Source organism: Nyctibius grandis, chromosome 3 (assembly GCF_013368605.1).
Source record: "Nyctibius grandis isolate bNycGra1 chromosome 3, bNycGra1.pri, whole genome shotgun sequence".
Taxonomy (NCBI): domain Eukaryota; kingdom Metazoa; phylum Chordata; class Aves; order Nyctibiiformes; family Nyctibiidae; genus Nyctibius; species Nyctibius grandis.
The window spans coordinates 4505568-4649746 of NC_090660.1; the positions used below are offsets into that span (position 1 = coordinate 4505568).

The following is a 144179-nucleotide window of genomic DNA, read 5'->3' on the forward strand; positions in this document are numbered from 1 at the left end:
ACTCCCACTCCACTACAACCTCCCTTCAGGTAGTTGTAGACTGCAATAAGGTCACCTCTGAGCCTCCTCTTCTCCAGGCTAAACAACCCCAGGAAGAGGGTATTCCAGCAGAGGGAGTGACCCTTCAGTCTGCCCGGGCTTGAAGACACCCAGTAACCTGTGGGGACGGGGCTTCCTGGAGTTTCTTGGATCTGATGTTTGTTTAAAGCAGCCCCTGTCTTCAGGATGCCTCCTAATGTCAAAATGCCCAGTCTAAGCCTCTCCTCTGTCATTACTCATAAAGGAGCTTTCCTCTGAAATATTTTTAGAAAGCCGTTGAGATTTTGTGAAAGCAAAATTTTCCTTTTTTTTTTCTTTATCTAAATTGTGATAAAGAAAACAATGAACCTTGGCTGATGTGTAACAAAATTCATGTAATAATTAGCAGTTACTTGGAACTTAAATCAAGTAAACTAAAGAGTCAAATTGTTAAATTAATTATGATACAAACAAAATCTGCCAACAGAATTTATGGCTTAAGGTATTGATTATGGCAATTTGATCAACAAAAAAGACATAAATAACAGTCAGTACTTTCTTGTTGTTGATGCATAGTTTAAAACCTGCAGATATTTAAGAATGATACGTTAGAGATGGCGGGGAGTTTTGTTGGATAATTCCAGTTTATTAAAATCAAAACATTTAACCAGAACACACATATTTTTATGAATATTGCTTTAGGAAGTTTGCATATGATCAGAATAGTATTCCTGGTCAAAGACACAGAGGAAGGAAAGACTTCAGAGCCGATGATAATATCAATAATCTGCCTAATTCAGTGCAAAGACATAATCTTGAATCGCGTATATTTCAGGTGAATGCCCTGATATTGATTATGACTCAGAAGAAATTAAGATGGTCCTGATTTAATTTTATTCTGCACTGAAGCAAAACCAATTATTGAAACTTCAATTTCTGAGAAAAAAAAAAAAAAGCTGTTTTTTCACAGAACACAGAATCACAGAATCACAGAATCAACCAAGTTGGAAGAGACCTCTGGGATCATCGAGTCCAACCATTGCCCTGACACCACCCTGTCAACTAGACCATGGCACTAAGTGCCATGTCCAGTCTTTTCTTAAACCCCTCCAGAGATGGTGACTCCACCACCTCCCTGGGCAGCCCTTTCCTATGTCTCAACCAGTTTGGGCTTTTAAAAAACATTTATTATAGTAGTGCACAAATCTTTGCACTAACTATGCTAAAAGTTACAATGAATTTGAAGAAGTTTGCAAGTGGTATTTCAAATGTCAATTTAAAAGAAATGCAGTATATGTTTTGTAGTCAATTGGACAGTGGTGGAGTGGAATGGGAAGAGATGGTCTTTTGTTGCTGGTGTAAAAAGTGACAGACATTCTTTGAAGCAGAAGGGCGCTCTGCTTTGAATTGAGGGAATCTGAACTGGATTGCTGCTTATCTCACTGAAGTTCCAAAGGCCATGAGGTGCAGTATATCCATGGCATGCACTTCCACATTACCAAAATAGCAGCCATAAACTGACTAAGATCAGTAAATGTATGTGTAAACAGGAAGAGGGATATTTTCTAAACATGCAAAATAATTCGACACTATCTTATTTAATAATTGACTTCATCAATCTGCTTTGGCAAGTTTCTGGCATCTGGAAGGCTTGATCAGAGCTATTATTACTGAATTTTCATTAATTCTTTTTAGAATCAAATAATATATTGAAAGAAGTAACTTTTTCATGAAAACTTTAAAGTGAAAACAAGAAAGAACCTGATTAGAACATTACTCTCATGAAGCTGTACAAATAAAATTATGCAGTGGATCCAGGTTTTGTCAGACTAATGTATTTTAAACTGCTGTTTCCTACAAAGTCACGCTTTTGGAAATACAGAAAAATAAGCTGCAAAGAGTTATTAATTTTATCTTCTACATGAAAATAAGAATCCATATAGTAAACAAGTAATTTGGAAAACCTTTCTAAATTTTAACTGCTGTAGCCACCTTGGAGGCACTGTTCAATGTGATGACACAGGGACACACCACAGCTTTGGGAGCTGCTGGAGAATTTGTGTCTGGGACTAAAGATTCAACCCTATCATTTGCCCCCTGGCTGCATATTCTTACTGTTTTCCTTCTATTTCCCTGCTGGACCTTTTGATAAGCCATTTCTGCTTTCAGTCCACTGCAGTCCTGAAATGAGGTGATACTAAATCAGAGGTACTTGTTCTGAGAGGTCCTTACCAGCCTAATGTCAGTTCAGGACATCAACAAGCTTTGTGTACTGTACCCTAGTCTTAAAAAGTGAAGAAAAATGCGGATAATACTGAAGAGAGATACAGGAAGATGAGACTATGAGGACTGCCCTGATCACTAAATCCAGTCTCCTGGGATTACAGGCATCACATTGTGTATTTCCTGCATAAATGTATCACACATTGTCTTGAAAGTGTTCTCTCAAATGCTCTCTGCTGGATAGTAATATTCGTATAATTTCTAGCCTAAATTTAGTCAGAAGGTTCACAACCTATTTATTCTCATGTGAGCATTGTCCTTTACTGTTTCTTCTTCTGATCTTTTTTACCCTATAAAAGTAATCATACTCTCAGCATTTCTTTTAACCTAAACTAGGTTAACCTAAGCTAGTCTGCATTTATACCACAGGCTCTCCTTTCCCTAACCACCTCAGTCATCCTTCTTTGAAAAAAAATCTTGAATTAATCCTTCCTGAACAGAGCTCACCGGGACACACACAAGTGAAGTTTTACTGAGTCTTGTAGGCTGGCAACAATACTTTCTCATCACCTCTGAAACATATGGCCTGAAACACACCAGAATGACATTAGTTTTTAATAGCTACATCCCAGAATCTATCACAAGAATCATCCTGAAATGAAGTAATATACCCACGTCCTACTCTTTTCCACTGATTTCCAGTGAATGAACTTCTAGCTTACTGATGCTTGTTTTGTTGCTATTGCATGATCTTTCATTTCATAGTGTGGAATTTCATTATGTTAATATTACTGGAGTCCTCAGTGTCATCATGTCCTTTCAATGCAATCTTCCTCTGTATGGATGGTGACTCCAAACTTTGCATCATCAGCAAATCAGTTGGGGATGTCAAAAGCATTGATGAAAATATTAGACAAGATGGACCCTAAAGTGTGACCTTGAGGGTTACTATTTTAACCTCCTTCCAGCCTGATTCTCTCCTCTCTTTTTCAATTGTAGTTGTCTCCACAGATCAGTGCAGTCTACAAACAAGCTTAGCACCTTGACAGAACACTGAGATTGTGGTATTCCTTCACTAAGTTGTGGTAAACATTTGCATGTCATAAAATATGAACATCATCTCTGTACCTCTAACACTGCTGCTTATACATGACAAACTTCCAGTTATATATGGTCTGAAGGAATATGCAATGCTACTGCAGCATGGTACACACTAACAAATGAGACAAATTTTCCCCCATGATTATTAACTTGAAAAATTTAAAATGTTTATGCTGAGTTAAACAAAATCAATTTCCATTAGGTTCAAATTTTTCAAAAATTGTCAGCTCAAGAGATTTAGCTGTTTGGATTTTTAATATATTTAGTTGTCTACACATAGAGCCAGCGACTCTATTTAAAAACAGGCCTTCTTAAAACTTGAATTTTTAAACCAAATCAGATTTTATGACAGTTTGGGAAAACCACACAGTCGGCAAAAGTTGTTATGATCAGGCTGAAGAACTGTGACCAAACTGTGATTTCCTATACAATTTTCAGATATGTGAGAAAGTTTGGAGTTGGGTTTGAGAATATGCATCAAGCTTTGTTTTGTTTCTTCAGTGAACTGAGCCTGCAGTTTCAAATGATGTGGTGAGCTTACCTGACATCTCACCATTGAGAAGCAGAAATTTTGAGAACCCATCTAGCATTAAGAGACTGGAGCATCTAATCTATGAGGAAAAGCTGAGAGAGCTGGGACTGTGTAGCCTGGAGTAGAGAAGGCTCAAGGGGGAATCTCATCAGTGTGTATAGATACCTGAAGAGAGGGTGCAAAGAGGACAGAGCCAGGCTCTTTTCAGTGGTGCCCAGTGACAGAACAAGAGGCATTGAGCACAAACTGAAACGCAGGATGTTCCCTCCAAACATAAGGAAACACTTTTGCACTGTGAGGGTGGCTGAGCACTGGCACAGGCTGCCCAGAAGGGTTGTGGAGTTTCCATCCTTGGAGATATTCAAAAGCTGTCTGGACGTGGTCCTAGAAAACCAGCTGTAGGTCACCCTGGTTGAGCAGGGAAGTTGGACCAGATGATCTCCAGAGGTCCCTTCCAACCTGAACCATTCAGTGGGTCTGTGATCTCATCAGAACGGGAGGGCCTCACGGCTTGTATCTGTTTCTGCTTCTTCACTGCTGCAGCTTACCACTTACCTTGTGCTGGCTTTAACAGTCACAGAACCATCCCTGACACCATTCTCATAGCCCAGCAAAAAATACCCGAATAGTTTTCTACTGAGTTAGTAAGTTGAACCGGTATGCTGAAGATCCAATAAGCTCCACTGCTGGGGCAAGGGAAGAAATCAGGGCCATCTTTCCCAGAGCAGGGAAAAGAGGAACAAGTAAACACAAGCCAAAGGATAAAAATCTTTCCCTTTTGGCAATGGTGAGCAGTTTAGTTGAGTTTAAATATAAGCAAATAACCTAGGACGCTTTTACTCCGTGTTCCCTAATCTGCCATCTTTTCTATCATCTTCTACAAAATATATTTTTTTAATAGTAAAAAAAATTTCTTTTATTAAAAAAATATAGGGCTGTCATTTAATTCATTGAAAGCCCAATTTTCTTGAAATGAAGAAGCCTACTATTGATTTTTTGCCAAAAAGTGTTCCTCTCAGGACTACATTTGATAATGAATCTTAAACAGTAGGCCTATGATAAATTAAAAAAAAAATAAATAAAGCATTAAGATTTTTGCCAAGGTAGCTCACAAATTACAAACATATTCCCCAAAGTTTTTCCTGCAAGAGGTTTTTTTCATGATGCCACACTTGAGAAATCAACATCACACTTCGGCATCAACAAAATTCTACTTTTCCCTGTGTCCCTTACCTCATAAATGTCTTGCTTCACTTTTTCCTTCTGTGACCCCTAGAGTTATCAGGTGTTTAACAAAGCAAGCATCAAACATGGTTGTAGGGATCCAGAGAAATCTACAGACTTACTGATCTTGATAATAATAATAATATTAATATAGGGTAGCAAACAGTACATATTTAAACTTTTCATTTTTACTTTTGCTTATTACTTATACTTCATTTAACTTCTACTGTGACAAGAGAAATCACTGAGAAGTACAGCTAATACTTTCCTTATTGACATTCAGTAAAATAATTTTTACTACTCTTTCTGAAAACATTTTAAACTATGATCTCAACTTTTCACATGCTTTATTTTTTTCTCCTCTTAAATAAATAGAAAACTTCCTTACTCTACTTTTACATGTCCATTTTTACTTTCTTTTTTAAATAAATGTCACCTAAACTTTGTTCTAGAGAGAAAGAATGCTACTTCAACAGTGCAGTGTTCTGTATCTGAAAGAAACCACACAAGCTACAAGTTATTACTTCTCTGTTCCCTTGTACACCAGCTATGACGGTCCATATACTGGATCCGGCAATAAAGTCTTGGGATCTCATAAATCAGTTTGCATCACCTTGCATCGTTATGTTCTGTGCTAGTGCCATTGCAACAACTACCCTTATCCCACTCCTCCATGTCAGATAGGGGTGAAAATAACCATGGCCACGCTGAAGTACCTTCTAAAGCAAGAAAGTAATCAAGCGTACCAGACACAGGCTATATATAGTTTATAGTGGATTATAAACTGGTGTCCGGTACAGATGTGAATAGAAGCTACATATTACAGTTCTCATTCTTCAATTAAATCAGAGATCTTCTTGAACCTCAAGGATGACATATTTATGATTCCAAGGAGGAATTTGGCTTTCTGGCCCTACTTGCACAGAGCTCTCAAATTGCTAAGAGAAAGGATAATGTCACAACGTGTATGTTGTGTCACTTTGAGAGAGTCATTATATATAACCTTAGTGGCATTAAAAAGAAGGTATCAAAATGTGAACAATGTGAGATAAAAACCCGTGTTGTATATCAAATGATCTAATTGTCTTAATTAATTAATTTGGATCTATGTACTGCATAGAATACTGCATCCTTGAATACAATAGGCTGATAACCAGATTTAAGGATGAATCAAATTGCTTGTCATTTCATCTCCTTATTTATACTGTTATTTATATACTTTAGATAAGATTAAATACTCTTGATTATCAATGGTGATAGATCTACAATAAATATTATTAAATAGCTTTTTTTCTCATTTTTCTCTTGAGCAAATGCCTTTTCTTTCTCTCCCATAATAAATTATGGCAGATTACATTTTGCTCCTTTACATGTAAATAGGTGTATCATAATTTAACTGATGCTATTAATATGAGACAGCATTCATAAAATAATATTTACTTTTCAGTTATATCAATGGGAGTATATTTATAATGGTTTATAGGCTGTGGGAGAGAGGAAAGAGGAAGAGGCCCAAAAGTATTTCAGTGGAAGTAAGTCATTGAAATTCTTTTGATATTCCCTAGACTATAATCTACAAAGAAAGAAGAAGTCAATCCCCGTTAGCTACTTCCAAGGCACCTTCAAAACCTGCAGGCTGCTCAAAATTGTAATAGGAATTGGAAACCAAAATTCGAACAATACTCCAGAATAAATACACAGTTTTCTTCCAGGAAAAAATACCAGAGCCATACTCACCCTGTTCCTGAACTCCTTTCTAAGTATCAGGTATTCACCACTGTCAGTGAACGAGGTGACTGGTTTGAATTAGGGTGACCTTTCTTATATTCTTATGATCATATCACATTTAGTTCTAGCAGTGGTGCTCATCAGTAATGTTTAATGTGAAACTTCATGACCTAGAAAATAATCTAACAAAAAAAAAAGCCGCTAAAGTGTCAGTTTCTCAGTATAGGGGAGGTTTCTGAAAGGTCAGAAAGTTTCTGAAATAGAATGCAGTAGTCTATGAACTATACAGTTTAAAATAAAAAATCTAAAATAATCAACAGGAGTTGAGTTTACACAATATTTGGAATGATTAGGCTCAATATAAGCAAGAGAGATTTTCATAAAATAAGTAAGCATTTAAGCCTGGAGAGTTCTTAAAAAATAAAAAGACAGGATTTAGATTTACAGAACAGAGAATTCAGTGATTTTATTATTTACTCGAAATAATGTGGCACCCATGAGCATTGACTAACCTCTTTGTTGTTCCCACCTCTAATTTCTAGGATTGTAATTATGGACTGAGTGATTTTTTTTTTTGTTCATGACTTCTGAATTTATTATCCTACAATTTCACAGAATATTTCCTTGTTCCTGTTATGTGATAGGAAGAACAAAATGTTCTACCTTATTTCTGCATTATTTTACTATGTACAATTACTATATACCCTCTTACACACTTTCCTTTTAAACCATATAATTCTTTCCACTTGTTTTTTTAGATGTAAGATTTTTTCCCATGCTTCCCAGCTTCCTCAGTGTTGCCTCATTATGAACTACCACTTTGGTATTTTGGATTTGGATACAGATTAATTTAACTTTACTTTATATACCTCACTGAAGTTAGGACCATATTCACTTCAGCACTCTGTATTCAATGGAAAGACACAGGCTGTCCATAGGGAAACTCAGAACATTCCAGAATAAAGATTAATTACCTGCTGGAGGTGCCTGTTCAGACTTTGTATATTGAAAGTAGGGTTAAGGGCTCTACTTTCATAATTCAGCCTTCTCAACAGTAGTCTTACAATTAAGCAAGAAGAATATGGACTGAAGTTACAGATTGTGAACAAAATATTCTAAATAAGATTGTAATTTCAATTTGTGTAATTTTTCTCATTCTTTTCCATATATCATTTCTTTTTCCTTTCCTTTCCTTTTTTTTTTTTTTTTTTTTTAATTCTAACATCCTTATTACTGCTACATGCTTGCCAGGGTTGTTTGGGGTTTGGGGTTTGTTGCTTTTTTTTTGAGTTCACAAAAACTATTTACATACAACCTATCGTGAAAATGATAGGATTTACTTAGAATTTTATGAGTGGGAGTTCAGATCCCCCCCTTCCCCAGTCAAATACTTTGTTTTAAACACTGACTTTCATCATTGCTGAGTCAGTTCCTCACAGTTTTATCTTTCCCTGACTAGTTTCTGAAACATAGTATCAATTACATATTTTTAAGTGTATTAAATTGGAAGTTATTAAAATTTAAGTTTAAATATATTTGAAATTAAAGCATCTTTAACCACAGAGCGGTATACAGATTTACTTCTCTTGAGGAGGGAGATTAAAGCTTGATTTCTACTGATTCAAAAGTTTTCAATCAATTGCTACCAAGAAAATGATATCAGCTGAAAACTTGTTTTCAGAAGCACTATTTGCAAAGGCTAAAATCTCTTTGCAATTTCACAGTTATATAAAAATGTCTCATATTTTCTTTTGAACTGATCAGAGTATGATCTTATTTTAGATCAAATAAAACACTGCTTTAGTTTGCAAACTGAACTATAATCTTGGCAATGTAACAAATGCAACAACAACAAAGCCACTTCTACGTGTTGTTCTTCCTCACAGCTATGAGTAACTTCCCACATATCAAACACAAAGCTTAATATAATCTCGGTCATTCTTTTCCCTCTTGGGGGTCTTTGTAAATTGTATTGCGTTAGGAAATTGGATACAGTGACTACTCCACCAAAGATGTTACAGAGGAGTGGGGAATACACACTTAGCAAAAAATCTGTTCACTTGCAGGATTTTTATTTTTTTGTTTGCCTCCTGTATGTTATCATTTAGAAATCATATTGTTACCTGGCATATTTGAAATGTTTTAGCGGAAACCACAAGATTCCATTCAAAAGAAAAAACTACTACAGACCTTGACTTTTACTGTTTCATCCTTTTCCCCAGAAAACTTGCTTTATTGCACTACATTTTGTATTGAAAATATATGTGCATTCCAACATGACCATTAAAATACTTTCTATAGAAAATATGTTTTTAAAGCAGATTGATAGCTCATGGCAGAAAAGCAAAAAGGTTATTCTACACCTGGGATTCTGCAAAGACAGACAGCAGTATTTTTATTTGTAGAATTAGGTAATCTTTTGCCTGGGATCATAAAGGTATCTAGAAATTAGGACATTTTTCTTTTTTTTTTTATTGGCATTGAATACACTCGAGTGAGGGCTTTTCTGTCCTATTTTTTTTTTTTAACATAGAGTATAGCTATATATGGGAAGATTCTATAAGGACTATAGAACAAATGAAATATTGACATAACAAGAAATTAAAAACTGAGAAAAGGGAAAAGAATTAGTTTAATCCAACTGTCAATAAATATTTCCTTTTGCTTTCAGTTATTTGATTCCAATAGCTAAAAAAAATTAAAACAAACAAACAAACAAACACAACAGAGCAAGGGCAAGATCCAGCGTTTCAAAATCATACATGAAGGAATGAGTATAAATTACCGGAATTCTTTGAAATTGCCAATTGCTACATGAAATCAGTTGGTTTAGCATAGTTAAGGAAATAACCTCAAAAGCTCAGCCAAAATGAGAGTTTTAAGGAAAGATATCTTAATGTATAAATATGAACTAGAGGTTACAGTACAAACATGGTTTTGGGAGAAATAAAATAACATTATTACCACAGGATGCACATTATTGAGCAATGTTTTATATTTGTGTCTGCACTTTGGCATGTTCACAGCAAATAATTTGCATACAAGGTCTGGCACGTAGCTCTTCATCCCCTGCCTCCACTGAGACAGCAGGCCAAAGGACCTCACCAGCACCCCATCCCACAAACGTTGGCTGGCTGGCTAGCAAGCCTGGTTCTATCCCCTTCCCCCTTGGATACTAGTTAAAAGCTCTTTCAATGAGCCCTGCTAACTCCTCTACAAAGATCCTTTCCCCCCTTCAAGACAGGTGTACCCCCGTCTGATGCCAACAGGCCTGGTGTTGTGTAGATCAACCCATGACCTAAAAACCCAAAATTCTGCCAGTGCCACCAGTCTCAGAGCCAGGTATTGACTGCTGGCAAGAACTTCTAATAATGAGAAAAGATACAAATAAGGGAAAGTCAGAGACCCTGATTTTAGGTATTAAGGGAAGCCACAGTATGAGCAGTCTGAGTAATAAAGAAAATTGGAAACACCCGAGATTAAAAACAGGGACATGGTGAGCACAGGACAAAAGAAGAGCACAGGGAGACTCTGGATGAGTTATTTTTATGTGGAATGGCAAGGAAATGCCCTGAAATAGAAAGAGAGATGTGTGGTAAGCCCAGCCTAGGGCCATGGTTCTGGTACACACTTCATGTCTTGATGCCTCTTCATAATTTTATCTTACTGAGAAACAGCGCGCTTACTTCTCAGATCTATACTGATTCTTATATCTGGAATGAATCTCTTGTGTCACAGTATGTTGGTGATGGTGTAGTCTCTGTAATGCTAGAGGCTGAAGCTAAGAACAGAGGCAGGCACAACAGGAATAAATCTTTTCTGCCATTCCTTCCCTTTCACTGAAAGATTTGTGATAGTGTTGTCCAGTTATTACAGTTCTACAGCTGAAGGAGCACATAACATTATCAGAATTTGACGGGGCAGAGAAATAACCAAAATTCTCTTTTTTGGTGGATTTTTATGTTCTCATGTGTGTAAAAGAGGAGGTGCATATCTTTGCAGATTTGACGAATTATGCCATTACAGCAAACTCTCTCAGGACCCAAGAAATCATACTTTCTTTTTAAGGTGAAGGCAAGATTCATTAAGATAAAACTAGTATTCTACTAGTATGAAAACTAGTATACTACTAGTATTCTACAGCAAGGAAATTCTGCTTCAAAAGTCAATACATACAGCTTTGATTCTTTCTCATTTATATTAATTTTAACTTAATATAAGTCCATTACTTTCAAGAAGGTGGATCTTCATGCTGTTGTATGCTATAGGAAAATGGCTTCTTACTGAATTTTCCAGTCCTTGATTTCTTATCAGCTATTATACTATTGCCTTCCTGTCTTTCTCCTCTATTTTACATACTCCCACAGTTCTGGAGTGACACTGCAGAATATCTGCTTCCCCCACGATATACACTAAAAAGGAATTTGCATCTGTGTCAGAAGCTGGAACTGAATTGCTTTTGTTTGCATTAGGGAATTAGGCTCTGCTGACTACGTCTTCTACAGCTATAGTTCACATGTAGGGTGGCTCAGGAGCTGCTTAAGAGCAGCTATTAATGAAAGCAAGATAATTCAGCTGTCCCGTTAGCACATTTCATTGAATTCTGTAAAGAGTTTACTTTTATTTTGGATTTATCAGCTGGTTTAGTCATAGCCATGAGGACTTGTCTTTAACAGACTTTGTTGTTCTAACTCCTTCTAGCTGCCACTCCCAGAATAGTTCAGATTGCATACCTGAGTATCACAGCTGTCCAACAATCTGATCTTGTCAGGTAGACGTTTTTGAACAGAAAAAGGAACATGAGTAAAGCATTTCTAGACAAGAACATTCCTGTTTTCTTGAACAACAGAACAGCATCAATAATAAAAGGATCAAGGGAACAAAATGAAGAATTTTAATGATCATGAAAATTTTTAAAACTGAAAATTGCAAGGAAAAAAATAACATCAGAAAATTAATATTATTTTTCCTTCTATTACTCATTGATCAAATAAAAAGGGGTCTTACAGCATAAACAATACTAAGTACAGATACGTGCTAGTCACTGTTCACCTATTCATTTCAGTCTACTGATTTTTCATTTTAAAACTAGCTTAAATTCCCTAAGGCAAAGCCTGTAGTAAGTTTTTGCTTTTCCAGAGGCAAACTTTGCTGCTCCTGAAACTCTGATGCCCTCCTAAGCATCTGATGGTATAGTCAAGTCAAAATTTTGAACCATAACAGTGGATAAAGAAATTACCGCCACTGAGGAAAGGGGGATGCATACACGCTCTGAACAGAAACAAAAGAATGCTAAGAACCATGTACTTAAACTCTTTTCATGGTAATGTTTCCCCTCTGTTGCTTTAACACAATAAGAGCACAAATGACCACAATCTAAGTCACTATATCTTTTAACACAACTTTAGATGGATATTATGGAAATATTCTAATTGAACTGAGATTTTGACTGAAATAACTTCAGATGAAGTCATTTGGCTCCAATAAGCCTAGACAACTTAAAACACATTGATCTCGGTGTTCATATATACTCAAAACTTTACCTTAAAGTAATAGTTTAAAAGTATCTTAACGCATGTAGGGGAATCTGCAGCTAGGAGGCAGAAGTATTTTCTCAAACTGTAGAATAGATACACAGGAATACCAATGAGTGCTTTTCCTATACATTTGCAGAAAAGAAAAAGGAAAAAAAAAAGTTACTGTCAGACAGACAAGACACACCACTGCTTGCTTTGGAACACCATGTAACAGTCAGTTCAGTTTTAGGCTGTGGTTTCTGAATCTGCTTGGAAAAATTTGCCAATGTTCTGCATTTCCCTGGGATCAGTTTTCTACCCTGAGCCTTCACCTTGCGCTTCTCCAGGACTGCTGCTGACACTTTCTGGCTTCCAAGGCCAAACAAATAAAATCAGCTAATGCCATTCAGAATTCTCAGTGTCCCCCTGCACTGTGCTCCTCAACGCATCTTCTTCCAGCAATGTTTGGTGCAGACAGCAAAACTGTACTCTGTGGTACAAGTGGAGGGTCTATTTATTCGGGCTCTGTGCTACATTTCACCTCTAGTGCCCATGTGTCTTACTCCTGTGAACCACTCGTTAGCAAGCAAGTGGGAAATCTTGTATAGAACATGTATGGTTGTCTTTATACTACGCCCAGGAGGAAAAATACTTCAGTGCATTATTTCTACAGGAACAAAAATATACAGAAATGAGACAAAACACAAAATTGCATTTCTTGAAGTTAGTACCCAAACCCCTCAATAAAGATTGACAGATATGATATGTTCTTTCAGTATGTGTTAGTAATTAGTTAGTAATTTGCCAAAGGAGGACATTAAAACATAGTGTCTTTGTTGTTAAACCACATTTAACTGTTATGAAGGCTCTCGTGGAGTGGGTCACTTTTAAAAAATTGCTCACACTTTGTAGACACCTACACACTCTTGTGATAGGATTATTAACAGAGAATTAACAGTTTCTTTCTGTGTGGACTTCTGCAATCTGCACAAGCTGGTACAAGACATACTTATTTGTCATTCACTCTCACCCTTTTATATTTGTGGACAGACTTCCCTTAAAGAGCATTTGCCAAACAGAGGTACTTAGTTGTTTAATAATTATTTTTACATCAAAGTGAGACAGACCAGAAAAAAATGGGGATATTAGTAACCATAGCCAAGACAAAAGAATAGGAAATTTCTTTACAGCTGCTGTAATAGACTAGTGCATGGATATTAATGCATTAGGAACAAGACTCATCTTGCATTATCACCTACCATCATGCATAATTGTTTAACACTTCATTACCTTCTGTATTTCAGGACACAGAAATATTGATATATCTGATCAACCATGGAGTTCTATTGGCCATAGCCTATCATTAACCAGGGAGAGCAAAGGGCCATTTCATGACCTTTGGCTCCTACCTGGGAATTTCTCTGAATAAACTAACCAAAGTAATATGCTTGTGTAGGTTATTAAGCTTGCTAGGCTTAATAACCACTTTCAGGAAGCTCTGGGCTGCTCATTTCGGTATTAATCATAACTATTTGCATCCTGTAAGTTCCTTAATTGTTAATACAAGAAGATATGAGGTTATCTGGAATCCTCTCCACCCTATTTCCTCAAGGAAAAGACTTCCATTGTGCCTCAAAGTTTAACAACTTAGCCTGGTGGAGATATGCAAACTGAAAAATATAGGGTATTCCATCAGGTGTTGGCCTTCACACTACTGCCTCCAGTGACTGTCAACTCGGGACATGCCGCAAGCTGCTAATGATATTGCAGATAATAAGATGTAGGACTTCCTTGTTACTGCCTCAAGACATCCAGTAGCCTTGAAATACAGAATTAGCAGGATGAAATGAGTGCTGAAGCAAGTGAGAAACTTATTCCTAGTTTAAGGCAGACATATTTTGCACTCTAAAATTCATATAATGTAGAAATACACCACAGAAGCCTTGTAGAAAATTGTGGCAAACAAGTAATATTTACTGAATACCCTAGGTAACAAACAGTGCTGGTAGAATGTATTCACATTGGTTTAGAGCTTTATTTGGCCACATATAGAGTCAACCAAACACTCCTAAAAGTATTTCCCACATATGTGATGTAAGGAACAGCACTACATAGTGGGCCTCAGATATAGTACTACATGCACATTAGAAGCCAAGTTCAAATCTGAGAGAATATTGGAAAAGTCTAGATACAAGAATAAATTTAGCCTCCACAGCCACATACCTAAAGGAAGTAGAGCAGGACTGAAAGACCATTGCCTAAATCATGAATGCTTTAATGAATATACCATCTGTTAGAGAATAAGTCTTATTATCTGGAAGTTTTCTGCAGCTCATTCTGCTCACTATCGTTTTGCATTTGTTATCTGCCTCATTGAGATTCAAAGCTCATCCCACCTCTGGGGAAGCAAAAGCAGCAACAAAAATATGCAGTGAAACTAAATGTCATCTGCATCTTTATGAAACTAGAGCCCCAGAAGCCTCAACATTTCACCCGCAACCAAGTACGATGGTGCCAAAGTGATTCAGGAATATCTGAATACTGGTCAGCCTTTGCCTAGCACCACCACAATGGAGGACAGGGCCTCCATTGATACACTCTCCTCCACTCAGTATCTTAGCTTACTGCATACAGTTAAGGCCAGAAATAAAAGTCTGAATTTGCTTCCAAAAGGTAGACTATACCTTTGGGCACAGCCCTAAGCAAAGGTTGGTGTTTAACCTTCATTATGGGAGTGGGAGTCACAGGAGGCACTATGTCCCAGAGACACACCTCAGGGGCAAAACATATACATTGTTTCCTCATTGCTTCAAGGGGATAATAATTTACTATTCAATCAGCAATGTTGGCCATCATCTTGGGGCATGTCTGATGTAAGGTTTAGACTGTTTCTCCTCCATGTTTTCTGTCTGCCTCCATGCTCTGAGATGGTTGTGAATGCTGACATGGTAGGTAGCCTGCACAGAGAAAGGAAAGAAAGTGTGTATGAGAGCGTCTTTCTTCCCCAATTCCTTTTGTAAGTGCTTACTCCAGATAAGTCACTGGAGAACTGGATCTCTGACTGAATTTATGTAGAAATTATAGCCTCCACAAGGCCTGGCACTTTCCTTTTGGAGCTTAGTATGTCTTTTGCACATGAATTATATTTACTGCTTCTTTCTAATTCATTTTTTACATAGTTGTAGGCAACGGAATAGAAGGCAGTATTTATTGGTGGAAAAGGGTGACCAAACAAGGTCTGGAGGGAAGAAAAGCATTTTTATTATGCTTGTTTTAATTATGTCATACAAATAATCTCAAAAGCAAGACTTTATATGATGGACTTTATTTTAATTATATATTAAAATAGTTAAAATAGTTTGTAAAATCCTAGGGAAAGATAATTATTGAAAAATAAGAAAGAAAGGTTATAAAAGGTTGCAGACTCCACCAGAACATATTAAATAGTTGGAATCCTAAAAGTCTTGCTTTAACTAAGATTTTTTTCCAACCTTAGCCAGACATAGCATCTAGAAATTTGCTTTCCCTATAGTTTTTGTTTATTTGCTTCATTGTTTGGTTTTCACTTTGAAAGTTACCAACACATAAAAATTCTCCTGGACAAAGAATGCAATGAAGAAAAAATTGCTTCAATTTTACTAAAAAGGCATTATATGTGCTTCACATTCTTTTTCTATTAAACCTGAAGTACTTTGTCTCTGTTGTACTTTTTAATTTGCAATACTCCACATGCATTGCTATCTTCAAGGTAAAGGATTAAACTTATTTGAAGGAGAGAAAGCAGAACTATGATTTCTATACCGTGGTCAGGGACCAGACTGGATAAAGTTTTAGGGCAATAAGACTTACAGGTAAACAACGATTTCCTATTTCCTTGAAGAAAAAGCTGACTTTAGGCTCCCTCTCTATCACATTTTTGCTAATTGACAAGGTCAAACTAAACTAAAGAACTGGTTTCTCTGGCTTGTTCCTATCACAGCAAATTTTGTTGGAATTCAACATCTGCCACTAGTTTTAGACTTTCTCACTCTCCTGAGCTGCCCTCTATACCAATTCTGATCTCAGCTCCTTTATGAAGTTGAAGAATGTGTTCCTGGGGAAAATTCAGCCCAAATAAAATGGGATCCAAAATTCTCATTACTTCTAAGCTTCACCCCTCCACAAGTTATATTTAAGGAACATATTTAAACCCCAACTAGTTTCTGAAATTTTTGAATACTAATCTTGTCCCATCTAAGTGTAGCTCCCTTCAAGATGCAAGATGTTAACTCATTATTACGATTGTACATAAGGCTTTAGGCCTTACTTGTTCTTTTTACCGATCCTTTTTGTTCTTATCTTACACAGTCCTTTGATGCTTGAAAATAGCTGATGAGCTAAATAATGAAGTGTGGACATGAAATCTAAAGTACAATGTGGCAGGATATGTTAAAGCTTTGACCTAGCAATACATGGAAAAATACATGGTCTGATACTATAATTTAATTTCCTTCTAAATCTGTAAAAGAAATAGCAGAAGGGAACTAACTGGTATGAATAAAAGCTGATGTGGTTTTGTTTTTTTATATATATACATATATATGTGTATGTATATATGTATTTGTTCCAATACAAAATATATCTTAGGCTGATTGAAACTGCTGCCTTATCTATCATGCAGACTTCATGGCAACTGGGTAACTAGTACAATTATGGCATTGCAGTCGTTAAGAAAATGAGCAGTAGCCAATAGGTGAGGACAGGCATTATAATTAGGTAATTTAGAACCTTTTGATTATTCTTTTGTTTTTCTGTAGACTGTCGATCTCCATTAACAGAAACTGAGGAAGGACACCTTTTGTTATTTATTTTCAAGAGTTTACCAACTCAGCTGAAGTGGGAGAACCTATGAGCCTGGGCATTCCTGGGGTAGGACTGTTCTTGACAAATGCACCTTCAGTCAAACCAGTTCTGAAACTTTTGAATTTCTAAAGTAAAACACAGAGACATGACACCTTTCTGAATGCAAAATGTATATAATACGTTACCATTATTATTCATGTGCAATATCTTAATTATGCTCTTATCAGTGACCAGAAAAAGTGCGAAATACTTTGTATTTTGGTTTCAAATTCCCTTCAGGTATAAATCTAGCTATTAAAAGCACAGTTGGATGAGTAGGATGTTCTTCCATTTAATTGTCTTCCTATAGGGACCTAAATCCTTTCCCCATAGCAGACCTAGTGCGTGATAGGAAGTGATATATTAAACTTTGCCTGATCTGATAGCACACAATGGACTGGTAACCTTAAAAACAAGATTCTTCCATTAGGCAAATCATCAGATCACTGTTCAAGCTCCAAAAAAACAGCATTTCCTTTATTGACTGGCCATCTTGAGATGAGCAGACATCAAAATCCAACCTATTATTGTACTGCTTTAATGCTTCTCTCTTTTAGAGGTGTATAAGGAAAAATGCGTTTTCAGGCAATAATTACTCTGCTTGTTTTTTTTTTAAGTTTAGACACCTGAAGCATATACTTTTGAATAATAAGTAAAATTCAACATTGAGTGTTCTGAATTGACAGAATTTAGTGCTTTGGGAAAGTACATACAGATATACTCATCCTATACTATAAAAAGTGTTTTTGACTAGAAGAGATTAGGACAAAGGGAGAAAAAAATGAATAGAATTATGAAAACTAGTTTGCATTTTCTGTATTATGTTGTCTGCAACAATTAACATGCTGTATTATTGACAGCTGTCACACTCCAGGAAAGCTTGATGCCTCCATGAAGGACTATGCTTGAGAAGTAATGGGACAGCAGATTAAAGTGGTAATAAAGGAAGCAATGTCTTGCAGGCAAGAGAGCTTTGCCTAATCTAAGATACTGAGAATCTGGGCTCACACACAAAGTGAAATCAGACTAGGATAAGGTGCATCTCTAACATCTAGGTTTTTTAATGTAAGATGACTTTAAATAATTATTTGCTAAATTTCTATTTCTGACTTTCCAGGCATGTTGTCCCTAAAGCGATTAACCTAGTGTCCTGGTTTCATTGGGATTTTGTTTCAGTTTGTGGCCAGCCATGGTGATCAGGACCATTAGCAGCTAAATGCAGGGCAGCATGATATTCTATATCATTGACAATCAAGTTCACTATAAAAGGGAGGGCTTGGTGGGGAGAGGGGACGCTGGTTTTGCTCTCCTCTCTGCTGGCCTCCCTTTTTTCTCGTTGCCAATGATTGGTATTCCTGGCACAACCTAGTGCAACTCTGTAGCTAAGTATAAGTATACTTTTGTATTATCACTTATATTGGTTTCTTTATTTTATTGAATCTGTTTAATTTTAACCCACGAGTCTCCCTCTTTTTCCCAATTTCCTTCCTCAGTTGGGGAAGGGACATTGGGTGAGAGAAAACCTGTTATTCCGGAACATCTGTCTCCTCTTGCCATTTGCCAGTGATTTTTCTAAAGTGAGGCCAAATGTACCAGTGTTCTTGACTCATCTGTCACTGTCTGTTTGGATCTCTCAAATGTACAGGACACATACTCTAAATTAAACTGTATTTTGTCAGCTCATTAGGAAAGAAAACTAATAAACATGACAAACAAGGGCTCAATCCCCTTTGTACCGACTAGTCTAACATGTGAATTCATTAATTCATCACTTAATTCATGAGGTTTCTCTCTCACAAGTTCTCTAATTCATAACTTGCAACTCGTGCACTTATGAACAAAATAGTCAGCCAGCTGATGGTGAGAGCGCTCATGTTTTCTCCTCCATCATGGTGTGGGCATCTCCTGTATCCCACTGGGAAGCACAAAAGCTTTGTGAGTCCAGATGCTGTTGGATCCACCTCAAAAACTTTTTGTGTAAGCTGATGTATCTATACCTTCCAGCTTGGAAGTGTGGTCTATTTCCATCCATTTTTAGTGGATTCTGAAGAAACTGCCAGACAATTGCTAATGCAAGGATTATGGCTGCAGGAGACTGCAAGCTGTAGGTGATAGTGGCTGCATAACGACCTTTAGCCATTTCTGGCCACCGTATCCTGCCTGTGTGTTGCCCTAATGGAGCTGCTCCCAGCATACATCAGGCCTTAGCATGAGCTGGCTTAGCCAAAATCTGAGCAGGAGTTGAGAGAACAGTCACACTCATCTTAGGATTTTCTGATCATTATTCTGCTGGCAATGGTAGGGCTGCTCAGAGAAAGGTCTACATGCTTCTCTACTTCAGACCTGCAAATGATTTGTGAACAACAAAAAATTTTTAAAAATAAGTTCTGATTGATAATTTTTAGGAAAAGAACTTCAGCAGATATTCTTCCTCTTTTCTGACAAACTGTATTTACTCTTCAACATATTCAAGCATATTCTGTACTAGCTTGACTGAATTTTGAACTGAAGTTGTTTGAGAGCAAAGAATTTGTCATCTTAAATTTGTCTAACAATTTTGACACTTATTTCAGAGTTTAGCAATATGTAGTCCAATGAGTCATTTAATTCACACCTTTTTTTCATTAGCAATTGGTGTTGGTGAATGTAATGCTTACATTGCTGTATATATTAGATGTAGATGATAATACGGGATTTTAAGCAAAATACTTCAACAGTTATGTGTAACTTTCCTCCAGAAGATGAGCTACATTCAGACTGTGCCTGTTCTTATTAATGACTGTGCCCCATTCTGCAAATGACTGTATTTTATAAATACCCAAGCACACAAGTTAAAGAAATGATAAGTGTGCATTAAAACAGTTTCTTTATTGATCACACAGAATCACAGAATCACAGAATCAATCACCAGGTTGGAAGAGACCTCAGGGATCATCGAGTCCAACCGTTGCCCTGACACCACCCTGTCAACTAGACCATGGCACTAAGTGCCATGTCCAGTCTTTTCTTAAACACATCCAGAGATGGTGACTCCACCACCTCCCTGGGCAGCCCCTTCCAATGTCTAATAACCCTTTCTGAGAAGAAATTCTTCCTAATGTCCAACCTGAACCTCCCCTGGCGAAGCTTGAAGCTGTGTCCTCTTGTCCTATTGCTAGTTGCCTGGGAGAAGAGGCCGACTCCCACTCCACTACATTATACGTGATATAATCCTTGTCTCTGCAGAACAGTCGCTGTACTTGCAGTCTACTTGTATAGCTAAATATGGTTTTATATTACAGTGAATCAAAAGGAGAGATCCTACTCCTCCTTTCCTCCATCTTCCTTTTCTAATCAAATACTGTTTTCACTTTCTGTTAACTCTGGCACTTGTCTGCTTGCAGTGTGAGCTTATTCAAGCTAAACACACACATACCTTTACTTGGTTAGTGAATTGAATCGGCTTACCATGCGATCAAAAGAGTATTGGCGAAAGCTGGGGAGAGGGAACTACACAACTGAGAGCAGGGAGACAGAGGTCTCAGCTGCAATGTGACACCAGTTTCCGAATACACACTCATCATGAAATCTTATTCTTACTGAACTTATTATTGTAGGAAAAGCTTATTACTGCAGTAAGGCACTGTGTTGTTATTGATTTTACTATCACACATCATGGCTACATAATTTTTGCACAAAAAAAAATCTTCTGTAGACTTGGAATAGCATAAACTTTCCTTTGTTTTCTTTTACAACAAATACCCATAGCATGCAAGTCAATCCTTGGCAGTTTATTTTGTGGTATACTTCAGGTAATCCAGGATTGTATTGGAATATTTTTCCTAAAAAATGGGAAAAAACTTGCAATTTTTTCTGCTCATTATAAAGAGGTTAGGTGGGGGAAATGAGAGGGAAAGAGGTTTTATTGTCAAAATAAATATTCAATATAGAGAAAGACAGTTAAACATAACAATCAAAGCACCCATTGTGTCCATTGGCTTTTAAAATAAACACACATAAAATATGACAGAAAGATATTCAGTAAGTGTGTCTCCTCGAGCATTGATACTAAAATTTTCAGAAAGAAGCAAAAGGGCTAAAATGCCTCTGTTACGTTCCATCAGGTGACTCCTTAAAGCTTAAGTATGTGTAAGGGTTTGAGGTAAGGTCAACCTCTGATATCTCTGAAGTGCTATATATAGTCTGAGTATAGCACAACTACCGTACTGTTTTCAGGGCAAAGAGCAGAGAACAGACCTGTGCTGAACACTGAGGAAACAGCTGGCTGCACCCTTAATAAAAAATAAAAAAATAAAATAAGAAAACCCTGCCCTTTACAGGGTTGTGATAGCTGACTCAACGTTGTTTGTGGACAAAAAGAATAATTGCTAATTTATCAGCAGTGAAATGAAGCAGCATGATTCTTTTCAGATGCATTCCAGGAAACATTTGAATTTAAGTCTGAAATTACAAGCAGACTTGGATTAGTTAGGAAGGTTTTACCCTTTTATCCCATAACCCTCTGCTATATACGCTCAACAAAACAAGATGATACAATGTACCAGCATTGCAGTATAGACTACCTCTATGGAGCACAGGGCACAGACTTATCAAGATACTTAGGCTAATTCAAAATGAACAAGCTACGGCATCAGCATTGTGGCCACCTCGGTATTGAGCTCTGTTACAGAATCACAGAATCAATCAGGTTGGAAGAGACCTCTGGGATCATTGAGTCCAACCATTGCCCTGATACCACCCTGTCAACTGGATCATGGCACTAAGTGCCATGTCCAGTCTTTTCTTAAACACATCCAGAGATGGTGACTCCACCACCTCCCTGGGCAGCCCATTCCAATGTCTAATGACCCTTTCTGAGAAGAAATTCTTCCTAATGTCCAACCTGAACCTCCCCTGGCGAAGCTTGAGGTTATGTCCTCTTGTCCTATCACTAGTTGCCTGGGAGAAGAGGCCGACTCCCACTTCACTACAACCTCCCTTCAGGTAGTTGTAGACTGCACTAAGGTCACCTCTGAGCCTCCTCTTCTCCAGGCTAAACAACCCCAGCTCCCTCAGCCGTTCCTCGGCCTGTTGCTGTAACTCAGCCTGTTGCTGCATTATTATTCTTACTGGGAAGCAGGATATATTCTTGAGAGTGGAGTCTGAGCTGATATGATTATATTGCTTTGGGAATCAAGGCTGATATCTCTATGGCACTGAGCTGCCCTCTGTAGACATACCAGCTTAATCAGAACTAGCTCCAGCTTTGCTGTATAAAGCTGCACTCTGTGATAGAGACACATCCAAAGTTTCAGGCTTTGGACGTATGCTTTACAGTCAAAGCAAGATTCCCTTGTATTGCACTGTTATCTGGGTGAGTGTACCTGAAGTAATGAGCCATTTATTAAGCACGCCATGGAAACCATCACGTTGCATGTTCATCTCTGCTTGCTGTTTTAAGCAGTATAACCCAAACACTTAAGATAGTCTTGAAAGAATCAGGGACTTATTAGATGTGAGAGAGGTCAGGTTGCACGTATGTGTTGGGAATATCCAATTATTCAGTCAGCATCAACTCACTCGTAATTGAGATAAAGCAGATAAGTGGATGGGCACAGCATTTCAAAGGAATTCTCACAGTCCACTAACTCAGCACATTACTTGATTTTGGTGACATACATGAACCATCAGTCCAATGGAAATATGAGAAATACAGGCTATAACCAAGAAACTGATAAACAGAGAAGCCAAAGGAGAAACTCAAGTCAGAATAGTGATTTTAAAGCAGCCTCCCAACCATTAAAGCTGACACATTATAGTAAACTGGAATTTACAATCCAATTAAAAATAAAAATGAAAAAAATATATATGTGATCTATAAACAATCTAGGTGCCAGAGTGATATGCTTCTGTCTCTACCTATGCCTATATTTTATTTAACATAAACTACACAGCCCCTGGGATAAAGAGCATCTGTGATTGCCAGTTCAGATGAGGATACTTAGACCCTGAGCTTTTACAAAATGAGAAGCTGAATAATACTCTTATTTAGATCATACATGGAATTTTTTAATGTGCTGTGGAAAGAGGTCTTAATCATTATATTTTGAAAGTCAAGATACAATGAGACAAAGTGGATTGCATAAATTCACTGACTACCTCAAAAACTGAGCTGAGGCCTGACCAGCCCTGCTCCCTGTCCCAGTCATTGCTTATGAAACTGCAGGCCCTGAGGAGAGATGGATGTAATGGGGGTGTGACTGTGGTCTTGCAGTTATGTGCTGTCAATGCAGAAGCATGTCCCTGTCATTTAACTTAATGCAGGACAGGTGACAAGATACCGTGTGACCAGATGCAAGGACGGAAACCACATCCCTCTGCCATTACTACACGCCTTGGGAAAGCTAGCTAAGGTGTTTTGGTGAAGTTATATCAGCTGAAAAGCTGGGTCTAAAAAAGGAAATCAGTTTTGCCTTTTCTAAAAAGATGCAACGCTTCGCCCAGCTTTAAAAATGAGATGCCTTTGAAGCCTGACTTTAAGTATCAAAGCAGAGTTACTCTGTTACAGTACACACAACTGGGAAAAGCTGAACTGTCTGTTGAGTGACCTACTGACAGCAGAACTGTGGGACCTCTAACAACTCCTTAACAACTCCAAAAGATAAAAAGCATTAAAAAAATAAAGCCACCATTGTTCTCAGTTTGCATGAAGTAAACACACAAAAAAAAAAGGTCTGTAAACACAGAGAAAGGATTTCCCGCAAGTTAGGTGGGGTATTCAAAGCTTGTAGCTGAATCAAATTGAGCCAAAAATGCAAGAATTCTAGGGATGTTTAAACTCTCATACATGGGGATGTGCCTGTGTCTCTATGTGCACATGTGAGTAAAATCATAAGTATTTCCTAGGTCTTAATTATTGCAGAGGATATAACAGTGTTCACACAACAGCAGTTTCCTGTTGCTGATATTTATGTATATCTTAGAAGGTCTTTTAGTGTATGGCAATGAGAACTTCCTGAAATACATGATTTTGTGAGAAGACAGCATAGTAGGGAAGAACCTTACTTAGCAAAGATGGCTTACTAGTTCCCCCCTCCCCAAACCTCATGCTTTCCAGTTGCAGCTGACTGACAAATATCCAGCATTGCGATTCACCAAGTCCAATTGTGGGTGAAATGTTTCCATTAGGATCCCAAGTTTCTACTAAGAGAGATGCCTGGGCTGCTGGATCTCTTCTGCTTAGAGAGTACCAAATCAAAAAGTTCCAATGCCAAAGCAGACATTTTATTCAGAGAAATGCTCAAAAGGCTGTGCCTCTTCTTGAAGGATGGAAAATAAAGGTCAAAACCTCAAAAGTTCTCAAGAAAAAAAAAAACTGATACCATATTTGGTCAGTCTTGTTAAGCTTGTATAGTTTTTGGAATTACGATCTTGATAATTAAGCAAAATTCAAAATCTTACATTTCACACTCACATAGAGACGTAGAGAGACTGAATCTCCAAACTCTAACGTATTTCTAGCCTGTGTTGCACCATTGTGAATATGTCAGAGTTACAATTAAAGAAAAGCATTGGTTTATTGATCAAGCAGATGTCCTGGGCTGCTTTTTGATTTCACAAACTAAGTGAATTACTCAACTATTTCAACATTTTTTTTTCTTTTAAATAAAATAACTTTTTGTTCTATTGGTGAAAAAAAAAAAAAAGCAGGAATTTTCCTTATTCCTGAAAGGATACAAGTTAGTGACTTGTCTTCATACCTGTCAAATCTATTCTTTTCAGGAGTCAGCATTTACCCAAAAGCTCAGTTGTTTCTTTGCTGACAAAAGACCATGCCCTCACAGTTATATTAATTGATTAGTGAAATATCTTGTTTTACCGAGGCAAAAGTTCCTTCATTCCACCTGTCGTTTCACTAAGTCTGCAACTGTTGCCAGCCAAGCTTTTTTCACTTGTATAATGCCTGCTGAATCGACATTCAAAGTGAAGGGCACAGTTCTGGAAGCCATAGGCTCCAGTTCCATTTGCAAAGCCTGTAGGAACAAGACAGCAGCTCTGGCATAGAAATTACCAGCTTCCTGTCCCAACCACAAGCACCTCCAGAGTTCTTGACAATGAAGGAGGAACAAAACCATCTTAACTCCTTTTCACACTGGCCTGAATGGGGCTGAGTGTATTTTTGAAGAACTATGCGGCAGTATGTGGACAGTGGACTGTAAATGACACAATTTACACATACATGATGTTCAATACTTACTTATTGCTTCCATCTGCTGAAAAACGCTATAGCAGGGAGCAGGAGACAATATTGGGAATGTAGACTTGGCATGGTATCCTTGACTGCCTTCCAATCACTCACAGACCATAATTATTCGTTGGGTTTTGCCCCATAGCACTCTGGTATGTGTATGTCCTTTCCTCATGTGAAAAAATATTAGAGGAGAACACTGAAAAATTTTGTAAAGATTTTTGCTCCTTGAGCCTGTTCATTAAGTTTCCACACCTTGGGGCTAGTTGGATACAGAGAATGACATAAATAATCTGTATTTTTGTAACACAAAACTACTCAGAGCTGCCATAGAGTGATTTTTTTTTAAGGGCAGAGAAAAGAAACCAGAATGAATTCTTCAAATTACTATATAAGGAAATGCTTTTATGGCATTTTTGTATTTATAACATTCCTACACTAAGGCAGGATTTTTAATTCTGATTCAAACTAAGTAATGTTTATCACACAGCCAATCTTTGGAATATATGGAACTCTGTCTTCCCTGGAGCAGTATATTTGTTCACATGCTCCATATTGAGTGTAAAGCTCATAGTAAAACAAGTTCAGATAGGATCAGGATAAAAAGCATGAATGATAAGTTGCTGCTCAGTCAGCTTGTTTTGACCAAAAAAGACTAGGGAGTGTTCATACAAACAGCTCTGTAAACAGATTTCAGAGGTTGTAACTAGGAACAGGAGCTAGCTGGCTCCTAGGAGCCAGCTACTCCTGCTTGGAAGTAGTAATTTACTTGCTTATCTCAGCAGCTAAGGGATTTACACAAAATGCATGGATTTATACATCTAGAGAAACACTATCATCTCCAGGACAAGCAGTGCACTCCAGCAAAGTTTACATGTATTCTAAATAATCCTTTCAGGAAATCAAGATGTACATGCACATGTGATAAGCACATAGACTGGGAAAGGTCAATCTTTTGTGGCAGTGGATAACTTCTCAGTGCCTAACGAAGTTTATGTTCTCTTTTTGTTCCAGAAACTTGACAATATCAGTGTCAAGAAGGTCAGACATATCCATTTGTACAGAATTTGTGTGAACAAGCTAGTCTAGAAGCCAAAGGCATGTCGTATCTTCAGTTCCACAACAACCTGAAAGATACAGTGTTCACAGGAAATATGTCATTGACTGTGCAATATTCATCCAGACTGGCAAGTTGCACTGCACCAAGCACTGACTGAGTTGTAGTGGAGCAGGGTCACAGCAAATCTTTTTGGCATCTTGGGCAGATTGCCATGTCTTGCCTAGGAGCACTTTTGCATTCCATAGGCCTGTTTTGAGAAGGTACCCAGTGTGAGGTGAGGCTGGCACAACCATTCTACCTCCTCTCTCTCTCCCCGGCTCAGAGAAGCAAATCTTCATCACTGTGCCTGGAACAGCAGGAGTGATCCATGTTTGCTACGAATGTGGAAGATAACTGTATGAGAGCGGGGAAGCTGATCACTGTCTGGGAGTCAAAGCTATCTGACTATCCTAAAATGGACTTTACAGTTGCAGTCTCCACATGGAAATGACCAATTGCAGGATGTTGCTCACCAGCAAAGCACCTTGCCTCTGTCATGCTTATCAGCAGTGGATGGAACAGGACACTGTGTGATATGTCTGTGACCATTGGTGCTAGAATCCACTCATTTTTTTGATGTCTGACTTGATACAGCTGTACAAAGTTTGTCATGCGCACTCCCACTGCCCAGTGGGCCTGACCAGCTGTACTTATGTTTCAACTTCATTCAACCTTGGAGCTCCTCTGTCATTAGCAAAGTTTCTCTTCTATTGGTCTTATTACCGTCTTGGTTTCATAACCCTATTTCTTTTTCAAAGTGAAGTCAGGCATCTGGAACAAACTGTGATGAACACAAGTAGTTGTTACCAACATATACAAAGTGGAGAATAACTCCTGAACGGCCCAGTTTATCACAGCATAAATCAGTATCAAACCCCATAGCAAAATGATGCATTTTGACCAGTGCTCAGAAGTGACAAACTGCACATAAACACTAACAAACAGCGCATATGGCAAGTAAGGTAGAATTGCAATACTCAACTGTGAAAGAAAATTTAAAAAGATACGAGATAGCACTCTGTTAAAAACCGGCATGATGTGAGCTATCTGTTTTAATTTCCAACCTCTCAAAATTCTCGAAGAAAGAAATCTGATACTCTTTCAGCTAAGCTCTCCAGGTCTCCTCCCACCAGAGCTGGGATTCAACTTATCAGAGCAATCTGTCGGAGCTTCTCTCGTGCCCCACGTTGGGTGCCAATAAATCTGTCATGGTTTAAGGCTGGGCTGGTGATTAAACCTGTGGCAGACACTCTCTGTTAACCTTCCTGCCCCCCCGCCAGGAGGGGAAGGTAAAGAGAAAAGGGAGAGAGACTTATGGGTTGTAAAGTTAAAACAGTTTTAATAAACTATAATAATAAAAAAAGAGTATAGTAGTAATAATAGAAATAATTAAATATACACAAATATATACAAAACCAAGATCGAGCTCCCCCGATGTCGGTCACGTCACCACCGGCACTGCAGGGCAGGCTCCGGGAAGGCCCAGGCTGGGCCCAGCGATGGTCGAGAGCTGGATTCAGGGATGCACAGATCGGGATCGGGGGCAGCAGGAAAACAGACAGAGTCCTCTTCGGACACTGGCCATAGCAGAAGGGGGAACGAGACCCTCGAGATCCTCCCGCTTTATACTGAGAATGACGTGTATGGGATGGAATACTTTCGTTGGTTAATTTTGGGTCTCCTGTCCTGTCCACTCCTCCCTGTAGGTGTGACCCTTCTGTGGCTCTTCGCTTGTAATTAGTGAGGAATTTAGCAGTGACTTTGGTTTCTCTAAGACTATGTACAGCAAGAGCCTTTCTGCGTAACATCCCTACCGGTGCCTCAGTGATAATTATAAATGTTGAGCGTTATCAGTCCTGGAAGCAGACACTGTCTGCAAAACATGCAGTTAGTTTCAGAAAGTGCAGTTCCTTAGAAGAGACTGAGCTGAGAGTAAAAATCACTGAAAGGAAAATTGGTCTGTTTTAGGCCAAACCAGGACACAGGATCACCTGCAAAGGAAGGCAGTGTCTTTGGGCTCAGTCAAATACTACTCACTAGTGGGCCAAAAGACAGGCATGACATGGCAGCAGAACTGTAGGATCTCAAACCCACTTTCTTACAATTCTCTGCTTAATCTGTCCTGTAGTTGCAGATATTACCTCCCATACATGAGAATGACTTAAAGACAGAAAAGCATGCGACAGTGGTTATTTTACCACCCTGGCGATTACTAATTAATTTGGCATATAAGTAGCTCAAATGTTAGGGCTATTGTAATAGAGACATGTGACTCTATCCAAGAATAGTACAACAACCCAAGCTCTATATTTTATCTGCAATGATTGTTACAAATGGTTTTACATAGCTGGCATTCACTAAATCAAAGAAGGCTATTGATTGTACAAATGTTTGTGTTTTTTTTACTCTATACCCCAAGGTTCATAAACAGAAAAAAATGTTCCTCCATGGTATGCCAGTGTTTGGTCTGTGTATGGGAAGTTCACCTACAGTAATGAGATATATAGAAAAGACCAAGACATAATACAGTGGAACATCTAAAAGACTGAAAGAAAGACAGATCCCACAGAAAAAAAAAACATGTTCCTTTTGATTGCTGCTTGATGTGTTTTGCAGAAGCTCAGGAAAGCAAGTAAGAGAGAACCTTGCACAGGGGAGCAGGAGAAAAGCAAGCTTGGTAAGTCAGAAATGAAGACTCAGTGGAATGATACAAATTCAAAAAATGAGGGATGTATTGTACTCATATACTGAGACTAATTTCAGCTTTTCATCAGTATGCATTTTTTTCATAGAGGACATATCTTAGGAATGCTACATGTCTTCTTGTCTTAGTGTACTGGTATCACAGTTTCATCAGATCTGATAAGTGTTATCATATTTAGTGTTATTTTTGCTGCACATTCATGCGTAGTTTGCAATACAGCTCTTGTAACAAGGTTGACATTTCCATGTTATTTTGGAATCTATGAAAATGTTATGATGGTGATGATAGAAAAGGGGGATCCATTACCCAAAACAGTGAGAAGAAAAAGTCAACTATTTTTTATTCAACACATAGCAATACCAAACAATTAATACTATTCTTATAAAAATCTTGGCCTAGGCTTTCATAACACTATGTACATTCAAAAGACTACCTTGCTATGCATTTCAAGAAAGTTATTTGCCTTTGCAACACCATTCACTGTCCTTTCCCTCTCCTCACCCTTGCTTTTTCACAGCATTAGAGCTATAACGCAAAAAGAAGAAAAAGTTAGCTTCCTCATGTTCATTCCTACTCCCCAGGTGTGACATGAAGCATCACAGTAAAAACTGGTTGCCCTGCCAGCCTGGAGGAATGACCACTGACAAGCTGGTTGTTCCTGTGAATATTGTAAAGCCACATAATGACAGTGCATTAGTGAAAAGCTGCGTTATGTGTGCTCTTTCATTCTCTCCAAGATACCACTTACTGAGTCTCTCTTCTCTGTACGTCTTTCTTTAAAACAGTCACCTGCATATCACCCTTTTCAGGGATTTAAGAGTCAACTAGGCAGAAATGAAGAGATGAAGCACCATGATCAGGGACACAGAGCGGGACACAGCTTCTATGTACTTACAGAAATAGGGAAGTGGTAACAGGTGGTGTGCAGGACAGCTGAAGAGCAGTCAGGGTGCAGGCAAGGTGGTAGGAAAGGCACTTAATTCATGAAACAAAGAAAGGCTGGAAAAATGTGTTAGTGCCTTTATTATTTAAACCTCCCTACCCACCTACACTGAAGTTATATTCCACTGTATCAATTTCTATTTACTGGATTTGGCCCCATGCACAGGTTTTGTCCTCTGCCTGTGGTTCAGGTTGATTCTTCAGTGTTTTTCAGGTTCTTCTAGTTCTCCATGTCTCTGTCAGGGTTTATGGGCTCCAATGTGTCTGACGTCCTCGTATTTGTGTTACTGAGACTGCCATAGCCTAGTTAGCTAGATACCATCAAACTTTTCGTAGAAATAGCAGACCATGGTAATTCTCATCCAAAATTTGCTTATGAGATATTTAGTAAAACCAGAATTCATCCCATGTATTCCTTCATCTGCATAATGTTAGTTGTTTATTTAACTGCAGATCAGTTAAAGTAATGCAGATCATTCTGGTGAAAAAAAGTCTCCACTCCAAGCTTCTCAGTATATGGCCCCAGCCAACATCATGTTGTAGGTGCATCATGCCCAGGTGGCAGATGAAGCACCAAGAGCTCTGGTTTGTGGGCTCCTTATGAATTAGGCATGACCATGTAAAAGTCTTCAGATCAATGTTTAAACAGCACAATAACCATCTCTACCATGACTCCAGGACAGAAGAGGCAACATGGATGAATAGAAAGCCTAGAAGCTTGGTAGAAAAACAGTGGCAGGTTTTGACAGTCTTGCAACATAACACGTCCCACAACGCAGAGTCATCCATGCTGGTTTTGGTGCAAGTGAACTTGTAATATTATTCAAGTAAAATGCCAATCATAAAAGCACAATTTAATGCCAGGTAATTTACAATAAAGTGTTCTAGTCTCGATTAACACATTGTAAGATGAACCGACTCAAGGTAACCCACAATACATTTCAAAAGTAGACAAACCCTAAAGACCTCAGAACTAAGCATGCCCTGAGATATATTTGTCCTCAACCTTTAGTAGTTCTATAATTTTTTATTAGTTTTATATTAACACATAATTCTGACCAAACCAACAGACTCAAAAGGAAAATATTGAGAGAGGATTTCATGTTCAAATATGGAAAACAGGTGACACACTTGTTACATAATTACACGTCAATTATGTGTTAAGTACCTACCTATGAACATATTTGGGTTTTACTGCTTTATGTTTACATAGTTACTATCAATGGTGTTGGTTTATCAGCCAATAAGCAACTACTGCCATCTATTGGAAAAATTATTAAAGTACAGAAATTATATTATACTGCCAGCAAGGGATCTGGAGTATAATAACCTTTCTGGAAATAAATGCTCAGTATGTTATCTCATATAAAAACTGTTACGAGAATATTATCAGGGGCTGTTAGCTTAGATATAGATAGATTAAAGATAAGGAAGTATAAACAAAACAAATTTTGTTCAGCTCCATTTCAGAACTGTTAGGGAATGCTTTGACTGTCTAGAACTTGAGGATGGTGAAGACAAGGTTGAATATTTATGGTGAGAATCAGGGGGAAGGCCAACAAGGCAGATATCGTGGTGGGAGTCTATTATGGATCACCCAACCAGGATGAAGAGGCAGATGAAATATTCTATAAGGAGCTGCGAGAAGTCTCACAATTGCTAGCCCTTGTTCTCGTGGGGGACTTCAACTGTCTGCTGGATGTCTGCTGGAAATACAATACAGTGGAGAGGAAACAGTCTAGGAGAAGGCATGGAATTTCTGCACAGGAATTTCCATTGTTTCCCATCCCTTTTTCATCTGTTCCACGTAATAATGAAGTGCCAGCAGCTGTTATCCTTTCTGTTTTGTCTGAGCTGACATTCATAACCCCTTTCGTCTATTAGAACATTGTGGATGCTGAGAGATTAAAAGAAAGAAAGACGAATGTTTGTTCCCCTTGCCTAGTGCTTGTAAAGTTGTTAACCAGTACTATGTTAACCCAACTATTGCGTAACTGTGTAATGGTAAACTCAAGCTAAAATGAATTTATTTGCTTTCGGGCATCTAATGCGGTGACCTAAATAGGAATAATCTAGACAGGTCCTGAAGAATTGTTAAGTAGACCTGGACAGGTTTCTGAGTTTTTCAAGCTTTTCATTCCAATGTGATCGAGAGGAGAGGGTTTTTCCCCTTCTTGGAAGAAAATCTGTGGCTGATATTTGACAGTGTATTGTCTGATACATGTAGTTTTCTCATTCATGGCAATTTGGTTTTCCTAAAGCTGTTTGAAATTACTGACATTCTTAATTTGGATCTGAAGGGAAGCAGAAACTTGGCTTACGTTCAGTAGTAGTCCCAATAAGAGCTAACTGAATTTAGATGTGCCATTGGCATAGTTCAGTGTTTAAATATGTTCTATTTAATTGTTTCTTGAACTTTGAATAACATGAAATGCAAAGTGTTTTTAATAATTCAATGCCTGAAAACCTGAAGTTTTTAAAAGGGGTATAGGGAGTGGCAGATATACAGAGATAGAGCAGGAGTTCCCAGTTTAGAAATACTTTGTTTCTTGTGTCCTGGATATATCTTATCCTGGATGCCTCCTGCACTGTATTAAATCCTTTTTCTTTATAATTGGTCCTACAGAAATAATGTCATAGAGTTCAGCAGATATGCCTAATGCTACCAGAGAAAGCACAACCCATTTCCTCTTTCCTAGATTATTTTTAAATAAAAAAAAAAAAAAGTTGATTATTGCAGGCTCTTAAGACAAATCTGAAAGGCTGGTTGTGGTCAAACCCTCATACATTTAGAAACTGAGTTTTTATTGCTATTTTTGCATAGCTTCTTTCCTAAGGAAGATGATACACAGGTCCGTGTAGTTGAAGTGTGTTCTCCCTGTGCACAAGATGATAGTGATTTAATTTATGTCATGTGCACCTGCTATAAATACTGTTTTTTGAGGAAAAGCTGGAAGCATAGAGGTTATTTTGCCCTGAAGAGTAGATATGCAGGGTTTTGAGCAGGTGCTGGCTTGATTTAAGTGACATTTGAAAGATGTAATACTTCTTTCTAGCATCCTTTTGCAATAGTTACTATTACTAGTTCTACCATAAAAAAAAAAACAAGTCTAGGTGATCCATTAGCACTCATTTCTCTTGCATATTCTAGTGTATATCCATATGTTAAATTATCTGTAGTTATTTGATAGCAAACCTAAATTTCTTCTTTTTCTTTGCTACAGTATAAATAGTTGTCTAATGTTTCACCAGCTAAACATCTCAACAGTAAACAAGGACCTGAAAAAGAAGTAGCAAAATCACATTTTCAGAAAGTGACATTAACGACTTGTCTAAAAAAGACCCAAACCTAAATCTTCAAGATGAAGCTGCAGCTTATGGTAAAATTACTGTCCAGGCTAACTTTACAACCCATCCAGGTATCAATTTTAGCACTTCGATTTTTTAGATTGATTTGTTCAAGGTGTTGATTACCGTGGTGCAAATTATTACTCTATCTTCTACATAAGAAGTATATGTATATGTCTGTTAATAGTTGTTTTCTACTTTGTTTATTATTCTGTGACTGACAGTATCTCTGAGGGGTATCTAATCTCTGTAATGAAATTGAAATCAAATTCAGTCTTCAAGTAGAAAAAATTTTTGAGCTTTCTGATTGGTGTCTTTACTGAAGAAAAGTCTGCAGGCTTTTTTTCTGTCTGCCTGTTACCTAGTCATTACATATACCTGTTGTGGCTGGCTCCGAGTTGCATGCAGACTGGCCCAAAAGTGCCTCTTGCTTAGCAGGTAGTGTGCATGAGAGTACTTCAGGAGCACGGGGAGGTAATGGCTTAGGTAAGCATTAGGTAATTTGACTAATAACTGGAGGTAGTGTTGTGGATGAAGAGATGCACATGGGCTGCACGAAAGAGGACCTTGAGCTAATTCTGAGTGTTGGATGCATAAATAAGAACGTATAACAATCTATAGGTATAAGGTAGACTGCTAGATATCAGCTCACAATTCTGTTAAGATTGCTAAATCTCTTCTCCCCACAATCCTCAGAGACATAATGGACACACAACTTGCAGCAGAATTGACACGGAACTGATGCACAAACTCCTGTGCTTCCTTCTTCCTGTATGTTAGGAAGAATGGTTGTGACCTTTGGGTTTCAGCTCAATGTCATACATTAGATATTTGGTAGTTCGCACTCTCCCTGCTCTTCTCTAGCAACAACATATAGTGTAGGCTTTAGGAGAAAAATCTTTTTTTTCCTCCAGATGCAGTCAGTGAATGTGCATAGAAGTGAACTTGCATCGCCAAAGTGAGGTGAAGTTTCCTTGTACCCTGGGCTTTTCACTGAGGTTTGTCATTGTCATGGTTTGACCCGGCAGGCAGCTACAAGTGATGCACAGTGCAACTGCTCACCACCCGCTGACCAATGCCCAGCTCACCCATGGAGGAGAGAAACCCCAAAACCGCTAACCCAGCAGAGAGAGAGTGTGACTTCCTAGCCAACTCTCACGTATACGCTGAGCATGACATGGCATGATATGGACTATCCCACTGGCCAGTTTGGATCCATTACTCTGGCCATGCTCCCTCCCAGCTTCTTGTGCATCTGCACACTAGCAAAGCATGGGAAGTTGAAGAGTCCTTGATTTAGCAACAACTAAAACCATCAGTACATTATCAACGTTCTTCTCATACCATATCCCATACTGAATCCAAAACACAATGCTACTCTAGCTACTAAGAAGAAAATTAGCTCTATCCCAGACGAAACCAGGGGAGTCATCAATGATTTTAACCTTAGGTTTTTGGGTTTCTTTTGACTCTTTGTGATGACTTTTCTTTTTAATTGAGAACAGTTTCTGGGTGCGGGTTAGGTCTCCAGCCCGCTGCCTGTCTCCTCTATGCCTTGTGCACCACCTAGTGTGTTCTTTCCATATCGCACTGAAGAGTCATCCTCTGCCAGGTCCGTGAAATGCAGTATTTGCTTGGTTCCAGAAAGATCACTCACACTGCAGTTACTTTGTCTAGTAACAAAATATGTCTTAAGTCATACCTTTCTGTTTAAATTCCAGTTGTGTTTAGCAGCATCATAAAGAGTTCTTACTGTAACATATGGCCCCAATAGTCATTAGTGGCAATCTAGTTTAAACTTAGGCTTCACGAATTTAGAGAACCAGGAAGGGCAGTACTTTCAAAAGTCTTAAATACTGTTTGCATGAACCCGTGTGAAAAGAACTCACTAAGACCTGGCAGTGACGATGTTTTACGCAGTTGACGCTAAGTCTTGATATTCTTTCTCCCCCTTGCTAAGCATCATGTGTACAATCAGGGTTAGTTATTGGCTTTTCACTTCTGTAAATTTAAATTTGTGACTCAGTTTTATTTACTACAGGCAATGTGTATTACAAATTATTCCAGTAGCTCATACACGCATTATTTTTCCTTAAGCAAAGATCCTTTTACATTTAGTAACTTGTATACAAGGTGATGGCACTGTTTGCAGTTGTGAGGAATATATACAAGTACTCAAAAGCCAGTAAAACTTTACTGAAAGAACTAAGCTTTTTCAAAATGAAAAAACAGATACCTAAGAACTAGTCTGGAAGTGTTTTTATCATCTCCAGACCTAGTTTCAAAAACTAGGTTGATTTTCATAGTAAAAAAAAAAAATCAATAAAGATTTTATTCTTGAAAGTAATTTTAAAATGAGGATATTCTGTTGACATGACTCTATTTTTTCTTTTTCAGACTCTTATCCACTTCTTCAGAGGACCACATGCAAGCTCAGGAGAGTTCTAACACACTCTCAGCATCTGAATTGCCCAGCAATAGAAAGTTGTACAATGAAACAACCCACCTGCTGAGAAACAAAAACCTCATCACTTTGCAGAAAAATAATGAACAACTTAATGCTAGAGTATCAATGCCTAAGCAAAAATTATTTGTCACCTCTCTGGAAACTGTACATGAAGAGCAAAGAACAAAATTGGCAGACAGGTAAGCACTAGAAAGAGAGCTGATTATTGTGCATTATATATCTCAAAGGTAAAAATGGACCTTTAATGACAATAAAGATCCACCGTCTTGTCCTCTTCATTGGAATAACTTTAACTTTTGCCAGAAGGGTCTCTGACTTCCGTGGAACAGTAGAGTAGCAATTTGTTTTACACATATTTACATTAGTGTAATACATTATTTGTGATCCCAATTTGTCTTTTAGTGAAATCAAAAATGGTATTGTATTAATTTTTTGTTTTGTCTTTGGGTTGGGCAGGTTTGTAGCAATGTTAGTAGGGACTTCATTACAGGAAAAGTTAAACTTTATAAAGTGAAAGAGCTAGAGAGGTAGTAGAGAAGTTATGCAAAAAGCTTTTGCTTAAGGCTCTGTTTTAGTCCAAGAGATTACAGTTTTGTAAAAACTATTTAAAAACAAGAATGGAAGTTTATAAAGGAAATTTTTCAAGAGCTTTCATAAAAGTAAATGCATCCAGACTTTTCCATAGGAAAACCCTCTGACTTTGAATGGCCAGCAAAGTGGTGCTTGGGGTTTTCCCGAACAAGCTAGAGCTTGTTGAACTCTGCTTAATACCAAAGCTAAACATAGGCATTCTCATCTTGAAGAAAATAAAATTTTTTTTCAGAAAAAAAATTAGAACTACAGAACAAACTGTTGAGTACCTATTTTAGGGCTTTTAAATGCATATACAACATAAAGGATTTTTGGCAAAACTACCTGATTGTGTCCATTTTTGTTGCATATCACACTTCGCAATTAAAAAAAGACGTCAGTTTAAAAAAAACACCACCTTGAATTGAACGTTTTCTATTTTTTTTCCTCAACTTACTTGCAGGCAAATCGTGAGGCAAAAGCTCTGGCAGTCAATAAACATGTAGATGAAGCATCTATGAAATATCTTCTGGACATAGTGCATAAATACTGGAGTGGTAGTAAATAATTTCACTGCAATGAGAAATGTCTTTCTAAGAATTTTACATATAAATAGCATATTCTGTTGATATTTTGAGGGACTTTCATTGAAATGCATTTTAAGTCTTCCTGTCCTAGTGGATGTTGTGTATTTTGTAAGTATAAGCTAGTACAGTGCAATTTAAATTTTTAATATCTTGTGGTATATAAACTTCTTTCCTCTGTAGTATGAAAATCAGCGTTCTAATATAAGTGGAGAAGTAGTTACATAAAGAGAATATTCACATAATTGCAGACTAAAACTTATGTAAAGTTTAAAAAAAAAAATAAAAGCCCCACAACCTTGATTAAATCCACAGTAAGTGAACTCAGAACATGAATCTGCAGTGTTGCCTTCATGGTTTTGATGCAGGCAAAATGATAGAGTTTTGCTAAGCGGGATAGTCCAAATTTTTAGCTTAAGGCCTAACTGTAATCCAGTAAAGCCATTGGCAGAAGTGTTTGTGGGGATGAGCTTTTTAATCACAGAACAAATGATAGAGTTGCTGGACAATGACTGGCTACAGCCATAGTATGAAACCTGACCACTACTTAATTTGAAACATTGGAAACTGCCCTTCTTTTTCCTGGCAGTATTGACTGTTGCATTATGAGTCTGATGCATGGCTGGGGGGGAAAAGTCCTTCCCATTGAGTCACAAGGTTCAGAAAGGACCCCCTCACTTCCTAAACTCCTTCTCAGAGAGGAGCCCAGGTGCGCTGGATCCAATCCTAGTCACAGACTTGGTCAACGGTTTATGTCTAGAAGGTTGTGGGTGCAACCTGTGTTCAGAATCAACACTTGCCTGTCAGAGCCCTCTCAAGGATTTTCACTGAACCAAAGTTGAAACAGATGATTTATTAAAGCGACAGATACGAGAAGTTCAGGATTGCTGTTGATAAATGCACTTACTGCAAAATTAAGCTCGAGCTAACAATTCATCACTTTTGCTAACAATATGTTCCCGGGTAATATCCGATGTAGTTGGATGCGCAAACCTTACCAAAGAGGCTTCCCTGCTTTGCTTGGGGAGGAGAGAGGTCCAGGCCCGTCAACCCATCGCGTAGTCAGAGTTCTCGTCCTCAAAACGGAGGATTCCAAATGCCAGATTTATACTATTGGTGAGGTGGGACTAAAGTCAAATATCATGTGCCAACTGGCTCTTTGCAAGGGTTGTTAATTCTGAAAAGGTCTGATGGTTCAGTGTGGGGTGGGGAATTCGGTATAGATGTACGGGGGCAGGTCTTTGTGATTTTACTGAAGCAACACTGGGCTGTGAGGCCTCCCCCACACCCCAGGTGTCACTCAGATTTGAACATCAGACCACCACCCATCCGTTTCTTTTGCAAGATAAGCATGTTGTTCAAGTCAAACCCCCGCTGCTCCCTGCTGACTCATGGTGACTTTTAAAATTGGCAACAGCAAGTCCAGACAAGGCCGGTATCCCACACTGACCCTGCTGCTTTAGCCCTTCCAAACAGTGAGTGAAAATACTTGGTTCAGTATTCAAGTGCTGTCCAACAGGTAATGCATTGCAGTGGTGACTGAAGTGAATCTTCTATACTAATATCATGTATGTTTCAAATCCAAGTTGAGGCCATTTTACAATAGACAAAAAATGGGCAAAAAAATGTAGGTAAAATAGAAATATTTGTAAAATGTTGACCAGAACACTACTCCTAATTTTCGAGTGTTCTTCTTTTTTTTCCTTCCTCAGCTTTCTTAGTCTGAGAAAAATAAAGCAGAAGACAGAATGAAACAAAAGTAACAGGATGAGTAAAATAAACTATTAAAAGGCATAGTGCACAGGTTACTTCAAATAATAAAGAATGCCTTTACTGAAGTTGCTTCCATTCCCCTACCTGCCCAACCTCATTATCAGCAGAAAAAAAAACCTGATCCAATTTGTCTTCAGGAGTGGAGGGATGGTTAAGGGCATGAATCCATCTCGAGCCAGTGAACTTAGGAAGCTTCGCTAAATTATTGATGCAACAGTAAAAGCAGCAGTTCAAACAGATTTGATGCTGAATTATTTTCTGAATCCTGCTTGTTTAAAAACAGCTGTAGTATCTGGTGTTTAACAGTTCATTTTTAAATTGAGAGATCATATTTAGATGTCAAGTAGATGGTATATTTTTTATATCTTTTGTTTAAAAAAATCAGAATAATAAAAGAGTAATGCACAAAATTTCACTGACAGCTCTGCATGGAACTATAGAAATACTACAACCACTAAGCTGCTTTCAAATGATCCCAAAACAAATACACCAGCATAATACACCTCATGTATTTTGTCTTGAATGGATGAGTTCAAAAAGACCCACATGGCACTACTTTGCTGAATTAGCTTCCAGGTTGAATACATGGCATTTTCTTAGCAAGGGACTCACTGGTCAAATATATATTGGCATCAAATGGTCTTTTGTTTAAAAATAAATGTCAGTCTAGATATGTGGAGTTTATTCATGTTCCACCACACTGTGTAGAATTCCCAACCCCCACCTTTTTTTTTTTTGGTAGTCATTTAATAATGGCAATAATGGCAAATTCTTATTTTTCTGCATGACCCTCAGTTAGACTCTCAGTTCCTCAACTGGAATTCTTTCCTGGGTACAATCAAAACTGCCATGGATGAAGAGTGTAGTCTTATCCACTACTATAAAAGCATTTAATTAGATGATCCCAGGTACAGAAGCCATTTAGCTGTCTAACTCAGAGAAAATATTCCATGCTAGTCAATTTCTGTTCCGCATACAAAATTTCTCCTGGTATTACAGTGTTCATAGAACTCAAGTAAAAATGGGTTTAAAACCTATATTTTATTTTCTATAGTATCATCTAGTATCAGGGATTGATACAGAAAAAAATTGTCTCATTAAGGTGATTAAGAAAGGACTGGATGTGGCACTTAGTGCCATGGTCTTGTTGACACAGCAGTGTTGGGTCGGGGGTTGGACTCGATGATCCCAGAGGTCTCTTCCAACCTAGTCGATTCTGTGGTTCTGTGGTCTTGTTGCCAGAGTAATGATATAACAGATAGTAACAGTTATTTGTTGTCATTCCAATGAGGGCGTAAAACTGATGCTCCAGTTGACTAACTTACCTGCCTCAAAGAGGGAAGACACTCTTGCAGTAGGTGAAAGCAAGATCTATATGATTCATGCCAGCAGCCCCAGCTGGCTATTCTTTCCTGCTATCCCTGCCACTCCTTATATTCCTGCATTCATTCCTGAAAACCCCTGCAGCCCTGGAACCCTTAGATGACCCATGGATGGTTGTGTAATCTCTTGAGTTCACAGTTTTGGAATTAAAGTGATGTAGACCTGGAATGAACTTCTGGATGGAAGGTGAACCAGAGCAGTAAATGTCAATGAGTCTGGGTTAGTTTACATTATGAATAAAGCAGGGCAGTGAGTTAAATAGGAATCTGAGGACATGAAGAAAGGCTAACTAGAAGACCAGGTTTGATGAGTCCCCCGAAGACACAGATTTGTCAGATATAGCTTTTTTTTGCCTCCCTCCGCTCCCCTCCTTGTAGTTGCTAATCCAGTACCTCTATGCTTCTACAGCAGCACTGTGCCTGGGTTATTATCACATTATTCATTATGTTATTATGATGTTCTTAGTTCAATTAAATAACTTCAGTCTTCTGTTTCTTGAAAAATCATAGTATTATTGCTACTGGGAAGCTGAAGAATATTGTTATTAATAAAAGGTCCATATTTGCTTTTGAACATAAGGTCCTTAAAACAATGCTCCATGTAGCAAATGACTTTTCTTGCAAGTGAAACATTTTCAACACCACTCAGAGAAGGTGAGAGAAGTAACTCAGGCTTTTGAGACTGAGGACCAATCTACGCTAAGCAGCTAGTTCAGAAGAAATTGTTTCATCCCTGACAGATCTCATTTGGTGGATCACTGTCATCATGGCTATTCAAGGACCATATTAGTGTTCTCAAAATGTTAATGGTCAGCTTTACGCATTATTAAAACTAGGAAAATAAATGGTAAAGAAGAAATATATTCTGCTCAGAACCAGAGAGCTGGTTGTTCAGAAAAGTATTATGATGTAATTTATACATTCATTAGCAATTTGCTTAACATCTAAACTGTAAAATAACTGTTGGTAACAAAGTTTATCCACAAATACTATTTACTTCAAGAAATCCAGGAATTGATGTAGCAACACATTTATTGATCACTTTACCAACTAAAGATACAATTTCATACAGTCAGTCATAACATACTTTATGAGAAGCTATGCTTTAAAAAATGGTGTTTACAATATGGATTTCACTACAACTTTTCAAGCCAAGCTTTTACAGTGCTAATCAAACAACTGCTGTACTTGAACTTTTTCTCTAAAACATCAACAATAATGTTGTAGACAAAGTAGCTTTTCCATTGTTAATGTGGATTTAGAATTTAACAAGACAACTTTAAAAGGTTTAAAACATCCATAACATTGTCATTACTTTAACATTCACACTGATAAAGTGATACATTTAATACTTTCTAGCATTAATAAACAGTGTAAAAATATATTGCATATATATATATAAATTTGTTTCCTTTTCCTGAAAAAACCTAGTACAAACTAGTAGTATATGATCCCCCCTTCAAGTTTCTTTTACTTATTTTAAAGATTGAATAGTAGTAGTTTTAAATTAACAGAAACAAAGATATGGCAATAGAGAATCACTGTTGTGCTCCCCTATAACCTCTTGTCACGGTTACTAAGCATATTAACCCCTTGGTAACGGTGGTTCCATTTTTGCTAACAAGTTAGAATTTTGGCATTGACTGCAGTGGGGATAAGATTTTGCCCAGTGTGCTTTGCACTGGATGGTGCCTGGCCCCCTTGATCAAGTGGTTAAAAAATCTTTGCTTAGGATATGTTTATCTATTATAGTTAAAATTAAGAAATGTTATGCTCAAGTTATTCATTTGCAATAATAAAAAAAAAAGGTTCAGTGTTAAATTAGTGAGGAAAAAAAGTAAACTTGTAAGGTTAAATGATCATGTAAAATTTTTACCGTGTTGAAAATTTCACAGTGAACACAGTAGGGTAGTACAGCTGTATGTTAATGTTTGCAATGCCTGCAATTATAAATATTGCAGGTAATTACTAGCACACAGCAGCTTCCTGGTTTTCTGGACCAAGATGAAAGACAAATGAAAATAAGAACAAGAAATAGTAAAGTTCACTGAAGGTTTTTATCATGCTGTACAGTGTTCCAAGGAAGACTATATCAAGACCTATCTCCATATCACAACTATTTAATGATTACATTTTTATTAGTGCTCTAAGTTATCAAAGATAAAAGTTTTGCCTCTACACTTTATGATCAGGTCCTGATAGCATGCACATCCAGATTTGTGCAAATAAAGAACCAAAACATCTAAACCAAATTAGAAATGGATGTTGGAACAGCAGGGACAGATAAACAAGCTAGCAAAGGAATAAAGCATAATGTGGATAAATAAATGGTTCAAGACTGAAGAAAACCAACCTCAAACATTCAAAAATTATACTTCTGTATAAATATATATTTCTCCTGTAATATTTAAATCTGTGAAACATAAAACCTTGCTAAGAATAAACTTCAATATACTTATCCAACATTGACCATTTCTCTGCTTTACACAATGTAAAGACAAATTACTTTGTATTATAAGCATTATACAAAACATTTTCCCTGCTGCAATAGTTCGCCATAGCTAATATATTCTGAATCCAGCACAAAGATAAACACAAACACAGTTTTGTTGCATCTTATAATTTGTTTTTGTCTATGACCTTGCTATTTCATATACTACAGTGCTAACAAAAGTAGTTTGCCAACAGGATTTTATACAGGACACCAGAGTTTGTAGGTTAACTGACCTTACACAAAGCCTTTGTAAAGAGCTAGTATGTATTTAGCATGAATATTACAGACATACAGCATTTCAGTTGCATTAATATAACCCTATTTAACAGAGCCCAGGATGCATTATTTCACATTATTTAATTACTTTGTTTAAAAACAGCATTTGAGCAAATACAAGCATACAGAAACTCATCTGATGTAAAGTGGAGCTTGAAATAATCCACCATTGTGGGGATAGAGATTGCAATCTTTTTTCTTATTTTGCTGATCATCCATAACACAGCTCCTGATCAAAATGTAAAGATGGATGAAGTATGAGTGTATTTTTAGGGCTATATTTTTAATTAACTTGAAGGTAACTTTATTCACGTTTGTGATCTGTACTGAAAAATGTGCAAAGTAATTAAAAAAATCTTGAATAAAGATAACTGAAGGTTAGGGCAAACCATGAGCATTATCTTTAAGACCTTTACAAATGGTTACAAGCTTTACAGCAACTCACAAAAAGAGATGCTGTAGAACTATATTTGAAAATCAATTCATTGGCTGTTTATCTGCAGTGGAATATGGTAGGTGCTTAACATTTTTCCAAATCAGGTTAGTCAGCTGGGGCATTTCAATGTCAATTTCCAAATGTAAGGTATTTTAAAAAAAAAAAGCCTCTTCTGTAGCCTTGCCACTCATGTATATATAGCCCCCAAAGTAGTGCATGTGTACATGCATGTGCATGATTACAAAAGACAATTTTTTTTTTTAAATAATTTCAGACTACCAGTATTGCAAATGTCTGTCAAGAATACCCAGCAAATAGGCTGGGTTTTTTCCCTTTTATTTATTTATTAGGCTTGCTCTTGCCAAAGTCTACCTAGAGTGGAAGATCAATTAGTTTGAATGAAACAAGTCAATTCAAATGTTCTCTGACAACAAAGTGAAGAGTTATATCTTAAACTTGTTTTGAAATCCACCTTTTCCATATGGATTTTGAAGCACTATAGCCAAGGTAATATACTGAAAAACATGAAAAAATACCAAATATATTACAGTTATTTCTCCCTGCAAAAACAAATTGCTTGGACAATTAAGATGTGGAGGTTCTATCTGCAACATTCTTTAGCTTCCTGAAACACCATTCTCAGCTGGGACATCTTTCAAATCATTGTTTTTGAGTTTAACGAGCAAGCATGAATGCAACTAAAGCTCTCTCACTGGTTTTAGGATTCTGAAGACTTAAAAAGAACATCCCAGTCCATCATTTCCAGCTCATATTAGGTAAGACAAACGGGCACTTGTGTGCACAAATGTAACTGAATGTATAAATGCTATTTTACAGGCAAACACTCCAAATACAGGAGGTACACATGTAGCAAGTTGAGGCACTCCAGACTGTGAGAATTTCACACAAGTTTGAGATCTGTCATTATGCTTCAGGTATTTAATTTTATAAAGGTCTATGCAAGACTCAAGTCCATAGGCATTGTACGAAAGTCCTGTTTCCTCTTCCCACCTCAATATACCATGACTTTGTACTCACTAAATGACGATGAACAACTGCACGTATACATAGTGAGCATCAACTTGCTTCACGAAGTTGGGGCAAAGGAGAATACAGGGCCCATGCACAGCATGATTTTCTATGGTCTCTTGAGAGTACTCAGAGGAAATATTGCTTTCACCCTGACACTCTCCTACTTGCTCACTACGGAGAAACTCTTCTTGTCACACCAAGTCTATGTTAGAATCACTGAAGAGTGACTTCCTACAGAAATAGGAACAGGGTAGACGTGTCTACCCTGTTAGTCTCCTTAGATCTTTACCTATGCTATGGAGGGAGAATGGCAGTGTCACCAGCTGGCCAAGCTGAACAGCATTGGCTGCAGGACTTGAGTTTGGCCCTAATAAGATTTAAGGTTTGGATCAACATTTATATACCTTAATTACTTAGCTGGATCCAAAGAGTATGTGCACACACACACAAACCTGTACAAGTCTTGTGTATTACATTACTCATTACCAACTAATAGACGAGCCAAGAACAGAATATTCACACTACAAATAATGTCCACAAATCTGTAGTTATTTTGGCACACAAGCAAGGCTAACAGTCAGTTAAGAGGACACATACTAGTGCAACACACTACATTTTTTCTGTCATGAAGGTAAAAGGTTTGTTTCTTGGCCAGTGCAAACAGAGAATTCTCATTCATGGATGACAGGCACTTGCCCCCAGAATACATGCATCACTGAAAGGCAGGGTTATGTTTTGAATATCATACATGCAGGCACAAAGAATTAAAATTTATTTTATAACTATGACAAGCCTTAAGGAAAAAACCTATCAATTACAACTTTAAAGTTTTGGTTTTGGAGAAAGATACACAAGGATTTTCTCTACAGATCGTTACAGATGGCTGGGATACCTATCACTTGCAAGCCAAACCCGTAGCAGTCATTTGCCTTTTAGTTCTGGCTAATTCCAGCTACTGCAAAAAAGATTAATTGAGCCAACAGAGGGAAAATATGGGTGACTGAAATGCTAATTCATGAACAAAGCTTTCTATAATGCCAAAAAGTTGACAGAGGAATTTTTAATTTAGGTAAGACCAGTAAAGTACATGGAAAATATCATACTTCAATCCAAAAGATCTTTGAAGGACAATCTCTATGCTGATGAAAACCACAAGTTGTGGCATACGAGTAGTTCTGAAATCTCCCTTTCCCTTCCCTAAAGTGAAAAAGCAATAAGAAATATTGTAGGTTTAAAAAAAAAAAAAGTGGCTAGATCTTGGCCACTGTCCAATGTTCAATATCTCCTTTGGGATTCCAAATATTTGATTACAATTAATGACAACTGTTCGCATAGGACTATTGAAACAATGTATGTTTTTTAACATCTTCTCAGTAACACTATTGTGATAGCTTTGATAGCCACAAAAAGCAGGACAATAATTTTTGTTTCTGATATTTCATATTGATAAGATTGTTGCAAAACTCTCAACAAGTAAAGCACATGGAGTAACTAGAGGGAATTAGTAAGCAAACAATAATAAGAAAACCATTTGACTTATGCATACTTTATTTAAAAACTAGGTTATTTTTAGAAAATTATTTGTAAGGACTATTCTTTTGCCTCAGTGAGGATTTTTATTTCTTGTCCTCAGTCTTGCAAAGGCTTTGATGGTCAGGTTAAGCCTCAGTGGAGATACAGGTAAGTTTGTGTACTCCCATAGTATTTAAGGGTTTAATTTTAAATGAACAGTGTAATTTGAGTTTTTTCTTTATGGCAGTTACTGCTAAAAGCTACCTGAACTTTCTGACCACATTTGTTTTGGTAGCGTGTTTGCGGTAATGAAAGCAAAGATAATTAGGAACAGCAGGGTTTTATAGATATCGCGTAGAAGAGTGCTACGTAGCAGAAGATGCTGAAAATCAGACTGGAAAGTTAGATGGAATGAGTTGAGATGCCTGAAAAAAGAAGACGAGTGTAAACCTTATTAGGTACCCATGTCCTTACTTCAGACTGTAATTAAATGTCATGTCTGGAGTAGGGTGCACAGGAAGAGCATAGCTCTACAACACTTCAAGGGTTGAAAACGGGTCACCTCCTGCACCTCCTGAGCTATCCCTTCCCCTAATCTCCGAGGTACCAGCTGTACTTGCTGTCCTGAGAGTTGAGGGAATGGCAGATGAGCAAGAAAATGTACTTTGCCTCATTCCCAGGCAGGCCTGGAACTTATGGCTAACATTCAAGCTAGTATTTAAGCTTTTAATTTCCTGCAGATACTAGTGGAAAAGTAAGAGCTAAGTAGGTGGCTGAACCCCTAATACACAGCTGCATATAGTGCTTTTATTCATAGCCCTTATCTTCCACACCAAGTGTAGTAAAAGGGAAAAATCTTTCCACAGTACTATCTTTCCAGCCACAACTTCCCTTTGTCACTGTCATATCAGAATTACTTCTTTTCATGCATCTGCTTGACTGAGTTTTAAAACTATCCAACTGTAGAAACGAAGAAGAAACAAAGAAGTGTGTTCCTCAAAATAAAATACTGCAATCTGAAGCATCTTCTCAGGTCCTGATCCAAAGCTTACTACACCATTGAAAGTATTTCAAAGAACTTTGCATCAGGTCCATACAAAGTGCTTTGGTTCATCGCAGGGATTTTATACTGTACAAGTAATGCAAAGTAAACTCTGGCAGAACACCAGCTAGTTCCATCAGCCTCTTCTAAGCAGAGTAGCTCAATTTCTAGTCAGTATCAGCTTGGATCTGTCCGTATTCTCAATTCTTTTGCGTGCCTTCTATCTTATGAGTGTGCTGGTCTCGCTCACACTGTGAACTAGCAACTTAAAACCTAATTATACCTTAAAACCTTCCTAACCAATCACTCCTCCTGCGTAGCTACAGTCTGGCATCACTGACACTCAGTATTTGGGTACTTGAGAAAGCCTGTCACTTATGCATCTCAGGTCAAGTATCACCTGATGTGCCAGACAAGGCAGCGAGCTAGCAACAAAGAGCCAGATCAACAGCATGCTGAAAGGGCTCTGCAGTAGACTGGACTTCAGCCTTCATTCAGGTTGGATCCAGATCGTTTCAGTTACCAGTGAGTTATGAGTCAAGTCTTAAAGTCAATAGGAAGAACATGGACACTGGTTTTGCCTGTAACTTAGCTGAAGGATTTATCAAGGGTTAGAGGCTTAGCCTATTTATACATAAACCCCAGGACTATCCTGGAACCTTCTTCAGGTGCACAGGCACTAGTGATGTAGAAGTTTCTCTACATTTAGACAGTTCACTACGATGCTGGAATAATTTAGCCATCGCTTGTGTCACAGTATGCTATTTTCTGCCTCAGAGTGTGACAGGTCACCAGTGTAACACAGGAGTGGATAATCCTTCACTCCATGGAAATTTTTCTTCAAGAACAATGGGTAACTCTCGGAAAGGCTTCACAAAGCTGAATGCTTCTCATCCTGAGCATCCTTACATACATCAAAAATCTTCCCAGGTAACCAGAGTCAACCATGGGAAAAGCCATTTACAAGAATATGTGCTGAGTTTTGGCAAACTTCCCTCCGTCTTCAAAACAAAACCCAAAATAAATTATAAACAAACAAAAAAATCTCCAAGTCCACATGGAAGTCCTTGCCTTTGTTTGCTATTGTTGTTTTGGTTTCAAGCTGATGTATGGGCTCAAAGGGTCATTGGAAGCAAAGTTACAAGAAAGGCTACCATTCAATGTCAGAAAATTAAAAAATGAACCATTTGAGGGCTGAAAAACAGTGCTCTGTTTCTAACCATTGGCCAAATACAGACTATTGATGTGCATGGCACATGACAGCACACCCTGCTCACTAAATTTTATGTACTCTGAGTGGGATGATGATACAGGTGGGGGGACAGCAATAGATTTATTAACCTTTATTCAGAGTCAAACATGAAAATCAGTGCATGAGCTCTTTTTGAGAGAAAGCAAAGCAGAACTGCTAGCAGCTGGTTTTGAATACTGAAAATCTTATGTTTCATAGTTTCAGAGAAGCAGAGTAATACATTAGGGTACTCGTTCAGCTCTTGCGGAAAATTGGACCAGCCTTTTCTCTCCTTTTTAACCAATCTAAAGAATGAGTTATTTTTATTCCTATTAAGCTGTTCTGGCATTCTGGGCATCACACTCAGCTGCCTGTACCTTAAGTCTGTGGAATTGGTTCTCCTTCTATAGCAGTGGAAAGCCATTCCCATCAATACTACTACTCCCAAGTTAGGCAGCAAAAGTGAACGGAGAATCAAATCCCTTGGCTTCAAACAAATCTAACATAAAATGGAGCCCAGTTATAATAGTATATTTTTGTGGGCAAATTGCACCTAATTACATGGATATTAATTGTAAATGTCCTTATTCCAAGGGGCCGTAAACTTTCCTTACATATGTTATAGCTTAAAGGGAATATGTGGCAGTCTAGGTGCATAATTACATTCTCTTAATAGCAATCTGATTGGCAGTGTTTAGTACTACCCATATTTTAAAGTATTATTAGCTTAATGCCCCCTTCATTTCAAATGTGAGGCAGTGCAAACTTGAAAATAGACTGCAAAAAGCTTTAAGAGACTTTCTTAGTAAGGTCTTGTTCCTCACATCTCAGGTTAGTACAACAGCTCCATCCAAATCCAGCCAGTCAGAACCATGCTACAGTACACACAGTAACAAGTACAAAGTATAGACAGGAGGAAAGTAAGGGCTGGTATTTTCCACCTCTTTCTCTTGACACAAAATACTTTAGAACGTATATTGTCTTTTCTTTTTTCCATTTTTCATGAGTGGTGTATGACATTTACAGGCTAGTACCTTGTATATTACAACCACTTACTCCCGAATAATATATTGTTGAATGCTTTAAGGAAAGTGCCAGATCCCATATAAGACATTTTTTTAAAGCCCCCAAAACAGTAGTCAAATCATACTCATAAATAATTGGATATTCTTCAGAAAGACTGCTATGAAAGACCCTCTTTTCAAGAGGTTCTCTTCAACATCCTCAGGGGAACTGGACATTTAGGAATGTTTGAGATCTTTTGCTTGAATTGACGAAGTGTGGTATAACTGCTCTTGATTTTGTTTTTCTTTTTGTCTGAAGCTCAACAAAATGTTGTTATTTTTTGTACCAATATATTTATTTTTGCCAATATACGCATGAGGAATGTAATGAAGTGGCGTTGTGCTGCAAGTAACTCAGCAGATGTTGAAATCAGTTCCAGTTCCTGAAAACAACTTCTTGACAACACAGTCTTAGCATTCACAATAACCAAAACATGTGGGATTCATCTATGTCATTCTTACAAATATATTCTCTTTCCCCCTCTCTTTCTCTCTCTGTGTTGTAAACCCTCAGCCTTACTTGCTTCCTTGTACTTTATGATCATATGTGCCTGCATGCTTATAGCCAGATACATATCCTGAAGCATCCACCAGATCTTCTCGGCCAGCTTTGCCTTTTCCTTTCCCACTGGGATCAAACCTCTCTTTGTGAGAACCCGTGAATTTTGATGTATCTGTAAGGCGTGATACAGTTGGAGATGAAATGGCTTTCTATTGGAAGAAAGAAAAGAAACACACCACAAATCAATTATTCGTAATACAGATATTTGTACATGCTACTAACATTTAAATCTTTGCTAATGATGGAGACTATGTAAACATCTACTCACTTCCAACAAAAGGACATAAAAAAATGTTTGTTTCTTGCCACTACACACAACGACAATAATCATATAGCTAAGAACAAAATAGTGCAAGCTATGTCAAAAACTTTTGGAAGAGACTTTCAATATAAGATACTTCTGATTAATAATCAAGTTCTAAGCACCAAAGTCATGAAGAAGTCCTAGGGAACAACCATGTTCAAAATCCTTTACATCAACTTCCAAGCATAAAAGCCTGGCTCCATCAATATAGAAAAAGCAAACCAATACAGCTAAAATTCATTGCTTCAAGAGACAAATTTATTCTAAACTCTAGGATTTATGAGAGAAGTAACAAACTAGAAGGACTGAAAGTTATTTTCAATGTTAGCAAATTAGCCTTCTATAAAATGGCATTGAGCAAAGACCTTCCTCTATATTGCTTTCAACTGAGTCGTATCAAGCTACTCAAAAATCAAAATTTTGCTGTTATCGAGACAAAGAAAATCTGACTATACAAGCAGAAAGAAAAAGGTCTTTCACAGAACAATATAGGAGCACGCTAACCTGTGTGCTTGGACTGGGAGCAGCCTCTTTGACCCTTAAGTTTACATTTTAAAATTACAAGAGAAAGGGCACTAAAGGAGAAGGGAAAACAAGATTTTTGCACAGTAGTGGAAATGGAGCTAAACTGAACACAGACTGATAAAATCTGGGTATCTTTCTTATGTGTGCCACCGTGTTAGGGTGCATTGTAGAGACAAAAGTGACATGGGCTTCACTGCAGTGAAGTAAATGCTCTGGGAAACTTCTCTTTCATCAAAAACCTCATTCCCCCTCTACCCATTCTCAGCCCAAATAAATGCTCATTAATCAGACCTAACAAACAGGCTTTCAAAGTAACACAGCTCTTCTATAGGATGACATACGTCGAGTATCTCTTAATGCTGAAAATTAAAAGATCAGAGACTTGGAAAAGACGCTTGAATCTGTACCAAGAGGAACAGGATACTTGGATTCAGTTAGACTAGGAATGAATTCTGTAACTTGTACATCATGGAAGCCACACATCCTCCACACCATTTAAATAAAAGCTGTTTTGAGGGAATTTGCCCCCATACATAACTACTTAATGAGAATCTCAGGTTGTAAACTTTTGCTTTTCTCCCTCCAAACATACCCAACACAGTCTACAACTGTCTGAAGGCAGTCTACAAGTACCTGAAGGGAGGTTGTAGTGAAGTGGGAGTCGGCCTCTTCTCCTGGGCGACTAGCAATAGGACAAGAGGACACAGCCTCAAGCTTTGCCAGGGGAGGTTCAGGTTGGACATTAGGAAGAATTTCTTTTCAGAAAGGGTTATTAGACATTGGAATGGGCTGCCCAGGGAGGTGGTGGAGTCACCATCTCTGGATGTGTTTAAGAAAAGACTGGACATGGCACTTAGAGCCATGGTCTAGTTGACACGGTGGTGTCAGGGCAACGGTTGGACTCGATGATCCCAGAGGTCTCTTCCAACCTGGTCGATTCTGTGATTCTGTAACACGTGACACATACAATACTGCACTGCTCTGCACCATTACTTTCACGTAAGGGCCAGAGGGGATAGGTGTTGTGGAGGTGTGAGTTCTATCACTATCTGAAAGAAAATGACCACTGGAGCATTCATTTCTCAAAATAGCATTGCTGAACGACCTTTAGGGACTTTTGCCTTGCAGTCTCTGAGTACTATTTGCAGAAGTGGTTATTTGTCTATACTGAAAAACAGAAATGAAGACAATGCTTAGGAAGAAGTACTGCTTCTTAATACATACAGTTTTCTTGTCCACATTGGCCTGATAGCACCTTATAACCAGGAAACCTGTATCCACAGTAGAGATAATTAAAAAAAATACACCCTGTGATCAGTAATTGTGTTAGCAGCCCAGCTAGCTAAAATGAAAATGCAATAAAACTGTATAAGCTGAGACATCAGAAGCAGCAAAGTAAAAACTCCTGGCCTGATGCCAAGCTGAGAATTTATTCTTTCTGTTTTCAGGGTATTAGTAAATCGAGTAGGTTGTACACAGAGTCACACAACAGAACCAAAGGATCGTCTGGCCACTGGAAATTACTCTGGCAACTTGAGGAAAACAAAGACACACACTTCTGTAAGAGTGCATAACCTGTTAGCTTCACCCTGTGCACAGGCACTGGGAATTCTGTGCTATTTTAAGTCTCACTTGTGAATCACTGTTTTGTTTGGTAAGTGAAGGGAAACATGGGAGCTGAGGGAGCTGGGGTTGTTTAGCCTGCAGAAGAGGAGGCTCAGAGGTGACCTTAGTGCAGTCTACAACTACCTGAAGGGAGGTTGTAGTGAAGTGGGAGTCGGCCTCTTCTCCCAGGCAACTAGCGATAGGACAAGAGGACACAGCCTCAAGCTTCGCCAGGGGAGGTTCAGGTTGGACATTAGGAAGAATTTCTTCTCAGCAAGGGTCATTAGACATTGGAAGGGGCTGCCAAGGGAGGTGGTGGAGTCACCATCTCTGGAGGTGTTTAAGAAAAGACTGGACATGGCACTTAGTGCCATGGTCTAGTTGACAGAGTGGTGTCAGGGCAACGGTTGGACTTGATGATCCCTGAGGTCTCTTCCAACCTGGTTGATTCTGTGATTCTGTACCTTGAACAAAAATTCTGGCAGAAGCCAGTAGGAATAAGCTTTTATATGGTGTAGTATTTCCTGCTGTGTAGTGTTTCCTATTATGCAGTGTACATGAGTGAGAACGCAATCACCACTTGAAGACAAATTGTCAGACTGCTTGACTGAACAAAGTCTTCCACCAACCACCTTTTTGAACCATGAAGCATCTATAGTAGTGGTCAGGACATGTGCCTCACCTAACATGTATAAATATACAGTCTGCCCATTTCATTTTCATTTTAAAACCCCCACAGGTCATAACACCTACAGGAGCCTATTAATAAAGGCTGACTTGTAGGACAGAATACATGTGAGGAAGTTTCTTACACTTAAGTTATTACTAGATCATTATCCCTCCAAAAGAACATACGATGCTTCTTACTAAAGGCATTTTCTTAACAATTAGCACACTTCTTGTATGTTCTTAACAAACTTACTAAGAAAACGAAGATCCCATCTCTGACTCTCAACATGTAAGCCAGCAGGGAAAAAGCTAGGGCATGATGGTTGTCAAAATATCTTTCATACTCCCTAACACCAGAGGAAGCTGCTATAGAAGATGCAAGAAAGTTTATCACATAATCAAATGACTAAACTTTGCTCTATCTTTACTTACAGAATCAATCAGGTTGGAAGAGACCTCTGGGATCATCGAGTCCAACCGTTGCCCTGACACCACCATGTCAACTAGACCATGGCACTAAGTGCCATCTCCAGTCTTTTCTTAAACACATCCAGAGATGGTGACTCCACCACCTCCCTGGGCAGCCCATTCCAATGTCTAATAACCCTTTCTGAAAAGAAATCTTCCTAATGTCCAACCTCAGCCTCCCCTGGCAAAGCTTGAGGCTGTGTCCTCTTGTCCTGTCACTAGCTGCCTGGGAGAAGAGGCCGACTCCCACCTCACTACAACCTCCCTTCAGGTAGTTGTAGACTGCAATAAGGTCACCTCTGAGCCTCCTCTTCTCCAGGCTAAACAACCCCAGCTCCCTCAGCCGTTCCTCATAGGTCAGACCCTCCAGACCCTTCACCAGCTTGGTCGCCCTCCTCTGGACTTGCTCCAACACCTCAACATCTTTCTTGAAGTGCGGGGCCCAGAACTGGACACAGGATTCAAGGTCCGGCCTCACCAGTGCCGAGTACAGAGGGACGATCACTTCCCTAGACCGGCTGGCTACACTATTCCTAATAGAGGCCAGGATGCCATTGGCCTTCTTGGCCACCTGGGCACACTGCTGGCTCATGTTTAGCTGGCTGTCGATCAGCACCCCCAGGTCTCTTTCCGCCGGGCTGCTCTCTAACCACTCTTACCCCAGCCTGTAGCGCTGCATGGGGTTGTTGTGGCCCAAGTGTAAGACCCGGCACTTGTTCTTGTTGAACCTCATGCTGTTGGTCTCGGCCCATCTATCTAACCTGTACAGATCCCTCTGTAGGGCCTTCCTACCCTCCAGCAGATCGACACTCCCACCCAGCTTGGTGTCATCTGCAAATTTACTGAGGGTGCACTCAATCCCTACGTCTAGATCATCTATAAAGATATTGAACAGCACCAGCCCCAGAAGAACACCGCTAGTGACCGGCCGCCAGTTGGACTTTGCCCCATTCACCACCACTCTCTGGGCTCGGCCATCCAGACAGTTTTTAACCCATCGAAGAGTCCACCCATCCAAGTCCCGGGCAGCCACTTTGTCTAGGAGGATGCTGTGGGAGACAGTGTCGAATGCCTTACTGAAGTCTAGATAGACGACATCCACAGCCCTGCCCTCATCTACTAAGCAGGTCACTTTGTCATAGAAGGAGACCAGGTTGGTCAAGCAGGACCTGCCTTTCATGAATCCATGTTGGCTGGCCCCGATGCCCCGATTGTCCTGCATGTGCCGTGTAATGGCACTCAGGATGATCTGTTCCATCACCTTGCCTGGCACTGAGGTCAGGCTGACAGGCCTATAGTTCCCTGGATCATCCTTCTGACCCTTCTTGTAGATGGGCGTTACATTTGCCAATTTCCAGTCCTCTGGAACTTCTCCAGTTACCAGTTACATAACACTATTGCTAAAAGCCACAGGATGCTACCAGTAACAAAGGCAGTTTGTACTGTAAACATGGAAATACTCCAAATGCAAGACAGAGGCAATATTCAATATAAAGTTAATTAAACTTAACACATATTTACACTTTCCTTGTAGAATTTCATTGTAGAAGTGTATCAAGTTGGTCAAGCATGACTTCCCCTTGGTGAAGCCATGCTGACTACTCCTGACGACTTTCTTGTCCTTCATGTGACTGAAAATGATTTCTAGGATTAGCTGTTCCACCACCTTCAGCGAACTGCCTTTATGAACCGAACATGCACCCAACTTGTTTTTATCAAAATGCTGTTTCTGTTTATGAACAACAAAACCAACTACAGAGACTAAACTGGCAATTGAGCAAAGGGCAAAAAAAATTAAAAGGGTGGCTTGGAGCTCATTCTTCTGTGCAACCCAGATGTTCATTACATGAATTGCACATGGACATTGGGAGGCAAATAAAAAAAAAAGGTGGGTTGGGGAAGCTGACCATTCCTCATCAGTAAGGAAAAATGTAGGAAGAAATATAGTGAACAACAGAAAGGGCTGGATGAGGACCATTTCCATCTTAGCAAGTCAACACTCTCCCTTCTTTTTTACAATGAAGCACAGACAAATGATTCTATCTTGTCACATAGCAATTCTGCTTGAACTGTTTACTATCTAGAGTAGGTTATATAATCTCTCTAGTTACATTTTTCTAAAGGCAATAAATGACTTGGAGCCAACCTCCTCCTTTCCTTTCTGTAAGCTCACAGAAGCCTCCATTTTTCTTCTCTTATTTGCACATACAGTTAAGCACAAAGTTTGTGTATCACAGAAGATGCACAAGAACTTATTTTTTAAAAAAACACCAACTTTCTCTTCAAGAGAAAAGTTTTAGTTAGCACAACAGAATCAAATATAATCAATGTATAAACTCACTTTGGAACACCAAATTAATCAACCAAAGGTACTTCACAAAAATATCAAGACTTCTGTTCTCCAAGACTGACCATTCTTCCCTTCACTCAGTTATTTCCATTAACACAGCCAGCAGCTATAATTTCAGTGTCTTTGCCTCTATCAAAAGAATAGATCACTGACAAAAGACTTGTTCATTCATCAAGTTTGTATTTTTAGTGATATTTTGCTGGACCATTGTGCTCCCCCCTAATCTTAAAAAAATCTTTTAAAAATGGCTGTTGCTTCTTCACTGTCAGTTTCCAACCAAAGATGTAGTCACATGAACTCCAAGCTCATGGAAACATCTCAGATGAGTCAGGAAAGGTATGTATGCCTCCTGCCTCTTTCAACTGAAACTCCTCTGACACCAAAACCTCACTGAGAAGATCAGAACAGGCCACAGTCGCAGAAGCAGCTATGGGAAATAAAAAGAAATTTTATTTAGACCAGTAGATTTGCTAATTTAAAGTGATCATGCATTTTTTGTTAGCAATTCAGTATTTTTCCCCGCTTTGTGTTAGTGTTTACAAAGAAGTGCTGCTAAGAGAGCGAGGAGCTTGGAGTGTGTGGCATACATGGAGAAGACGACAGAAGGGTGTTTATTCAGACTCAAAAGAGAATAAAAAGAGGAGAGGCAAATCTTATTCATGTCCTCAACAGAGGGGTTATGTTAGAAATAGAGTCAGTTCAGAAGTACATGGTGGGGGGGTGGTGGGGAAGAAAAAAGAAAAGATAATGGATACGATTTGGAAGATGGGAAATTCCAACTAGACATCTGGGAAAAAATTCTTCACCACTGCGGTTGGTCAAGCACAGGAACAGCTTACCTAGAGAAACTGGGGATTCTCTATCCCTGGAGATTATCCAAACTTAAAATCATAAAATCACAGAAAAATTTAGGTTGGAAGGATTGTATATGAGTCCTTATCTGCTCACAGCAAGGCTCAAATGAGCTTGCACAGAAACTTCTCCAGTCATGTCCTGAACACCTCCAAAGACAGAGGCTCCACAGCCTCTCTGGGCAACTTGTTCCAGTGTTTGATCACACCCAGGGTAAAAAACAAAACAAAAAATCCAACATCTCATCCAAATTACAAATGACCCATGTTCCAATTTCTCACTGTCTGAAACAGCCCTCATACTAAAGACAGGAAATGAAAGCTGTGGAGTCTTTTTAAACCCTGACACCCCTAACAACAGTGCCACATGCCTCCCTCCTCTTTTCTTATGAAAGACACCTCTGCAAACTTGGGCAGATTTTGCCTTCTACCTCAAAATAATAGATGAATCAAAGAGCAGTTTACAGAGCATGCAGAACATTCCATTTCATCACTTTCAAGAATTAGAATAAGTTTCAGAAATGTATATCAAACCTTATAAAACAGAAAGGAACTACAGTAAAAAGGAAATGAGAGCGCAGAAATCAAGAACATACATTCTGTCAACACTACTGCAGGAGAATGTAGCAATTTGCTAAAGAAAAATACATCCACTGACAGCCATGCTGTTGCACTGGCTTGGCCTGTTTGCAGCAGGGAAACTGCATCAATGCAGTTCAGTCACCATGAATTTCATGGACTCAACAGGACCTCTATCTGAACTTTGGTGTCAAAGGTTTAGAAGCATCCTATGAAGCTTGTGCCACAATCGTGAAAATAGGGTAACAGTGCAAGACTAAAACATTCCCCACATTTTCAGCACTCTTCCTTCCAAAAAATGTTGAGGCAAAGAAGGAGGAAGACAATTCAGTGCTGCTAATCACAGAATCACAGAATGTTAGGGATTGGAAGGGACCTCGAAAGATCTAGTCCAATCCCCCTGCCGGAGCAGGATTACCTAGATCATGTCACACAGGAACGCGTCCAGGCGGGTTTTGAATGTCTCCAGAGAAGGAGACTCCACAACCTCCCTGGGCAGCCTGTTCCAGTGTTCAGTTACCCTCACCGTAAAGAAGTTTTTCCTCATATTTATGTGGAACCTCCTGTGTTCCAGCTTGCACCCATTGCCCCTTGTCCTGTCAATGGATGTCACTGAGAAGAGCCTAGCTCCATCCTCATGACACTTGCCCTTTACATATTTATAAACATTAATGAGGTCACCCTTTAGTCTCCTCTTCTCCAAGCTAAAGATGTTCTTCATTTTCTGTCAGCACTCATTACCATCCTCGTTGCGAAGCACACAGTTTAAAACACCAAGCTAATGCCAAGAAAGCTCAAGCATTCACCTGGCACAATGCAACAGGCTGGACAACCACATCAGTGCAGCACCACACAGCTGGAGCTGCAGTGCTTCCATTCCTGCAGCCAGCACAGTCCGTGGCAAGCTCTCGTTAGCTGGGCGCTGTGGGGCTTTGCACAGAACACGGCACCATTCCCAAAAAGGATCTCCAGAATCAACTACTGGGAAGTAAACCCAGCCACAAAAGCTACTGGGCTGCAGGAATACCGTACATTCCAAACAGACACGAAGTGCAATGGCTTTTACAATGAACTCCTGTCTCCACTGAAACAACTTGCCTGAAGATATTTTCCACTGCTTGCCATCACTGACAAAGATTCAGGTTTGATATAAAGCTGTTCCACAGCTTAAGCAGAAACTTAATGGCTTGATGTAAAACACCACAGTAAGGTTTTCGTTTTTTTTTTTGTCTGAATTACAAATGTCCAGATAGTACAGAAACACTCCCTTCCTGCCTTAGGTGTTGCGTCTTTTCAGCAGCCCCAGTGGATCAAATGAAGTACTGGAGGCAAACATCACCTAACAAAATGGCAGACTGCAAGCATTACTTCCACACACCCTTTTTTTTTTATTTAAAGGATCATCTTTTCTCATCTCATGTTCTAAATTAAATCAACAATATTAACACTCTTATGGGAGAGCTGCAAAAGCTGGTGCTGGCTATTCAGGATTGTCACAGTTTAAAGCTGGGCCCGCTATGAAACCTGTGGCAGATGCTCTCTGTTAACCCTCCCCCTCCCACCCGAAGGGAAAGGGAAAAGGAAGAGAGACTTCCGGGTTGGAAAGTTAAAACAGTTTTAATAAACTATAATAATGAAAAAGAGTACAATAATAATATTGGAATAATCAAATATATACAAATATATATACAAAACCAAGATCGAGCTCCCCCAATGTCGGCCACATCACCACCGGCACTGCAGGGCAGGCTCCGGGAAGGCCCAGGCTGGGCCCAGCGACGGTCGAGAGCTGGATTCAGGGATGCCCAGATCGGGATCAGGGGCAGCAGGAAAACTGACAGAGTCCTCTTCGGACACTGGCCAAAGGCTCAAGCTGCAGAAGCAGCCCAAAGCAGCAGAAGCAGCCAAAAAAGCAGCAGAAGGAGCACAAGGGAAGGGGGAAGGGGCCGAGACCCTCGTGATCCCCCCACTTTATACTGAGAATGATGTGTATGGGATGGAATACCTTCGTTGGTCAATTTTGGGTCACCTGCCCTGTCCGCTCCTCCCTGCAGGTGCGACCCCCCTTTGGCTCTTCACTTGTAAGCAGTGAGGAATTCAGCAGTGACCTTGGTTTCTCTAAGAATAAGTACAGCAAGAGCCTTTCTGCATAACATCCCTACCGGTGCCTCAGTGATAACTACAAACTTCGAGCGTTATCAGTCCTAGAAGCAGACACTGTCTGCAAAACATGCAGTTACTTTCAGAAAGTGCAGTTACTTAGAAGAGACTTAGCTGAAAGTAAAAATCACTGAAAGGAAAATTGGCCTGGTTTAGGCCAAACCAGGACAAGGATGCTGCTCTTCAAAATAACCAGTAACGCAGTAACAGTACTGCTGTGTAGAAAAGCAGCAGTGTGCTGGGAGTTCTTGCACTGCTGAAAAAACAGTGACTGGCAGCAACTAAGGTGCTAATATTACTCCTTACCAGAAGGGTACACATTTTAGCCATGATCTTCCTGGCTACACTCACTCTAACTCTGTAATCGTCCTTCCTCACTGACACTGAATGGCCTTCTCTATTTGCTCCTTCAACCATGAAACTTCAGTGTCTAATAGCATTTCTTCCTAGAAAAGGTTGCCACAGAGATTTGTTTCTGTAACTAAAATCTTCTGGGAGCCTTCAGAACCAGCCCCAATGTTAGCAAGCTCAGCAAGGTTTTTAAAATTACTGCTTTGCCGGTAACATCCAGAACCTTTGTAAAGAATGAGAACATAAAGCTGACTATGAAATGGGAACAAAAATTCTCAAGGGGACGTTTTTCCTTTTTGTGGGATTATACCAGGACTCCATAACAAAAGGATTTTTTTTTATGTCATGGGAATACACGCATTAAAAAAACCTGCAGAAAGTCAGGAACGGTGATCAAGCTTCAAAGAAAAATTTGGGTTTCGTGTTTCTTCAGTTTAGCGTGCACAAACACACACACACACACACACACACAAAGCGATAAGCAACTCCAATAAGCGAGAAAGTAGTAACACCATTTTAATTATCAGGGTGATGACTTTCAAAGGAGTGGTTTGCAGTAACACCACTTGGGTGTTTTAACACTGCCACTCCTAAATCTATATATAGCACCTAAAATTGCTCACCAACTAGTAGTCAGGCTAGAGGTAAACCAAAATACATGAAGAAGGTGCCTTGTATTTGACATCGCTTCCAGCAACAATTTCAAATTAATAAGTTAAATGTGCCTGGCCCAGATCTAACTCCATCAAGATAAGACCATGTAGTGCCCAGACTTAAGGGGCAGATCAGGTGTTGCACACTTAGCATTTACAAGTAACCTTTTCTTTTCCTCCCCTGTAATATTAGCCCTAGACTCCAGCTTCCAAGCATTTCAAGACTCCAAGCAACTACAAATCATGGGATCTAGTAGCCTGATTAACATGGCCTTCCACAAAGTTGAAAACAATGTGCCAACACTTCTCTGAAGAAGCACATCTCCCACAAAAGAGGCCACCACTGCCCTGACCTCCAGGGAGAGGCAGGAGCACTCTACAGCACAGGACCTGGATAGAGGGCTCCTCCCTCTGGAGGCAAGGACTCTGATGTGCTAATGGTAGTCCTGTGGACTACTACTACATCTTAATGGATGTCCATGTACTGGACAGTATGTCCTGCAGCATATTGAGACCACCACTGTACAGTCTTCAAGCAGACCCACATAGTCTTGAGTGGAATTTCTGAGCATCTTTGCACTCCTGCTGCAACAACTGCTCTCTCATTTGCTGTGCTCTGTGAGCTGCACTCTGGCTTCCTTGCTCTTTCCCTAAAATGTCCCTTTTTGTGAGAATACAATCCTGCCCACATCACCATCACCCTGAGCACCCATCACCAAGCTTTTGAAGTGCTGTTGCTGCTGTACTGCCCTGCCACCCACACCACCCTCACAGCAAATTTGACTGGACTGGGCCCTGAGCAACCTGATCTAGCTTTGAAGTTAGCCCTCCTGTGAGCAGAAGGTTGAATGAGATCATCCCAGGTCCCTTCCAATTGAAATTATTCTGCGTCTCTATGTCAGGAACCCTGCTCAATATACACTGAGGTTCAACTGGTTTTATTTTAAGAGCCAGCAATGACTAAAGCAAGTATCTGTTCCACAGGAGGTGTAGAAATGCATTCAACATAGAGCACACAGCTTTTGGTACAGGAAAAGAAAGAACCTCAGTCTGACTCTTGTAGCCTTTGTGTAGGAGTGAGGGCAACTAAAAGGCCCTAGACTTCATTTACATGTCTGATTGTAAACTATCACAGATATATGAACTGCACTGTATATTCTATTGCCAGATCACTACCAAATGAGGTAATAAAGCCATGCCTTAATTAACCCCTATCACTTGCATGTTCTTTTTCTTCCTGTGTGACCAAGCCAACCATACACTTTCTGTTGCAGGTTAGAAAGCAGCCCAGAATTTCACTCAGTTTCAATGTCTGGCTGCTGAGCCTTCTCAACCACATCAACCACAAGCAGGGATTTTTGTAATTCTACAACATTCTGAAGAAGAAGAAAAAATAAACAGAAAAAGAAAAAAAATCTTCTATCACAACATACACTAAAATCCTCATTGTCTGATGTGAAAGTAAATTTTCCAACCATCCTGTTGAAGCAGTGGTTTCCCCAGGCTGCCATTCAGTACAGACATATTGCTCTGCCCCCGCCCCAAACAGAGAGCACAAAACGTAAGAGGTTAAGACACAAAAATCTCCAAATGCTACTTATCCACAAGCCTCACTTAATCATGCTTTCAACTCCCTCCCTAATATGTTTTGATTAATGTGTCAGTAGTCACACTACAAAGTTTTCTGGCTGAAACCTGAACCAAATCGACATGACCTACAGCAGGGCACACACTACATGGCATGACTGAGTTATCCTAGAGCAGTCTAAGAAAAGCTTCATATAACTCTGTCTAACCACACAGAAAGCATTCCAACCTAAAAAAAATTCCAGAACATAAACTTCTCAAAGAAAACAAAGCATTAGAATCCTTGTATATAGATTTCATATCTGCATTCCCAGGTAGCTGGGGGGAGAGTGGCTGTTTATTTATTTATTTTAATGTCTTTAATATCCAAGTGTCTGAGTCATTTTTACCACCCAGGAACTAAAGTAGCATGATAAAACAAACATAAAATTTGTTTTTTTTTTTTCCCCTCACACTCTCAGCCTGCAATCTCCCTTTAAGCTCTGCCTCCTGCTCCTTACTTTGTCAGCAAGCTCTCCCATTACTTCTTCACTTCTGCAACTCTCTCCAGGACTGCACATACAACAGAAGTACAGGCAAGCCTCATGCTGCTGGCTCATATTCCCCCTCCATTCTTCTTCCCCTGCTGTTGGCACATTCATATACCTCTGCAGCACCTACTTGATACTACCCTGCATCTGCAAAGCTCTCTCATCACCCTGTCATCCACAACGGAAGAAGCTGTTCCCTTATTAGCAGCCATTGATCATTTCAATATCTGACTGCTGAAACAACGAAAATGGAATCAGGAGTGAGGCCTACAAGAATATGCACAATTCAAAGGGAAAATTCTCTGGATAGATGAACAAGTTATTCAAACTCATTAAAATGAGTGAAGGACAAAAAGAAAAGTTCATTATTTTAAGTCTGTATCAAAACTACCACTTGTTTCAAATGAGAGTACAAGAGTAATAAAATAAAATCTTGTAAAAATCTGACAAATTGTACAGCTTAGAAGAGATCTCTTCACTTGACATTTCCATTGTTCATTCGTGCAGAACCAATTTCTAGAAAGATTATTTAGAATTAGATTTTCATTCACAGCTCTACAGCCAAAATTCAGGAGGATCACAAATTTTAAGCAGACGAACTAAACTGACAGGACTATTAGAGTTGATGGTAAACACTCAAGTATGTCCTAAGCTACAGGGTAAAATCTTGCCTAACCTGAGCATTTAGAAGGGCAATCAAACTTACATACACTAGGCTTTGTAACTCCCTTTTCATATATAAAGCTTAATGCCGATATTTAAAAAAGAAAGAAAAAAAAGAACATTATAGTTCTAACAGACTTGGAACAAACAAACAAAAAAGACCAGACCACATGATAATTATTCCCAAATTTCCAGGGTTCTGGGATTCACATTGTGTATTAAATGTATTTTAAGATGTCTTTGCTTTCTTTAGTCTTTTTGTTGTTTCACACAACATCTTAGAACTGTTTAATGAGGTTCTAAATTTAATTCCCTTCTACTCCTTTTGATTTGGATACATCCCTCTTCGTGAAAGTTTCTATGTTCTAACCACACACAAGAGCTCTCCTTGAATTTTCCTGCCCGTGCTGCTAGGTGGTACTACAATTCCTAGCAGAAGCAATGACAGTGCCACACAAGAATACACAGCAGTGCAATACTCAGCTGTCACATAATCCTTCCTCCCACTCTGCTCATCGCAGTTGTTGCTTCCAGGCTCACAGAGGCACACTGTTTGGATTTGTGGATTGTAAAGGGAAGCAGGTGAATGTAACAACACTGCAGTAGAACAAAGAACAGCTAGAACAATCCATCCATTAGATCAGTAAACATACCGTTACTCCAGATATAATCGGAGCTTTTCCTTCAATTAGTTTATATATGTCTTGAACTGCTTCCTCATCACTCTTGTCTTTAAATCGCTTTTTGGAGAGTTCTTGAAGAGCTTCCTTAAACTGCTCAAAAGTGATAGTTCTGGAAGACTTTCCCCTGTCAAAACACACAAAAATTGAAAGAAATTACAAGAGAGCACAGCAAGCATTCCAAGAATAGCAGAATGATTTCAGTTTACCACAGCAGACAACAGAAAACTGCAACAGAGCAGGAAGACCCATGCAGCCCATTTATGGTGTAAAACAAAACATATCCCAGGAGCGTCACTTTCTTTTTTATGTATATCAGTAGGACAGCACTTTAGAAACTTCCCTTAATGAACGTTCAGAAATAAAGGGGAAATGAGGGGACCTGGCCTGCTGTCAGAATGCCTGCAGCTCATCAAACCAAGGAAAGTCTCATTTGGTTGAGATTTGTAAAGCCTGCACGCATAAAAGACAAGAACTGAAGCATCTTAGGTGAGTTTTGTTATTTAATATTTTTTATTCCTGTTTGAATAACTGGTTATGACATACTATTCATAGGTCACTATTCATGTATTCACAAGAAAATTAAGAATAATGCTGTCGTGTAAAACAAACTATTGAAAAGCATTTAAAAACTTGAAATCCCTCCTCTATTAAAGACTGACAAATTTTGTAGTACTGAATTTAAATTCAAGACCTGTTTTCCTTCATCACCTTCATAAAATATTCACAGGTTCATGGAAAACACAACATAGCAGTCTGACGAACTCATAAACCCCCCCGAAATTCAGAGCTGAAGACTTGCTGTTGTCCTCACTAATAGGAAGGCTATATTTCCACACTACTAAATTACTTGCTTAGATTTGCTTTTAGTGGAGAAGAATTTGCTATAGCAGTGTACAGTGCAAAATCTGACAAGTGGGAAATTTTCTACAAACACCTATTTATACAGTCATTCCTACAGATCTTTTACAGCCATCAGGCCAAAGTGTTCAATTGAGAAAACTCTTACAAAGAAACTCAGCATTCACTACAGAGACGTCTTTAACCACAAGGGGATTAATGCAAGTCTGTTTTCTAGCATTTAAAAATATTCAGTTCAGGCAGGAGATAATGTAGTGGAATAAACACTGTTCCTTTCTTTTCCTTAATATGAAACTATTTTTAGTGTTCCTCATTTTAAAATTCAGGTATGAGGCCACAGCATTAGTGAGACTATTCACCATTAAAAAAAAAAATAAAAAATTTCTTTACTATGAATTATATCACACAGAAAACACACCTTATCCTATATTATTAAATTACAGACTCCCTCATCTTTAGAACAAGACTTTACATACCAAAATCTAGCCATACATTTTAAAGCTAAAATTTAACAGATCAAATAGAAAAATTTTCAAAAAGGTGTTCTGATACTCACACTTAAACTGTACCATCTTTAATAGCAGAAAATACTTTTAATTGCTTACAACATTATGAAACCCTCAAAGTCAAAGAAATATTTGAGAGTCCATGTTGCTGGGAAACATGCTACTACACAAGTTTTATTTGCCGCTTAAGCATTTCTTTTTATGCCAATTTAGAGAGCATTTCAAGAAAATAAAAAAAAAAAAATACACCACACAACCCAGACCAGTCCTTTCAACAGTGACAGCTGTTTACACAGGAATAAACGATAGATGCAAGGATAGAGAAAGTGTGCACTGGCAACAGAAAACTCAGGCTGGAAAAACTATGCATAGAAATCTAATTTTAATTCAAGCATCACAAAGAGCCACTGCAAAGAGCAATTCATCTATCTATCATCGATTTATCTTTGATTTTCTCTCGGGCACCTTCAGAGGTCAAATCCCCCTCAGTTGGAGGATGCCTCCATTAATGAAAGGGGGAAGTGAGATTTCTCAGTTTTAGACACCAACAGTTAGGAAGTGACTCCTACTTCAATTAATTAAACACAAAATGAAATTTTATCCCCGGCTTTTAAAACAAGGAGAAATTGGTTATTCACAACGAAATTCAACACTAACGCAAGCCTTTACATACCATTCATTACTAGTATCCTTTATTTCCAACACAGCCCAACATGTAGCAAATCCCTACATCCCTCACACTCCCTATTTTAGCCAGAAATATGCTTTATCTGGTTTTTGACTAAACTTTGCTGTTTGCAACTACCTGTCTGCTTTAGGTGAAGCATATGCTGGAGTATCTCATGGAATTAGCTAGTAGAAGAACATCATGACAGTGGAAATGAAGAATATAATCCAGTATTTCATTAATCAGAAAGACACATGGAATAAACTGCAACTAACTACTTGGAATTTGTCCAGGATTCTCATTAATAGGATTAACATCCCTCTTCTGATGAAACCTGTCCAAGAACTTTTAACTAGCTCAAGAGGTTGGGACTTCATTTTGTTTTGCCTCTCATTTAGAAAAAGACAGCACTGGCAATCACTGCAAAGCTTCAGCATAACATCACACTAAGGCCCTTGTTCACTACAGACTCACAGCCAAGTCTAACATACAGACCTTTCAAATGCAGTTTTCTGTAGTGCATAGGTTACCTGGATGGCTCCAATCAGGATTGCTACAGTTAAACTTGGCTCATCAGTCAGGATCATCACAATGGGAAAGGGAATGACCACTTTCATCAAAAACTGTTGAAGTTCATGTTGACTCCTTTTATTTTTATTAACACATGTAGAATTTTTGTTCTGCACTTATCAAATAGAAGAGCATGACTTTTTTTTTTTTTTTCTGTATTAAAAGGAAAAATACATAAATAAGGGTCCCAAGAGGAACAAATAACATCTGCTTCTGGTCTAAGACATAGCCATTCCTACCTCTCACATTTGGTCTTTACCCTGTCACACTAACATGGGAAAAGGAAATGAGTTTTTTTTTTCCTCTCCAACTTAAGGTGTAACCACAAATTTGATATATACATGAGCAATGTAGTATTGCTGCTGGACCCAAAAGAAAAAGAAATGTGCATCATGTCAGGTACTCTTTACCAGCAAAACACATTAATCGGAGTGACACTAAAAATAGGATTGGGAGTAAAGGAATTTTTGGAACTATATCCGAAGTGAAAGTTTCCTAAATAAAGCAATTTTAATTTTGAAATTCATTATCTTTTTCTACACTCCAAAAACATCCTCTCACCCCTTCCCATCTATTACAATATTATCAAACTCATTTGAAAAGCATCATAACTAACTCAAAAAATCTACAGTTGCAAGGTACGCCAAGTCTTGTGGAAAGCCCTAAGAACATAACTCTTGATTAACTAAGAACGTGTTCTGGCACTTTCGGTATGCCGCGTACCGTAGCATCTGAATTACCAAGTAGCAATGCTACAATCCCTCCTGTCTCTAGAGGCAGGTCTCAAAGAGCTCTGAGAAGCTGCTGTCATCATTGTTACTCAGCAGAACAGCATGCTCCAATTCTCTCTTCTATTTGTACAGTCATGGCTTGAATGCAGAGGAGAAAACAGACTGAGTAGGTAGAAATGACAGAGAAAAAGTCTCTCAACAAACCTACATAGCTCTTGATTTACACACTGTTAAGCCACAGGACAGCCCCCTCCGGGTCCACAAAAATGGCCTGCAGAGAAGGACTTGGCAGTACTAGTGGATGAAAAATTGGATGAGCCGCCAGTGTGTACTCACAGCCCAGAAAGCCAAATGTATCCTGGGCTGCATTAAAAACAAGTGTGGCCAGCAGTCTAGGGAAGTAATTCTGCCCCTCTGCTCTGCTCTCGTGAGACCCCACCTGGAATATTGCATCCAGTTCTGGAGTCCTCAGCACAGGAAAGACATGGACCTGTTGGAGCGGGTCCAGAGGAGGGCCACAAAAATGATCAGAGGGTTGGAACTCTCTCCTATGAGGAAAGGCTGAGAGAGGTGGGGTTGTTCAGCCTGGAGAAGAGAAGGCTCTGGGGAGACCTTATTGTGGCCTTTCAATACTTAAAGGGGCCTTATAAGAAAGATGGGGACAGACTTTTTAATAGAGACTGTTCTGACAGACAAGGGGTAGTGGTTTTAAACTAAAAGAGGGTAGACTCAGATTGGAGATAAGGAAGAAATTTTTTACAATGAGGGTGGTGAAACACCGGAACAGGTTGCCCAGAGAAGTTGTAGATGCCCCATCCCTGGAAACACTCAAGGTTGGGTTGGACAGGGCTCTGAGCAACCTGATCTAGTTGAAGATGTCCCTGCATATCGCAGGGGAAGTTGGTCTAGATGACCTTTAAAGGTCCTTTCCTACCCAAACCATTCTATGATTCTATGAAATGTGATAATACTATGAACACTACATGACACACAAGGCAGTCGTACCCTCAGTTTATTTCCATCATTTTTAATGCCCTGTTCACATTCAGGAAGCCCCTTCCTGACACCACCTTTTCAGAGGTCATGAAGTTAAACTAAAAAAAAACAACTAAAAACCCCCAAACAAACCAGTTTCTTTCTATTACGCAATTGCTACAAAGAATCAGCTTCTTTATGTATATTTGTAACTTGCTTTTAGAGCTCATTATAAGTATCTCGTTTCCATGGGAATAGCAAAACAAATATATTAACTTTCATTTTCCAACTGTTACAAGTTCAAACAACTTGTCTGCAATTAAGTATGCCAAGGGCAATCTCTCAGCTATTAACACTCTTCTTTTAGGTTTAGCACTCCAGAGAGTTAATAGAGACCTAGAAAGAAAATAAAATACTGTACATTAAAAAAGGAAAGGGGGGAAAAAAAGAAAAAAGAAGAAAAAAAAGGAAGAGGAATGGAATAGAAGGAATGTGTGAACAGCTACAGAAACATGACTCAGTTAGACACTGGAAATGCAAATTAAAACTATCTGACCAGAAAATGAGACAAAATGGAACACAGTAACAATAGAGGGAAGGTGGGGGGAAAAAAAGGCTTTTATGAAAACAGACATCATAAGGTTGGCCACCTCAATGAAAAGAACAAAATATATATGAGGGACATTAATAATATAAATTTATTATGACACAAAGAAACTTTTATATTTAGGAAGGATACATTCTTACATGCCATTCTATTTTAAGCTCTGCTTCTTACAAACAGAATTACTCCAATGCATCATCCTTCGGTGGAGAAAACAGTGCATTTGTGGTACACTCATGACAGTTGCTTTTATCTATGCCTACCTTTGGGAACAGACTGAACATATGCAGAGAATTTTAGGAAGCTTCCCATCAGTTCCCCTTCCTTGACGGGTCTCTCCACATGTAACCACTATAAATGGGGAGATTCTGAACCAATGCTTGAATTCCTCAGTTTATGCTTGGGAGCCCAAGTTCACATATGTAAAAGCATCAGGTCTGAACCTGGACATCAGCACAGTGAAGTGTAAAAGATCAAACATTGGCCCAAATTAGATTGCAATAGTAAGTGATGGAGTTTTCATTTGCAAATATTACTACTAACAGTGTCCCGTGTTCACAAGATTAGAACAATGCAGTGTGAAAACATACCGTTGCAAATTAATACTTCTACGTTATTTGGACTTGAATACTATTTGGATTAACAGTACAATTTCAGCTGAAAAGAAAAGCTATACAAATAACTCCACATACTCAATACACAAAACCCTTGAACAATGTTAGAAATCTTTATCTTCATGGCACTATTACAGTTCAGTGTTAACACAGCAAAGTCTCCAACTTAATAGTTTTCTATCTTAATCTTGGAGCTACCAAAAGTCATCCCATACTCCCACCCCAAAAGGTCACTTTTCCTTTCATTTTTCTTAGACTGAAGACAAGAAAGAAGGTGTAAAAATACTTGGAGAGGCTTCTATTCTCGCTAGCATGCCAGAGAGGATTACAGCAGGATACACTAACAAGGACTGTCTTCCTGTGGAAGTTGTCATCTACCCACAAAAGCCTAAGGAGTATAGAAAGTCTGACAAGGGTCTGAAGACAGCATAACTAGAGGTGGGAGCCCAACAAATGTTTTCGCATAAACTCTTGTAGAAGGAGTTTTGTTTGTAAGGTTTATTTAGTTCAAATTCACCATGGACTTGGGTGTCTCAGTCAACCGAGCAGTCAAATAGAACTCAACAGCGTCATCTCTTGTAAATCAGAACAAACAGCATTTTGGGTACTCTCTATATTTATTCCCTTCCCAAGGCAGTCTTATTCAAAAGACAAAATGAAGGATTGTGCTGGCAACGAAATGCTTGAGTGGCTTATTTGTCACAGTTTCTGACTTACTGGCACAGTAAGTTTAATCACGTAATTTCTGATTTGCCACTACTGCTTCCACATCCATGTAGGTCACTACTAACCAAATAATAAGAAACACTTAGATTATTAATTCTGATAATTCAGGAATTATTCAAATTAATCATATAAAGGTGTCATGATAAAATTGAGAACAGATCGTAAGTCAGATTTTTATCCCAAACCCTAACAAACACATATTTCCTAATGACATTCAGACCAGACTTCGAACTTTACCCGTTTCTACTTTATCTTAGCAAACAAACAAAAAAAGGGAAATGGGAATTGTTTCTTCTAAAACACATTTCATTTTTTTCTTTTTTTATTTTAAGTTAAAAGAAATAATAGATGGAACTTGCTCAACTTGTCCAGAATTTTTTACTTTTTTTCCAAGAGCAATCTGCCATACTAAAAACTCACTGCAGTTGAAACTCCCTGATTTTCCTACAAATAGATTTTTCTAATTTACTACTTTACAGCAGCAACTTTATGATTATTACTGTGGTATTTCCCAAAGCATTCACTCCTGTTCGTTTAGTAGAACTGGCATTTATTCTTTTCTTGCTACTTGTGATAACACACCAAGTCTTCTTGATGTAGTCTATAAACATAATGTACATTAATAGCAATGCTTAGTGGTATTTGTACTGTACACATTGACAATAAAATGGTACCACAGACAAATTCCTTGAAGCAAAAAAGGTTTGTACTGGTCTCTGCAAAATACATCACTCATTTAACAGATGCATTATTTTTTCCAAGAATGTCTGCTGTAATGTTATCAGCCCAAAGTCCAAGGCTGATCTCTTTAACCAAGCAGCACATTATGCCATGGGGCTGGTAGTTTATTTTTTTCCTTTTGTGGTTTACAATTTTCACTCTCTGCTCTCTTTGGGCTACACAGCTCAGTATTTTACTGGCCATCAGCCCCACAATTCACAGCCAAAGACAAGTCCCAAACTAAAGCTAGGTCCCTAGGTAGGTTAATCAGGCTGCTAGAACCTTGCAATGGAGTACTTAACATATCCTGTGGAGATCTGTTTCTTGCTCTATATCAATCAAGAAAGAAATTACAAAATTTAGATATACAATGCAAAAAACTTACAAACAAAAAAGAGAACACAGTTTCTTGGATAAAACCGAGCAGCGTGTGACTAACCCAAAGCAGAGACTTGTGTAAAAATTTGACAAATATAGCTGAAGGGAGAAGTGGGCAAGGAAAGATACTGTAATACAATTTTACCATGTTCTTTGCATTGCACTATCTAATAGCTCTAAAAAAAGGTCGTTGTAAAAGAACCAATTAAGAAAACAAAACTTGAGGTATCACCTTGCATCAGAGATTTCTGCCCAATTAATGGGTAGAACTGGCATACTGAAATTAGACATCTGGATGTTGATGCAAGCAGGAGGAAACTGGCAAATTGTTAGGAAAGAAGATATCCTTCCAGAAGATATCCTCGGAAAAATGATCCTAGGAAGAAGATACAACAGAGATCTTCAGCTAAAGTAGTGGTCACTTCTGGAATAGAGGCACCTTTGAGTGCATGGCTATTTCCATGGTCAGTCGCTGAGGGGAGTTGCTCTGCTTAGAAAGAGGCCCGGCGGAAAGAGATCTGGGGGTGCTGATCAACAGCTGGCTAAACATGAGCCAGCAGCGTGCCCAGGTGGCCAAGAAGGCCAATGGCATCCTGGCCTCTATTAGGAATATTGTAGCCAGCCAGTCTAGGGAAGTGATCAACCCTCTGTACTCGGCACTGGTGAGGCCGCACCTTGAATCCTGTGTCCAGTTCTGGGCCCCGCACTTCAAGAAAGACGTTGAGGTGTTGGAGTGAGTCCAGAGGAGGGCGACCAAGCTGGTGAAGGGTCTGGAGGGTCTGACCTATGAGGAACAGCTGAGGGAGCTGAGATTGTTTAGCCTGGAGAAGCAGGAGGCTCAGAGGTGATCTTATCGCAGTCTACAACTACATGAAGGGAGGTTGTAGTGAAGTGGGAGTCGGCCTCTTCTCCCGGGCAACTAGCGATAGGACAAGAGGACACAGCCTCTAGCTTCGCCAGGGGAGGTTCAGGTTGGACATTAGGAAGCATTTCTTTTCAGAAAGGGTCATTAGCCATTGGAATGGGCTGCCCAGGGAGGTGGTGGAGTCACCATCTCTGGATGTGTTTAAGAAAAGACTGGACATGGCACTTAGTGCCATGGTCTAGTTGACAGCGTGGTGTCAGGGCAACGGTTGGACTCAATGATCCCAGAGGTCTCTTCCAACCTGGTTGATTCTGTGATTCTGTGATATGACATCTTACTCAATTCAGACAAAATTCAAACAGAACTACAAGAGGTCAAAGAACAATGGCATTATTAAACAGGACTTGACATAGTAAGATCTTAACTCATTAAGTCTCAAGATATTAGAGCTTAAATTATGCTTTCATTACGAACTGAGTTGGACCTTGAAAGTAAACCATTGCACAAGGAACAGAATAATAACCGAATCCAACTCACATTATGCAACAACAGTGAGGATCCAAGTTTCTTTCTAGGAATATATCATCCAAAAGTTTTCTCCTCTCAGTTTTTCCTTAAAATTACATTAAAAAAAAAAACCAACTTAAACATGCTGCTGCCTTTCCTAGAATTTCTTTCTTGTTTGTTTTCCTCCTGGGATTTTGTCATGTTTCAGCAGAAAGCCTAGTTCCATATCTTTACAATGTCTAATATTATGACAGTTTTTTAATTCCCAGGCAGGATCTTTATAGCTACCAAAATGGCCATTTCACCTACCTTGGGCCAATCCACATCAGAGAGGCAGGAAAAGAACAATGCAAGATGGTGGAAAGGAGAAGGGTGTGTATTGCAGGGACATGTTTTTAAATCACTATGAAGCTCATGTAAAACTACAAGTGCAATTTGAACATTTTATTGCGTGTTCCTATAGGGAAAGATGTCTGGAACACTCTGTTCCGGCGAGGCCTCTGACCAAACTTCCATCCTAATTCAGAAGTGACACTTCAGCATGAAGAAAAAAAGTCACTGACTGAAGACAAGAAAAATGAAGGGAAAGGGATGGACAAAGCAACCTTATTCACATAGAGCGTATTCACTCTGTTATTCAGGCACTGCAGCTGTTTGTTAATGACCATACTGCCAAGATGCTGCAAGTGTACTCATATTTCGTGGTCAAGAAATTTAGAAAACACTAGCTGATAGCTGAGGTACCCAGCTCCAGGACATTTTCCCCTACCTTTCAAGTAAATATTTCCAGTTACAGACTGGTTTGGGGTTTTTTTGAGAGAAAAGTATAATACCATTTAATACTATACATAAGAAACATCTCTGCATAGTTATCTCTGAAACATAATTTAAACATTAAGTGACATGGCTTGATGTCTTTGGAGACTGTGATAGCTGCTCATTGCTTCCAAAAATGCTACTATGGAAGCCAGAGCATCAGTTTCATTTAAACCAAGGTGGGACTTTCCTTTAGAGTTTAATAACACAGAATTGAAAACCAGTAGATTTTTATCAGACTGTCCCAATAAGACCATATCATTGTCAGATGGTTTTACAACAGCAACACTCCAGTTTTTCAAAGGATTTCACAGGGTTGGAATTTTTTCCATGTCAAATCACATATAAGCATGAAAGCAATTTCTGAACCCAGCAACAGCTCAATGATAGTGAACTCTCCTGAGAGGACAGATATATTCAGGTAAGTAAAAAAGTGTGTGTATGTGGGAGGGATTGTTTTAGTGATCCTGAAGATGGGGAGAAAACACGGATGTATGTGTATGTGTATCTCCTAACATTTTCTGCTGGCAATATGAGAAGATGGCAGCATTAAAAATAGACAGCTGGCATTAACTGAGAGCGCAAACTCAGTCTATGGGAATCATTGACCATGGATGGAGACAGAAAGGTGTGAAATAAAAAATGACACACCAAGTGAAAGAAGAAAAACTAACTACAATGGCAGTCCATAACACAGAATCACAGAATGTCAGGGACTGGAAGGGACCTCGAAAGATCATCTAGTCCAATCCCCCTGCCGGAGCAGGATTGCCTAGACCATATCACACAGGAACGCGTCCAGGCAGGTTTTGAATGTCTCCAGAGAAGGAGACTCCACAACCTCTCTGGGCAGCCTGTGCCAGTGTTCGGTTACCCTCACCGTAAAGAAGTTTTTTCTCTTATTTATGTGGAACCTCCTGTGTTCCAGCTTGCATCCATTGCCCCTTGTCCTGTCAAGGGATGTCACGGAGAAGAGCCTGGCTCCATCCTCATGACACTTGCCCTTTACATATTTATAAACATTCATGAGGTCACCCCTCAGTCTCCTCTAAGCTAAAGAGACCCAGCTCCCTCAGCCTCTCCTCATAAGGGAGATGTTCCACCCCCTTAATCATCTTCGTGGCTCTGCGCTGGACTCTCTCTAGCAGTTCCTTGTCCTTCTTGAACTGAGGGGCCCAGAACTGGACACAATACTCCAGATGCGGCCTCACCAGGGCAGAGTAGAGGGGGACGAGAACCTCTCTTGACCTGCTAACCACACCCCTTCTAATACACCCCAGGATGCCATTGGCCTTCTTGGCCACAAGGGCACACTGCTGGCTCATGGTCATCCTGCTGTCCACTAGGACCCCCAGGTCCCTTTCCCCTACGCTGCTCTCCAACAGGTCGCTCCCCAACTTGTACTCATACATGGGGTTGTTCTTGCCCAGATGCAGGACTCTACACTTGCCCTTGTTATATTTCATTAAATTTCTCCCCGCCCAACTCTCCAGCCTGTCCAGGTCTCTCTGAATGGCCGCGCAGCCTTCTGGTGTGTCAACCACTCCTCCCAGTTTGGTGTCATCAGCGAACTTGCTGACAGTGCACTCTATTCCCTCATCCAAGTCACTAATGAATATATTGAATAGTACTGGTCGCAGTACCGACCCTTGAGGGACTCCACTAGATACAGGCCTCCAACTAGACTCTGTCTAGTTACTAATGCAATTGTCTGCACTGTCAGTAGGCATTCCCATTTTACAAAAAAGAGAAAAATAGGCAGAGTGTGGCCAAAAACAGTCTCTCAAACCGTTACAATGAGAGTAGGAGAATATTTGAAGAGATTCCACTTGAAGAGAACTGTACTACTTAAAAAAGGCAAACAGGAAACTATAGTTGTTTGATGTGCAAAATATTCTTCCTAATCTTTGCCCACAAGTAAAAAAAGCACACACAGAGAAAAAAAAATGCACATATTTGAGATGCATACAACTGACACTTTAAATAATGTTTTTGCTTTGAGTACAGCATCGTTCAATCAGCTACAAACTTGCAGAAGCATCAAGTTACTTCAACCGGGAACAAAGCCAGTTAGTTCACTCAAAAACCCAATGCATACAAAAATTTGTGGAAAAAGTATTTTCCTATTATTCAGAAAAAAATGGGGCAAATAAAACAGCAAATCTATGAGACTAAGTTAATTCTTGCTGATATGAAAAATTAGGAAGTAAGCTGAACTTAAACAAGTATTGTAAGAATTTTTTTTAAGATGTTCCGTCTTACATTTTTTAAATCTTCTTCACATGACAAAACAAACTAAAAACCAAAGGTACTCCAGATACTAAATCCAAGTGTTCAGAAATATCTCTAAATTTGCTCTTGTTCTTATTTGGTAGACATCATGCTTTCTAGTTCAGATTATATACAAGTTTTCTAGAACACTACGCACATAATTGAAGGTTTTTAAGCAACAGACAGTTTTAATTGGTGAAAACAAAACAATATTTTTGAAAACCACATATGCCAAATTGTTACCCGCTCAGAAATCATGTTGAAAACTAATGCTCTAAGGTGAAGTGTTCAAGAGAATGTTAGAAGACAAATTCTACATCAGGAGCACAGTTTTGCTCAGTTCACCTTTCGCAATAACTTCGATACGTTCTTACCACAGTGAATGACATGGGAACACCAAACACACTGAGTTCTTCGCATGGCACATAATAAAGCGCTTTCAAATTAATCTGAAACTTAAGTATAGTGAAAAACAGCTCAACAAAAACAAACAGGCCAACGTTCTTCAGAGAGCTGATGATGCAATCAGGTGACAAGAAACCAAAAAACCCACCAACTAAAACCATAAATAACCATAGACCAAGGCTGCTTCCATTCAGCCCAAAGAATAAATGTAAGATAATTGTCATGTCAACAGTACCCTTATTTAAGCACAGTGCTTTAATTTTCTGTAAGGAACCAAAGAATCTAATCTGGCTTTCAGTGGTCTGACTTCATACATATCCTACATTCTTGGAAAAAGCTCTGTTGCAACATTACCATAAAGAAATAATGTATGTATCTATTACAGAAGTTAATTCTCTCTGCTTGCTCAAGCATCAATGTCATTTCCAGAAAGATCTTACTGTTCTTTTGCAGAACAGGCACTGAAATAACTTCCATGAGAATGTACAGTGATGAGCAGTTTCTAACTACTGGAAAGTAAAAGACTTTGCATGTAGAAGCTGAAAACGTCACGTTCTGCTAACACTTGTAGCTGGTCTCAAAACATTATTGCTCATGCTGCCATAGAGATATACGTAAACAGAGGTAAATACTTGCTTTTCTGTTATCCATACCTTCTAGTCAAGTACCAGGTCTGGACTGTTTCCCTCCTTACTAATTTATCTGGTAGCAAATTTCTCTTTCCTACAGAAAGAGAATTGGGGCTAGGGGTAGCTGTCAATGTAGATGGGAAGCCTTCAGGCTAAATTATACAGAAGCAAAAGCTATATAACACTTGCATATGAGAAAGGTGGCACCTCATTTCTTCTATAGATCCACAAGTCTAAAGACAATTCCATATGTATGCTATTGCCAATGCAGAGAATATTCTTTAGTAAGTTCCTCTGCTATGCCTCTACCATTTCTCCTTACCGTATCTTGTGGAGATATGTACCTTTGCACAGCTTAGGGAAAAAATAGCTAATGCATCTGCCTACTTACTTATTTTGTACAATTCAAGAGCCATCTCTATGCACTTCCCATCCCAACACAAAGTTGCAGTAACTAACCAGGTAACCATCAATCTGAATGAAGATTCCCCTACTAATCATAACAAGGAACATCTGCAGGAAGTGCAATATACCTTGCAAGCAATAAATGCAGGCCTTTGAGCACTGAGGCCTAAACAATTCAATGCAGGCAAAGCAGAGACTCAAGAGAAAAAAAATAGATGGTTTGTACATCACAGAGTTCTATTTCCTGATAAAAATCCTAAGATAAAGTTAAAAATCCTAAGATAACTCCACCAGAGAAAGTCTGCCAAACAAGTAGTTACAATAAAGCTACATCCAGCTTCAGAAATAAGCCATGTTGATTCTGAGGCAGTCCTCCTCGGAGTAAGAGAGATCGACCCTCTCTCTGTGTCCAAAGAGAGAAACGTATTTTACTAATGGAAGTCTCAGCTGTACCACAGAATCTACAGAACAGTCCATCTAATGATGTCTTGGCACTTTGTGAAAGCAATAAACAGTGACCAAACTCTCCATGCGAATCTATCTCCTCCCCTGGATTAAAGATTTGTTTATCAGTCTTTACAGTGCTGACTCATGTGCATCTGAAATCAATCCAAAAGAAATGCAGAAAATTACGACAGTTAACAGCAATACAGGTATTCCTCATTTACATCACTCCTCTCTCAATTCAAAGCCCTAGCTGTATTTAAAAGATCCAAAAGTTTACAATAAACGGAGGTTTACCCACATAGCATTTATCATGCGGATATCACTATCATGAACCAAAATGACAAGGAACAATTGGGAAGACTCCAAGACATTGGAATGAATTGTGAAAGCAGAGAGGAGACTATGAAAGAACAAGCGTACATTCGTTTGGAATTCTGTGACTTACTTAGATCAACAGCTACTGAAGGAAGGTATCAAGCCAGGGCTGGGAAAGATTCTGACAATTTTGGAGATGTCTAATACAACTTCAGTGACTGAACTAAGGAAGCAGCTAGAGTTACTGAACTATTAGGGGAAATTTCTGCCAATTTTGCCTGTCTCTTACATCTGCAAAATCTATCAGGGCACAGGACCTCCCTGCATGCCAGATGAAACTGAAGCTGTCCTTAGATGAGTCCAGTTGAACAACGTTGCTGTGATCAGATACCAGTGAATAGTTAATAGCATTTAATAAGCTCAAAATACCTTAGAAGCATTTCCTTCCAAAAAAAAAAATGTAACAAGCCATAGCAAACACCAGAAACCTTCTTGAAGAGGAATACAAACTCCCTTTGGATGCATCTCTTTTTTGTTCACCATCAGGTCACAACTCTCCAGCTTTTGAATACAAACTGCTAAATATGTGCTGCCCTCTTGACTTTTGCTTTGTACAAAGGGTACTTTCTGTTTCCCTTCCAAAGAGGAATTATTACATTCTTACATTAGCAATATCTAGCAGCTCTTAGTTACTGACGTTCAGAAAATAAGGCTTCACATCGTTTTTTCCTGAATTACTATCTCAATTATGAAGATGATATTTTCTTCAAAGCCACTGATTTTACCAGCTGAAGCAAGAAAGTCAGGTATTGCTCCAAACTGTCATTTGCTGACAATATGGTATTTTGGTGCAAGAAGGATATTCAATGTAGTAATATCCATTCCCACAACATCTGGTACAGGAGGGTAAGTCTTCTAAATTGTGGCCAATAAACGGTGCAATTAGTAGTAGAATTCTGTACTCTTATTCCAGTGCATATGCCAGAAGATCATCTTACCTACCAGATTCTTATATACCCATTTATTTGCAATATAAAACCTTCTGAATGAGGACCGTTGATGAATTCCCACGGGAGCTAATTCAGCATCTGGTCTCTCACAGTCCACTAGCACTGCCTTTAGGGTAGATTGCTCTTCATAAGCAAGTCAAGTATATCCTCATAGCCTATAAACCAAAACTGCAAACTGACTCTTGCAGGAAAACAGGATAACATAAAAACAACACATTAAGACAATGCCATGTATATATACATTGTTAAGCTCTATGTGCTGCACAGCATATACCAGCCTGTGCAGGTCTGCTGTGGAAACCTCCCACAACAAGCAATGGACAAACATCTTTGCAGGGTTACATGCAGGTCATTTTTATCACAAAACCTCTATATCAGGTATGTTTAGGCAAGTAGTTAATTTGAAACTAGCTTAAGTACTTGATGCATGTATTTATAATTGAGTAAACTCACGGTAAGGATAACAAAACCAGGAGGAGCTTAACAGCAACTGGTTCAGGCCAATACTTTGCTTCAATTACTAAACAAAGTCTGATAAGGTAGAACATAATCAAAGCAAGCTTTACACACCGCTAAATACCTTATGCTACACCTACATAGGTCAACAAAGTCCTGTGAGACCACAGCTACAAAAACTAATATGTCTTTGTGCCTTTCTATCCTGCAGCAGAGGTAGGGTGTCCACCCCTTTAGAGACATCAGAAGTCAAATCCTCTCACTCTTCAAAGCTCCAAAAAGCCTCACAGATTTTCAAATGGAGCTCACTGAAAATGACAAGCAAAAATGTTGGCCAGAATTCTTCTGAGTACATACAAATCAGGCACACTTTATGTGCTTCATTTTCTTAAACAGCATATGACAACTCAACAATGCTGTTGAGAGGTTAGCCAATCCTGTAAGTCCTTTAGAAATTACCACGTATGTTGGAGAAGCTGTGCTGTTCAGCAAATGACTTCTTCCAAGATTAAGAGGTTACACTTGCAGCAAGCACATATAAGAACCTAATCAACACTTGGTGGAAGTTATTTGGACAACTGTCTCCAGAAAGTACATCCTGTCACCTTCTTTATCTCAAGGCTTTGACAAATGGAGTTGAAACACTTCCAAAAAGTGCAAATGTCATGGTAGATAACATCAAGTCAGTGTCCCAAACATTAAAGAAATCCAGTTCTCTATGGGTAGCCCTTAAGCCTGATAGCTCTTAGGTACCTTTGCTGTTTACCTCAGGTAACTGTCACTTCACTGTCCATTTGGATTACACCTTTTACAGATTAGTACTTAAAGATGTAGAACTAGAACTTAAGGAAGCCAATGACTAGGTAACAGAGTGTAGCATCTAAAAGGGGAATAAAAGGAACAATCTCCCAAGCATGCATGAGATACTGTATGTCGGTCACAGAACACAGGACTAAATCAGAAAAGGAATTACTAAAATCAGTCAAACTGTTCAAAATGGCCATTGTTGATTGAAGTTGCAGTCAGTTGGATTTGCAGGTCAAACTCAAAACCAGACTGTTAAATCAGCAAGCAAAGTTCATCTTATTAGTACAGCAGGAGGAAACCCAAACAACTTCTTTAATTGACTGCTCAGTATCCTTTCTATAGCTTTCTTCATCTGGCTAGAGGAGTCTCAATAGGCCACAGTCTTCTTGTCTTGACAAAAAAGAAGATCAAGCTAGTTCTGTGCATTTTACTTCAACAGCTGTCCCAGCTACGCCATCCACTTCAGCACAATGTAAAGCTCTCCCCATTACCCTCATCTGAGGTGAAGTGATGAAAGGAAATCAACCTGTCTGGAAGAGGAAACCACAGTTCCAGCTTTTCTGTAAAAGTAAGGAAATAATTTCTATTTGTTTTTACTATAAAAGCTTAGAAAACCAATCATGCTATTTGTGCTGTCTTAATAAAGGATGAGCTACTGGAACACATGGCAAATGCATTTGCCCTCTCAAGGAATTACTAAACTGAATAATCTTCACTGTTCATTTTAAACCAGTATCAGGATTTACTGGGAGTAAAAAATGTTTAACCAGATTATAGTCATTGTTGTAGAATAATTTTAGTTAATTTAATTCTTTTAACAGAATAGTCTTGCTTAGCATTGGTAGTTAAAGTTGCTGAAGCCCTGGGACCCAACTGTTGCGAACTCTTGAACCTATCTTGAACTGTTGCTTGGATACATGAAGGAAGGCCTTGAAACCAGTGTGAACTGGAAGATAAGGAGGCTACAGCTGTCAGAAGAAGCTGTAACTCAGCAGAAGCTGTAACTCTTCCAGATGAGAAGTTTCACGTCTCACTTGGAAGACCAAGAATCCAATAAGAAACCAAAGGACCCCAGACCACTAATTACTATTGGACCAAGAGGTGCATGCAGGGCACGTGAACAGCACTTGCATAGGTTTTAAGGGTATAAATGCCCACGAATTTCTTTGTTCTGGGTCCTTCCTCGGAGGCACCCAGCTTGAGCTGTCCTTATGGCCGCATTATTGGATTAAATTACTTATTTTCCTAGTAATTGGCATCTGCGGGAAACCTAGGGAAAATTAATTTCTTTAACAGTCATTACTCTCAGATTTGCATTCACACCACTCATTATCTTTAATTATTAGCATAAAAAATGTCCTAAACTCAAATCACAGACAGTTCACCACCATTTTAATCTGACACCTATTTCCAATACAATGCTTGAAAAGTATCAAAATTATTTATTTTTGGATATACACATGAATACCACCTGATAGAGTGGCTATCAGCTACTACCATATGCGGTATACATTCTCTTTCATCCTAGCTACCTTTCAGTACCTTCTCCTATTGTTTTGTTATATTTGAAACCTCTCTCTCAACTTACAAAGCACTTTAGATAAAAAAATGTAAGACCCTATACATGCCAAATTACTCCTTTTCTCTTCCTTTGTCTATCTATAGACTCTTTTAAGAATACCAACTCACCTACTCATTTCTTTTGCTAAAAAAAACCCAAAAAAACAAAAAACCCCACTTAAAACCTTCTCCCTAGGCACTCTCTTGTAGAGCTGTAAACACTAATCAATGCATACTGCTCACAAACCTGTGAAACCTTCCATTGACACCATGCCCAATGAGAACAGTATGACGCATGCTATTGTACCCACACGAGCACACTGATCTCCACTTGGATTACAAGTGCCCCAAGCATCTGTTTCCATACAGTATCCGTCACAGGAAGAAAATGTAAATAACTTAAATTTGGAAGAAAGGTTACTACCTGTTTCAAATTGAGACACAAGAAGACTGAGCATAAGGAGTATCAAAATAGGGTTCATTATGTTCCCCTAGTGCCACAAACTAGCTTGGCATGCAGCAGTAGTAGCTGCTATACACGGGGAAGTGATTGGACAAGATGGCAAACAGTGCAGTCACCATTTTTCATCTATGCCATACCACAGAGCCTCTTTCTTGCAGAAGTGAATACACAACATCTTTTTGTGAAATACAGACTGCACATGATGATGAGTAAGAGCTGCCTACCCTCTCCTCTATGATCCTCTCATCAGTAGCCTCTTGTATCACGCCCCTACTGCTATGGGTCAGGTAAACTCTCCGTTCTCAGCACTGTCAGTTCCATTCAGAAGCTTAGCAAACACCATCTCCTACTGAATAGCAAACACCTCAAATATCATGAAGCAGATAAACCCAGGGTTAATTGGTACTGCACTGGGAATTATGAGTATATCTGAATATCTGAAGATCTTGTATAACTGAGTTAGACTCCAAACAATAAGCACAGGCCTCATTTTCTCATACTGATTTTTCAGTTGTGGTGTAATGAACTACTATCATGTTACCGTATCACTGTATATCTGTTGTTAGCTGAAAGAAAAACAACTTATACTTGTACACACTTTAATGATGATATAAAAGCTACCAGTTGCATCTTTTATGTAGCATAAAAAATACAGCCACTGACAGCACAACAACTGCTCTTCTCATTAGCTTTCTTTTTTTAAACAATATTTGCAACTGAAGGGCATAGAATGAAGACCCAAGACATCTGGGCAATGAAGCAAGTGCTGTCATGAGAGTCATAGCCTGGTGCCAAAGATCACCACTGTTCTGCAGCTGCTGGTGCCCGTGATCACAAATGGCACCAAGTGGTACAATGCTCTTCTGTATCAGCAGAGACAAACAGATCAACAGGTCTTCAGCACTAACTCCTTCTCACCAGATGATTGTGGCTTACCCTTTTCTTTAGAGTCTTGTACTTTTCTGTATGCTGAAGGAGCACTCCAGAAAGCTTTTTGCTTTTCTAAGCATCCTATGAAGCTTGTGCCACAATCATGAAAATCGGGTAACAGAGCAAGACTAAAACATTCCCCACACTTTCAGGACTCTTCCTTACAGAACAAAGTTGAGGCAAAGAAGGAGGAAGACAATTCAGTGCTGCTAAGGTCATGTTCTTCATTTTCTGTCAGCACTCATTACCATCCTCGTTGCGAAGCACGCAGTTTAAAACACCAAGCTAATGCCAAGAAAGCTCGAGCATTCACCTGGCACAATGCAACAGGCTGGACAACCACATCAGTGCAGCACCACACAGCTGGAGCTGCAGTGCTTCCATTCCCGCAGCCAGCACGGTCCGTGGCAAGCTCTCCTTAGCTGGGCGCTGCGGGGCTTTGCACAGAACACGGCACCATTCCCAAAAAGGATCTCCAGAATCAACTACTGGGAAGTAAACCCAGCCACAAAAGCTACTGGGCTGCAGGAATACCGTACATTCCAAACAGACATGAAGTGCAATGGCTTTTACAATGAACTCCTGTCTCCACTGAAACAACTTGCCTGAAGATATTTTCCACTGCTTGCCATCACTGACAAAGATTCAGGTTTGATATAAAGCTGTTCCACAGCTTAAGCAGAAACTTAATGGCTTGATGCAAAGCACCACAGTAAGGTTTTCTGGGTTTTTTTTGTCTGAATTACAAATGCCCAGATAGTACAGAAACACTCCCTGCCTTAGGCATTGTGTGTTTTCAGCAGCCCCAGTGGATCAAATGGAAGTACTGGAGGCAAACACCACCTAACAAAATGGCAGACTGCAAGCATTACTCCCACACACCCTTTTTTTTTTATTTAAAGGATCATCTCATCTCATGTTCTAAATTAAATCAACAATATTAACACTCTGATGGGAGAACTGCAAAAGTTGGTGCTGGCTATTCAGGATGCTGCTCTGCAAAATAACCAGTAACGCAGTAACAGCACTTCTGTGTAGAAAAGCAGCAGTGTGCTGGGAGTTCTTGCACTGCTGAAAAAACAGTGACCGGCAGCAGCTAAGGTGCTAATATTACTTCTTACCAGAAGGGTACACATTTGAGCCATGATCTTCCTGGCTACACTCACTCTAACTCTGTAATCGTCCTTCCTCACTTCCTCACTGACACTGAATGGCCTTCTCTATCTGCTCCTTCAACCATGAAACTTCAGGATCTAATAGCATTTCTTCCTAGAAAAGGTTGCCACAGAGATTTGTTTCTGTAACTAAAATCTTCTGGGAGCCTTCAGAACCAGCCCCAATCTTAGCAAGCTCAGCAAGGCTTTTAAAATTACTGCTTTGCTGGTAACATCCAGAACCTTTGTAAAGAATGAGAACATAAAACTATGAAATGGGAAAAAAAATTCTCAAGGGAACGTTTTTCCTTTTTGTGGGATTATACCAGGACTCCATGCCAAAAGGATTTTTTTTTACGTCATGGGAATACATGCATTAAAAAAACCTGCAGAAAAGTCAGGAACGGAGATCAAGCTTCAAAGAAAAATTTGGGTTTCGTGTTTCTTCAGTTTAGCGTGCACAAACACACACAACACACAAAGCGATAAGCAACTCCAATAAGCGAGAAAGTAGTAACACCATTTTAATTATCAGGGTGATGACTTTCAAAGGAATAGTTTGCAGTAACACCACTTGGTGGCAAATCCATGCTGGCTGCTCCAAATCACCTTCTTGTCCTTTGTGTGTTGAGAAAGGGCTTCCAAGAGGATTTGCCTCACAATCTCCACAGGGACCGAGGTTATGCTGACTGGTCTGTAGTTACCTGGATCTTCCTTCTTGCCCTTCCTGAGGATGTGTGTGATGTTTGTCCTTTTCCAGTCACTGGGAACCTCCCTCAGCTGCCATGGACTTTTGAAGATGATAGAGAGCAGCTTTGCAATGACATTGCCCAGCTCCTTCAGCACCCTTGGATGCATCCTACCTGGTACCAGGGACTTGTGTACGTCTAATGGGCTCAAGTGATTCTTAACTCTGTCTTCCTTTACTGTGGGTATGGCTTCACACCCACAGATTCTGCTAGCATGCTCAGGGACCTGGGGACCCTGAGGGCATGCCCAACTGGTTGAAAGGGCAGGCAGAAAAAAGCCATTGAGTATCTCTGCCTTCTCCATGTCCCTTGTCACTAGGTCCCCTGCCACACCGAGCAGTCGGCCACATCTTTGCTACCAGTGGACTTACAGAACCTCTCATGTTGTCCTTCACCTCCCTTGCTAGTCTTCACTCCAGCTAAACTTTGGCTTTCCTCACTCTGTTCCTTCATGCATGGGCTATGTTCCTCCCACATAGCCTCTCCCTGCTTCCACCTCCTGTGTACTTCCTTTTCGTGTTTGAGCTCAGTCAGAAGCTCCACGTTCATCCATGCTGGCCTGTTGCCATGCTTGCTTGACTTCCTTCACATGGGAATGGACCGTTCTTGTGCTCTGAGGAAGCCATCTTGAAGGTCAATCAGCTCTCCTAGGCCCCTCTGCCCTCCAGGGCAGTTTCCTGAGGGAAACTGAACAGGCCAAGATCCGCCTTTCTGAAGCCCAGGGTGGTAATTCTGTTGTTCATCTTGCTCACTCTCAGGATCTTAAACTTTACAGTCACCTAGTTGCTGCAGCCAAGGCTGCCTCATCCTTTTTATCTTAATCATCTGCTACTTTAACCCATGGAAAATGAGAGACAAAGTCTACGTTGATGTTTAACAGTCTAGAAAATGCTTGTTAATCAGTAAAATTAGGTGATTTTGTAACTAACATAGATCTCACACAGCTGCTTTTATAAATGAAAAACAGGCAATTTTAAATGATAGTGCAATATGATTAAACTAGGCTGACTTGCAAAAAAAAAAAAAAAAGGGGGCAAAAACCTCTCTGAAAACCCACAAGACAAGATCTCTTACATCTCTTCTACTCTAAATCAGTAGAAGTCCTTGTAGTCCACAAGCGGCATATGCCACAAAGTATAGCAAATATCAAGCAAGCTGCTCTATAGTACTGTGTATGATATCATGCAGCACTCCATATCAGCTGGGAAATGAATCACCCACTACTGTATCTATATATACATTTTCATGTGAAGTCTACTGACACGAAAAGGTGTTTTTAAAACCACTATCAGCATACATCATTAGGGGTACAGACCTTATCCATTTCACATGCACAAAACCAGCAAATGAATCTAAATCCATATTTCTTCTTGTAAGTGAGCACTACTTCACTTTTAGAATTTATGCCTCTTGGCAGAAGGGGGAGAAGAGTTGCTTTGTTTTTTTTAACTAAAAAGCCTTTCAAGGATAAAGTGTAAAAGGCAACATTACATTTGGCTTCTTGGACAAGAAAGGAAATTGGATCTTAATTTCAATTAAAATAAAGTATAGATGATGCGGTAAAGAACACTTTCTGTTTTAACTTAGACCTAACATTTCTATCTCTAACTGCACTAATTCACGGTTTGCCTGGAAGGGAGAGATTTATTAGCACAGATTATGCTCTGCATACCATTCTATATCCACTTAAAACTTACTTCCTGATGCAGACATATTAAAGTACACAAGTTAACTGTTATGGCTACTTCATGCATAAAGTAGGATTACACAAATCAGACTCTATGTCACTATTAAAAGAATCTCTCCAGCAGGGAAGTAAAACACAACTTACAACTACTATGTGCTTCATTTATATATAAAGACCACTTCATACCTATTTACATATTTTAAAAATTTAAGAGAGGCTTCAGTAAAATCTCTGTTAAATACAAATTACTTCAGAGAAACCTCATGGAGAGATATTTGTTTTGAATGAGCACAGGTGTCAAAGTACTACTCCTTTCAAATATATTAAGAAAGCAAGAAGTATCATAATTGTTCAATACAAAGAAAAGACAACAATTATATTATAGTTGACAAATGGGAAAAGCATGTACTCATTCTTGCCAACAGTTATCTTGCCAGCTTAGAGCAAACATTAACCATCTTAATTCTTCTACAGTCTTGCAGCAATGGTGAACTACTCCTAAATTAAGACCCAGCAGGTTTCAGGTGGAAGCGTTCCTGTAGAGACCTCACGGATCCAAACTGTGGGAACTAGGCTAAACAGCTGACTGTGCAACATGTACTAAGGATAGAGTATGGGTGGAACTGCTCAGAAGTCAGGGCATAATAAAGTGTGTTGTGAGGATTCTCCATGGGAACAAAACCTTCCTTTCTCAAAAAGATGGAGGAGAGTTTTCTGGCCTTTAGAACACATGGCTTCCTCAGCAACAAGAAAACATGTCAAAGCAACATAAGAAACTATTAATGGAATTTGAGAGGACAATTATGTTTTCACTTGATCTTTTACCAAAATATTTTAGAGGGCAGGGAGTAAGGTATATTTACAATGCTTCTGTAGATTAACTAGTCTTCAATAACAATCCAGTATAGAACCACAAAAATTTGTTTAAAATTTAACACATAGTAACATCAAAACAAACAAATGTTTCCATGGAGACAACTACCTAAATAAATGCTCATAATGGATCCAAGGCGTGATGTCACCCAGGCCTGCCTGCAACCATAGTAACATGCCAGTGTAAACAGAAATATTTTTATTTTTCTATCTAATAATGTCATAGAATTAGCAGTTTTATGGCAGTGCTTAAACCATATTCTTGCAGTGCTGAGTGGTAACACTTCTAAAATAAGAGCAGAGGTATTTATATCAGGGCTATTACTATTACCATATTAACTACATACAACAAGTGGAGTATGTGTATGGCATAGCTAACATATCAAATTTCCCAGAGCAGTTGTTGACCTCAATAAACAAAGAAATTGAAGTTCCTAAGGCAACATGCCAGAATGCTGGTCAGAGATCAGTAACATCTATTCTTCTTGGGTATTCTGCTTTCCTTAATACAAAAAAAGTTCTTAGACTGTTGTGTCTCACTGTCTTGCTGGATTAAGAAGACGAATGCAGCCACATGTTGCTTGTCATACCAAATGCAGGACACTTCTGTGCCCTTCTCCTGTGTCACCAATGAGCTTGCTTTCACTAAATCCATATTTGCACTCCGCAAGCACAATACAAGACACACAGCCTACAAACTTTTGCAACTGTGGAAGAGTAACATAAAAGAAATAGTCAGTTAATGAGGAAAATTTCCAAGGAAGGCCATTGTTTCGGCTACTAAAAAGATACCCATGGAATTCCCATTCACATTAAAACGATCCATTTTTAAATGCTATTGCATATCTGCAAGTTGTATGTCTCTAAATTCAGTAGACCCAGACTGCATTATCATTCTTAATTTGCGAAATATAAAAGAAAGATGTCTATATAAGGTTCAGACAGTATGTGAAAAATGAATGCCTGGAATAATCTAATATTACTAAGATATTTATACTAAAACTCTACATTTTAGCAGAAGCCTGAGCTACAGGGGAAATACTATTTTTGGTCCTGTCATGAAAATTTCACATACAGTAATTTATGAAAACTTTCCTTCTCATGGAACATGACTGTGACTTGTCTTCAAGTACAGCAGTGAACTTAGGGACCAGTTAAAAAAAAAATCATTTCCTACAAAGTACTTTCAGGCTTCTTTTTTTTAACAATGACATGAGCAGGTTTTCAAAGGAGTTACTTCATTTTTGCCATTTAAAGAGACAAAGCTATCCTGATATCAATCAGCAAAAGAGATTTTCACATAACTTTAAGCAAGAAGCTAGCTTTGAAATGAAAATTTACCCTGCAACCATAGTGTTACTGTTGTATGCATTCCAATGAACATATGAAGAAAAGAGTACAACATCTCAAGTTTTGACTGTGAAACTATAAAACACAGTACAGAAAGCTTACTACATAATTGCATTTAGTTATGTACTTTTTTGTTGGTTTTGCTGCATTTTTACTAGATCTCATCCCATAAGATACTGTAAAACTTTGTAATTCACTCTTCACAATTTCTTTTGCTTTTCCAGGTACAACATGCATAGAAAGATAATGACATCATATGAGATGTCTTTATTGTATGTTTTTATAACCTAAAGAAAAATAATTTACTTTTCTACTTATTAGAAATGGTGGTCTATCCCAACTGTATTAATGCAATCCAAATACTTGGCATAAATTTTCCTCTGATCTCTAGGGATGCAACTTATAAATATTCATACATGTTGCTACTCTCACAAGTGGGCTTTGACTTTTAATTTCAAGTAATTCCATTGCAAAATTCATTGCTGCTTAATTTCTAGTATTTCCTGAGCTGACAATAGAACGTTATTTAAAACAGAAAAGCAAAAAAAAAAAAAAAAGCCAGAAAAATGCATCTATTATATCAATTTTTAACACACAACTTATATTACAATCCACCAAATTGGAAGGATTTGTGAGACCCTTAAGAACGTACAAATTACTGTTAAACAAAAATACTTGGGGAGCGTAAGGGGGAGATCACCCAATTTACATCTTTTCTTACCAAGCCATGCAATTCTAGCAATTCTTCTTTCATGTCTACTCCTGTGCATTCTTTGCATTAGACCATTCCTTTTTCTTATCCTAAAGTACATACAAATGTTGTGCTTACATGAAGGCCTTCAGTGGACCTTTTATGCAACATAAATAGACAAATTACGCTTCAGTCTGACCTGACATCCTCATGCAGAAGGAAAACTGCATTCTACGCTTATTTACTTATTCGTAACAAAGGTTCATCAGAATTTCATCAACCTTTATAACAACATAAAGGTAACCTTAAATGAACTAATCTCTGAAAAACAGAGACATGGTCCAAGCTTTGAAGAAGTATCACAGACTATTCAAAACTTTCAGAAGATTTGTTCACCTGGTTTGGTGGAGGTGGGGAGGGGGGCATTGAATCTACAAAAATGTTCATTACTTCTCAGGATTGAACTGATAAAATCTCTCCTGCAGCAGAAAAAGTTACCAATCAGTGAATAAAACACTATCTATCAGTAGCTCTTATGTAAACATATGTTACCAATTTCTCTGTTACTTAACCTGACCATCAACAACACATAGTTCCTACCTATTTTGCCAGTATCTGTAGCAGCACAATAAATGAAGCCTAGGAAAATTAGCAAGATGACAAACATGGGCTTTACACACAGACGTAGTAATTCATAAACCCAAAGAATAATTCTACTAGATTAATTATTTTCTAGTCTTTGAACAACATGTGCCATTGTCATAAACTAGAAGTATAGCTGGCTAGAAAATAAACCCTGCTAAACACGGTGGCTTCCCAGTAATAGACTCAACAGAAAACCTGTTTGGAAGTTCTACCACAATGCTTGATGGCAATTGTAGCTGGTATGACAAACATCTCTTATCTTTGGGTTTGCTCCCTGGCCAGATTACAACTCCCAAGATCCACCAGCCCCATCTCAGGGAACCACTATGGCTGACCATACGAATCCCAGGCCAAAATCCATTTTGTGAGATGCAGTCTAGCTGAAGAACCTAAAAACAACAGTGAAGTACAGAGCTTTCCAATACCCATAAGCATAACTCTTATTGAGGCATGGAAGCGGTACTCTGCACTTTCTGGGGTGTTGGAGATTCTTTTATAATGTTTAATGTTTTTCATTCAACACAGATGGGGAAAAACTTGGGTTGTCAAAAAACCTTAGTGCTCTGCTGGGAAAAAGCTGCTTGCAAAATGGAAATGAGTAAGAGTTCATTTTGTGACTATGCCTGTTTTGATGCATCATCAAACCTATCATTATCCTTCAGCTTAGGGTTAAATGGGAAGCAAAAGAAAAAGCAAGGAAAAGCAGTGGTCTGAACATGCTCGAGAAACTCTGTATGCTCAGCCTATGCATAAGCCTCCTAAGTTACAGCACATTACTAACACTTGTGTAAGTACAGCCATTAAATCTTTCCTTATTAACATTTAAAATGCTGTATGTGAAATACATGTGATCTAGACTAAAAAGAATTGCTGACATATGCTCTCAAGAATACAAATGTAAACAAAACAACCCAACACTTAAGAAAATGTGGAAGTATACCTACCGAAAGCATGCACATGAAAAAACAGACCTTCCTAATAAAGACAGCAAATCTCAGCTATTTTGTTTCCTTATCTGCCATTTAAGCAACATTAATTTAAAAATAAAACAATTTTAAAAGAGAATATATAAAATAGATGCTATATGTACATGTACAGGTAAGGAATGAGCAAGTAATTAATAAAAAATTAAAATGCTTTTGCATTTGATGTAGTTATCTTCTAAACTATTAAATACTAGACAGAGAGAGGAAAAGATTGAGTGTTCCTTCCAAGAGAACTGACAACACTTCACAGCAGTCACGGGAGAAAGGTCTGAGAAACTGCTGAACAGGCACCTCCCCACAGGGGCAGAGACAAGAACCCCCAAGCTGAGCTGAGACTGCTGAAGAACCGCAACGGGATATGCTGAGATTCCCCTTGACCCTCAGGTCCCCGCCACCTCACAACTCATTCCTGCAGAACAGGACTGGATTCCTTCTGCCCCAGCAGGCACCAAAACTGATACTTCTTTGTATCTCCTAATGTTGCACAATTGTTTATGCCATATAATGGGGTTGTCCTATCACTAACTTGCCCAGATACTGACAGGAGAAAGTAGTGCTAAGATTTATTATTTCCTGTGATGAGATACAGAGAAATTTTTAAGTCGATGAAAGCCAAAGAAAATTTAAAAATAAATGCCAGCATTGTCTATCATAGATCAAGAAAGAAACAAACAACCCTACAGCCTAAATATCCATTTCAAATAAGCTAGTTCACTGATAGTATACCTAACTCTAGCAACACAACTTCCAAAAAATACAAGTAGAGACTCAAAGAGAACGTGGACTGATACATGAACAATAGCGTTGGAGTGTGCATATATAGTGTTTTAAATTGCCTAGATAAGATCCCTGAGGAGAAAGGAAACAAACAAAGAAAGAAATCAAATAAGTAATGTCATTCTAACTGTGCATGTTACACTGGACCACCTTTCAAGATCAAGGGCCTTTTTATTCTCTGCCTTTCTATGCTTTGATGCACTCTAAAGGGTCAGTGCTTGTAGCAAGTTTTCCCAACTATTCTTGTAAGCAACTCAGTTTGCATGTCCCCCCAGCATTACACCACAGTAGAGCACAAGCCAAGTAAGTGTTCCTACAAGCTACAAGTACAATTAAGGGACTTTCCTTAAATCGTGTCCCTCAACACAATAAGGTGCAAGATAATTTAAACAGTTACTGTGGTAATAAAAAGCAGAAAAGACAAGGCCATCAGATCAGATACCAGGGGGAGGGGGAAGGTGAAAATGATCTAATTCCACACACAAAGTGAGAACAAAAAGATTATTTGTGGCTTCATACAGAATATGTCAAAACAGCTGAATGTCTTCCCTTGGATCTGACGAGTTTCTGGATCAAGCCTGCCTAGGTTTTCCATCTGGGGAGAAAGTTTCACTAAAGCTCCAGTCTGCTCACAAGAACAAGCTAGGACCACTGAGATAATCCTAACCAGTTAATCACAGCCATGGGTCTGCATCACAAACTCACCATCAGTTTGGCATGGCCCTACACTTTAAACTTGAGTAGGTGTTGTGCTGGACATCGGGACTGTTGTTAGAATAATGGCTTTTAGTACATATCTTATCTTAGCCTCAGTCCTCTGAGGCTGAGTTTTGGCAAGATGTAAAACTACGTCCTGACTTCATTCAGATATCCTTCAGGAAACATTCACATCATTCACTGCAGTCAAAAAAAATACGTTTCTTGGAAAAGCCTGCATTTGTCCTGATCACATCATACCTCTTTGTACAGCATAACACCTGTGACACTGAAGTCAGTTTAAGACAGCAAAAGAGAAGCTGAAAGCTGTATCTTCAGACAAAGCAAGACAGTTTCATAAAGGAACGAGAAAGAGATCGATTGTGACAAAGACATACAGTGCCTCACAACATCTGTAAGCAACAGAAGACAAATCGAGGTGTTATCTACAAAACACGTTGGAGATACAAGGAACTGACGGCAGAAAAGAACTTACTTGATTTTACTGAAGACAATGTCAACATCTGTGATTGTCACGTTCTTCCCATCTATCACATGACAGTCCTTACATAGCTTTGACCAGTTCTTCCCATGCATTTCTTTTCCTGTGGCTCTTGTATCACCATGGATGGCAAATTTTCTAAAGGCCTCTTCCAGCGCACTTATTTCTCCTGCCATAGCTCCCTCATGGGAGCTGTTTGAATCATAGGATAATCGTTTTGCTGCTCGGTCCTTTGCTGGATCTGAAGGAGACTTTGGAGGAGTCTTACTCACAGGTCTGGTTGACTTTGCTTTATTGTCAGCCATTGTGCTACAAAGAAGAGGAGAGTAAACTCATTACATTAATTTGCACTAGTTTACTTTCTGTTAAGCTACAGAGTACAGTCCATGTCACAACATCTGAAGAATAAGTGGTCTATAAAGTTAGCAAGAACTCAGTGCCCTCCACCATCAAACAACAGTCTATACATAGAACTATGTAACTCTCTGCCCATCTAGAAAAAAAATTCTAGCACATTACATCAACCAACAAGAGAACACTTAGTGTTTGTTTCTCTTTTTTTTTTTTTTTAAATGGCAATCACCACAGACACTCGACCGATTTGAATAAAAGTATGCCCTTTACATTGTAGCCATTACCACCTACTTTTATTTCTGAAGGAAAAATAAACACCCCTTTATTTTCTGGACTGTGGCTTTTTACTTACTTTTTATTGAAAAATTAAATATTTTGAAAGTGCAGCAAAAATATTAATGCTATAACCCTTATGTTATATAAGGCAAGGGCTACAAGTAAGGAAGCCTCAGAAATGCTTAGACAAGTCTCTCTTCTTAACAAAACGATTAATTTCTCAAGTTTGTGCCCAAAGAACTGTAGCTGTGGAATTCATTTGGAATGAACACATCCATCCATCCATGTAGGACAAGAGGACACAGCCTCAAGCTGTAGTTCAGGTTGGACATTAGGAAGAATTTCCTTTCGGAAAGTGTTATTAGACATTGGAATGGGCTGCCCAGGGAGGTGGTGAAGTCACCATCTCTGGAGGTGTTTAAGAAAAGACTGGACATGGCACTTAGTGCCATGGTCTAGTTGACATGGTGGTGTGAGGGCAACGGTTGGACTCGATGATCCCAGAGGTCTCTTCCAACTTGGTTGATTCTGTGATTCTATGATGCAGGAGCACTGAGAAGGGATGTCATTACTGCAGAGAACAAGTTTCAGATTACCCTCTGTTCATGTAGGACAGGTTTGCCTTTTAAAAGGAACCTTGAACTGAGCAACACAACACTGAAGTTATTTTCAGGTGTCTTCATAAAAAAAAAAAACAAACCCTAACATGCCAGAAACATGCCGTAGAAGCCTTTGCCTTCTGCCTATCCACTCTTAGCTTAGCAGAAGTTAAGAGGCACTGAAAAGCCTAGGGATAGGTGCACTGCGTGCCTGTCCCAACAGCTACACGCAGACTGTTGCCTAGATTCACATCTGTGGTGCTGCTACAAATTTTAACCCATAAAGAGGTGCTTCAGGTATCAGAAGTATCATAAATGTTGGATAAGGGCTGGAAAGCCTAACATACTTACCTCATCCATTCTTCTAAAGTCACAGCTGCACGTGGTATGCGACTAACACATGCAATGATCGGTATGTATTTCTAGTTAAGGTTTTATTTCTGCATCAGATAGACAGAAAGTTCTTTTGGCTTATATTGTACTTCAACACAAACTCCTTAGCAATGGAAACAATTCTAAAATTCTCTCTCTTCCGATATTGCTTAACCTCTGTCACTTGAACAACCAAGGCATATCCTCTCCTGCACCAGTAATAACCATAACTACCTGCTGTGCAGCAGTTACGTTTAAGCTTCACGATTAGAAACAACGTTTTAATAAAAATTATACGAAAGGACCTTTGTCCTTTACACTTGAGCAAATGCAGCATGGCCAAAGCACTACTATCTATTTTGAAAACATTCAAGTAAATGCTTAAAAAACATATTATATCTTAAGCCTGGGGATTCTTCTGTTTTGTTTACGCTGTCAGCAGAAGTTTTGGCCAACAAGCCAAAATGCTAAATTAAAAGTAATATGACAGGAATTTACTCACTGTAGCCTGAGAGTTATATTTGTGCCTACGAAATAAAAAGAAAAGCACGGGGGCGGGGGGAAGAGTTTGAAAATTTAAAGTTCATTAAAAAGCTAAAAATGTAATCAATTCCCATTTCCATTACACCCTGCCTGCTCTCCAAAGAACAGCAATTTTACCTCAATAAACTTTTCTGAAAGTCTCCCAACACTGACACTCCAAAACAATAAGCACCCACAGTAAATTGTAAGCTACTACAAGTATTAGATGCATATATTTTTACCAAAATAGTGTCTAGATCAGTCTAAACTGTATGATTCATCAGGCTACACACATTCTTTTGCTACCAAAACAGGGGTGAGAGCACATAAGAAGAAAACAAAAACACTGCTGACACAATCTATGCAAAGAGAATTACATTAAAAATCAGATCATGAAGATCTATGATCTATCTCCGTCTTTGAGGAAGCTTGACTTCCAGTAGAAGAAGTCTCTTCCAAGCTTGCACCATTTCAAATCCACTGGAGCTGGAAACTTGAACCAGAAATTTTCCAAGCTAACACTAACTAAAGAAAGGGGGGGAGAGAGAAGGAAAGGGGGAGAGAGAAGGAAAGGGGGAGAGAGAAGGAAAGGGGGAGAGAGAAGGAAAGGGGGAGAGAGAAGGAAAGGGGGAGAGAGAAGGAAAGGGGGAGCACATCAGCAAAAAGCAATGTCTGTATTTTAATGTCTGCATAGGATATTAAAAACCAAAGTTACCTCTGTAAGCAAGTAACAGGACAAAAGAAGGTGGAGATCTGCTATAGTAAGGTATGTACAGTTCAAATCATTTTGCAATTTTATCTTGTGCCAAATAAACCTTCCAAGAGATTTGAGGATAGCCCCCTCTTGCAATTCTGTCAAGAAGCTATACTCAGTGTGAATGTCCTTGAAAGACACAGCAATTGCAGTTTACAAAGTATAAGCAACAAAACCTCTGTGCCACTGTGTCTCACCTGAAATTAGAAAAAATAACCACATGCTTACATTTTTAAGTCTCTCCTGAATAAAATCTTTCTTTAGCCAGTGTCAGTGCCCTGCTCGCCAACTTTGCCTAATCCCATGTTACCCATAACCATCACTCAACTTTGCACAGAAAAGTGTTTTAAAAAGCAACTGGTGATTTCAAATAATGAGCTGAAACCTACACTTGAAAGGGTTGTGATTTTCTGAATCGTGATTTTTAATACGACTACATTATTTTTTTGTCTGTATTACTGTCTTATACTGTCTTCAATATGAGAGCTATACCTGTTGAAAATATTTTTTACTTACTTTCAGTTGTTAATAAATTAAAAGTTTATAAACTTAGTACAGGAAAAATGCTTAAAGGAATATATTTGGCCTGGAGAAAGACAGTTCACTTCTAGACTCAGTTCTCTCAGACATCAATAAATGAACTTTGTATTGGGGTATTTTGAGCAGCTCTGGGCCACGGGAGAACAGGACACACTCTGTGGAAAAGGCTTCAGTTTTGAATGGTGAAATCTGGTATGCAAAGCAGGCTCATTTCAAAGAAATCCTCACCATCTAAAGCAGAAGGTCAAGGACAGATTAAAACTAGGGCTCTACTGCGGTTGTCAAAAATTGTCATTGATACTCCTTTTCTTGTTGAACCATAATTACAGTTTACTTGTTAAAATCCCACATAATAGCATGAAATTTACTAAAAAGAAGCTACCTGGTTTATGAAAATACTGACCTAGCATCAACTTAAAATTTGTTTCTTAACACTACAAACAACACACTCTGAAGAGAAATATATTTATTAACATAGTATGTTAGAAGGTAAAGAATTGCACAACGCAGGATATGAAATCAGATTTTTAATGGGGTTAGCTCCTTTAACATTTTTTAGTGATTAGAGATGAGGAAGGAGATCATGCTGTGTTGAAGAAATGATCTCTCAAAGAAAAATAGAGAATAACCTGTTTGCCAAAAATCCAAGATCAAATGCAGTTTTGAGTCGTCCTTACCCTTTTTTCCCTGGACAAAGGGATCAGAAGGTGCTTGCTAGCTTCTGCTAGAAGTAAAGACTAGCAGTAATTTGCAGAGGGGCCACAGCAGGGTGATAGGTGGAAGTGACAAAAGAAACTTAATACTCTTAAAATACCAATTCTACAATTCGGTAAAACAAAACTAAGCCACTGTTCCAAAGCATAGGCTGTGTAGATGCTGACTGTAACAATTACAGCTAACCAAAGAAACACCTAATACGCACACAGCTGGATAATACTACATTTCCAGAGCCAGCAGAGGGAACAACTGAGGGACCAGCCACCAATCCCGTCCTCTTCAAATACTCCTGGCTCCAACCTACCAGGTCCACATCACCAAAAGCAGCCATATAAGACATTAAGAAAGAGGTATAAGCAGATGTTAGAGTTCAGAAGGCTTTGTGAAACAACTGTCCCAAAAAAATGGAGTTTCAGAAATCCACAGAATATTTAGACAACTAGGTGTTATGTTATTTTGCAGCCTTTCAGTCCTTAAAGGGGGCTTATAAGAAAGATGGAGAGAGACTTTTTACCAAGGTCTGTAGTGTCAGGACAAGGGGCAACTGTTTTAAACTAAAAGAAGGTAGGTTTAGATTGGACATAAGGGAGAAGTTTTTTATGATGACGATGGTGAGACACTGCAACAGGTTGCCCAGAGAAGTTGTGGAGGCCCCATCTTGAGAAGTGTACAAGGCCAGGTTGGATGGGGCTTTGAGCAAGCTGGTCTAGTGGAAAGGTGTCCCTGCCAATGGCAGGGGGTTGAACTAGATGATCTTTAAGGTCCCTTCCAACCCAAACTGTTCTATGATTCTATGATTATGAACTGCTATAGTCTGCGTCATGTAATACTCCTTTAGCATCATGCAACAACCTTTCTTGTCCCTTCTCTCACTCTGCAATAGGTAAATAATACAAAATATGTTAGAGATACCTATATAGAGATCAAGCTAGGGATCAAACTGACTGAGATCATGACTAACTCATGCTAAAATAGACTGAAAGTGCAGATCTGTGTTCTCAGCACATGACTAACCTATTAGAAAAAGTTTTCTCGTATCATCAAACTTTCTTTCAGCCAGAGACATACTCATCCGCAGACAGACAGCTGGGGGAACTCTGCCAGATAAAGTCACGTATTAATCTGGATTCTTTCAAAAATGAGGGGACAAGCAGCTATTGTTTCTGTGAATTCCAGTTGCTGATTCTCTATAGCTGCACAAATACCAGGTACATATAAATAAGCCCAAAGCCTCAGTACTGACCAACTGTCAGCTCTGCTGAAAGATTTATATTAATTTACACTCTTTCACTTATCCACATCCTCTCCATGTGTCAACATATTGGAGGAATTCTGGTACAGCTTTGATTTAGATTTGGGGGAGTTGCTTTTACAGAATCACAGAATCAACCAGGTTGGAAGAGACCTCTGGGATCATCGAGTCCAACCGTTGCCCTCACACCACCATGTCAACTAGACCATGGCACTAAGTGCCATGTCCAGTCTTTTCTTAAACACCTCCAGAGATGGTGACGCCACCACCTCCCTGGGCAGCCCATTCCAATGTCTAATAACCCTTTCTGAAAAGAAATTCTTCCTAATGTCCAACCTCAACCTCCCCTGGCATAGTAATCCGAAGTAATCCATCTCTCAGCACCAACAAGGAAAACCTGAAGATTTACTAAAAACTAGAGTATTTTTGCCAACAATTTCAGCAGCTTATGCAACTCCACGGAACATGCATGTATCCTACTTGATCACAATTCACTGCGGCACCTTCCCTGCCCTGTCCCTGAGAATTCATTCATGGCTACTCTGCTCAGGAAGTGTAGACAGTTTAGTATTTGTAATGGAATTTAGCATCGCTGCCATGTCACAGCTAAACAAAAGCAGGCAGATGAAGAAACGTGTCTGTTCTGCTGCCAGAGTTCAGAACATGAGGACCCTGGGACCCATACTCTACACTGCTTTATTAGGCCACATAAAGCAGGTACATGATTGTACATAGTGCTCTGAAGAACCAATGTTCTCTGACTCTTTGGAGGAAATATAAATATAGTCTCTCTAGCTGCAAATACATCAACCCAGTTTAGGATCTCCACATCAAAAATGCTTTTCCACAAAAGAACCAACAGGAAACTATCAAAAGTGTGAAAACCTAGCTTTTTGGGCTATACCACGTTCTTTCTCATCTGCTTTGTCTAGCTTGCCTCCAGCATGCTAGGAATATTCTGTCCCAATATAAGTTGAATTGCTTTCATTTGCAGCAAGTATTACAAAAACAGTTTTTGATGGAAGTCTTCTTGCAGCATTAACTTCCATGGAAATGAATAAGAGTGTATTTGTCCAAGACGGCAAAAAAGACTAGAACACTACAGTTGATACTTGTTACAGCCTCAGATACAATCCAGTTAATAGAAAAGGCAGCTTATTTTAAAACTATTTGTTCTTTAGAATATCTACCAACCAAGAATTGGTTAAAATGAGGTCAAAAGACCTGTGAACTAAGGAAAACTTTCAGTTCAGATTTATTAATGGCAGAAAGCATTCAAGCAGACCTCTGTTCAGGAGACTGCTGAGACTGATGAATTCAGAGAAAAGATTCAATGGCACAGTTGAAATGCAATAATGGTATTACTAACATCTGCTCTTTCCTGTAACACTTGCCTTTGCAAATGCCAACCTTACTTCTCACACGCAACACCTAGCTCCATTGCAACTTGTAACACAACTCCACAAGACCCCAAAGTTATGTTTACACTGAGCATCAGGGTCATACTCCAGCTAAAATGCAGTCTGCAGTGCAAATTCCTCATCTTGAGCCCAAAGACAGTAACCTGGATAAAATAGCCCTAAAATGGAATCTCTGCTCAAGCTCTCAATCTTAGTCCTGATCCCTCCCTAAGTTCTTAACCCCTTCTACCATATGCCCCAGACAACTAAGTAGCAGAAATCTACAAATTCTATCCTTTACTTCCTTCTGTTCTGCAGTTCCTTTTGGTGTTGTTTTTACACAAAGTCCAAGGTTCTGCTTTGCTTATAGTCACACCACAGAGCTTTGGCCACAAGGTAGCATGGAGATGGTATTCTAACTGTCCCCTAAATATCCACCAAGATATAAGCCAAAGCAGAGATTCCCCAGACAGTCTTTCTGCAACCTCCTTACCACCCAGCAATTCTGTTGGACATTTAGTCTCCATGATCTGTTAAGTGAGAAGGGCAAGTAGGTAATCCACAGCACAAACCCTAGACTTATAAGCAAAGATACTCTTGTACTATCTGCAAAATGTCACCAGCAGGTTAAAAAAAAAAAAATCTTTCAAGCACTCTATTCCATTTTTGCTAGTCCTTAAGACAAGTATGAGTATGCAGGCTTTCCAGCACTCTTGCTCTTTGTAACTGGTATTCAGACCAAAAAATTCCCCAGCTCATAAGCGAATTTCATCCAACTGATCTTCCTTGCATTCTCACCTTCTGAAGTGGGGAAAATATAACAGATGAATCTGCAAAAGCATCTATACATCTATTTAGCTGGACAAGAAGAACAGGATTCTACATTCAGTCAGATAGCATCTCTCATGCATGTGATCACATCAGACATTTGAATGAATGCTCAAGAAAACAGTAGCCAGGAATCTACCGAATTTATTGAGAACCAGAAATAAAGCAGGGGGAAAGGAGAGAGATAGCGGACCCCTTGCAACGCAGTTAACACAGCCAGCAAGTTGAGATAAGTCTGGTATTACATAAAGATTTGAAGAACCATATGTTGTTAATGTTAACAATTTTACTTCTGTTTTAATCTCACAAAAAGCTTCCTATTTCTGCGCCATTCTCTTTTAAATGCATCAGCCTCAACCTCTCCACACCTACATTCTCAGCTTCTCAACCTAGCCAAACTACCAGCCTTCCTAAAGGTATTTCTTGGATGGTCTTACCCCTGAAATGTCATTGGCTTTTAGAAAATAGGCATACTACAAAGAACTCTGCCCACGGGCACAAAACCTAGTAGCTTTATGTTAATTGTTACCTGTTTTTACCTTCCATTCCCCTGCTAATCCTTCCTGCATATCAAATGTTGGTAAGCATGCAAGTGCTTAAGGTATAATTTTTATCAGAATCTGTTTCTGCACGGTTGGTAAAACTTATCCACTGCACCACAAACAGTTGCCATCCAAAATTTCTTAAGACCTTCCAGTCAATCCCAGCAAAAAAGAAAGCAACTTTTCAATGAGCATGAGAGGTGTTATTTTTAGGAGTGAATTGGATTCATAACATTATCAAACTGTGCAAGGCATTTGAATTTGTCTGACTGCATCTGTTTTATTTTAGTACTCAATCTATCTTCCCCATGTTTTAAAAAGGTTACAGAATTGCAATTAAAGGGAATTCTCATTTATTTTCTGTCTGTAATTATTTATGCCAAATAAAAACAGCAGAGACAAAGTACAGAAGACAGAATCTTTTTCCCACATTTTTGCATAAACATTTAAGCTGAGGGAACAGATAAACAGCTGGAGAAATGCAACATCCTCCTAACAAAATGCAATGCTTTAGACAAAGCTCTTAAAGCTTCCGTTAGGCTTCCTTCACAGCTATCAGTAGGAGCCAGAGTTAAGGCATTTCTCTTCTGAGTTCTGCTCTGGGCATATTTTTCACATGTGATGCTCAAGCAAATGAGAGCTATCCATTTTCCCTAGCATATAACACAGAAGTAAAGTGAGCAGAGAATGCTGCAGACCAAGCAAGGCTAACACAACTCTACATTTAAACCCATCTTTACTTAAAGAAAATTAAATCCTTTCACAGGCTTTATGAGGAACTGCATGGCTGAACCTCGAGTTCTCTTAACAATATATGTGTATCTAGCACTATGGACAAGGGCAAGGCTGCCTAGATCATACAGCTACATTAAGACCTTCAGTAGGACACACAGAGAGTAACAAAAAAGGTGGTTAACCAAGTTGTCCAATGTTTCTCCTTAGCAAAACAGTATTTCAGACTGTGATGAAGTTACACATGCCATTAAAGGAACAACCTTAGAAAACACATTATCAAGCACAGAGATTATTTTGACTGCTGACAAACGGCTGTTACTGTTCTATTTCTAAAAACTATTGCTATCCGCCTACATAGTTACTGCTACAATATCACTTATATATGAAGTTTAGTTCTTAGTAAATTACGTTCCTCCATTCCAAAGAACCACTTCATAAAATATCATCTCTTTATATATGCGTGAATGAAGCACCCATACACAGACACACACACCTTTATCAGCAATAGTTCCATTAGAAATTTTTTCTTTTAAAAGACACATGTTCACCTGACAACACTTAAAACTACACAAAAGCTCTTTAACTAAATAACTCTTAACTAGCTCTACAATATACTGTAATACCATCACGTCACTTACACAAGGTTTCAACTATGAAGGCAAAAGCATAAATACAGGTATCCACCACACATTTATGTACTGGTGAACTCTTATCATGCATTTTTTTCCATTATGTAGCTATCCAATTTGAGGATTCTACTTATTAAGTATTCACCTTGAGCTCTGCTGGGCTGCTGTTGTTGGTAGATGAAGAAATAATGTGGACACAAATATTCTGCAATTCCACACACAGGCAAGGGTATAAGCCAGTGCCTAGAACAGCCTTCACAGAAGAAAGTGAATATGACACTTTTGAAAAGGAAGAAAAAGTTATTCACACTGATTAAAGCACAACAAAACACGGTCCTCAACTGTTTAGATGAGGCTTTCTTTCATGGTGTATCAAAAAAAGATTTGGGAATCACAGACCCAAAAAGACTGGAAGACAACAGCTGTTCTCCACAGTAGTTAGTCATACAATTAATATACAGCTCCAAATAACATGCTGGGCCTATCATCACTTTAGGATACTTCGTAGAGTTTGCTTAGACTCGTTTCTTCACACACTATTCATTGTCCCCTCCCACCACCCCCATCCAGAGCAGACTACTAATTTGAACTTCCATAGGACCCTTTCAAAATATTTCAGCAAAAGCCATGAGTAATGAAAATCCACTCCATGAAAGGAGATCAGAGATTGTGCAGCAAGGAGATCACTTCAAACACCAGTAAGACAAGGGGCTTCGAGTACCACCTACAGGTAAAAATATTGAGAACCAAGTTGATGCTATTGATCAGGATAGAATTAGGCCAAAGAAATATTGAGCTAACAGAGACCTACAGCCCTTGAAATCACTGTAAGATTTAATAGTCACAAAGTATCACCTCTGATCAAAGAACTGGAGATGTTATAAGAGCTACAAAATCATGAGACAGGACGTTTTACCATGTGAGACTTAAAAGAATTCCACCAATATAAGTTGTCAGGTGATTGAAGTCACTTGAGTGAGGTATTCAAATACCTCGGTGCAGAAACTGCACCACATACTAAACGGCTCTTCACTGCCAAAGATATCAAAAAACTCAACAGCTGAAAATTCAGGCTCCACCAATGCAAATTAGAAATAAGACTTCCTTAGGGAGAGACAATCAACCATTGGAAATACTAAACGTAACTTCCAAGAACGGCTGCAAATACTTCAGATCCTGATGTGGGCACATTAGACTTCATTGAATAGAGAAGATAGATACACTTATTCAAGCATCTCTGAAAGACAGACTTTTATCAAATGAATGTTATTGGTCTCAGATAACTAACTGAAAATAACTAATACATGAGTCAGATTAGATTGTCTACGGATCCTTATGTTCTTACAGTCTGCTGCTTCGGTTTTGTCTGAATCCAAAAAAATAAACTAACCTTCAAGTACAGATTTTTTTCAACTACCCACAGCTCAGTACAAAATAGGAGGGGAATACTTCCCTTGCTGAATCAATAAGTTCCTGCAACTGAGTAATGGTTCTTCCAATATTCAAATCGGATGAGACAGGCAGATGCAGATTTGTTTTTAATTTAAAAACAAGCAGTCTCATCAACAACTAAAGAATGCTTTTGTGAGCAAGACCTCTTAGCATTTGAATTTCCATTGCAAGGATTTGTTTAGCACTGATCCAGTAGAACATCATTCCTCAACTGTGCATTTAAGAACATGTTTGAACTAGGACTGCAACCCTCAGAGATTCAAGCAAAAAAAAAAAATAAAAATCAAGGACATAACAGTTTAAGTGTCTCTGTGCTCATTTTGCCTAATGTGCCAATATTTGAACACTGACACACAAGCATATTCTTGAGATTAGCCAAACTGGGCAAGAATTAACTTCGTAAGATTATTTAAGACAGCTGTACTGCAAATTCATTTTTTGTCTTTTCTTCTGCCACATAATGCATTGAAGCTTTGGTCTGTTATACTCTTGGTTTCTAGCTCTCGGTTTTCTATCCTGGACAAGGTAAGTCCATATCACACACTCAGGACATTATGAGGCAGGGGGAAGATAAGAAGGAAAAGAAAAAGAAGAAGGAACCTTAAGACAACTGGTGAGAGTAAGAACCTAGGCTTCTCCACATCTGCCTTAGAGTCCTGACACAGTTAAGATTCCCTTTTAGCAGGAGCAAACTGAATTGCCCACCTGCTACACGTAACAACTAACAATAGAGAAAAACTTCCCATCTGTTTTGATGGACATACCACTGTGAGCCAAGAAAAATGACCAGCACAAAATCAGTCTGTTCAGCAACTTGAGATAAACATCCAGTCAGAAAAAGTGTCCTGAAACCTGAACAGGCTACGTCTACTTGTCCTGTATCACGTGTACAGGCCCTGTGTACACCATACTTAAGAGTATTTTATCAATAACATCCTCTCAATGTACACTTACTTTCACTACTATTTCAAAGTATTCCAATAACCAGACTACATTGCAACGGGAAATCCTTGCAGCACTTCTATGTATGGGCAATTTGAGATGGGCAGGAGTGATGCATTTACTAAGAGATTTCTTTCTGCTGAAGGTGTATTTGCTACTACGTATTTTTTGTATGTTTGGGCACATGAGGGAGATGAGAGGAAGAAAGAGCTAAACATCTTATAGAAAACTTTGGGGGAAAGGCAAAGAAATGTGATTTTTCCTGTATAACGCTTTGATTTTGAAATGAAAACTTTGTTTCAAAATTTTTTTAAATTACCTTAAAGAATGGTAAAAATTAAGTAGCCTGAAATAAAATGTTTCACATTGGGTTGATGTAGATATTTTTTGTTTTATTTCAGTTTTCAGCATTTGGTCAAGTTAAATACATTTTAAAATCCCCCAAAGCCAAGCCGTTATTCACATGTCCCAAATGTGCCCTTTGATACCAGAACTTCCCTCAGAGAACTGTGTGAGTCTTACGTTAAGTTCTACAATTGCCTTTGCTCTAACATACGAGAAAGAGGAAATCCATAGCTGGAGAACGCACACACGTGTACCAATATATCCTTCCTAAAAACAGCTGCATTCCCTTTTTTTGTACCACTTACAGTGTCTTGCTCTGTATTTTGGAACATAATATTTTGGGGGCCACACCCAAGTTTTTGTTTCATGGATATATTGCACCTAACACATTAGTTAAGGTCCCTGATCACAGCTCCCAGACACTACGGCAATACAAACAGCAAGCAAAACATTTCAACTGGCAGAGGCACCTAAAAGCACTTATGCCCCTTGTAGTCACACCAGCATGGCAGAGAAACACTGGGGGTGAAAATTATACACCTGCATTTAATTTCAGATACACATGGCATAAAAATGGGTTTCGGAGGGAGGAAAAAACCATTTGTTGCTTGCTGAAAAGAGTTCATCTCATTTATGCAAGGGCTGCAAGCAGTGTGCATGTACAAATAGAAATGACACGACATCATCAAGCGACTACACCACAGGAAAGACTGTTCTTGTTATAAGTTTTTCTTCATACAGTGATGAAGACTAATGAATATAGTCACATTCTCACACTGAAGACTTATATAATCAAAGTATGCAAAGCAAGAAAAATATCTGATATTATTTTAATTTGCATCTTAGCTTATCATCTAAAAGCAAGTTATCAAGTTGAAACATTGTATGGTTTATTCTCTAAAGTATTCTGAGATATATTAAGTACAATTAATTGCATCTACCTATAATCAGAATACACTAATCTTAACATAAATTAACATAACTGCCTGTCTGCCTCCCTCCTTACATATGCCTTCTTTTTTTTTTTTTTTTCCTCTCCTTTTTTTCTTTTTTCTTCTTTTTTCCAGATTAAGCTCAAGGTACAAGAAGTAAAAATAACTTCTATCATACAGCTGCCTACAGAAAGTAACTGGAATTAATATATCTACTATAAAAATTAAATAAAAAGATATTATTTTTCACCACAGTCAATCCAGTTTAAACTGGGCACAGAAACAACAACTTGCTGGATTTGTATTTCCATTTATAAAGATCTTTTCTTACATTTACAAGGGTCAAGTGCAAGCACTGCAGGAGATTCCTATGTGAACTTTATCTGCAATTTGATCCTTGCATGGCACGCTGTATAAACATTACACTGTACTGATTTAATACTGGACATACACTTCAGCAGTTACGAATGACGGACTATTTAAAGGCGTATGGCTGTGACCCAGAGAGGCATAAAGGCATTGAAAACAGCATCTTATTTTGGTTTTGGGAGGGGCGAGGTTGAGTTGGGGTAGGGCCTGTAAAAAACATGATTTGAAAAAGAAGTGGCTCATCACTAAAGGATTAAAAAAAAACGGCCATTGATATTTTAAAAATAAATACATTGTAAACATTCGATGAACAGTCATGCTATTTTAAGCCTGAGACTATGAAAGCGTACAGGTATCTCTCAGTTTTTTCCCCCAAGTTTTCACAGCTCTAGAAAAAAAAAAAAAATCCAAACCTTAAATGTTTCAAGCATGCTATTTAATGATACTAGTTGAGAAAACAGCGTGAAGGCTCAGTAAAAGTCAGTGAAAACAGTCTCCTATCATGTGTTTCATTTCAGGCTGGGGGTTGGTTTTGCCCCTCCTTTTCTTTTCTTTTCAAATAAACATAAGCAGTTATGCAATCCTCTGTAAAATCTGAATTTCCCCCCCTAAACCTGCTCATGTACACCCTGCAAAACATGAATACTGCAAGATTCAACGCTGTCAACGTTTAAGACATGTGTGTTCAGCACCTTGTAGCACACGCTCAACTTCCCCGTGGAAGAATTTCACCCAGGTACAAGAGCTTTTACCCAGCATTGAAGAAATACCTGCAACCGCTGCTGATGTGGGGTGGGGGTGAGGGTGTTGTTTGTTTTCAAACCAGCTAGATTCATTCACAGGATTTTGTCTCGTCCTGTTTTTCACCCTACAGCGCTGCGCTTCGCTTTGTAGCTGAGGGTGTTACACTGCGGTCCCTAAACAGTCTCCCACACCTGATGCTGGTTTTCACGAAGGACGCCATATAGGTGCGGTTCTCGGAGACAAAACCCCTTCAGATAACACTTGGGCATTTAAAAAAATGGCAAACCGCCTTTAGCCATCAGTCTTGCTCTGCACAAGCACACGAAGAAGCAGCCGCAGCGGCTGCGGTTTCGTTGCCGTCCCCAGCTAACAGCCGACAGCACAGTCGGTGTGTGCGCAAGGTGGATCTTCCCACCGCTCCTCCGGGAGGCTCCCGCAGCAGGGCCGGGCTCGCCAGCCGCCCACAGCGAGCCACCGGCATCGCCCAGCCACCGACCCGCCGCTGTAGGGCCGCCAGGGAACAGCCTCCCCCGCCCCGCACAGGTTGCGGCCGCGCGTCCCCTCCCCGACGGCAGCGGGAGATGCGGCGGCCGAGGCCCAGCGCGACCGATGCAGCTCTGCACCGAGCCGCTCTCCCCGCCGGTGCCCTCCCGGGAGAGCAGGAGGGACGCAGAAGAATGCGGCAGACAGCGAGGGGTTAATCCTGCGGAGGGAAGATGCTGCCGCCGCCGCCTCGCCCGCCGCCCCCCGCGGACGTTACATAACGGCAGCAGGCGGCCGGTCCCACCGCCGCACCGGGGGCCGCCAGCCCGGGGCAGCTCCGCCAACGCGCCCGCCCCCTCCCCTTGCGTCTTCGTTAACCGAATAGAAATCAATTAGCCAGCGCGCTAATAAGGGAGGAGAGGGCAAGAAACACACGCATCACCCCCCACCCCCGACAAGAGGGGCTCGTCCCGCCAGAGGCGCCCACTCACCGCCGGCTCTCGAGGGGCGGCAGGTCCCGCCAGCCCAGCCTGACGCTCGCCCGGGCTCCGGCGCTATCGGGCGTTCGCGTCGAGCCGGCACGGCGGCTCCGGCAGGCACCGCCCCCGCTGCCCGGGCATTGGCGGGCGCCCGGCACCGCCTGCCCGCCCCTCCGCCGCCCACACCCATAGGCTGCGCGGGCTGTCGGGCGGGCGGCCGGCCCCGCCCCCGCGGAGCCTGAGGTAACGGATGAGCGCAGGGGCAGCCGCGGCTTTTGCTGCCTTAAATGGATGGTTGCGGCTGGTGGCGCCTCTGCCCGTTCCTCTCCGCTCGCTGCCCGGTGCTCGGGAGCAGGTGGGCAGGGGCAGGTGGCTCCCTGACCGCTCCCCTCGCCAGGAGCTGGGGGCGACGAGGGGCGGGCCAGTGACCCCCTGCCCCGGCTGGCCCAGGCTCGGCCATCTCGAGCATCCTATCCCCCCTCCCAAGGGAGAAGCAGAGACCAAGGGGCGCCACAGTCCTCTGTGTCCTGCCGGGCTCTGGCAGCTTCGGGTCCGAATTCCTGGTCGGCTGTGCTGTAGGCTGTGGTTGTTGACATAAAATAAATAAAAATCATGTAAAAGACTGGGCTGTGCAGCGCAGTAGGCGTTTCCTCAGCCTGCCACTCGCCTGGGAGCAGGCCTAGGGTTGGCACAGCAGAGCGATGCAGGCACCAATCTAATCCGGAGCGATCCCACCCAAAATCTCGGAGCACAGAGACAGTTCAGGAGTCAGCAGAAATCTAATGAACCGTTGTACACCCTCATTCATGAATTTATAACCAGACTCCAATGACTTGGCAGAGCTTGGTCTACCATAACTTGATGGCTGCTGTGCTGGAATCAAGTTAAAACAATCTACCTGCGGAGGTGGGGGAGAACAAAAAGATCCAGTTAATGTGCAGTGGAGTCTCAATTTTTCAAATGCAGGGTAGATACATAGCTGACTTTAAAAAATACTCCTATACCTATAGTTGCTTTAATCACAGAATCACAGAATGTTAGGGATTGGAAGGGACCTCGAAAGATCATCTAGTCCAATCCCCCTGCCGGAGCAGGATTACCTTTAAGATGCACAATAATAGTTTATAAACTATTGTAAAACTATTTTATAAACCCTTATTTCCATATATTAAGGCAAATATTGAAATGACCCAGAATGTCATAAATGCTTTAAGGCCCCTTCACAGTAGGGTTGAGTTGGCTGCACTACTGATGATGGTTTTGTGGTAGAGTAAGGCAAATGCACTTGTGATGTCTCATGAGAGCACAAACCAAAATCAGATTGTATTTTTTTTTTCCAAGTTTTCTCCTTCACCATGCAGACACAGGAAACCTACCCTTTATGAAGCTTTAGCTGACATGAGGGTCAAGAAGAGTCCCTACCATACAGCTGAGAAACAGATTAAGACAGGTACAGCTTTAAATCAGAGCCTAGTTTTGAAGGCAAAAATGAATGCAATATCAATTAACATGAAAGAAGGTATGGTAAATAGCTCAGTGGAGACTGTTCTCCTAATGTTTAATATAGGGCTGGTCCTACATTATTTTCAATTGTTTCCCCCATCCCACACAGTTTAGAATATATCCTTCTGTTTCTCTAATAGAATTTTCTGTCACAAACCATGCCATGAATCATAGAAAATATGCAGAATCAGAATTACCCAAATTTGATTCTGTGATAGAATTCAGAAAAATTTCACAATATATTTGTGCTTCATTTAAAAAAAAAAAACCAGGGAAAGAAGCAAGCATCTTGTAATCATAGAATCATAGAATGGTTTGGGTAGGAAGGGACCTTTCTAGTCCAACCCCCCTGCAATGAGCAGGCACATCTTCAACTAGACCAGGTTGCTCAGAGCCCCGTTCAACCTGACCTTGAGTGTTTCCATGGATTGGGCATCTGCAGCCTCTCTGGGCAGCCTGTTCCATTGTTTCACCACCCTCATCGTAAATAATTTCTTCCTTATCTCTAGTCTGAATCGACCGTCTTTAAGTTTAAAACTATTGCCCCTTGTCCTATCTCTATAGGCCCTACTAAAAAGTCTGTCCCCATCTTTCTTATAAGGCCCCTTTAAGTATTGAGAGGCCACAATAAGGTCTCCCCAGAGCCTTCTCTTCTCCAGGATGAACAACCCCAACTCTCTCAGCCTTTCCTCATAGGAGAGGTGCTCCAGCCCTCTGATTATTTTTGTGGCCCTCCTCTGGACCCGCTCCAACAGGTCCATGTCTGTCTTGTACTGAGGACTCCAGAGCTGGACACAGTACTCCAGGTAGGGTCTCACGAGAGCAGAGCAGAGGGGCAGAATCACCTCCCTTGACCTGCTGGCTTTTTATGCGGCCCACGATATGATTGGCCTTCTGGGCTGAGTGCACATTGCCGGCTCATGTTCAATTTTTCATCCACTGGTATCCCCAAGTCCTTCTCCACAGGGCTGCTCCCAATCCCTTCATCCCCCAGCCTGTATTAATACCAGTGGTTGCCCCGACCCAGGTGCAGGACTTTGTACTTGGCCTTGTTGAACCTCATGAGGTTCACATGGGCCCACTTCTCGAGCTTGTCCAGGTCCCTCTGAATGGCATCCTATCCCTCAGGTGTGTCAACTGCACCACTCAGCTTAGTGTCATCTGCAAATTCGCTGAGGGTGCACTCGATCCCACTATGTCGTTGCTGAAGATATTAAACAGTGCTGGTTCCAATACAGACCCCTGAGGGACACCACTCATTGCTGATCTCCATCCAGACATTGAGCCATTGACTACTCTCTGGATGTGGCCACCCAGCCAATTCCTTATCCACTGAACAGTCCACCCATCAAATCCATATCTCCAGCTTAGAGCAGGATGTTGGGAAGGACCATGTCAAAGGCCTTACAGAAGTCCAGAGAGATGACATCTGTAGGTCTTCTCTTGTCCACTGATGTAGTCACTCCATCATAGAAGGCCACTAGGTTGGTCAGGCAAGACTTGCCCTTGGTGAAGCCATGCTGGCTGTCTTGAATCACCTCCATGTCCTCCATGTGCCTTAGCATAGCTTCTAGAAGGATCTGTTCCATCATCTTGCCAGGCACAGAGGTGAGGCTGACAGGTTGGTAGTTCCCATAGTCCTCCTTCCTATCCTTTTGAAAAAATGGGTGCAATGTTTCCCTTTTTCCAGTCTCTGGGGACTTCACCTGACTGTCATGACTTTTCAAATATCATGGAGAGTGGCTTGGCAACTACATTCACCAGTTCCCTCAGGACTCTGGGATGCATCTCATCAGGTCCCATAGACCTGCTCAGGTTCCTCAGGTGGTCTCGAACCTGATCTTCTCTTACAGTGGGAGGGACTTTGCTCCTCCAGTCCGTTCCTTGAGGTCCATCCACTCGAGAGATGTAGGAAGAGAGATTGCCAGTGAAGACTGAGGCAAAAAAATTGTCTGTTTTGCCTGTGATGGTAACTGCTGAGTGATCTCCCTGTCCTTATCTTGACCCATGAGCCTTTTGTTGTATTTCCTGTTGAAGAAAGGGAGTGATAGAGCAGCTTGGTGGTCACCTGGCAGTTAGGCAAGGTCAACCCACCATATTAGCACACTACCTTAAAAAAAGTAATGTAATTTTGGATTCATTTTAATCCTGTGTGCAAATTAAGTCCTTCCATACTCTAAAGCATGAGATTGGGCAATTCTTTGTCTGCATTTATTTTAATTATTTTTAACTCAAGAATGCTCTGTGTGCCTTGGACATTTATTCAAAAAAATAAAATAATGTGAATGCCAACATGTATCTGTGTTGTGCATTTCTGCAGCACTAAGCACACTTACTTTACATGATACAGTTACACTCTTATAATGAATTCCCTAGAGCTCCCAGAAGCCTTCTCTCATCCCTGCACAAAGAATGATTTTTCTCAGTCCCGAAAATAATCTATTCAGTTTTACACCGACAAGACAGTAGTCCCCTGCCACAGAACAGGGCCTCGCAGCAAATCCTGAGAGCAGTCCAACCCTTGATGAGCTCAATCTCCTCTGGAAGTTCATTCCCTCACAAGAAAAAAAGACCCTTGACCACGACCCTGAGATCTCCCTATCTTATCCTAAGATTAGCTGCATTTCCCCAAGAGGTTAGTACAGCTGTGTTTGTAGGCTGTAGCTGTGGCTGAAGGATACCACCTCTTCTTCTGAGCACAGGCCAATGTGTAGTTCACACGTGACCTGACCTGATGATTTGTCAGTGTGATCTAGCATTTTAAATTCTCTTTTGCTGTTGTAAATAAATATTTGAAAATATGATTGATCAAATGTCATTGTCTTTGGCACACTCTTGTTAGACATTCCCAAGACACTGCAGCAGGAGTATGGACGTTTCTTTCGAATCCAGGAATGGAGCAGATATCAGGCACTGGCCATACCCTGGGTCCTGCAAGGACTTTCAGAATGCAGAATTCCTACAAACTGCAGTTTAAAGATGAACTTACTTGCCTCTGGGCTGATGGCAACCAAGAGTAGAAAAACTGGCACTACAGTTTCCCGTTTCAGACATTCACAATAAGAAAAGCACAACGAGATCTCATGCTGAATTCCAGAATATCACTGATTTTAGTCAACACTATGAGAAGTACACAGATCTATCCAAAATAAAATTGTACATATTTCCCTACTTCATTCTCTCCATCAGCTAACATGCCAGTTCTTTCATTTCAAGACAAAGTCTGCTGGGAGGGATGCAGATCTGCTTCCTGCAGTGGACATAGCTTCTTTTGAAGTTGCTATACTTACTGCCTGTCCCTGTTATTTCTATAATGTTTATCCTCATATTAATTCTGTTCAAAGGTTTTGTTATTTAAAATATTTTTTGGCTTTTTCTAGTTCTCTACAAGACAGAGAATTCTTTCCTGTGTAGGCAGCTTGTTGCTAACACATAAAGCCAGTTCCACCAGAGTTGGAAAACTTTATGGGCCCTGCACTTCAAGAAAGATGTTGAGGTGCTGGAGCGAGTCCAGAGCAGGGTGACTAAGCTGGTGAAGGGTCTGGAGGGTCTGACCTACGAGGAACGGCTGAGGGAGCTGGGGTTGTTTAGCCTGGAGAAGAGGAGGCTCAGAGGTGACCTTATTGCAGTCTACAACTACCTGAAGGAAGGTTGTAGTGAAGTGGGAGTCAGCCTCTTCTCCCGGGCAACTAGCGATAGGACAAGAGGACACAGCCTCAAGCTTTGCCAGGGGAGGTTCAGGTTGGACATTAGGAAGAATTTCTTCTCAGAAAGGGTCATTAGACACTAGAAGGGGCTGCCCAGGGAGGTGGTGGAGTCACCATCTCTGGATGTGTTTAAGAAAAGACTGGACATGGCACTTAGTGCCATGGTCTAGTTGACATGGTGGTGTCAGGGCAATGGTTGGACTCGATGACCCCAGAGGTCTCTTCGAACCTGGTTGATTCTGTGTGATTCTGTGATTCTATGGCCAATATTATTTCTCGGACTGAGATGAGATGCAACACTGACAAAATGATAGATTACATAAACACTGGGTGTTCAGTGAATCAGCATTCACATCGTATCTTGAGCCAGAACCATTAAACAGTAAGTAAAAAGATTTTTCAAGTCATCAGGCCTGGGCAGGAAAATGTGTCACCAAGATTGCATTATTGTTATAAAAGGTCACTTTAGTTTGCTTGTAATTTTCAAATGTGATAAGTTTTAATCAGAATATTTGTGTGAATCAAAGAGTATTAATTTGGTTGAAACTTCCATCAAAATGATGGAGTCATTTTTAAATGCCAGGTAATCACTCCATTTAGAAAAACAGGGCTTTTTCTGTTCTTGTTGCTTTTTTTTAACCACTTACTGGAATAGTTACAGAAACTAAAAAACAATCAATCAAGTGTACTGCAGTCTTTCATGTGGTGAAAATCAAGTACAATTTTCCAAGTTATACAAATAGTCATAAATATATTGTCATTTGTATGTGTATGTGCAACATACATATTGTCAATATGCCCTCCTACGTTACACATAGTCAATTTATGTACAGCTGTGTGTGTAGTCTCAGTCATTCACAGGAAGGCAAAACTAGCTACCTTCCAGACCCTCACAGGCAGTACAAACACATTTTTTAGATATAAAATTGCAACTAATATCTAATTGTATAAACAATGTGGCAGAATTTCAAATAGGTAGACAAACATAAAGGGTAATTCTCATACACAGGAAGTTTGACTTAGGATATTCTGTATTTTGCAATGTGCTGTCCTGTAACTTTGTATAGGAACTAACCCAATTATGTTTGTGGAATCAGTGCTGCTCATCAGTTTTACCAAAATATAAATGAATACTAAAATCATGCAAATACAGAAGCCAGAGTTCAGGAGATATGCACGTACATTAGTGAAATAACTTGATCGCACTAACAATACAGAGCACAGTCCTGCAAATGCCTGACCATGATGGAATTCCTTATTTATTTTGATTCGCCAAAGCTCCTATCAAAAAACAAAGTTAATGAAAAGTTGAGCTTGAATCAGAGCACATAGAGCTTCAGAAGCTATAAAGTTAAAACAAGCCTGTCTCACTCTTCTCTGTTGCACAGACCCTTTTTGGGAGTACGTTATCACATGCTCTTTCTTTCAGATGAAATACTTTTCTAATCCCTATTATTATTCTCTTCCCCAACCCCCTGCTAAAAAGTGAAAAGGAACAAAGCAGGACAATGCAGAGCAGCTCTAGAAAAGGATAATCTTCTGCAGCAGATCCAATAATTTGGATCAAGATTTAAGAAACCTAGATTCCAGTAGTCTATTTTATACAGGCTTTCCATGGAGCATCTGGCAACATGCTCATTCTCCCTCTGCATCTGTTTTGTGGACATAAATTGGGGATAATCCATTTTACAGTACGGATATCTGAGAGGCATAGAGATATTGTAGCATAAAACCATTACTTAAAAGGAAAAAAAGTCTTTATTAGGGAAGCATTCAGTGATGTGAAGGTTATGACAAGAGGCAGTTCTTTAAAAAAAAACTTTTTAAGGCAGGTCCTTCATTCACTGAATGTCATAATGTCTTAGCTCTGTGTGAAGTGACTTTGTAGTTAAAACCACTGATTTTATAGTTAGAGATGGCACAATCACAAACCGACAGCACTTAAACACTTCTAAATATCTATATTCTGTATCATTTCATACAACGGACAAAGACTAAAGTAGTTGCTGCAGCCTTATTCATTTTCTAATTTCTTTTTCCCTCAGTTAACTGTTGAAAAACATTTGTTGTCCCTTTTTGGTAGTTTATTCAATTTATCACACATAGTCCCAACTCCACTCTATCTTCACTAGCTCAGCATTTATTTAGAGCGCTAAAACACTCTCAGGAGGAGATATAAATCACACTTTTCTTTTTAACAGGAGGGGAAATGGCCAGGAAGTGAACCTCAGAACTTCGGAGAGGGTAAGCATCAGTAAAGTCGAATACCAAAGATTCAGCATTGCAGTTAAGACAGTAAAAAAACCCAATGGCATTTATTTGGAAATAGCCACACCAAATTATTTCCTTAGTGCAAGACTTTTTCAGCAGTGTTCTGCCCCTGGTGACCTACATTCTCAAATTCTTCAGAAAGAGGTGGGGAAGCCAAAATGAAAGACAAAAACTTTACCGAGCCTGCCCACAGAACAGAAGTAGCCCTTCAGGTACTTGCAGCAATTAGCTGTTAGGCTCTGAGAAGATGTATACTTTTTTATTCAGTTTAGCTTAAATTACTTTGTGTCAGCAGATGTGAGAACATATGAAGCATTTCTTAAACTCACCTGTTTGTTCATCTCAAATGTTCCTGACTGCCCTGGCACTAAATTGCACAACTATTTTCTTTGTGTAAAAGTAAGAATTCTTTTACTGTGACGTGTTATAACAGACTACTGTTAACAGTGTTCATTGATTAGGAAATTAAGCGTTAAGAGATGTAGATTTGTGTTAAAACTAAGTGAGTGTTATCCGAGCAGCTACCATGTCATCTTTTTTCTTGGCTAGAGACAATAATATAAGCCTTTCCAACAGTCTTAGTTGTGATACTTTCTTTTTCTAGTAGTGTGAAGACAAAGAGAGCTTTCTTAATGCTTATCCCACCAGCATGAATATGTGCTGGTACCACATGTGGACTTACTGTCTGGGGGAAGAGTGGTTAGAAAGTGGCCCGGTGGAAAGAGACCTGGGGGTGCTGATCGACAGCCGGCTAAACATGAGCCAGCAGTGTACCCAGGTGGCCAAGAAGGCCAATGGCATCCTGGCCTCTATTAAGAACAGTGTAGCCAGCCAGTCTAGGGAAGTGATTGTCCCTCTGTACTCGGCACTGGTGAGGCCGCACCTTGAATCCTGTGTCCAGTTCTGGGCCCTGCACTTCAAGAAAGACATTGAGGTGGTGGAGACAGTCCAAAGAAGGGCAATGAAGCTGGTGAAGGGTCTAGAGCACAAGTCTCATGAGGAGCATCTGAGGGAACTGGGGTTGGTTAGTCTGGACAACAGGAGGCTGAGGGGAGACCTTAGTGCTGTCTACAAGTACCTGAAAGGAGGTTGTAGCAAGGAGGGTGTTAGTCTCTTCTCCCAAGTAACAAGTGAGAGACAGGAGGAAACAGCCTCAAATTGCACCAGAGGAGGTTTAGATTGGATATCAGGAAAAACGTCTTCATCGAAAGGGTTGTCAAGCATTGGAACAGGCTGCCCAGGGCAATGGTGGAGTCACCATCCCTGGAGGTGTTTAAAAGACATGTAGATCTGGTGCTTAGGGACCTGGTTTAGTGGTGGACTTGACAGTGCTAGGTTAATGGTTGGACTTGGTGATCTTAAAGGTCCCTTCCAATCTAAATGATTCTATGATTCTTTGAAGAAAAGCACTGAGTGAAAGAGAGAATTTCATACTATGCTTCCTGAAGCAGCATACAGACATAGTATTGCAGAGAAACAGAAACATCAAGACTGGTATGAATCAAGCATGAATGGAAATGTGTAAGTGTGAAAGCAGAGGGGAAAACCAAACTGTAAGTGGTGGTAAGGCCTAGATCAGCTGGTGTATTGATTCTGACTGGGATACCACAGTTCACGGAGGAGCTGATGATCCACATCGCAGCTCACGTGAGCAGGCGCAGGCCTACGCTGTGCTGTGCTGCAGGTCCAGCGTGGCCTTCAGGCTGTGCTGCATGTGTCCCATGGCTGCAGGGTCACCTCAGCCAGCTGGTTGCAACAGAGGAGCCTGCAGGCAGCTCCCACTCGGCACCAGCCATGACACCACCTGCGCATCCTTGCCGGTGTCTAACAGTGCAGCCAGAAGTTTTCAGGCCAACAACCTTTAGGAGCAGAGTTGTTTTCTTGTAAGAAAATTATTTAGTATCTTGAAGGACCAAAAAGGAGGAACTTCTCTCCACAGATGGTATGTGCACAGTGTACCATGGCAAAATCCATCCAGGGCCCATCTGATGCTGCACAGGTGTGCAGCTCAGCATCTGAAGGGACTAAAGGTTTACTTGCTATCTATATTCCTCTTTTTATTCTGTCTAATTTATTCTGTCTTATTAAAACAGCTATTTTATTAAGCCATTTGTTGTCAGGCCTTTCTTATCAAGCCGCAGAAAGAGCCCTGCACTGTATCTCTCACCTCAGCCATACCCCAGACCCTGGTGCAGAACAGCAGGTTGGCACAATCTCAGCACATAAACTTGCAGCTTACTGAGATACCTAGTTTAGGGAAACAAAGCCCAGACTATTTTCAGAGAAGGAGGCAAAAGGATAATTAGTGAATTAGTGATGTTGCCTAATGACTCTCAGAGGTAGGACATGGTGAAAAAGATGACAATCACCGTGAACTTATAAAGGTACAGAGGGTATGCCCAGAGAACCAGGATGTGGTAACTGATCAAGAATAATCCAGGAGGTGTGATGAGGACTCAGTAATCAGTGCTCCTTGTTCTGTCACCAGAAGCAATCCTGGCCAAACCACTTGGATATACACACTTTGGTGCTTCTGAATATGCGAGTATGAAAGAACAGGTCCGAAATATGGGTGACATACAACCCATATTGAGTTGTATGCCCAGAGTGAGCATAAGTGAGATGAGCTTTAAAATAAAAATCACCATTGCTTCCTGTATGGTCTTGCATAGATTTACACTACTTTCTCCTAGGAAGTTATATTTAGCTAATCAAACAAAAGGCTAAATTACACAGTCAAAGCTTGGCAATAAAGCTGAAAGCTCTTTTACAGAAGAATCAGGAAAATGCAGAACACCCCCTGAGCATTTCTCATAGGAGCTTGATTTCCACAACTGTTTCACTTCTAAAGTCACAAGGAATCCACTTATGGATATTGTTTTAATAGTTGCTGCATTATTTGCAGAGGAATTAAATAATTTCTAGCACAGTTTCTCAGTTGCTCACCCGCATTAAAATTATTGACAAGACTAAGCTTATAAATAAAGAAAATTTAAGTTTCAGGTGAGAACAGACAGGGCTACAGGGCCTGTCCTAGGACCAGTGCCAAAGCACACTTCAAATTGGAAGTGGAATCCTCTCTCTAAATGTTTTTGTACTACCTGGAAAGAAAAAGCCATGGTCCCTTTCATACTAGATGTACAGAGCAGAGCCCCTCAGCAGCCTGACAGGCAGGCAAATCCCCTCTCTCAAAGGAACGCTGTGGTCAGTCCTTCATTTTTATCCTTTGACGCAGCTTAGAAGTGATTCGAAAGCACATTATGTCATACTGTAAAGCTGCTGTTCCAACAAACTGGCTGCCAGTCTGTGACAGCCTGAGTCCTTCCCACAGGCAACAAAGCAGAGAATATTAACTGCTTCATCACGCCCTCAGCATACTAATGTTCAGTAATAAAATAAACATGCAAATGCATGTTTATTACTTCCCCACAGAACTGATTTTAAGCTAAAATATTGAAAAAATACCCCCAAACCCACAAAGACAGCACTGACTGCAAAAAGAAGGCAACTCTTTTCTCCCACATAATGATTTGAAGGGAGCTGACAGAGCTCAACGAATTTTTTTTGTCATTTCTAAGAAAAAGAATGTGCAGCATGGCACAGATTCATGACACCCCAGTCAAAGGCAGCATGAGCACAGATTTTAAGTAAAAAGGGGAGGCAGGGAAGGGAAGAAGCATCTCACACGTGGAAAAAAAAATGAGTGTGCTTTTGCACAAAGACATTTCTTCAGTTAAGCCCACTTTAGGGCTTCGGAAGCTTCTACATGATTTATACAGTTCCTTGTAGAGCATCCCTTTACCGATAGACATTATTAATGAAGTAGTTCTTACAGAAGTCTGCATCCTCTTCTCAACCAGTCCTAGAAGGATGGCTGTGAATGTATCTGGAAAACTGTTAAAAAAAAAAAAAGGCAACAGGTCAGAGGTAGGAGAAATGAAAGTGAATTTCCATTTTCAGGATTGCCAGATTTTCACCTCAAGTAAACAGCAAAATTAATGCGATACAGAATCACAGAATCAACCAGGTTGGAAGAGACCTCTGGGATCATCGAGTCCAACCGTTGCCCTGACACCACCATGGCAACTAGACCATGGCACTAAGTGCCATGTCCAGTCTTTTCTTAAACACATCCAGAGATGGTGACTCCACCACCTCCCTGGGCAGCCCATTCCAATGTCTAATGACCCTTTCTGAAAAGAAATTCTTCCTAATGTCCAACGTGAACCTCCCCTGGCGAAGCTTGAGGCTGTGTCCTTTTGTCCTATTTTCAACCCAGTACAAATTCTTACCTTGTTTAGTTGGATAAATGTTGGTGTGAAATAAGTCCCACTTCTTCCCCTTTAAAATACAGACAGCTAAATCTTTGGACATCATTTGAAGAAAGATGTCTTGCTTTTTTACATGCTATTTTAGAGCTGCGAATTTGTTCCAAGATGAAGCACACAGGCTCTGTTTTATCATTTTCTTGCTAGAAGTTAGGAAAAACATCAGGACAACCTTCCCTTAGGAGGGGTTGTGTAGCCCTGGAACAGGTTGCCAGAGAGATTTGAAATCTCCGGACCTGGAAATTTTCAAGACTCAGCTAGGCAAATCTGCAGCTGACCAAGGTGGTCAGACTAGTTAACCTCCAGAAATCCAGTATTTCTATGACTCCTTGTAAACAGAAAAATGTTACAAACAACAATAAAACAAGGAAGAAAATTATGGTACAGGCATGGGAAGAGAAAATCCAACTGAAAAAACAGGGAATTTTACAGAACTCTCATGTTGACACCCACAAGCCTTCAGGAATAGATAGGGATTCTCTCACACGCAGGGTTTAGTTAGACAAACAAATTCCTGATAAGACTAAGAACTGGTAACGTCAGCTATTTTTAGCCACATCTGTACAGACAGGAGCTCTTTTGGAATTGAACTTGGTAACTTAACACCTCTGTTACCACGTGATTTGACACAGAACTGCTTGTAAGGAATTGGACCATTTTAAGGCTAAGGATTTTAAGGAAACTGTAGGAGCTTAAATCTTCAGTACCCTTCTTGCAGAACTCCTTAGTTTCTAACGGTGGTTCTTTCAATCTCTACTTTTTCAGATGAGTATTTTTAAGAGTCATGAATATTGGAACATTAGGAGTGGTTAGAGCATCTTTCTGGTGGAATACTCAGTTTGGTGTTCCTTGATACTCTTCAATTAATTCCTGTCAAACTAGACAATGATTCTCCTGGACTAATATTCTGCCTCCTTAGCACTGGTCATTTACATTTTAAATTTACCTCATATTGCAATATGGTTATAATTCACATACAGCTAAGTGAATGTTTGAAGCTCACTTACAGACATTTTATGTTTATATAAACCAGGAAACTGCTAAGTTACTGATAGCCTTGGAAGTTGGACCCTGTACTTCTCCATTAAAGAGCTTTCCTTTCAAGTCCTGCCGAAATGGGGACCATGCTGTTTGGTCATTCGTATGTAGGTTCCATTATGACTCTAGCCTGTAATTCTTGTAATTCTTCTTTTCAAATAGTCTAGTTGCCTAAGGAAATGGAATAGATAAATGAATAAGGATCAATGGTGCTCTCTAAATGAAATGTGCTCAGTATGACAGATTCACAACTACAAACTTTATTCACAGTTTCATACTACCTGCCCTTTTTACCGACCATACCAAGCACCTTAGCTACCTTAACTCAAGTGAAGGAAGACCCTTCCTGAAAGAAGAGCAGGTGACCAGTAGCATCTTAATTTTTCATTCCTGCCCTCTTGCTTGGACATAAGCAGAAAAAGAGAAAGCACAACCAACGAGGCATAACAACCAAATTATTCTTAACAGCCATTTCCAGAACACTTATTACTCATGTAAAAACAAGAATAACCCTGAGATTGCTTTATCACAAACCAGGAAACTGGGGCTAATATGCAATATGAGGCCCAGAAGAGAAGAGCCATGGCAGAGTAGTGGAAAGGTGTTGGTCCAAATCACCTTTTTAGGATAGTATCTTTCAAAGAAGGCTAATTTATTTATTAAAATTCTTTATCTTAATGCCAATACATTAATGCAGTGAAAAATAGAGAAAGCATTTTGAATCAAAATATCCTGTCTAGCTTACTTTTAAAAGGCCTATTGCATGTATATTTCTCAGCTTTACAAAAGCCACAGACTTGTCACTTCAAGACTTCAAGTACTGTGCAGGTCACTACATTGAATGATTATAACAAGCCAGTGAATTTACAGCCCAGACTAACAGCAGTTAGATTTCTTTGGGAGTTTAAAGCCCTGTGAGCTGTTCTGGTTCTGGCTGCTGGTAGAAAAAGAAAGAACAGCATGTCAAATGCAACTAAGCAGCCACATAGCTTAGAATATAGCCAACGGCTGGGCTAAAGACGTCAAGAGAGCATTGATTCAGATCACGAACAAACAAGGTTTACTGTTGACATGAGATCATAATTACCAAGTAGAGAAACATAAAAGCCCAAAAGAGCATTTTGGTAACTTGTGAACACTAATAAACTTTTGCCACCTCCTCCAACCTCTGCTTTCTTTTCCTCCAGCCATAGGTGTTAGTGTGTTACCTTCTTCCTTTTTGTTGTTGTTTTGTTTTAGTCTTGTTTCAAGCACAGAGCATAGAGATTCAAAAAAAAAAAAAAAAGCCTCTTGCTTTCTTTGTGCAGCTCCTAGGATGCATTTTGACACTGGCTAATCAGTACCACAGAGATGTTTTGAGGCAACCAAGAAGGAGCAGTCTCCTACAATCTGCAAGCACAGATGAGGGCAATGAGATGTATGATCTGGTTGTTCAGTGACTACATGGTTAAATGGCTGCTTCTTTTAAGGCAAGAAGCAAGCAGCCAGCTTTGTTCTAAAGAGTAAAAGCTTCCCTTTCCTGCAAAGACATTGTGCCTACAGCAGCAAGTTATCACATCAAAGGACATGTTTCCCTTAGAGTCAATAAAATGGATACAAGCAAGGCAGGTTTTCATGTCCACCTCTCCAACCTGTCATTCACAGGCTTAACAGTTCATTAATGAAATCCAACATCCTGATGGTTACATAGGCTGCATAAGATTTTTTTTCTCCTAGCATTAATTTTCTGAGCCAGTTCTAATCAGGTAAGCGATGAGGGTATAATCTTTAACCTCGTTGCCAAGAAAAGCAAAGATATGCAAACCGTAACCATGGGACAAGGTTATACACTGTGATATCAAGCACCCTAGCAACTGGAATCTACAAACAGCAGCTGGAAAACACATTCTCCATATTATTTCACTGAATTATTGTTTTCACACAGAGACTACTGCATTCATTTACATGGATTTGTCTCCTTCCCTCCCCCATATAAACAAGTCTTATTACAAAGCTCAAAAGATAAATATTTCAAATATAGATGAACAATTTGGACTTGGAGAGCTGCCCTGTAACGATGCAACAGAACACAAGGCCTTATCTCTGTTGGATAAGGAATGATGTCAACAGTAGCTATGTTAACAAAGAGGTCAATAATGACTAGTAAACATAACCCAAACAATTGAGTAAGTGAAGGGTAAGCCATGAGGGGTTGGTGCAGAAGAGAGGATAATGCTTTTACAAGGCCTTTTAAAAAAAAAAAAATCTTCATTGCTTTGTATTGGGAACACAAAGCAGGAACAGTTACCTGCACTCTTTTTTTTAATCATCATAGAGAAATCATCATTCTCTTTACATATATTCCACAGCACTCCACTTCCAGACACTGCTAACCTCAAGCACTCAGCAGAGTAGATGGTCAGACTGGTATCTTGGATGTACAAATATCCCCAGTGGCATTTTGTGAGAGACTGTATGTGTGTACACAAGAGAAAATTAGCATTTCTACTGAGCCAGCAAAGAAGGCCACCTATGTAGAAACACACCATGATCTCAACAGGTCACAACACGGTGCAACAATAAACAGTTCATTAAAAACAAAACAAAACAAAACTGCAAGCAACTTTTTTCTTCATTTTGTGACCTCCCTTGGACAATTCTTGAAAAAATTTGTTGGGTCACTAATTTTACTTCATCCTCTATAAATAATTCTTCCTTCTACGCACCTTGCCCATACCTATGGTCCCAGAGGGTACTGGCCAAAGGCTACGTTTAAGAACAATGGACAAAGAGGACACAGACTCAAGCTTCGCCAGGGGAGGTTCAGGTTGGACATTAGGAAGAATTTCTTTTCAGAAAGGGTTATTAGACATTGGAATGGGCTGCCCAGGGAGGTGGTGGAGTCACCATCTCTGAATGTGTTTAAGAAAAGACTGGACATGGCACTTAGTGCCATGGTCTAGTTGACAGGGTGGTGTCAGGGCAATGGTTGGACTCTATGATCCCAGAGGTCTCTTCCAATCTGGTTGATTCTGTGATTCTGTAATGCTAAGAAAAATGTCAAAATAAATGCTCCTCATTACTGTTCTGCCTTGCAGACTCCATCTGAAGGCTATGTGAACTATTCATACCAAACAACTGGATCTTCTCTGATGAGTGTCTATTTAAACAAGTACCAATAAATGTCACAACTGAAAATAACACATCTTCATTTTCAGATTTAACTTGGTCTTCTATAAGGGCTTTGCCAATCATACTGTACAGTACTGCACCTGCCAGGTGCCTTTCCCTATGAACAAGAAATAAACTCTAACAGTTGCCACACAAAGGTGTTATGACATCCGTGTAATGCATACCTTCAAACTGCTGAACACACCTTAACTCAGTTGTTCAATGAGGGCTGTAGTTTAAAGTTCTCCCCTAACTCCTTCTGGAATGATAAGATCTACATTTCAGTGCTTCTATATTTTTTAGCAAACCCTTCTGCTTTTACCTAGTTTGCAGGCAATGTTTCTGAAATGCAAGCAAGTATGCTAAGACAAGAATCCTGAGAACCAACTAAAACCAAAAACCAGCCTTTAAAACCAATATCTACTCTGTCTCAGGATTTTTCACCAAAATTCTGTAAAAGCGCTTATTTGCTCCTTGGTTTGGGGGAAATATGGGTGCTACCAGTTGAACCACAAACAGGTGTTTCCATGATGTATTTACTTGAGATACTGCCAGAAATCCACATCTTGCACTAACAGACTCAGGGCACGCAGTACTCGAGGGGACAAAAAAAAAAAATAAAAATCAAACAACAGAAAGAAATGCACAAAAAAAACTCATGAAACAAAATTTCATTCTAGATCCAACGTTGAAAAGAAAGACATTGGGAATAAAACTAATTAAAGGAAAAAGGCATTAAGAAACAAAGAAAGTTACACTGGTTTGTTCTGTTTTTTAAGAAAAAAGTTCTTCCCAGTGTAAACTGTCTCCTTAATCTCAGCAGATACTACATGAAATGCTACAGTTAGCCAATTATCACAGGTTCTGACAACAAATACTTGCATAATTAAACAAACATTGACAGTAATTTTCAATTCAGTGAATATTGCAGACACTTAGACCTTGGCAGAAAGCCCTGTCAAAATAGATACAAAGAGTACAAAAAGCAGGGCAACACAGAAAGTACATTTCATGCTAACACTCTTAAAGCTATTACATGACATTAATCATGTAATAATGGTGTAAATATCTAAATAGACATCTAAACAGTGAAGAAGTTAATTAAGCTCCTGACCCTTATCCAATCAAATCAGCTTGAACTGAGAATGCTCAAAGAAATCTTTTACTGTCTGTAACCTGCTGACAAATTCTTTGCACTTCACCAGTGCATGAAGTATGCAAGTGACTTCTGCACTATTTGTTCCTCAAAACACCATTTAACTAGGGTTAATCAGGGCTTGCAGCCCCTTGGAGTTCTTGCCAGCTTTAGAAAGGCAGTTGAACAAGGAATGAAATGTAAAGGAAAGACCCTGCAAACTAACCTGTCACTACCTTATTTTTCATTTGGTATCTCCAGATCTTTCTCACCGAAATAAGCCCCTGCTCCACCCCATTCCACTGAGCCAGCAGTTTTGTCCAGGTCTGTGGCAAAAGTGGCTGATGACAGGTGAGGTGTGGCAGAACCCACTGAAAATTTTAATGTTACAAGATCATTTCATGCAAATAGTTGGACAGTCAAAGGAGGACAGTGATCACTAACAACTCATGATATTTTAGGGACATTAACACGGCAAACTCAGCTGTTCATTTGGCTGCAGACAACAGCCTTTAATGTGGGAGACTGAGGTGCAAATCCATTCACTCATTCCCACAGCAGTTATTTCCTAAGTTAAAGATGCTGGAATGGATCACACATAGGTCCCTATTAAAAACAAGCAAACAAAAACATCTACCGCTAGTCCCACCAATTTTTCATCAGCATAGAAAGAACATCTCCCATCTTATTCCTACTAAGGCAACAAAGAGCCACACGATCACTCTCTCTGCTTTACACAAGGTTTTGATGAAGCTCACATGAGACTGAAATGGGTCTTCTGGTACTTAAAGTCAAGCAGAGAAACCCAGTACATATCCTCATAACATAGAAAATTAATCTCCTTGGTTCCGTCACCATGCATACATGGAGTAGAAAAAAGTAGCAGGAAAAAAGGCAGCCTGAACTACAGGACACTCTCAAAGGTGCCTGATGCCTCCATAATAATTTTGTGTTTGCAAGTTTTCATTACTTCAACAAACACTCTTCTAAAGTAGTTTACACTTACTCTGATTAAACTCTTTATGCTCAAGACTATGATCTAAAGATCAGCAAAGTTTACAGGTTTTGTTCATCAGCAGAACACGAAGTAGCAGCCAGACTTAAGGTTTATGGAAGCAGACTAGATGCTCCCTAGTCAGCCAGGCCTTTCTACTGTTCAAATTTTTAATTAATGAAATGCATTAATTTTAAAGTGTGTTTGTACCTGCTCAAAGCCCTTACCTATTGGCTATATCAATGACTGAAGTATACTTTCATTTTAGCGTGGGCTAAAATACATTCATTTTAGGTGTGCACAAACACACACCCACAGTGTATCACAATATCCTTCAGCCAAAAGTAGAGAACAACAACACAGTTACAGAATCACAGAATCAATCAGGTTGGAAGAGACCTCTGGGATCATCAAGTCCAACCGTTGCCCTGACACCACCATGTCAACTAGACCATGGCACTAAGTGCCATGTCCAGGCTTTTCTTAAACACATCCAGAGATGGTGACTCCACCACCTCCCTGGGCAGCCCCTTCCAATGGCTAATAACCCTTTCTGAAAAGAAATTCTTCCTAATGTCCAACCTGAACCTCCCCTGGCGAAGCTTGAGGCTGTGCCCTCTTGTCCTATCTCTAGTTGCCTGGGAGAAGAGGCCGACTCCCACTTCACTACAACCTCCCTTCAGGTAGTTGTAGGCTGCAATAAGGTCACCTCTGAGCCTCCTCTTCTCCAGGCTAAACAACCCCAGCTCCCTCAGCCATTCCTCGGAGGTCAGACCCTCCAGACCCTTCACCAGCTTGGTCGCCCTCCTCTGGACTCGCTCCAACACCTCAACATCTTTCTTGAAGTGCAGGGCCCAGAACTGGACACATATTTTCTTATATTTTGCAGAAACAAGTTTGGCCACTTCTTTACACAGGCATCTGTAATCCACTGGAGGAACAGTGCCCCCCTCCCCACATGGAATTTCTAGGTGAACAAAACAATGCTGAACCAGAATGAAGACTATAAAAGGAAGGTGTAACTAACTGTCTTCATTTAGACCGCACCCAGGGCTAAACAATAAACAGTTTTTCTATCGTCCCACGTCCGTTCCCCAAATGAGGAACGGAATTGGGAAAAGGAAGGATTCATGGGTTAGAAGTTAAACAGATTTAATAAAAGAAACCAATAACAACACAAAATTATACTTATCTATAGAGCACTTGCAAGTTGCTCCAGGAATAAGGAAGATGGAGGAGAGAACAGAGAAGAACAAAACCAGCCCCATCTCTCTCCCCCAAGCCCTCCCTTTTATAGTGAACTTGATGTCAATGATATAGAATACACCTGTGGGCCACCCTGGGTCAGCTGCCCTGGATTTAGCTGCTAACGGTCCTGATCACCATGGCTGGCCACTAACTGAAACAAGATCCCAATGAAACCAGGACACTACTTTTCCTCAGAATTTCGTTAGCACTCCAGAAAATACCTATACAAGCACTCACTGCAGCTTCAAAGTTAAAAGAACATATCCTGAATGAAAGAGCATTTACAAAATATTATGTTTGTCGTTTCCAGAATTAATAATTTTTCCCACACAAAAATTTTAATCTTGAATCAAAGATCTGGAGAGAAGTGAATGCACCTGCTGTTTCAAATCCGTTTGTAGGAAGAACATGCAGAATCTGTTATAATTCCACAGATTAAAAAAAAAATGTGTTTTTAAGTACTAGCAAGAAAGTACAGAGCTCAGCATCTGACATGCCAGTGTTTTGACACTTTGCATGGAAAGCTTCTCTGTGGTTATTTACTTCTCACTTTAAAATAATTGTTCAATTCTGTATGTCCTGGATTAGGCAAGGTAGGAAAAAAAACTGATGTAAAGCACACAATTTCTCTTTCAGAAAAAAATAAATAATTCATAAAACGTTCCTTCAGTTTAACAGAGCAAATTTCAAACAGTTGCCAGTATCTAGGAGTAGAATAAAGAACTAACAAACAAAATGGGTGTTCTCAGATCTTCAGCATATAATGCAGCAGGAGCAACATCAAAGATTAGAAAGATGTCTTGGAAGGTATTTTTGCAATTCAATTGCCTGTCATTGCTCATCAACACCATCTCTTTCATTTTCTGTGGTCTAAAGTGATTTCTTTAGGCTGAAAGGCCCATGGAGATCTCTTGCATAGGCTAAAAAAGTGTTTCCAGGCTTTGCTGAATTCAAGGACCATCTAAATCTTTTCTGGAAAACCACAAAATATACCATTTTTTTTTTTTCCTGCAGTGCTGCTACTGTTTTTTCTACTAAGAATAACATGAAACTTAATCTAAATTTTGAACTCTCTTCTGAATTTGGTTTCTACTCTCTTTTGCCTGGGTGCAAGAATGCTTTTGTATAGTTTTTACATTTTGCCCTCTTCGCCCTGCCCTGCAATTATTTAGACACCATGTTTCCAAGCATTGCTGCCTACAAGACCAGTGTTCTGCACCAAGGCACCCAAGAAGAATATTTATACCTATGTCAAAACATTTCAGTACTAAACCTACAAGTATAGTTTGCCCATTTCAAACCTGATTTTTAACACAGAAAATGACTGGACATTATGTCTGCAGGTTTCCTTTGCAGCTGTAGACTTCTGGGAATTATTCCTCAAACAATACATAATGCTTCTGAAGGCAAATCTGTCCTTTTCACCAAAATATGGGTATGTCTCATATAAAAGTAAATCAAAGTAATTCTCAGTTTATCATAGAACCTGTAACATAAAAACTGCCCATCCATTATGTCAGTTCTATTAGTATGTCCTCATTTAATTGCTTCCACACTGGCTTGAGATTTCTCAATGGCACAGGCAAGACTGAATGCAGCTGTTCTAAGGATGAGCACGATGGGTCCAAATTGCTTCTGCAACAGCAAAAGAATCACTGAATCAACCAGGTTGGAAGAGACCTCTGGGATCATCGAGTCCAACCGTTGCCCTGACACCACCCTGTCAACTAGACCATGGCACTAAGTGCTATGTCCAGTCTTTTCTTAAACACATCCAGAGATGGCGAAGAAGATGTCCTAATATGAGGCAAACACGTGGTTAAGACCTGGAAAGGTTGGCTTGGTTTTTCTGCTGCTGTTTGGGAGACAAAGAAACTAGGAAAGGTGGCATCAACTTGCTTCTTCCGCACCCTTTCCTTGCCATACTGTATTCCTACGCCCCTGACCTCAGCCATTCTCTCAGCTGCAGGCAAACTCCCACTCAGGAGTCCAAGTAGCAGAAACATGACCATGCTCTTGCTGCTAGCCTCCATCATTGCTCTCATTTGCAGAGTCTGGAGCAGCCCCTGAGTTGTATGACTTTCACTTTATAAGTCTCAATTCACAATTCTCACACATCAATAGGATTGGCGAACATGATTAAGTATGAAATCTGATTGTGTACCAAGTGGGAAGTTTTCATCAGTCAGGATTCACAGTTGTTGGTGCAGATTTCAAAGCCTCCCAGAGCATTAAAAATAAAAATAAATAGAATCACAGAATCAACCAGGTTGGAAGATCTGGGATCATCGAGTCCAACCGTTGCCCTGACACCACCATGGCAACTAGACCATGGCACTAAGTGCCATGTCCAGTCTTTTCTTAAACACCTCCAGAGATGGTGACTCCACCACCTCCCTGGGCAGCCCATTCCAATGTCTAATGACCCTTTCTGAAAAGAAATGCTTCCTAATGTCCAACCTGAACCTCCCCTGGCAAAGCTTGAGTCTGTGTCCTCTTGTCCTATTGCTAGTTGCCCGGGAGAAGAGGCCGACTCCCACTTCACTACAGCCTCCCTTCAGGTAGTTGTAGACTGCAATAAGGTCACCTCTGAGCCTCCTCTTCTCCAGGCTAAACAACCCCAGCTCCCTCAGCCGTTCCTCATAGGTCAGACCCTCCAGACCCTTCACCAGCTTGGTCGCCCTCCTCTGGACTCGCTCCAACACCTCAACATCTTTCTTGAAGTGCAGGGCCCAGAACTGGACACAGTATTCAAGGTGCGGCCTCACCAGAGCCGAGTACAGAGGGAAAAATAAATAAATAAAGGACATATCCCCGAAGACCAGAAGGCTTATCCAAAAAGAGAAGAAATGAAAATAAGACCAGTAATTTTCATCAGGAGAAGATATTCAGAGTGGCACAGTGCATTTTTCTAATCAGAGTAACCTGTTGATGAAGAGTATAATTGTCTCATGCCTTTTTAACACGAGCGACTGCTTTAAATATGTCAAAGCCATTTACCGACTAACTTCCTCTGCTGTAAAACTGGAAATAGTTTCATTGACTTAAAGATTTGAATACTTCCCCCCCAAATACACTTACCTGCTCTCTCACCCTTGGACAAGAAGCTGAAGCATTCTAAACACTAGAACAAGGAGAGGTTGCTAATTTACTAAGACAGGAATGCTGAATGATAACAATCCAGGATGTCATGTCCAGTTGCAGGAGCTTTTGTTCTGATTTTTGGATTGCTTCCATGGCAGGAAGTTGCTTCAGTTGTTGCTTTAGAGTTTTCTCAGAATCACGATAGCAACGAAAAAAAAAACCTTAGAGCAATTAAGGTGTCTGATCTTATTAAAAATATTCATTGCGTTATTGTTTTGTGCAATGATCACAAAGTTATGAGATCATGCACATGTTTCCTACTAGGTTCATTTCAAAATGCTGCATCAGTTTAAGGAAAGAAAATTCCAATTGCTTGTTTCTCTATGCTATGTAAATTTTTCCCATAGCACATAGTTTAAAACAACAACAACAAAAAGCTAAGCTTCATAACTTTTGTCAAGTGTTGAAAATAATTCTTTTCTTCATCAAATCTGCTGTAAATCTCATTTACAAAAACAGAGTGCTAGATTCTAGAAATTATAAAAATCATCACTTCAAAAATATTCTACCATTCCTATCAGGAAAAACTATGTTTTCTCCATATCTAGCTGCAGGCAAATTCCAGGTTGTCTCAAAGTTAAACCCTGAAAAAAATGGGAATTTGAGGGGATGAAAGAAGGAGTATATTTGCTTTAAAGTGTGGAATTTAATTCATTCTATTTAATGGAAAAGGAAATACCAGCACAATTCATAGAATCTGAACTTTGCTTTGAATTTACATTTCTATTTAACTATCAACAGCAAACCTTAATGTTATCTAAATCAAAACTAAATATTTTTTGTTTCATTCAAATAGCATAGCAAGGTTGATCAACAGTTATGGTTGATCTAAGATTTTTTTTTTCCACTTTTCAGAGAAAACTTAACATAAAAACTTCCTAAACCCAATGGTTTTAATAGTTTTTAAAAATTCCTTTTTCCATTTCATTTTGAAATTTCAAAATCTTTCCTTCATTTATGGGTTAGTGAAACACTGAGTTAATAAGTTAAAAACAATTCTGTTCTAACTTGTTACCAGCTATATCTCTTTTTGTTCAAAAATGCTATTTTAAAACACACATTTATATGCTATTTTAGCCACACATTTATATTAAATTCTTAGTTTCCATGTTGACTTTTCTTACTAAGTTTGACTGTTGAGTTTTAGTGTTTTGCTATCCAGCAGCTGAGAATTTTCCAGAGAATTTGTCTTTAGCAGCCCCAGATATAGCTAGCAGTTCAGCAAGGAACCCTTAAAGAGCCTTCAATGCTCCTGTACCTCAAAATCGACAAATTAAAATGCGCTGATGGTCTCCATCAGTTCTGTCAGCACTCAGGAGCTCTAAAACTCTGATTTCTAGAAGGAAATGCAAATTGGCAAGGGATTTTTTTTATTATTTAATGACAAAAATGTCTAGAACTGATGACAGGAAAACCTCACAACACAGAGAAGATTATAACAAGCAGATTAAAAAAGATCATTTTGATATTAATAAGTTAAACCTGGAAAACAAGTTCTTACAGTTAAAAAAAGTCATGCCTTTACAGTTTCATGATTTGTTTTCTTCATGTCCTCAACTGAATATTTTACTACAAAAAGTGCTTGTTAGTTCTGATTTGGTTTAAAAATGTGACAAAGCATCTTGCTTTCAGCTGAGTTTTCATGCAAGTTTGTGGGAACTGACATATAAAAATCTCATGTTGAATAAGTTATTTTATATTTTCTTCTTCATTCTCTCTCTCAAAAAAAAAGCATGGTGTAAACTGAAGCTTTTTCTTTATGTTCATAGATCAGGAATTGAACAAATTCAATTAATTTGATTCTGTTTGCGATGAAACAGAAGTTGAAGCCAACTCATAGAATCTAATAATAAGCCAGTGAAACTCTCTTGAATATCAGCCAGCTCTCCTGGACCCCTCTAGGGCCATATCCCATGGGATTCTTCCAAGGTGATCTCTGAAGAGGCCTGTTCTCCTGAAATCCAGGTCTGTTGGTCTTGCTTTTTGCCCTGCTGCCTCCTCTTCGTTTCTAGCCTTCTCTCCTCACAATGTTAGAATGTTTTCAAGTTTCTAAAAGTAAAGAAGTTAAACATCAAAGCATTTTTTTTCATAAAAAGAGCAAAAATTCCTTGCATGCAGTAAGATCTGCCTGCCATCTCAGTGGAGGCAGAGGACAGAGATCCACGCGGCAACAAAGACACAAGGGTTGTTGATGTGTTAGAAACAACAGAAGACTCTGAGAACAGTCACATAGGAATTAGGGCTTTTCCCCTAAAAAAGGTGGCAGGATCAATGGATCAACCAATGAACACAGCATAGGCAACAAACAGGAGGAACTGGAAGATCACCTTGAGTGCCATCACATGGCACATACAGGACAACCAGGCAATCAGGCCCGGTCAGCATGGGTTTATGAAAGGCAGGTCCTGCTTGACTAACTTGATCTCCTTCTATGACAAGATGACCTTCTTGGTGGATGAGGGAAAGGCTGTGGATGTTGTTTACCTGGACTTTAGTAAAGCCTTTGACACCATTTCCCACAGCATTCTCCTGGAGAATGCTCATGGCTTGGACAGGCGTATTCTTCACTGGGTAAAAAACTGGCTGGATGGACAGGCCAAAAGAGTTGTGGTGAGTGGAATTAAATCCAGTTGGTAGCTGGTCACAAATGGTGTTCCCCGGGGCTCAGTGTTGGGGCCATTTCCGTTCAATAGCTTTATCAGTGATCTGGATAAGGGGATCGAGTGCACCCTCAGTAAGTTTGCAGACATCACCAAGTGGGGCAAAAGTGTTGATCTGCTCGAGAACTGCTTGAGGGTAGGAAAGATCTACAGAGGGATCTGAACAAGCTGGATCGATGGGCCGAGGCCAGATGTATGAGATTCAGTAAGACTAAGTGCCAGGTCCTGCACTTGGGTCACAACAACCCCATGCAATGCTACAGGCTTGGGGCAGTGTGGCTGGAAAGCTGCCTGGCAGAAAAGGACCTGGGAGTGTTGATCGATGGACGGCTGAATATGAGCCAGCAGTGTGCCCAGGTGGCCAAGAAGGCCAACAGCATCCTCGCTTGTATCAGAAACAGTGTGGCCAGCAGGACTAGGGAAGTGATCATCCCCCTGTACTTGGCACTGGTGATGCTGCACCTCAAATACTGTGTTCAGTTTTGGGCCCCTCACTACAAGAAAAACATTGAGGTGCTGGAGCAAGTCCAAAGAAGGACAACAAAGCTGCTGAAGTGTCTAGAGCTCAAGTCTTATGAGGAGCAGCTGAGAGAACTGGGGTGGTTTAGTCTGGAGAAAAGGAGGCTGAGAGGAGACCTTATCTCTCTCTACAACTACCTGAAAGGAGGTTGTAGCTAAGAGGTGTTGGTCTCTTCTCTCAGGTAACAAGCGATAGGATGAAAAGAAACTGCCTCAAGTTGCATGAGGGGAATTTTAGATTGGATATTAGGAAAAATGTCTTCACTGAAAGGGTTGCCAAGCATTGAAACAAGCTGCCCAGGGAAGTGGTTGAGTCACCATCCCTGGAGGTATTCAAAAGACATGTAGATGTGGTGCTTAGGGACATGGTTTAATGGTGGACTTGGCAATGTTAGTGTACAGTTGGACTTGGTGATCTTAAAGGTCTTTTCCAATCTAAGTGATTCTATGATTCTATACCTTGCTTTAATAACCCTATACATATCCTACTAAGGACCACTTTTTTTTCCATTGCATAAACATGGTGAGGTATGCTCTGCTGGATGAAGTTTAGATGCCTGCAGTGCATTCTATAGCATTTTTGGTGTAAAGAAAAAAAGCTTACTAGAAGAAAATCCCATAGTTCAGCAATTCTACAAGAAAGGAGGAAGCAAGGAGGACAGCAATATGCAACCTGTATCAACTGGTTTGGTAATAAATTTACCATCCAAAGATGCTGTAAATAATTTCTTTCAAATCTACTTGTGATAATTTTCACTTACAAAATTTATGACTTTGTTGTAAACTTTTAGCGGAAGTTTTCAAGAGATGAGACAATGATGAGAATGTTATGGAGGAGACTACAGCAATTACCTTCCTTTAGTCTCCGTAGTAGAAATCTGACAATGCCAACTGAATGGTAACTGTGGAAAAAAGTTGTATGTGATCATAGTCATCTTCATTAACATAAACTGTGAGAGGGAAAAATAAAGCAAATACAATAGTATTAGCATTTTATTATAATTAGATATCTTGTGTTCAGACAAATATTTTTTGAAAGAGCAGGGGAGTAGAGGTATTCTGAATTATTGCACAAAATTAACGATTTTGACTGAAGGCCAAAAATTTACTATAGTGAAGGCTTGTTCTTAGTTTAACAAACTCAGAGCTGATGAATTTTTATGGTATCATCTCATAATTAATTGTTAATAAAATGCATCAATTCTGCATATAAATATTACCTGAGTCCATTACCTGAGGGCTTGGAGAGAAACTGGTAAAGGAACCAATGACATTTCTGAAGTTTTCGTGCAGCTGACACTTGCTCTTTTATTTGGAACTGACTTGATTCTTGAATCCTTGAAGCTCTGGAACAGAACATTAGAAATTTCCGAGACATGTCACATTTCAGCCTGATTTCATACAATCCCCCTAATGGCAGATTGGTTTCCCCTAGCTTTCTACTTAAGACTATAAGATTGCATTTCTAGGTGGAAAATATTTTTACATAGAAACCACTATAGCATTATTTTTTGAGTGAGGAGTGATCCTAGTTTAGTGATAACTAAAATATTTGCATAGGCAATCCAGATTTATGACATGTAGCAACCCAAGAGCGAGCAAATGCCTTTGAAAGACATAACCGCCTTTCTTGATTTTCTAATAATGATTTAGGGACTGCGGTCTACAGGTAGAAAACATATTGTCTGTTTGCTTTACTGCAACCACCATGATCTGCACTGCGGTGGTTATACTCTCAAGAGACACTAACTGATAAAATCTGTAGGTTCAGCAAACATTACCGAGGCCAACAAGAGAAAAAAAAATGTTATACTTACCAGAACACTGATAGAGTTTCTAAATGAGAGCTGCAGAGCATGAATGGAAATCTAGTTAAGCATCTGCCCTAGCTTTTTTGACTTTCAGACGTTCAGAATACCAGCAGTGCCACCTAAGGACAGTAACACGAGGCTGCTTGACACTTTGCAAGAGCCCAATGTAGTTGGGCCTACAGAAATCATTAAAGTAGACACACAAGACTGAGTGATCTATAGTTAAATACTACCAGATGGAAAAAGTCAGACACTAGGCAACTTTTGTTGTGTTTGCTAGTATTGCCTCCACTTTATAAATGGGTAGAGCAGTCAACATAATCAGTGCTAGAACCTGACTACAGAAGTACCAAGTCACTACCTGAGAGGAGAAAAAGAGATTTCCTCCAAGGTTGTATTAGTCACAATTCTACCTTACAATTCTGCCATATCACTAGCCATAACATTGTTCTGCTGGCTTCCTCTCAGAACTGTTTAGTAGAAAACTGCAATCCATCACACCATTCAGAAAAAGAGATGTTGCAGAATATCTGGCAGAACAGTACATTGCAAATGAGATGATGAATTTCTGTGTTACTATAATAATATTTTTTTTCACATCTGCTGCAGTTTTTACAACTCCTGCAGTTTTTTTTAGTGCAATAGAGATTGCTTCAGTGCATAACAGTGCAAAGCTATTTTAAGTTAGTACAGATGGTGTTTAATTTAATTTAATTTAATTGCAGTCTACAACCACCTGAAGGGAGGTTGTAGTGAAGTGGGAGTTGGCCTCTTCTCCTGGGCAACTAGCGATAGGACAAGAGGACACAGCCTCAAGCTTCGCCAGGGGAGGTTCAGGTTGGACATTAGGAAGAATTTCTTTTCAGAAAGGGTTATTAGCCATTGGAAGGGGCTGCCCAGGGAGGTGGTGGAGTCACCATCTCTGGATGTGTTTAAGAAAAGACTGGACATGGCACTTAGTGCCATGGTCTAGTTGACATGGTGGTGTCAGGGCAACGGTTGGACTCGATGATCCCAGAGGTCTCATCCAACCTGGTTGATTCTGTGATTCTGTAATTTCTAAGGGAGATTCACAGCTAATTCTCTAAGAAAACACAAGTCAAGCTTATCAAGACACTGATATCTGCTTCCTGGGTATAGGAGGGTTTTTATTAGAAAAATAAATAAAAAACCTCCTAGGCTTTTTATTAGAAAAGAAAATGTCTCTGATCAATCTGTAAGCCATACCAAGAAAGTATGGCTATACTTTTCCATTAATTAAAAAAAATCAATGGAAATTATAGACGTATCTAGTTTCTCTTAAAAAAACCCACAAAACACAAAGAAGAGAAGCAAAAGAAGAACTTTAAAATGGAGAATTATTGCAACATATTTGCATTATTCTTTGCCTGAAGTACCTAGATGTATTACAAATACTGACATAAGATCTACCACCCACACACCTCTGTAGGGCTTCAGGTAACAGCAAGTCTGTCGTGATCTGCTAACTTAGACTGCTAGAGAGTTATGTCTACAACATTATAATTTGGTACAAATATCAACAAGCTTTTCTGTGTTCATCACAGCCACAAAGGTATAACTTAATCGATTCAATTCATTCTTAAATCAAGTTACAAGACCATCCTGAATTACAACAGGAATATTACTGAAGAGCGTAACAAGTCACTGTAAGCCAGTCTGTTTAGTGGTAAATATCAAAAATGTTCTAGTCCCTATACACCAGAATGGGCTAGATTATTTGTTTTGAAGCCTTTCTTAGCTTTTCTGGAAGCAAAGTAGCGTGTAGGAACAGAATGCTAGAGATAACCTCCTATGTTATCTATCTCACTTGCTAAGCTATTGCTTGAGTCAGTTAACAATTCAAAGGCCAGTATAAATATTTATATTTTATTAATATTGGCCAAGTCCTAAGACAAAGGAAACACCTTAAAACAGAGGGCCTAAAGGTGCAAATAATTTGAAACAGAAGCTACACATTACAGAATCACAGAATCACAGAGTCAACCAGGCTGGAAGAGACCTCTGGAATCATCGAGTCCAACCGTTGCCCTGACACCACCATGTCAACTAGACCATGGCACTAAGTGCCACGTCTAGTCTTTTCTTAAACACATCCAGAGATGGTGACTCCACCACCTCCCTGGGCAGCCCATTCCAATGTCTAATGACCCTTTCTGAAACGAAATTCTTCCTAATGTCCAACCTGAACCTCCCCTGGCGAAGCTTGAGGCTGTGTCCTCTTGTCCTATTGCTAGTTGCCTGGGAGAAGAGGCCGACTCCCACTTCACTACAACCTCCCTTCAGGTAGTTGTAGACTGCAATAAGGTCACCTCTGAGCCTCCTCTTCTCCAGGCTAAACAACCCCAGCTTGTTAAGAAAGCCTGGGCACACAAATTAGACTGTTAATTCATTCATTGTCATGACCCAGAGTATTTTAACTTTGTTTTAAAAGAAGTCATTAAATGTTAGTCATCAAAAAATTATGTAGTAATTTAATTAATCAGGAATGATATTAGATGCTTTCTGTTTGTTGTATGTCAGAAGCAGTTTAACCTTTATTGCATGAGTTCAGTGCGCCAGGTTTCACACTGTGGTTTAATCACCAGAAGATGAGAAAACAAAACCCTCAGTACTCTGGCTCTGGAGGCGGCAGAAAAAGAGCAACAAAATGGAAAAGAACAACAAAACAAAACCTCCAAAAATATTACAATCTTCAGATTGTTCTCAAAGCACAAAGGAAGAATCTTTGTTAGTACTCCATTTAGTATATAATGGTATTAAAATGTATTAACTGGAAGATCTGCCACTGCTTCCAAAAGGTAGAACCTGTTTGTGGCTGATAAACAGAGTGTAGTGTTTGTTGTCCAGAGGTTTCAAAATGCAACCCTATGTATACCCACTTAAGGGTGCGGATATTTACCTTCAGAGCCATTTACATGGCTTAACCAAAATGACAAAGCAAACAAGTGACCTAGAACTGGAACCAGCTTTCTCTAGCACTGTGTGGTGCCAACTCAGTTTGGCTAAATGTACAATATGCAACAAAAGGCACACTACCCAACGGGCAGAGGTCCAAACATGGCCAAGGAAATACACAAATTCACAAGATCTCAAACAAATTTGAGGAACTGCCATTTCACTTCCAAGTGTCAAAACAGAGGGATCTTGTAGACTCCAATTAAAAAGTTTCAGCTCTGCCTTTGCACAGCATGGCAGAAAGGGAAGATTGTCCACTGTTATTTTACAAAAATATTTACTTTTTTTCTTCTCTCTCTCCCTCCCACATTTTTTATAACAGTATCAATCTCTTTCCACAGTCTTACTGATCTACACAACTCATTGTTTGAATTTCTCAAATATGAATCCTTTAAATAATGGTTAACCTACAGATTTTTATTACTTTAGGCAACTGCTGCTCTCCTTAGATGGGGGCCAGGCAGTAAGGAAGAAATGTCATCTGCTTGCTCACAAAAAAAATGAGTCAGACTTAATGTGAAGACCAAGGTCCATCCTGCCCCGTTTTCCCTATCACAGGCTCCTAACACAACATCTTCTCCTCCTTTCTCTCTTAGCTAGTTTCAAATTCTTTTGACCAGCTTCCTCTTACTGTTCATAGTTTGGCAATAGATAAGTCAGAAAAGAGAATTCTAGATATCTCCCGGAAATTTTGCCTCCACTTAAGTCAAATCATCTTCACTGTGATCAGGATTTTGTTCACAGTGTCAGCAGAAAAAAGATCAAGCAACATGTAGAATATGTAAGATACCAATTTCAACTGTTTTGCAATTCATACAAATCTTGCCAGTGGATATTTGACAGAATATTATATTTTTTCTTTATTGAATTAATCATTCTTCAGTTGAGTGAAAAAAAAGAAACTCGGGTCTTCAAGAAAATACCTGCATAATAGATGTAATAGATATTTCAGTAGGCTTAATATTTTAAAGAATGAGCCCTGTACATATAAATTTTTAGATCTGATATCCTGCACACAAATAGAATAGAATATAGAATATTTTCCAATTTTTCTTTATATAAACCAAATATATACATGAAATTACAAGCAGTTGTTTTTAGCTTTGTTATATTACATCCATTCAACACTCAGCTTACCTAAAGTTTGAACTTCATAATTCTTCTGCAATCATGCTGAAGATAAGATCTACAGATATTTCAAAAAATTATACTTGAAGATTTGCACACCTCCAGGAGTATTATTATTATTATTATTATTATTTTAAAGGTATTTTCATATATCTTCCAGAAAATGAGACAAAACAAATATTTGTATAGTGCAAGAAAAATGCTCAACTAATGAAGGAGGTGCATCATACCACATATATTTCATGCTGTGGTAAGTAAACCCCACTATCTTTCTTGCCAGGATACGTACAGAACTGGGGTAGGACGACTGTGAACTCCTGGAATGCAAACCCAGCATGTGTTGTACTAGTCCATGTGTTTTCACAAGGTACTGAGTTTTGCTTAGCAGGGTAAACATGCAACCATGCTAGATCAGAAATACCAAGCCTATTCCCACTTGTAGGACTAGAGGGATTAGGGAAAAGACAAGGTTTGGAATTCAGAACTTACCTGGAGAGAAGCAATTCCATCAGATCACTTTTCTTGTGCTGCCAAGTCAGTTATTTAGTCCCTGCTTTTCAGCACAATTAACTCCAAAACCTGATGATGAGTTAACGTTATTCTAAAACAAACAGGAATCGAAGTAGTTAGATATCTAACTTAACGATATTTACAGATAGACCAGAAACAAACTGGGAGCACAGTAAGAGCTGGAAGTTCCTGACCTTTATGTGGAAGGGAAGTGAAAATTTCTAAGCTGATTTCTTTATAAACTACTGAAAAAAGGCTGATGGTGTTCTTTGATTTGCAGTGAATGTGTTTAACCTTGCCAAGAAGTTATATATTATCCAGAAGACCACTGTAAAGAAAGAGAGCATATCTCACTCACTGTAAAACACACACCAGTAAATTTTGACTTCCCCACAGTTATTCGGTCACTTGGTCACCAAAGTGTGAAATACACTTAATACAAGAACTTGGCTTGCAAGTGCTTGGCTGGAGAAGAGGAGGCTCAGAGGTGACCTTATTGCAGTCTACAACTACCTGAAGGGAGGTTGTAGTGAAGTGGCAGTCGGCCTCTTCTCCCAGGCACCTAGCGATAGGACAAGAGGACACAGCCTCAAGCTTCGCCAGGGGAGATTCAGGTTGGACATTAGGAAGAATTTCTTTTCAGAAAGGGTCATTAGACATTGGAATGGGCTGCCCAGGGAGGTGGTGGAGTCACCATCTCTGGATGTGTTTAAGAAAAGACTGGACATGGCACTTAGTGCCATGGTCTAGTTGACAGGGTGGTGTCAGGGCAACGGTTGGACTCGATGATCCCAGAGGTCTCTTCCAACCTGGTTGACTCTGTGATTCTGTGATTCTGTGTGTGAAAAGGAATGATGAAAAAAACCCCACATTTAAAATATTTTAATTGAATATAATAGACAAACATCTCAGAGACTGAAGGACTTGCTTACTGTGCTCTATATTATCAATCAATCTCATAACAGGCTTAGAGTCACAGATTCTCCCCTCTTCAGTTCCCTGCCTACATTTCAGTCAATATATATTGATCCATTCTCCTTACTGCCTCAGGAAGGCAGTAGTAGGCACTCTCCTTATAACACTGACTAACTCAGGGAAGGAAGTTAGCAAAGATGCTGTGTAGTAATCGTAGGAAGGTGAAAAATATACTCAATGCAGGTAATATTTGGGAATTTGGCCTTAGTTTAACATGTATGATAAAAATATGACTAAATTTGAGCAAGTTTCAAGGCAGATAGAAAATTTACATTCTTGATATTGCACTGGCCTAATTCTACACGTAAGACACAGTGTGACAGACTTAAAACCAAAAAAGTTTGTAGGGATCCATAACATAGATAGAAACAGTGCTTTAATCAATTTTATTCCTTGGAACAGAAAAATTATTTTAAGAAAAGCTCTTCTAAACATTTAGCGCTTCTAAACCTTGTCTCTGCTTAAGAGTTTAAAAATTCTAGTCAAAGGTTGCTCCAATAAAAGATAAGGAATTTTAAATGTATAATGACAGTACATGAAGGAAAGACCAGCAAGTCTTCTTACTATGGCCAAACCATCAAAAAAAAAAAAAATCAGAAAAACCCATCCCCTCCCTCTAAAACCCAAAACTTGTTTACTTAATCTAATAATTTACACATTGGCGTTGAAGAGATAACAATGCTGATTCTGGATGACCTGTTTATGTTTATTTCTGTGGAAGCCTGAACAGGATTATTCAACTTTTTCTCAGCACGTTTTGCACTGCTGGGTCAACTGTAGCAGCAACAAGGTGAGAAAGTAAGGTGAGGAAGAAAAAGTAGACCAGTGACTTGTGTTAAAACAAGAAGGCATCAAGTGTTTTAACAACAGTCACTCAAAGGAAAACAAACTGTGGTCAAGTATGTACCCCTTCTGACAGTTTTGTATCCTATGACTTAAAATGTTGGGTTTATTGGTAAGAGCTTCAGTATCATAAGGGAAGAGGAAAAATGTAAACTAGCATAGCTTATCTTCCTCTTGTGCAAGTTAGACCTATGTTAATTTTGCACCTTCCCCTCTCAGTTGGCAAGAGTGTATTTTCAATATTATGAAGGAAGAAAACATTTTTTTCAAATTTTTTTATATTTACTGACTGAAAAATGAATGTTATTCTCTGTCCTTCCTCAGATTTTATGTAGCACGTGACACGCTACAAAATTGTGTGAATCAAAAATCTAATGAATAGTATAAGGAACTAACTAAACCCCCATTACAATATTCTCTTTCACCTCTTCGAAATCTCCTCCCTCAAATCTCCTCCTCAAATCTCCTCCTCAAATCAACCTACCTGAAGGGAGGTTGTAGTGAAGTGGGAGTCGGCCTCTTCTCCCAGGCAACTAGCGATAGGACAAGAGGACACAGCCTCAAGCTTCGCCAGGGGAGGTTCAGGTTGGACATTACGAAGAATTTCTTTTCAGAAAGGGTTATTAGACTTTGGAAGGGGCTGCCCAGGGAGGTGGTGGAGTCACCATCTCTGGAGGCGTTTAAGAAAAGACTGGACATGGCACTTAGTGCCATGGTCTAGTTGCCATGGTGGTGTCAGGGCAGCGGTTGGACTTGATGATCCCAAAGGTCCCTTCCAACCTGGTTGGTTCTGTGATTCTGTGAAATCCAAATGTGACAAGGTCAGCGTGTCTTCCTCAGCACAGGAAATAAATCTGCAGTCTAAAAAGAATCTCAAGCTCCATTTTCTTCCCCAGCTCAGTAGAATTACATCCTAAGACAAACATTTACACTGAAATATTCTCTAACATCCAGACGTATATGAATTGCCTTCCTCAGAGTTGGATGTTACAGGGTGATCGTTACAATTCTTACAAGTCATCGTTAACTGGTGCACAGAAGGCAGAGAAAAAAAGACACATTACCATTAAATTGTTATTGCAGAAGCCCAAGAAAAAAGTCACACATGAAAGCTGTCCAATTCTTGGTTCATAATTTGCCCGCATTCTTCACAAAGGTGTTCCCTCCCTGCCAGCTCATCTCACCTTCTTTCCCACTGTTTTCTTGCCTGTTTTGCTACAGTAATCTGAGGAACCTTTTTTCCACAAGTTGCAGCGTGACCACCACTTTCTGTGAAGTCCCTGTATTAGTTTGTTGCTTTGTTCTTGTGCTGAAGAACACAAGGGCTAGGTTGATTATTGACAGAGCCCCCAGAATTTCAGTGTCAACCCCATCCCGGTTAGTTAGTTGCAGAGATGTTCAGGACTAGTGCAAATAGCTACTAGGAACAAATTGATTACTTTGCACTGGTTGACCTGTCATTACCCTCCCACCTCTAAAAATCAATCTGCTACCAATCTGCCCCAACAAAACAAAAAAATACTACCAAAAAACCCCACACCCGGACCATTGTTCAGAAAAACTGATCTGTCTAGGCTAGGTTTAAACTAGAGGACACCTCTTGTTCTGGCTAAAAACTGAAGTGTTTTAAAGTCAGAACAGATATCACATGTGCAATGCTGAAAATAGCTGCCACACCATGT

General features: G+C 39.5%; 1 protein-coding gene across 1 annotated transcript; it reads right to left on the minus strand.

Annotated features, from left to right (window-relative positions):
- Positions 1 to 41333: 41333 nt before the first annotated feature.
- TPPP (tubulin polymerization promoting protein) lies at positions 41334 to 108652 on the minus strand. The gene is made up of 4 exons (XM_068396422.1): positions 108570 to 108652; positions 93286 to 93600; positions 63917 to 64070; positions 41334 to 50117 (listed from the first exon to the last, which is right to left on the minus strand). The coding sequence occupies exons 2-4, from the start codon at positions 93594 to 93596 to the stop codon at positions 49923 to 49925; spliced, it is 660 nt and encodes a 219-aa protein (XP_068252523.1). The 5' UTR covers positions 93597 to 93600; positions 108570 to 108652; the 3' UTR covers positions 41334 to 49922.
- Positions 108653 to 144179: the final 35527 nt, after the last annotated feature.

Bases quoted from the DNA above. Each gene is read 5' to 3' on its own strand.
- TPPP (XM_068396422.1), bottom strand. From the start codon at position 93,596: ATGGCTGACAATAAAGCAAAGTCAACCAGACCTGTGAGTAAGACTCCT. The intron at 64,071-93,285 runs GTAAGTTCTTTT...GTGTTTTGACAG, and splicing joins ATTGTCTTCAGTAAAATCAA to GGGAAAGTCTTCCAGAACTA. The intron at 50,118-63,916 runs GTATGTTTACTG...TTCTTCCAATAG, and splicing joins CGATTATATCTGGAGTAACG to AAAGCCATTTCATCTCCAAC.